Raw genomic sequence first — 144,179 nt, forward strand, 5'->3', positions numbered from 1 at the left:
CCTGCATCTGGGATTTGCCTCACCTTCATCTGGCTGGGGCTGGCTGGGGTTGAAGACACATTTCTTTTGCTGGTGGCCTTGCACCACAACCACTGGTTGCTGGGGCTTGCCCTCCATCACATTTGCCAGCAGCCTTGCTCTGTGACTGTTTTGGTCCCAGAAAGGCACTGGAAGGTGTGAGTGCTTTCTAGGCCTGCATGCCACACATGCACTCTCTTTCTTAGAAAGGACCATGCAGGTATGCAGGACCAGAAAGCACTCACACCTTCCAGTGCCTTTCTGGAACCAAAACAGTCACAGAGCAAGGCTGCTGGCAAATGTGATGGAGGGCAAGCCCCAGCCAGCCACCAGTGAATGCGATTTGTTCCAGCCCTGTGCCAAGGATCCCACCATGGATCCACCCATAGCTCTGATAAAGAGACCTCAGCAGTGGCACAAGATAGGTTTCCCCTAGCACAATCCCTCTTCTTTCATCTATAATTGTGATTCTGAAAAAGCAGGCTTGAAGCCGGTACCTGCTGCCACCTGCTTTCATGTCGAGTTTATTTTCATACTGGGGGGGGGGTGTTTTCCCATTCTGTGCCTCTGAAGGAATGAAAGAAATGAAAGAAATGAAATAAACGAAATAAACGAATGAAAAAGGAGAAACAAATTTCACGCACACGACTAGTAGAAAGTGCTGTGTGTTATAGGTAGGCTGGCTATTTACCTAGGTTTGGCCTGGGATAAAGGAATCCCTCACTGGGCAATCTGGAAACTACCTCTGTTTAATCCAGCCCAAGGGATAGGTCCAGAAACATCAGGATAAAAAGACATTAGCTGCAATCATACCAAAAAGTTCACATGGATCTATCCTATCTAATAAACAATTTTCAATTTCTGAGATATGGGCATATCACTTTTAATCATGTTTGCCAGTTTGTGAGAGATTCTTCTTTTTTGTATTGCTTAATCTCAAAAGAGACAATAAAAGTACGCAAAGATCTAGACAGGTGGGATTGATTGCAAAATCTCAGGTGAAGAGAATGTTCCACTTTGTAATATTCTGAGGCATCCAGGGACTAGAAATCGAGACCATAGATTTAAATCCATGTCAGTCTTGGGCCTATGGCTTGAAGAAAAAGATTGGTCAGAGCCAACAATGAGTGTATAGCAAATAGAAGATTCTCATCTATCAACAGCATGGCTTCTGGGGCATCTATAGCTGTCTAACCCCCAATTCTGCAAAAGGGGGTTCCAGATTATTGAGCTAAAGCCTGAAAGTTAAGAAAAATGAAAGACTACCGCCCAAACTCTTGTGGCTAAATAAATTTGGTAGTGATATTTGCCAAAATATGAAACTACATTTTATTATAAAGCTACTTTTGTGCTCTATCCTGTGTTAATTGTTATGATGTAGGGGTGCAAAGAATATTTGCCATACTTTTCACTTTTCTTGTTCTCTTTGACAAGGGAATGTGTCCAACATGTTGAGACACATTGTTCTGTAACTGGTAAACCCAGTAAGACATTTGCCACTTGCATAAAATTAAGAAAATGAGCACTCCCTAAACTGTAATTTGTGCAGGAGGCCTCTGTAGAAAACTAGTCTTGTTTTGGTTGTCGTTTTTGCTGCTGCTATTGCTGATGTCACTTGGGGGTTGGGGGGGGGGGTGGGGCGGGGAGAGACAGATTTAGAGGCTTAAAGAGCTGGGCATGTTTAGCCTGCAGAAGAGAAGGCTGAGAGGAGACATGATAGCCATGTACAAATATGTGAGGGGAAGTCATAGGGAGGAGGGAGCAAGCTTATTTTCTGCTGCCCTGCAGACTAGGACACGGAACAATGGCTTCAAACTACAGGAAAGGAGATTCCACCTGAACATCAGGAAGAACTTCCTCACTGTGAGGGCTGTTCGGCAGTGGAACTCTCTCCCCCGGAATGTGGTGGAGGCACCTTCTTTGGAAGCTTTTAAGCAGAGGCTGGATGGCCATCTGTCGGGGGTGCTTTGAATGCGATTTCCTGCTTCTTAGCGGGGGGTTGGACTAGATGGCCCTTGAGGTCTCTTCCAACTCTACTATTCTATGATTCTATGATTCTATTCTATGATTCTACAGGAGACTGAGAGGTATTCATTTAATCCTATGGTTTATTTACTTTTTTGAAATGCTGGAGGAATAAATTTTTGTTTTTATTGTAAACATACTTGTGTTCATCTGTTATGTTCCCAGTTTGGTAAACATTGGCATTTGCAGGCAAATGGTAATGGTCTCGGACTCTCGGCTGACTTTTGTGAACATTTAAAAATAAAACATTTTCTCAATTCAGGGAATACTAACAAGTTCATCTAACTGACCAATGGTATTTGCAGGTTATTTTTGTTTCTACATCCTCAAATTTGACTTGGAAACCTCAAGTCCTTGTTCATATATGTAAATCTTTAGGATGATATGTGACAAATATACACAATCCAAAGGCATCCTATTTGGATTAACATGTTTCGGGGAAAACAATACAAACCTCCTACCGTCTCTCTTCCTCCTCCCTTTTTGCTTTAAAAGACCAATATTTAAAGGGTGTTGATTTATGTAAATCAATAATTTATCAACTTGTTCTCATTCTCTGCTGCTAGCCAGATGCTTCTAGGTTTCTATTGCCAGACGATGTCAGCTGTGAAGCATAATGGCCTTGTGCTGCATGCAGAAATAAGAACATAAATATTTTAAAAATCCTGCTGCAGGAAGTAAGGGGAATGGGGTGGAGAGGCAGGCAGGCAGGGAGAGATTTGACTGCTTTACTCAGGGACCCACACAGGTCTACATATTTTATGGCTCAGCTTTATCCAAAGGAGAGACAGGGGCATCTCTTCACTCGATTAAAAAAGTGAACTGCCACGGAAAGAATTCCATATTTCACCCTCCCAACAAGGCTTAAACACTGAAGTCTTTCCACGGCAATTTGTTGAAGACATCTGGTGAAGCTTTCCTAGAAGATGAACACCCGACCAAGTGTTCCTCTGGTATCAGTTGGCATGGCAACCAGTACAAAAGTATTCAACATCAATAGGTTTCAAAAGGTTGAGACCTAGCTGAAAATCTATTTGGACACCTAAATTTGTCATCTTTTCAAAAGCACCCCAAAACTATTCCTTGAAATATTAATAGAACTTGTACTTAATGGAACAGGTACCTTAAGGCGTTATTTTACTTTTCTAGCAACAGTTGTAATGACCCCAATGCAAAAATGTCAAACATGGGCAACAAAATTGCTAACATATTACTGAGAAGAGGATGCTTAGAACATCTGTCAGTAGATGCAAGGGTAGAGAAGCATGTTATTATTAAGGTTTAATACGTGATTACCATGAAGCACCAGTGGGCAAATCACTAATTATACAGCATCATTATGTACTATTAAATACGCAAAAATTGCATATTTTGCCCTTTCCTTTCTCTTCTTTTTCCATCTTACCATCATTAGGTAAGATTGCTACTCTTATTATATCACATGTTTTTCTTACAGGGTATTACAGCAATATTTGCTTCTGGATTAATGATGACAACAGCAAGAAAATGGCAAAAATTATATGAGAAAAAAATTACAAACAAGGAGATTAAAAATCTTACACATCATACCTGCATTGTCATCACATTTGAAATTTGAAATCCATACACATTTCTCATAGGTATCTCTTCTAAAGTTTGTCTGGTTTTGTACAAATGACTCCAAGAAATGTATAGACATTTGCATAAGTAATGTTCATTTAGCTTATATACATTTCCAAATGTATACATTTTCTCACAAACTGATGCATGTTCAATTGCCACCTTGTCTTTACTTATGGTTTGAAAGTCACATAAAATAAAGATAAATCAACATGTATTTTGGAAAATCTCATGGTTGTCCTCTCGGTCAGTTTTGTATGTCATAATTCTTCACTTCACTTCACTTCACTTTATTTCTTAATTAGTCGCTCTCCACCAGAGTGCTCTGAGCGACTTACAGTTTAAAATATCATTCCACAATATAAAAACATTCAACATAAAAACATAATTATAAGTCAGTTTTGGTCAGTGAATTCATGTTTTCATTTTATAGTGTCAGGACCCAGGCTACGGAGCACCAATAACCATGCGCAGAGGCCGGATTCTATCTAATATCTTTATTAAAGGAATATATAAAGTCAATAAAAACAAGTGAAGAATAAAGTTCAGAAATAGACCTTTCAGGAAAGGTCAAATATAGTCCAGGAAAATAATGTCCAATATGTGATATTAAGGTCCAAAGTTATAATCCAATAACCGAAATACACACTTTGCCAAGCAAAGTGTGGGGAATGACAAGGTCTATTAGTCCATTGAAACTTGACAACAAGGCTTGGAAACAAACTAGATTCTTGGCAAAACAAGGCTTGATACGAGGCAATAAGAAACAAGAACAAGGTCCGTGGCGAGGTCCGGGGAACAAGGCAGGCTTGGAACTTAATCCTGGAAACAAGGAACTGGAGTTGCGTAGTCCACACACGATCTCACTCCTCAAGCTGACGAGTTGACTCCGCAAGATTTCCTTCGCGGCAAAACACCTAAATAGGGTCTCGTTTCCCGCCAGAAGAACACTTTCCCTGGAGAACTAGAAATGAAACTCAACTCTGTCCAGATGCATGACTCCTTAGAATTTCCCAAGGGAAGCAAACCTAATCAGCTAATTGTTTGGCTGCGATTCTGGCGCTCTGGCGATTCGCCTCCCTAGTTCCCCTATCTCTATTATAATTGTCCCTACGAGAAAACGGGGGAGAATTCTGCCCAAGGCTTGTTTGGCTGACTTCTTGAGGGCAAACATCCTGCAGGTGCAGGGGCTCCGATTCTGGCTGAACCGGTGGAAATCCCATGTTTTCTTCCTCATCTGCCAACATAGTACTAGGAACGGGACTACAAGGCCCATGAGACTTCACATATAGGCACTAATTAATTTTTGTAACCCAGTTTCATCAATCACATGCATTTGGATGCATTTTACCTAATATATGTAGGATTTTCCTAGGACTGCATGCAGTTTTCTCTATTATATGCCTCTCTGTTGATAATTTCAGAGCAAAGAGCAGAATCAGAACATTTGAAAAATCCAAAAGGTAACTGTGTCCACTCCATTTACTAGTTTGGATAATGAAAATTGTGTTGCTTCATTTAAAAATACAGACCAATCAAAATTATTTTCCATCTTTGTATCTGAATTGAGCTTAACTTGTATACAGGTCTGTAAGGTGTTAACATAAATTTTCTTAGCCATATATTTGCATTATTTCAGTACTTGATTCTGCTTTTGTTTTGTCAGGGAAGAATGAAGAATGGAAGAATGAAGGGGCTATGAAAGACTCCGAAGATTTGACTCTTGGTTAATGGAAATCTCAATTTGGTTTGCTTTTGTGCTTTTGAAACCTATAAACAGATTTCTAGAACAGAGGTGAATATAACTCTCATCTTGTGGGAATATATATATATATATATATACATATATATATGTATACACACACACACACACACACACACACACACACACACACACAAAACATGTATGTATATATAGGTCATAAAGTAGAACATGAATTTAACTTGACTCAATTTTAAGACCTTTGCTAAAAAGAAGCCTTGAGATGAGTGAGATTCACCAGGAGTGAGAATCACACCATCCTCCAGAAGTTGTTGGACTACAGTTTAATCCAACAACATCTGGAGGATGGCACTCTATTCATCCTCCAGCATAGCCAGCAGGCTAGGATTGCTGGGGTTTAGCGTCAAATTACTTATGATTCTGTCAAGCTCCTCACCCTGGAATCACCAAAAGAGTAGTCTTACAGTTCAAGGTCGGACAATTAGTTCTCAAATGACAGAAAACTTCAAAAGAACAAGTAACAAAGGAGACATAGAACAGTCCTGAGTCAATCCAATTATGCAACTTTCGCAGGACAAAATCAATGAATCCAATGCCAAAATCATGAAGCAGTCCAAAGTTCCATCAGTGTCCATGGGTCTCTAGACCACAAGGTCCAAGGCTGGTTTACAAACATTGCAGCCTGCAATCAGGTATCACAATGCAACCTCTGAAATGTTGCTTTCACAGCTGATCCCAATTGCAAGCCACCCTCTCAGCAATTCTGGATGAATGCCTCAGCTGGATTTTTTATTTTCTATGTTCTGCAAATGAAGGCACAGTTAACTCTTTTTCAGCCCGCTTTTCAGAAGCCTCTTGTGTTTGACCAGCAGACTGAGCAGTGGTTTCTCCTGGATGTGGTTGAGGGAGCTGTTGTTCCTGGCTGGGCTCTAATTCAGCAGCCAAACCCTCATACACACTATCCATGACAGACTCCATTTTCTTGTGTAGACACATAACATTATGTGAATACTAAGGGATTTGGAAAAATAACCGGCCTTTGTTGTTGAAGCCACATGATGTGGTGGTCTACATGTTGGACTATAGTCGCAGGAGACCAGGTTTCTAACCCTTGCTCAGTCATAGAAACCCAAAGCTCTGACAAGTCATAGTCTCTTATCCTTAGAGGAAGGAGCCCCCAGATGGCGTAGTGGACTAAGTGACTTGAAGGTTGGGTTGCTGACCTGAAAGCTGCCAGGTTCGAATCCCACCTGGGGAGAGTGTGGATGAGCTCCCTCTATCAGCTCCAGCTCCATGCGGGGACATGAGAGAAGCCTCCCACAAGGATGGTAAAAACATCAAAACATCCGGGCGTCCCCTGGGCAATGTCCTTGCAGACGGCCAATTCTCTCACTCCAGAAGCAACTCCGGTTGCTCCTGACACGAAAAAAAAAAATCCTTAGAGGAAGACAGTGGCAAACTTCCACTGAATAAATCTCACAAAAGTAAACTTTATGATAGTGTTTCATAAGTCAGAATCAACTTTAAGGCACATAACCACAATAACAACATGCCAGGCAGATAAGTGGTCTCTCAGAGCTTCACCTAAAATAAGTTGTCAGGAACACAGTGAAGGCACAGAAGTATCCTTGTTGTGTAAGTCCACATGAAATGGACAAAGACTGAAGGAATGAAAAGAGTGAAATATGCCAGAAGCAGCTTGTTCTTGGATCCTTTGGTACAAAGACAAACATGAGTGAGGAGTCCTGAGTAATGCCTGGAATATTTGAAGCAAAGAAAAGGCCCTAGCACACTGCACTTCATAGCACTACTATTTCACTTTAAGTGCTGAGATTTGCATGTTAGCGATGGGCATTTAGAATCCAAAGAGCTCCAAGCTCCTAGCTCTGATTAAACTAGGAACCCCAGAATTACACAAGATACAGCCAAAGCAGTTAAAGTGGAATAATAGCAGTATAACAATGTAATGTGGTAGGATTCAAAATTATACTAGGTCTAAAGAGAAGAAAGACATATAATGGTGGTAATCGTACTGAGTACAGTTCTTTTCCTGAGTTTGAAAAAAATAATTAAACTACATATTTCCCTGAATCCCCCGTGATTACTGGCCATGATGTCTAGAAAGCTCTGAGTTGCTATCCAAAAGAGGCCGTCTTCATGTCATGCTATATATCTTTCCATTAATTTTCTATTTCGTGTTGTGTGATTTTCCCCCTGAGATACCTGCATTGTTTTTCTCTCTGTGTGTAGTGCAAAACTGACTTGAGATCTAAGAAAAATGCGTAGATTATAGAAATTGGTTTTGCGGCAACAGTTCTAGGACTCCTTCAAATAGCATGTTGGAATGGCCATATTTGTGGACTACCTACCTCAGTCTAATAAAAAAAACCCTAACTTTTCTAAACTCCGGAGTCAGTTGTGCCTGCCATAGATGTGGGCGAAACATCAGGAGAGAATACTTCTACAACTTGGCCATACAGCCCGGAAAACACACAACAACCCTGTGATTCTGGCCATGAAAGCATTCGACAACACAGTTGTTAGAAACTTTTCATTAAGTATATCACCACTGTGCAGGGAAATAACTATCCACTGGCAAAGTTATCCCAGTCTAGCACTTACAGAAATGGCAGCAGTGCACAATACATTTGAAGGAAAAGACTCCTTCAATGTGCATAATGCATAATGCACAGTGATGGACACAGATGGACTGGATACCTGAGCTCAAAGCAGATAAAAGACCCTCCATCCATCCCAGTTGCCACTGCCTTGGCTTTGGAGGGTGGAAAGAACTGGCAGTACCTGTTAGACTTAATCCACTCCCCCAGTGCCATCTCCTTTTCCTTGTGCATTGTGTTTTATTTAGTTTGTATGCTTGGAGGCAGGGAATTGACAAATGAATAATTTGTAAGCTGCTCTAGGGGCCTTTGTTGCTGAAGAGCAGGGTATAAATACTCTAAATAAATAAATCTACCCTTTTGTGCATCCACATGCAATGGTTCCACAAGCACAAGTCTGCTTCTACATATATTCACTAAATATGACCACCGAACAATATGAAATAAACATTTTGATTATGGTCCACAACTTACACTAGTGTATATCACTTACATAAAGCCAGCCTTGGAATATTTAAAAATTCCAGTTGTGAATGCATTATACAATAATCATTCCCTATTCCCTGAATTTAACTCAAGTGTAAATTCTGTAAATGACTGTAGTGCTGAACTGGGAAGAAACTCAAGTCATGCAAAATTTACCAAGGAACCAGATGTAAAACTTAGCCATGTTAAATGATGCTACAATAAAGCATGTTTGCTGCAAGGAAGAACCTGGCTCTGAAGAAAATCCATTCATTTTTATATCACAAAACTAGTTCAGTTTAGTAAGAGGCAAGAAAACGTATGCTGCTGATTGAAATACACACCTCTAGGGCAAATGTAAATGAAATAACGCCGTATTACTAGAAAGAAGTGGTTGGTGAAACCCACAGAATTCACTGAAATAGACAAATTATCCTATTTAATTAGAGAATGTTCACTAGTGACATTACTCAAGACTGGAAACCCCCTATAGATTCCTTGGGGGTGGGGAGAGGAAACAACTTGAGATTTCAACTTTTGGAACACTGAAGCAGTTGAGCAATAATGCCTAATTTCTTTCCAAACCTTATTTTTTAAAAATACAGAGCAGGAGAATGTATCACAATTCTGAAAACCAGCATTCTTTAGAACTTTACAATTTTAGATATGGACTTCTTATTTGAACATATCTGGGAACTTGTCACATGTGCTGCTGGAATAATTGATTATCACCACAGATTGTGGTGATTGTAGCAGTGCCCACCTGGGAAACATGGGGACCTGTCACCCTGCACCTTGCACCATTGGGGCTTCCCACCTACCTCATCACACGGGGGGAAGCCTCCTTGAGCTGGCAACAGGGTTTTTGCCACAGTTCAGCCACGGAGCCACCCCAGAAGTACTTCTACAGTATGTGATGGGAGCCATTGGGCTCCATGGCTAAACTACTGAACACCCGCTGCCGCTGAAAAATAGGCAGCGTGAAGAGATCCTTGGTCAGAAGAAGCCCCACCCATCCCATTCCATTGCTTGGAAAAATTGCCTTCTTGACCAATAATTTGTCAAATACTATGTTAGTGCTCATGTTAGTTACTGAACTCTGGGAATAGTCCCAAAAGTAACTTTTCCAAGCATGAATAGGAACTTCTTGGTTTACATCATAAACCATAAAAAAAATTATTTCACTTATCTCAACAGGGCTGTTTAATTCTGGATGGACCATGCCCCAATAGTTCTATGAATTACAAGTAATTTCACCATAATGAAAGTATTAATAATAGCACAATGATTTTAAAAAATGGTTGTTGCTTTAAGGTGAAGTTACACAGTTTTCATGGCTGTCCTTATTTATTTATTTGTTTGTTTGTTTGTTTTCCATCATTTCTATCCTGCCCTTCTCACCCAAAGGGACTCAGGGCAACTTACAAAACTGGCAGAATTCGATGCCAATGCACAACAATACAAAAGAATAAAATACATAAGCTGTTAAATACAGATATAAAACAATACAAAATACCTGAGCCATTCATCCACAAAAGCCTTGTACATAAACCTTAGTCCAGACCTAGTCGAAGCCAACAAAACTTATTCTTTGAACACTTGCTCACATAGCCAGGTCTTCACTTTCTTTCTAAAACTCAAAAGGGATGGAGCCTTGTGTTCTTGTGTTCGTACACAACCCATAGAACAAAGCAGAAATGGGTAAAACAGAACCACAGTGATAATAACTGTTGACTTCATCACAATTCACTTGCCCAAATACATCTGATCTCTCAAATCTCTAAACCCAGCTTTCCTTTTTAATTAACAAATATCAAACTGCCAGTGACCCCTTTTCAACACAGTACTTCCATTCACACTTTCTAGTTATCCTTTAATCAAAGAAAGCTGTTTTTAACATCCTCACTTGCAGGGTCAGTCACACATCCCTATTGTTTGCAGGCATGATTCAGAAATAAATCTTCGTCCTAGTGAAGATTCATGTCATTTTAAACTAACAAGTTCATTCCTGAGAAAATTGAATAGCATGTGATTCTCACAATGAACAAATTTATTTCACAGTTGTTGGTGAATGTTTTCTTTTTTTACAAAAAGGAAAATAGATTTGAGTTACTATGTAGTACAGTATATTAGAGAATGGAGCCTGGAACAATTAGTACAATTTTACGAAGAGCATATCTGTTTGTTCCCATTATGGTGATTGCTCCATCATGGAATCAGACTAAGAAGTAGGTTCAGAAAATGTAACTTGGGGTAAAACTGAGGATGTCCCAGGATCCACAACATCCTAATTTCCCTTATACCTCTGGGCTTACACAAAATACCCATCCCTGTGGAGGAAAATTAAAATGACAGGAAGATCATAGTAATTTCCCCAAAATTAATTTCAAGCCAAATTAGGTTTCATCTTGGATTAAATAAATCAAATAGTATAAATGAATAATATTTCATTAAGCTAAATTTTGATGTTATTGGTTCATTTTTACACTTTTTAAAAATACTTCCACTATTGTATGTGTATATTTATTTACACACATACAAATATATGATGTCTAAGCATATAAATTATTCAACCACCATTGGTGGCTTCCATGTCATTTTTAGGTGCTGAATGCACTCTGCATTGTTTGCCTAAACATTAAAGATACTGTCCAATGTGCGTATGCACCCTCCCCCCAAAATAATACCTTCAGCTCCTTGGGCACCTCCTATAAATTTCAGGCTAAAATCAGATGCAGCTAACCCTAACTGGCATATCTTCTAGGTTTGTGCAATTCGGTTGGAGGGTGATCTGTTTTTGGTATCCAAATTTTGTTGGGTACCCAGATCCGATTTTGGGAGCCTCCCAAACATCAGCTAATAGAAAAATCTGTTTTCGACTAGACAGCCAAATGATCCGGGTAGATCCGGCCAATTGGCAGCAGTTGGGAATTTACAAGGTTCCCTTTTCTATTCCTGGGATCCTTTCCTTTCTACCTTTCAGGGTAGTCTGGGTTTGAGCAACGAGGTTAAAGAAGCACCCTTCCTGGGACCCTTTCCTTTCCTTCCGGTAAGCGGAGAGCTGGAAGACAGGGGAAAAAAATGAGGTTCTGGGGATTTAAAAGAGGGGGCCTTAATGGGCACTGGGGGGTCTCCTCTCCTCAGCCTGATTCCTATCCAGAGGGTACTGTGGGAGAGAGATGTCTCCTTTTCCAACTTCTCGACATCTAGCTCTCTCTATATACAGTAGAGTCTCACTTATCCAAGCCTCATTATCCAAGTTTCTGGATTATCCAAGCCATTTTTGTAGTCAATGTTTTCAATATATTGTGATATTGTGATGTTAAATTTGTTGTAAAACATGATGTTTTGGTGCTTAATTTGTAAAATCATAACCTAATTTGATGTTTAATAGGCTTTTCCTTAATCCCTCCTTATTATTCAAGATATTTGCTTATCCAATCTTCTGCCGGCCCGTTTAGCTTGGATAAGTGAGACTCTACTGTATATCTATATACCTAACTAACTCTCCATTTCTTCCTCCTTCCCTTCTTCCTCCTCTCTCTTTCTTCCCTCTTTTTCTTTCACTTTCGTTCCTCTTTCTCTCTCTCTTTCTTCTCTCCTCCTTTCTCTCCCATCCTTCCTCTCTCTCCCCCTCTCTTTCATTCTCCCTCTCTTCTTTATTCTTTTTTCTCTTCCTTTATCTCTGTCTCTTTCTCCCTCCCTCCCTTTCATTCTTTCTTTCTCTCTCTCTTCCTTCCTCTCTCCCTCCCACCTTTTCATTCTCCCTCCCTTTCTCTCTTCCTTTCTTCCTCTTTTTCTTTCCTTATTGCACCCTCTCTCTCTCCCTTCATTTCTTTTTCTGCCTCTTGTTGCACTCCGCAGCTTCTTTCGCAGGGTGTGGTGCAGTTAAGAAAAGCCGGGGGTCAGGCTAGTTTGAGGGGGGTGTCTCCCCAATTTTGTTTTCCTTTTGAGGAAGAGGGAGGTTGAAAACATCTTTCCAAGGAATTCTCAATATTCTGGACTGCAGTTCCCATCACAGCATGGAAGTTGCCCTCCAGATCACTTCGGGAGGGTGCCAGGTTGGGGAAGGAAAAGGGGTCTACTGCTCTTTCTCCCCCAAAAGTGGAAGGGGGAGAGAGAGATTGCGAAGAACAATGGAAGGGATCTTGGGAGGGAATGGGCCACTTTTTCTTCACTCCCTGCCTTTTGAGGAGATTTGGAAGGACTTGCTCTTTTGCAAGACAGGTGGAACAACACTTTTCTTCCTACTGTGGGCAATGAGAGATGTAATACAACCCACGGGGAGAGCTATGGGGAGGGCAGAAGTGTGGTCTTGTGGGGGAACCCTGTTTCACATTCATCTCTATAAGAACAGGAGAGAAAGGGGTTAAATAAGAAGAGGAGTGAATGGGGAGATGATGGGTTCCCCTATCTTTTCCAACATCAAAGCCCATTCCAGATCTTTTGCCTCTCCCAATAGGCAGGCAGGAAAGGGGGAAGGAAAGATGGGCAGGGAGACCCCAAGGACTCTTGGTAGCTCCAACTGGAGGAGACCTATGTGTTCAATAGAATTTGCAGAAGGCTTATTTATTTACCTGTTTGTATCCTGCTTATTCTCTCTTAAAAGAGACTCAAGGGTTAAGGAAGCACCCTTCCTATGACCCTTTCCTTTCTACCTTTCAAGGGAGCCTGGGTTTGAGGAATGGGGTTAAGAAAGCATGTGCCACGTACTTTCAAATAGAAGAAGCCATGCTCGACAGTCACGTGGGCCATTTTGGACAAAAAAAAATGCCAGCTGAGCCCTTGCCGTTATGACCAACCAAAGAAGCCAAAAATTCTAGATTGGCTGAAGGGAACTGACCAAATCAAATCATACACAAGCCTAATTGCTTCTTCTATGTACTCCATTGTTCGGAATATGCTCACATTTGTCAAAATACAGTTGACCCATTGAGCTTGCCGAGAGTTTCCTAAATTACTAGTTTGAGACTTCAAAATAGTAAAAAGTGAGCTTTCATCATGTTCTCTGCCTTTCTCTTTCCTTTCCACCTTGTTGTTGCTGTAGCTTTTGTTATGATGTTTGGTATTTCATCTGAAGAACAGTCCTGTGAAACCTCATAAGTTTACTGTTTTGTAATCTGCTCTCACCATGCTATTGTTTTAAAACTTTGCTTGTTTCTACTGTACTCTTTTTGTGTGTAATTTCTTTGGAAGCAAGCTGTGAAAAAATAGATAAATATCCTAGCTGTACAAAACTGTCCTTTTGCTTTGGTCAATTTATATTTCATATCTGTTGCCTAGGGATTTGTGCTTCAGAGGAAAAAGGCTACTCAGTCCATTAGCAGATCTGAATTTATGATGATAAAATCCCTGGCTGTTCAGCTGTGACAGGCAGTACTCTGCTGTAATGAGTAATAAATGTAGATAAGTCATGTGTCCCTATGGATTACTTGGCCAGAAATTACATTTAGAAGAAGGCTAATTGTCTAAAATTTATCCAAATTCAATACAAATTTTATTGCTGCTAATTGCTTTTCCAGTTTAGTGGTATTAACAATATTTAAATGTATTTGTCAACCGCTCAGGTGCATTTGCAGCCCTTCGAGAATCGGAGAAACAACCACCTGATTTGGAGTTTTCAACAATTTCTGTAATTCAGTAGTAAATCATTATGACTTAAGGACACAATCTTCCCATATTTAATCCCATAAGAGATCATGCATTCACAATTGTATTCATGTTTCCATCATAAACATTGTTTCTGCCCTTCTTTTTTGTACTAGCCCTGACACTACATGATTTATATGGCGGCAGAAATTAATGGCAACAGTAGAGCAATCTGATCATACCTTCCATTACCAGATAATTAAGTATCAAATACTACTACCCAGTACTTCCAATCCATCGAAATATTTGAGCCATTAATGTGTAGTAAAAGGACTGAGAAACAATAAAGCGTTACTATTTTTCATGTGTTGTGAGTAATGTTTGAGTCTAATCACAACACAGTGATAGCACTATGATTCCATATTAACTGCTGTGGCTGCATCCTATAGCATCCTGGGATATGTAGTCTGGTGAAGCACTGGAGATCTCCAGTTGAGAATTCAAAATATCCTTCCCTTCTACAAATCTGTAGTGTGAAACGGCCATTTCATCAGTCAGAAAATACATTTATATAGATGGGCTATTCCCATGCTTATTCTCCTGGTGTTCTTCTTCTGCATTCTCCACTTTCTCTGTTTGTTTTTTTAAAATCTATTTTTCAATCCTGACAGTCAATGGAGGGTTTGGCTATGTCTTTGGAACCAAAGAGGAATCTATGCTTTCATGCTACCTTTTGTACAGTAATGTACATCTTTGCACAAGTTTGCTCCAACCTGTGGCCTTTTCATGTTACAGAGTTATGGCACCACAATTCTACTCGTAGCATTCCCCAGAATGATCAAAACTTGCTTCTAATAGGGATAAACTTTAATAGTGTTCTATCACACATGTAAAATCCAAATTAAAATAATTGTCTAAAAATTTGATTTAAGTCCAAACCTGTCTTTATTTTTTCAACATTTTAACAATATAGAAAGGTGGTTGTTGTGTGCCTTCAACTCATTTTAAGCCATAACACAATTCTAAGGCACATCTATCAAAGGGCTTTCTTGGCAATGGTTGTTTAGAAGAGCTTTACTGAAGCTGAGAGAGTGTGACATGCCAATGGCCACCCAATAGGCTTCACGGCTGAGCAGGGATTTGAACTCTGATCTCCATAGTCAAAATCCCAGTGCTCAAACTATCACTATATTGCCTGATCTTTAGAGCAATTAGAGAAATAACTTCGGTAGAAAGTGAAGATGGAGTCAATCATCTGCCCCCAAGTGGGAATCACATAACTCTCTATTTATTTTTGTGCTGCAGCTTTACAGCGTATTGTGCCATTACACTGATAATGACTGGTGAGACTTGCAGTTCAATATCTCCAGGATCACACAATTTCTAATTTCTGATCTACTTGGTGCTGGACTAATATCACCCATAGCTTGCTGTAAGTGCCAATCCCCATTTGAATGTTCGTAGATACGCAAGTCTAGTATTTTTGTGACGGAAGCTTCTGGATTACATTTACAAGTGTTACATTGCTTGCACTTTATTTTAGGAATATTTGGGGTGGGGGGGTTTGGCAACAACACACTGGATTTCCCCCCAAAATGCATGACAATTCTTTTAAATTTCTTATTTAAAAAATCTTCCAAAATTTATAAATTTCTGCAAAATTTAATGGAAGGGGCGTGAGCCCTGATTGTGAATGAAAGTCAACCAGGCTAAGATATTGGACTACTCAACAAGTTAAAATGTGGATTTGGATCACTGTATGTTCTGCCATGTTGTTGTGCTGAGTTAGGGCAGATAACATAGCAGACAGATGCAAAAAGATCCTGTCCATACTGGGAATTTGCTGGCTTATTGAATGTGTTCAGTGTATTATGGTTCAGAATTGTTTGTTTTGCTTTTAATGAGAGCTGGCCTTAATATGCAAATTTCTTCACAAAGTGGACAGAAAAATCATAAATTTTAAAAGGTTATCATGTGCAAAAAAGCAAGACTGATAATCCATCCCTCCTTTATTTATTTCCATTTCACTTTACAGCTATTTTGAATCTGAAAAAAAGTAAAGATGTAGAAATGTGTTGTAATCAGAGAAAATCTAGTTTACACAGTCTTGTGGAAATCGTGGAATCTTCTTGCTGTTTCAGATAACTGTAAAGAAATTAGGAGTAAGGAAAGTAGCTTTGTCATAAAATTTAGCAGGATTAGACAGGTATATGTATAGATTATATCAAAGGCAACAGTTCAATATGAAGAGAAATATAGTCAATTTGTTCCTGTAGCAGATTAAATACTGGTTGTCTATAATTTCCAACATTATTCAAAACAAGAGCTAAGGCAATATTTAGTTTCAATGAAAAGTGACAGATAACCCCTAAATGGAGACATAAAGGAGTGAGTGGAGCTTCTTGCATACAAAATGTGGGTTGTCTGTGGCCTCATGGAACTTTGTCACTTCCAGTCATATCAAGATAATAACTGAGGACTCAAGCTTAGCAGATTAGTCCCCAAACCATTGTTTTGCACTCGGTGGATCTGGACACATCACCCCCAAAAAGACAAAAAAGAGGATACTGAGATGAGTTTGCCTGAGGAAAATACATTACAGTGATCTCGCTATGATGTGCATTTTCCCGATCCACATTGACTCCTCCAGTGACCCCCATTAATACTGTTAACAGGTTCACTGGGGGAGGGATCAATGCAGACCCAGAAAATGCAGTGTGGAACAGAATTTTAGACAAGTCCAATGAGACCTGTTAGCAGAGCCGGTCCAACAATAAGGCGAATTAAGCGGTCGCTTCGGGTGCCAAACATACGGGGGCGCAGTCAAGACTGGGTTGTTGTATGTCTTTCGGGCTGTGTGGCCATGTTCCAGAAGCATTCTCTCCTGACGTTTCGCCCACATCTATGGCAGGCATCCTCAGAGGTTGTGAGGATGCCTGCCATAGATGTGGGCGAAACGTCAGGAGAGAATGCTTCTGGAACATGGCCACACAGCCCGAAAGACATACAACAACCCTGTGATCCCGGCCATGAAAGCCTTCGACAACGCAGTCAAGACTGCTTTTTCTGTCGATTTGTTATAAAACATGATGTTTTGGTGCTTAATTTGTAAAATCTTAATGTAATTTGATGTTTAATACGCTTTTCCTTAAATCCTCCTTATTATCCAACATTTTCGCTTATCCAACGCATTTATTTTTCAGTGATTTTTTTTTTTGGGGGGGGGCAAAATTCTGTTTGCCTACACTTGAAAAATACCTAGGGCCAGCTCGGCCTGTTAGGGTCACTGGAGTTTCTTTCTGGCCTACAAAAAGCCAGCGAGAGAGGAAGAGAAGGGGGAAAGAAGCCCTTCCTTGGATCTTGCCTCTCCATGCACAACCAGGAACTCCTTCTCTACTTGACCCACAGCCACCATATGGCCTACAGGTGCTGTTTAGCTAGGAGGGCTGCTGCCCTGGAGTCACCCACTGGTCTACATCCTGTTGGTGAACAGAGGGAGAGCCCATCTTATCACATTGGGAAATTTTCCAGTTTTAGGACACTTCAGCCTCTATTCAAACATGGAGAAGCACTGAGCTGATCACATGAGTTAAACTACTTCTGGCAGTCATGCATAGCCCTCCATGGTTGAAAAGAGTCAGAAGTGTCCTGAAAGGAGGGAAAACCAGCAATCAACCACATCACATTGAGAAAATCCCCCTCGTAGGACAATTAAGCCTCTTTTCTAGCATGGAGAGGCACAGCGCTAATCACATGTTCCAGGGTTGAAAAGAGGCAGAAATGTCCTGAAAGAAGGGAACTCTGAACACAGGCCAGCAATTGTGTTCAGAGGTCCTACCTCTTATCACACTTTACTCATATCTGTACAACAGTAAAACAGGAGTGATAGGAACCATCAAAGTTTCCAGTCCTGTTTCATTGCCCAACCATCAGCAATGGTTTTAATCAGGATCGCTGTCTCTTGTATCCTATGGGGTCCCATGCAGATCAATAGGATCTGATGGAAAGCAATTATTTTAACCTGGATCACTGCCTCTTGTATCCTCTGGGGTTCCATGCAGATCAGTAGGATTCCATGGGAAGCAATGGTTTAAACCCAGATCATTGCCTCTTGTATCCTAGAATCATAGAATAGTAGAGTTGGAAGAGACCTCATGGGCCATCCAGTCCAACCCCTCTCTTTTATTTTATTATCAAAATATACAATTAACCATTTTTCCAAAAATGAAAAAATAAAGAACCCATATCTATATCTGGAAAGTACATGATATTTAAAAAACATATTTTAAAGTTCTTAATGCAACTTATGCATACCATCGTTAAGCATATTAGCATTTTGCATATTCTAATCTAACATAACAGGGAACATAACAATAACCTGCTAACTATCTAGTTTTCACCTTTCCCCTCTTAAATCATGTTTTGCTTATACTTCTATTACAATTTTTTATCCATTTATGTACATTCTATTTTATTATTATTCCCACCCCCTTTTCTTGTGCCACCTTCACCTGGACCAACTCGCCTTATCTAATTTTTTCCAAAATTTCATTGTTTCTGTTCTGTTTGTTTCCCTTTTCTTCAATGAATATATATTCAATACATTCACTCCATATGTCTCAAAAACCTGTTTGTTTCCAAATACCCTTTTTAACTTTAATGCCACAAGTCAGTTTATCATTGATCACTATATTCTAAATTTCTCTATACCATTCTTCTAGATGAATTTCTCTTTTATCCTTCCAATTCTTTGCAAAGAACAATTTTTCCCATGGGAAAATAAAGTTTTAAACTGGTGCTTGTCTCCTTGATTCTAAGGGGCTTTGGGCAGGGCAAGGGATCTCTTGGTTTTTGGATATTGTTGTTTCTCTTAATTAAAAACAAAAAAGTAATACTGACCTTTTGATGAATGTATTGCTAGCTCTCAAGTTTCCACTCAAAATAGGACTGCTGACAATGTAAGAGGGGCAATTCTCCACCTTAAAGGACAGTCACACATGCTTTCCCATCTCAGTGTGATGAGGTTGAAAAGGTAACTTTCAATGGCCCTGACTTGGAGAGTGTCTCTTATTCCATTAGATCTGGAATATTAAAATGAAAAGAAATCTTGTTGCACCTTAAGGACTTACCTATGAGTTTCACAGACAGGAGCAAGTTGGAGATTTTCAGCTCATTTCCAGGTTAATGGTGGGTTTGCACATACATTTAGAATTAAAAGGAAATCATAATACACCCTGCCCCTTATCCCATTTCAGCATAGCTTGTATGCTTCACTGCACGCCTTAATGGAAACAAATAAAGTTATGATCCTGATTTACCCAACAGTCATGACTGAGCTCTTCCTTCTAGGAGAGCTTTATTTACCTATTGCTTTTATAGGGTTTTTTATTTTTCTGGTTGTGTTTTTAAATGTTGCATTGTTAAACTACTGAATAGTACCATAATGCCTTCTATCATATCAGTTTTCTATAAGATTCTGACTCTCTCAGATCTTCTCATTACAGTTTAAATGGATGTTATTGGGGATATTTTTTCAAAATCAAAAATATACATTGAATTTGAAAGACAGATATTGCTGTTTCTTCCAGCAGGAGACAAATGAATAGTATGCCGCTAACCACTTGCAAATAAATATTTATCTGTAGATAATAATTATCTATCAATAAATTATATGCATTTAGTTTAAAATAGAAAACAGAAGTCATTACTATGGTTGGATTTAAAATGGTGCCATTTTAGAGAACCAACACAATGTAAATATTGACTGTTGCAATGTTGAGAGCGTTGGAAAGAGTACAATTCATTTTGTTTTCACTAGGATCTCATGATTTCTACTTCACAAGAGGAAATCTAAAATTAAAATAATGATTGATTAAAAACAACGTAATACACTGCTTGGCAGGACTTGAATCCATGTTTTCATTGGGTCACATATGGGAGAAAAGCAGGATATAAATTAAATATAAATTGTATTAAATTAATAAATAAAGTGGAGTATGCTTACCACCCTAAAAATGCTGCAGAAGAAGCCAATTAGGTATATAAGAAAAGAGGGAATATAACTATTTCAGAGAAAGAGACCAAACAGAAAAGCCAAAACACAGAATGAGCTTGGGCTTGCTAGAGAAGTCAGTCAAAATGGCACTTTTAGTCATGTGCATAGTACAAAAAAAAATGGTAGGGCAACTGAATGGAGAAGATGGAAAAATGATAACTGAGGGCTCTTCCAGACAGCAGGAAAATGTGGTGAAAACAGGTTAAAGGGGACAGAAGGCTGCCTTGATCTGGGTTTTTAAAAATCTAGGTCAGCACAGACTTCTTCCCTGTCTAGAACTGCCCTTAGTTTCCCCTTTCCTCTGTATCACAAGCTCCCAGAGTACATGGTCACTCCCACCTAAGAATCCCACCACTTCCACTCCATTTACCAGGTCCTCAGTGTTGGTTAGGATCAGATCTATAATAGCTGGTCCCCTTGTTACTTCTTCCCTTGCCTTTTGTCAGCTGATTATACCAATTTCAAGGTTCATGTTTACAAATATTAGTTGTTTCTTTTCCGCTTTTGCCTGCTGAACTCCACTCATTCCATGTTTCCATGAAGACTCTCCTTCAGCTTTCTCATTAGAAGGATGTTCTGTTTAATTAATTTCCTAGAATATTGCTTAACAGTAACTGTTAAGCTATTTTTTGTTTCTAGGTCAGGTCTATGGATTCAAAGAACTAGATATTGTGTTTAGGGGAGAGGGGTTTTTTATGAGACTAAAATTAATAATTAGCCATTAATTTATACTTTCATTTTAAATATCTAGGTCTTTATTGAAATCTTCCAAATAGAAAATAGTTTGTGAAAGCTACCACTCTGTCTGCATGGCTGTATTAGTTTCCTTGAGTAAGCAAGGGAATAATTGAGCATTTGTATTTTGGTTAGTAAAGACAAAAGGAAAATGATTCCTTATTATTTCCTCAATCCCTGTAAATATCCGATGAAATTTTTAAACTGGTGTACAGAACAGGGGGAACAAGATGTTCATTTAAAGGATAATCTTTGAGCAAATGTAACATTGTAGCAAGCAAATATTTATTTATTTATTTATTTATTACATGCATTTATACCCCGCCCTTCTCCCCGAGGGGACTCAGAGCGGCTTACATTCTGCCACGAGGGCCAGCAACAAATATACTATAAAAACAAAACAATTTAAACATGATAAAAACATGATAAAAAGTATACAAAAATTAAAACGCTGCAAAGCAGTGATATTGCACCATCCTCAGTCATTCACTACTGCTACAATTACAGATTTGCGACCCGATTACAACAGCCAATGAGCTTATTCGCTGAATGCCTGGGCGCAGAGCCAAGTTTTTAGTTTTCTTCTAAATCCCAGGAGGGATGGGGTTTGCCAATACATGGACCTGTGATCAGACACCTGGACATTTTCATTTTTAAGGAAATGAGAGGAGGGTAACTTGGGGACTGCCTCTAACACTATGCATAAAACACTAGACAACACAACAATGCTATTTGGCATGTTATTTTTACAGTCCTTTTTCTAAAATGTCATTTTGTTGGGAGTGAATGTCTTTGAACTTTATCAAATTAAGTAAACATTTTTGTATGTATTCCCATATAGTATCCTTTGGTGCTATCAGTGAGATCTCTTCTGGTTTATAGCATGTGACTATTGGTTTCCATTTATCCTGCCACCTATAATTTTGTTAAATAGCAATTATTCATGCATAACATGGATTTCAAGAGCATTTAAAAGCTGCAGCACTCTTTACCTGAATGTTAAAAGGTATGTTTCAAATTATTGTGCAAAGATAATGCACTTTACATTGATTTTTAAAAGCTCACAATTGTACTTCCTGAGTGATCTTTGTAAACCAACATTCGAATGAACCATAGGCATTAAGCTAGTCCTAATAACTGCTTATTGTTGTTTTGATGCATTACTTAGGAACAATAACTTTGAATTTCTACTGTGATCTAAATCAGGTAAGTAGTAGGCACAATCCGTTCTCCGCAGCCAATACTATATAACAGTCTTCCACAGTCTCCAGAAGATAACTGCAAGATTGCAACCATTATTTTGAAGGGGAGGGAGGTTTCTGCATCCTTCTCATACAGAAAAGTAAAGTCTAATTTCATCTGAGGACAGGATTCTTGACATACTGGCACAGGTTTGTGTGTGTGTGCCCCATAAACTTCTCATATATGCTTTAAACAATTTCCATGTATTAGCAGTCTTTTCAAGATTGTAATGGATAATGAGTCAGTTGGCATCCAGTATTTAGTGTAGAGGTAGGGCTAAGTGCAGTTCTTCAGATGCTCTAGGATTATAGTTTCCAACATGACTCCTAATTGGTTAAGACTGATGGGAGTTGCACTCCAACAACACCTGAAAGAGTTTTGCTTTGCTGGTCTATAGCTACTACTGGAACAAATTGAAGGACAGCTTTCTTTGACAAGAAAAATTCTGTTGCATACCTTCCAGCATTTCACAGACGAAAATAGGGACACATATGACAAAGCAACACCAAATGGCCTTGACTCATGTTGAGGGTGAGAAGACCTCATGCATCATGTGAATGCCATGGAACTGATTCTTGCCCATTTTGAGTTAAAGTGCTCATGTAGATATGGAAGGCGATCACAACAAGAGTTTGCTTCACATGCCTTCCTCTTGGCACATTTTCTTCCTTTCACGCTGTATTTGTGCCTCTTCAAAATCCATAGCACTGTTGGTAACAGCTGATCTTCATTTAAATGCTTAAGTGCCAGGGATTCCATAAAACTCTGCTGGAAAACTTAGAAAATGTTTAGAGAGAACATCTCTCGATAATTTTTAGATTCTTCAGGACAAGTCTATGAGTAACATTTAGTGGAAGCAAACCACAGAATCAAGCAGAATAACCTAGAAACTGCTAGAGAGGATGTATATTTTGGATGTGGGTAAGTGAAACCAAAGGTAGCAGTCCCACAGTTGTAGGGGTTGTACTGTATTATAAATGGTTGCTGGATTTGAGTTGTGGTTTAATTTTGGCTTTTGGCTCACAAAGAAAATAGCTCTCCTTAAATAACTTACTTGGAGATAAATTTTCTTCTTTGCTTTTCTTGAGTCTGTTTGGTTAACTCAGGGCATGCACATTATCTATGCACAACATTCACTAACTACCTCAGGAAATTTAATCTACTGCCATTAATACCTGAGGATGTTGCCTACCTGTGTTCTCTATAATTGTTGCATTATTTCCCCAACCCACACACACCAACTAATATGTTTTTCTCCCTGGATAAGAGCTATTCCATGCCACTGAAAAGGCTTTGAGGATAATAGAGCAAAATCCCTTCTGTTGCCTTAAAGCAGAAATTCTCAGGATGAGCCTTTTACAAGTTTGAAACTGATGCAGAGAAGGTGAATGACCCCCAGGTGTCCTATTTCACATGAATACAAGGTCAATTCCTAAGTATTGTATGCATGGGAATAGGGGATACTGAGTTTAAATAAAGAAGGAAACTGTGATAGCAACATTGAAATTTGCCTACCAATAGCGCTGTAACTTTAGTTAAGCCATTGGATGCAAGGAACGTATTAAGTTTAACACACACATTTCAATAATAATAAAGGGGGAAGAAACATGAAAAGAACATAGAACAGCATTTCAGGAGCACTGAATAGTTGTTCTGTGCTTGGAGAGTTACTCTATCCTTTAATTGCGGCTGGTATATGAAAACAAAAAGGGCCACATGGAATTACAAAAGGTGTGGAGGAAGTAAATCGCAGGATGGAAATTATTCTCTCATAGAATAGAATTTGTATTCAATCAGGCCATTGGATTCGCACAGGCTACTCCATATATGTCTTCAACTATACATCTGGAATGATGCCTTGGTCCCAATACTGCTTATTTTGAGTTGCAATTGCTTTTTAGTTCAAAAGCATATGCGGGCCAATTCCTAATGCCACCATCCAAAACTGGTGGAAGATACCAAAGATCCTTTAGCCACCACAATGGATATCAAATATTTGAGGTAATTTCAGGTGATTTGTGTGGTATATGTAGGTACTTTGCCACGGCATAATGTATTGTTGATTTTTTCCTACAATGGATGTGAAGGAGGAGAGTGGGTTTTCTTTTTCTGTAGAACTGAAAATTTAGTAGTAATGGCAGCCAACTGGGGCAGCAGAGGGTGTAAAAATTACCAAAAGGCCCCTGTGAAGGCTCTTGGAGGCTCATTGTCCATTTATGTCTCATAACAGTGGTTCTCAACCTGTGGGTCCCCAGATGTTTTGGCCTTCAACTCCCAGAAACCCTAACAGCTGGTAAACTGGCTGGGATTTCTGAGAATTGTAGGCCAAAACACCTGTGGATCCACAGGTTGAGAACCACTGCCTTATAGGGTCTTGGGAACATTTTTCCCAATAGCATATTACTAACTGGAGATACTACAAACTAAACCTGGGTTTTCTACATAGAAAGCATGAATGCTGATACTAAGAATTTTTGTGATTTATATATTCTCACTGGCTTTATCAGTTCCTTGCACTCAAAGGCTCATAGCAAGGCAAAACACACCTTGGCTGGTATACACTTGATGACATATGCACACATAAGTCATGTTATGCATGTGGGGAAGATCATTTACCATACTACAGAGGGTGTATTCTGCAGATAGTGGTGGAAGCAGATCTCTAGAGCAATATGCAATGCACATTGAATCATGCATTGCACAAGGATGCCCAATTATTGACATGTGTAGCATAATGTTGCTATTCTACCTGGAGATTGTATATTGCTGACATAGTATATTTATGCTTTGCTGAGAGAGTGTTGGACTGCAGCCCTTGTCTCAGATATTTACCCATTTGTGGGGTTTGTGGTACATGTCAAATAAATGAAAAGCACATGAAATTGAACTTACATTTAAGTAATGCATAACATTTCAAAATGAATGCAAATATATTTTAGTAAATGGGGAAAGTGTGTGCAATAGTGTGCCCATTAAGGAAAGTGCAGGCCTGAATGATGAATAATAGAAAATGTGTGTGGAAAATTCACATGAATTTATTTGTGGGAAGAAAAAAATGGTTTTGCCACTTAATATGATGAAATGCAGAGACAGGAAGACAGGCAAAATGCAACAGAATTGAGACTGAGAGTTTTTCACATTCCTGAATTTATTTATTTGAGATATACCCTGCTTTTTTCCAGAATAGTCTGCTTTTCTCTTGATTTATATTCTGCTTTTCTCCAAAACTCAAAGCAAATTTTAATAAAATTAGAACATTTAAAGCAATAAGAGTTTAAATACTATTGAACCAGGTCCATCTTTTTTTTAAAAAAAATAAACTTTAAGAATTAAAACATTGAAAATACTCAATGTAACATGTTACATACCCAAAAGACCACACCCAGTTGCATATTACTCAATTCTAGTCAGTCAAGGTTGAAGGGGTCTGTTCAAGTAAGAAGGCCTTTGATTTTACCTGGACCCAGAGGGAAGCTGTTCAGGCATTTGCCTCTATGGTGGGTATTCTCAGTGGATAAAGGGGTCAGGGTTCAGCATCTTTTCAATGAGCATGCTACTGTCCATCAATGCTCTATCTCATTATATTGAGATGGGACATCAAAAGAGGCGCTGTTGTTGTATTGTTGCAGCATAACACTCCTTCACACTTAATGGCTCAGTATAGGAACTGGGGGTAAAGGAGGCATCAAGATACAAGTGACAGAACTTGTGTGACTAACCCTTTCCTTCAATTAATTTGCTCTTTATTTAAAGTATTGGTTTAGTGCTTCCCTGTTTAGCATTCCATTTAGGGATGCTAGCAAAACCTGTCTTGGTATCCTCTGGTACTGGGAGATTCCTATTTTGAAGGACCGGCATCATAATGCATTTTTTTAATGGAAACTGTGACTGGCTGAGAAAGATCCACTGTTCTAGAAAGTCACAATGATATTTAGAGACATGCCTGTGTAAAATATTGTCCTACGTTCTGTTTTAATCACAACTAGGGCTGTCCATTGAATCAGTTGCATCTATTTACATGTTGATTCTTCATTCAACAGTAAAATCTATGGGTCTGTTCAGCTTAGGGCGAACCTAACCAATAATATTTTACTTTCCATTACTTTGGAAAGTTATGGAAGATAACACTAGGTCTACAAATAAAGAAAAGGGAGAGGAAGCACGTTTTTACACATACAAACACATATAAGGGCCTTTGCATCATTGTGCCTTTTAGAATGCCTCTCATTTGGTGTGTAATTTTTCACCCAATATCCACTAGCATGAAAGAAATTAGAGCTCTGCTGATGATGAAGGGGAGAAGGGGACATGACCTTCTGAAACAAATGGAGGGCAGATTATATTTGATTCATACATCACTAATCTCAATCACGTCCTGATTCTCTGGTAAGTGTTATAGGCACAGTTTATGACTGCTTTGTTTGAACCAGCATGAAACCACATGAAACCAGCATGAATCTAAATTTCCTAGAAGGTTGCAGATGAAGGACATTGTTTGACATTAGCCGTGAAACTAGAGTAATTTGCAAGCTCATAGAACAGAGTTTACACCAGGAGCCTTAAATTTACTAAAGGGGATCTTCCACCTTTCCAAGTAAGGGATCCATTTGCTAATGCGGACAATCATTAGCTCAAGGTACAATTAGTGTTATAACTTCCCGTAATTTTGGTGAGCTATCACCCATACTTTGCACATAATATGAAATAAAAAATATTTTAAAGTGTGACTTCTTTTATAGCATCAGCTTTTAAAAACCTCCTTAAGTTATTTTAATCAATATGCTTGTTTTAAGTAAAAGCCATTTAATCTCTGACTTGTACATTAACCTTCCATTAAGTATTAGGGAAGAAGTTAAATGCACCTTAGTCAATAATGCTAATGTAGGAACCATTGTACTACCTAGAGAGAAATGCGTATTCATATTATGTTAAAGTGGTTGTCCTTAACGATTAGCCATTATTTGTCAGGAAGCTGATAATAAATTTGAAATATTCTGTAAGAAAATGAATTATAATGTTGAAACTGAGTTCTCTGCACTATAATAATTTTGAAATGAGGTCATCTACTTCTTCTGGTCAGTGCTTTTTAAGGCAATGATACTGAAGTGATGGAGATACCCTTGGTGGTACTTTAACCTCACCCTGCAATTTCACATCTCTGTTGGTAATAAATGAGCTTGCTAATTGAACTACATTAAACTGAAATCTATGAATCTACCTGAAAGTAGGCAATAGAACTGCTAACCCAAGCAAGCATTGCCTTGGGTCTACATATATCTACCTTAAAGAGCTGAACTAATATTTCTATATAGCAAAGTGATGCCTCTTTTGCTAAATTTGCTTGATAATGAGAGTTTAACTCTATTCCCATCAATCAAAAAAACAATTTGCAGTAGTTCCTTTCATTCTGGTCATTTCTTGTCACTGTTTCATCAGTCTTATTTTACATAGGCAGAACCATTGTCCAGACAGTCTTTAGAATTTCAAATGGATTTGTGAATTACCTAAATTTTCAAGAAACGTAAGACATAATTGTCACCCAGATTATGACTTTTAATTTTAAAAACAGGTGGAAATGTTGCTGATCTGTTATATCTGAAAATCGACTGTGCTGGATGGAGATGATGGGGATCATAGTCCAATAATGCCTAGAGAACCACAGATTCCCTGTTCTGGTTTAAAAGGTGTGCAAAATAATAATGAAATTTTTAGATTCTGCATGTATTACTTAAATTGGATCCACAGCAAATATGATTATTACCATTCACCAGGGGAATTTTTTCTCATATGCATCCATAACATCTATGTGAATGAAGTTTGGAATTCACTCAAGGCTTATACCAAACTTTACATTTCAGTGTACTACATCCTGTCTCCAAATATGTTCAGAACCTTACATAGCTCCTTTAATGTTGGAATAAAGCCCCAAATGTGTTCACTATCCCACTGACATAGAAGCCTCAGAATCATCATCACTTCACAAAACGGCTGCTTACAATAATCTGCAGGCCCTCCATGTGTCAATTACAATACATACTAAATAAGTGGCAGGCAGGCAAATTCCTCAGGCCTGGTACCATTTTCAGATGGGCCAAGTGCTGCCAGGCTGGATATACAAAAGATATGGTATAAGAGAAAAAGTTGGAGTTTGTTGGATTTTCAAGTGAAAAATATATTAAAATAATAGCAATAAGGTAGAAAGGAAAAGATTTTCCCCTGACATTAAGTCTAGTTATGTCCAACTTTGTGGGTTGGTGCACATCTCCATTTCTAAGCCAAAGAGCCACCATTATCTGTAGACACCTCCAAGGACATGTGGCCGGTGTGACTGCATGGAGTGGTACCTATTAATCTACTAACATCTGCATGTTTTCAAACTGATAGGTTGGCAGAAGCTGGGGATAACAGCGGAATTCGAACCACCAGCAGCTCAGTAGTTTAACCTGCTGCGCCACCAGAGTTTCATTAAACATTTCAATTAATATATAGTTTTATTTATATTTATGTATCTTTGACAAATAAAATATTGCATTCTTTATTAACATAAAATTTGTCACTTTTTGCTTAATATTCACTTATACTTGATTATTGTTATTTTGTAATGTTGACTCTCACTTATGACAAGCCTATCCTAGCATTTTCTTAACAAGATTTATTCCAAATGGGTTTGCCATTACCTTCCTCTATATTTTGATACAAGGTGATTGGCCACTCAGCAGGTTCCATGGTTGAGTGAAGATATGGGTGTTAAATCATTCTTCCATTTCTGAGCATATAGTATTCTTGCAGCTGTTGTAATGTATTGCAGTATTCTTCCATGTCTCTTTTCCAACTGATATTCCATCAATCCCAAAAGGAAAAGTTCAGATTTTAATTTGATATTAATCTTGAAGAATTTTTGTAACATATTTGTGAAACATCTGTTGTGAAACATCCCTTCTGACACTTGGAATTGAATTTGTAATCCATTCAAACGAAAATGTTCATCTGTGTTCCTCGGGGAACTTAGGCATACATAAAGTGAGGAATAAATAAAGTCAGAATCAATGGCATCATTAGAAAAGATTGGATTCAATACCAAAAACACTCCCATAGAACATACAGCAGCTATGGGAGGAACAACAGTAACACCTCTATGGAAATGAATTCACCAGATGCTCCTATTATTATTATTGTATTTATTAAATTTATACCCCACATTATCTCCCCAGAGGGAGATAAATATAGTGAACAATTAATGAACTTATAAAGCAGGTTGTCACTTCCCCTTCTGCTCTACTTTCTTGTACTCATTGGAACTCCCCAAGCCTTTGGCCCTCTGGAACAGGGTTGGCCAATACTTGGAAACACTAGTAGCTCTGTTGTCAGAGAGGAATAATCTGTTCTTGCTTTTGGTTCAGTCTTTAAAAGAGCTATTCCTGAATAGGTTTGGCACCTTGGATAGCTCCTGGAGTGGATTCACTGACCCAGTTGGCATTGGAGAAACAAGCTTCCACTGCTTGGGAGCTGACATTGGGAGCTTCTTGGGGTTTGTAAAATGAATGTAATCCATTCCACACATAGTGTCCATCTCAGTAGCATTGTTGAGTTCCTCTCATCTCAACATGCTTTTGAGGTGCTTTGGCAACCCAATTAATAGGAAATATTTGAAATTAAGATGTTTTAGGACAATTGCCATCTGTCAATAGTGAGACTGAATGTCCTAGATCAATTTCCCACGTATTCTAGCTGTACTTCAAAAAACAAGTTTTATAGCTGATAGTTATTACCGGCCTCAACTCCCAGCAGTTTTACTGTAACAATTTCTTCTAAATTTTGCAGTGACATTGCTTGATCATAAATCCTATTTCATTTTACCTTTTTGGCTCTGTGGGCTTAGCCGATGAGGTAAAGAAATCAGTGCTCTCACCTCTTCCTTGCATATGCAGGAAGGTGTTAAGGGCCAGACAAAGACAACATTCATGGTTTCATAAATCCCATTAACATGCCAGATGTAAAATCAGTTGACTCCAGGAGAAATATGGCTTCATATTTTAAGGTCAGAAAGCATCCTAATTGCCTACCACTCTGATATTCTACCAGAGAATAAGGTGAGTTAAAGATGAAATTGAAAGTAAGTTTGGAAACCAGTTCAGAGAAGCAATTTAAAGTTCAAGTGTTTCTCCTGCTAATCACTTCCTCCTGCAAATATGTCATCCCCACAAAGTTCAGCTTCCCTCTTCCCTTTTTGATACATAGCCTACACATACACATACACTCACACAAACAAGAATAACAACAATGCCTCAACAGTTTATTATGGTCCAAAGACTCTTATTGCTCTATAAGTGTATAAAATATGCAAGGTTAATAATATTAACAACAACTGGCTGATTTAACAGCTATTCGCTAACAATATGCTGTCATCTTTAACTCTTTTTCTTTTTCTTTAAATTTGGTACCTTTTGGAAACAAAATACACATATATATGCACACTCATAAATAATAATCAGTATATATTAATAGTGAAACACTATTGAATGGTTCAGGAAGAGTAGTGGGTACTGGACAACATAACGTGTAAAGCATATACTTCAACATACTTCAGAATTACTAATAATAACTTTATTTGTATCACAAATCCATAGTAAGCTCAAATTTTAATAAAACATTTGTGCACAGCTTCATTGCAAAAGGAATTATTTCTAAGATGAAGAAAATGTATATATTTATTTTAATCTAACACCACAATTGTAAAATTTTATATACTCAAATTGTTGAGTGAAGCAATGTATATCTGTGTTATATATAAGTCTCTAAACTGCACTATTGTACCAACTTTATTACAGAACTGCATAAGAGAATGTTAGTGAAATAAAATAAATTTTCATTCTCTGCCCTATTGGTTCAAGAATATGATAAGCCCCCACAATACAGAACATGGCTATCCTTGATGTTAGGGCAGAACAGATAGAGCGTACTGAAAGAAGAAAAATCCAATGTTGTTTTTCATTCAGTGAAACTCTTCTAAGCACAAGCTGCTTAATACTCTTGAGGCTATATTGAATTGGTTACCTCTAGCAAAACCAATAAATTCCATTTATTATGTGTATTCTTGGCAGTTTTTCAAAAAGAAAGCGTAATCTTCATCATCGCTTTTATATCAGATGTTGTCTAGAGTCAATACTGCCTTACCAAGGTTCCTGATATTTATGTGGGCGATTATTTGTTTGATGATTGCATTAGACTCCCTTTTTTGTTGGAGATAATTGGCATTTAAGAATGTTTTATAAAACTTTAGTGTAATCTTAAACAATTTCAGAATGCATTTTTGCGTGGCATAATTCCACAGTTACTGGGCTGAAATGATAGGTTCTTAGCATGCTTAATCTTATTGAATTGAGGCATTATTATCTATATATGAACGGCTAGTGCTTTTAATGGGGTAGTCAATAACAAAGCCAAAAGTCATATTGATTTTTCTTGAGCAATCAAGTATAGCCTGCACATATTTTTCTATCTAATAAAATTGGTTGGCTGTGTGAAAAAGAATAGAATGAGCCACGGCTTGTTACCGTTCTGTTTTCATAGGGCTGGGAGTTAAAAACAGAATTTATCCACACCTCCAAATAAATTAATCTTCTAGACTTTAATTAAAAGAAGGAGGTTTAGGAAGCCCATTCTTCTCATTGCTGCCCTATCACAGCGAGCATCTCCCTTAGCAATGAATGAACACACTTATATTTGTAAATTATTGGATTCTTTCTCCCTTCTTTCCTATCTAAAGGTTTTATAACCTGCACTGATAATATGTGTTGGTCACATATCTCTCTTTTTTCGTTCTTACATACTAATGGTTGCTGCTCAGGAAATGGAAAATCCATTCTTACTGCTCTCGGTATTCTTTTGAACTCCAACAAGAAACAAGGTACACAATATGTAAATATCATCATATATTCCTCATATTTATGTACCTTGCTTGCCTTTTGGCCCAAAGTGATTTAATACTACATTAAAGTAGAATCCGGGAGGACATCATAAACAGCTCTTGTTTAAAGGGCATTGTGAAGGATATCCTTTAATCTGATTGATGAAATAAATGGAAAGTAATCTATCCTCTATTCAACAGCTTGTTGATGATATGAAAGAATTCCTACTCAAGCAAGTGAGCCTTTTAAAAAGAAAGACCTCTTTCATCCTGTCAGCTTCTCATTTTTGAGAAAAAGTTAAGTTTTTCATCATGGTTCAGGGGAGTTCTTGTAAAACGTTCATTGAAAATTTAAGAGCAATTACGGTGTCAGGCAGCTAGAAAAATTGCTTTACTGAGTGAGAGTCCTCTGACAAATGCATTGTGGGAGAATTGATTCTTTCTAAGGGATAAGTGAATTGTCATTGTTAGTGTCTTTCTGTGACATCTAGCAAGATGTCATCTGCTTTGTAACAGAAGATTTGAATCAGACAACTGTACTCAACAGTAGACAGTGTCTAGATTAGTTCGGCAAAGAAATAAGCCACGGCTCTGCAGGGTATCAACTCAGCTATTAAAAATTACAGATGAACAAGGATCTCGGGGGGGGGGGGGAGTGTCAGGTTGGTGAGCTTTAAAAATTAAAAACAAAATACAAAGCCATACAGACTGGATGTTTAACCTGTAAGGAAATCTGTCACGTCCTTGAGGAAGCTCCAGTGAGAAAAGATCAATAGAATGCCTACTGGCTCCATTAGCTTGATGTAAAAAGGGGAAGAGATATACCAGCTATTCCAGGAGAGGAGCTACATTATTCCAGGGATTATACAGGATCAGATCTCTCCTTTTTTTTGCAGAAAAAGACAACGAACGGAGAGAGAGAAAAGGAAGACCTCTGGTGGGCCAGATCTGGAGTGAAAGGGCTTGTCAGGTGAGAGGAGTTTATTGGCAAGGAACGGGGTCTGTAATGAGCCATTCATTAGCATAAGGGCAGGTGCCAGCTTAATCTTGAGTAATGCAGAAAATGGTAAGGATCAAAGAACAGACTGTCATTCAGACTTCCTTGCTCCTAAACTGTCAAGATATATTTTTTGACATGGCTGTGTTATACGTTTCTAGAGGTAGGCGAATAGTGGAGCAATGGAAGAATACAGTTAGTACATTAAAATGCTGATCAACATTCTAGCAGATTTAATTATACATCCACTGTAATCAGAATTATTTATTTTTACAATTTTGTACAATCTTTAAGGGGAAATTAATTCGCACAACATTTACACAGCAGTAAATGCCATGTTTTAACCTTCAAGTTTATTTTTGGGTAGGATTTTGCCAACAATAAAGCAACCATTTTTTTAGAATTTAATATTTTTTAGAATACAGCGGTTAAAACCACATTTTTATTAGCTGGGTATAATCCCGTGGTAACAAAGGTTGCCCTGTATTGGTTTAATGCATTTAAAAGGAGATCACAGTATATTGATCAAATTGGTATACAGTGTAAGAGGAATAAGGACATCTGATGCATATACCTAAGATTAAGGTACATTTGGTTACATGTTGGTCACCCCCATTTTTTTCTCTGTACTTGTATATTTATAATTTTACCTGGATTGAATGTGTACTGTATGTTGTGTTTATATTGTCTGTTTTGATAAGGCCAATTGGATTATCAATAAAAATCATTTCATTTCTAATATCTTTTAGCAGATAGGATTGAGATTCACAAGAGAAGAAAACACAGATTTTATTTTAATTTTGACCTAATATGTTTCATGCTGGTGTAAACAACCTCAAATTTTGTAAATTGCGATCTGTCCACTTAAGACTGCACTGACCAATGAATGTGTTAATTATTCTTCATGGGCAATGTTTAGAAATTCTCAGACATTTACATTTAAAACTCTCTTTACTCAGCACTTCACACACTTGAAAGAATGTACACAGTGTTCCAGTTAAATGTTGCCTATTCCTTTTAGCTAAGCAAGAATTAAACACTGCCACATTTGCCATTCTTTAAATGTTTAATTGGTTAATCCTTTAATGCAGAAAATATTCGCATTTGGAATTAAATCTTTGCATTGGCATTTTTTATAGTGTTTGTAGGATTGGATGCCTCTTTAGAACTAAAATAAGATTTGAATTTTTTACAAAGCTTCACTGCAGCCTTGGGAGTTTTAATGCTTAACAGAACAGCATTGCTGTTTTCTAACTGTTTTTTATTATGCTCTTATAACAATCTTTGGAAACTGGTGAAAATACCAACTGTCATCGCAACATTTTCAAGGAGCCTCTGCTTCCAGAAAACACTGATCTATGTTTCTTCTCCTAATCCTAGAAATGCCATTGTTGTGATCTCCAGTCCTCTACAAGTTTCTCTAATAAATGTGTATGAAAAGCTAGAATGAAAAGATAAGCCAGATAAAATATGCTCTTGACCTCAGAAAAAAGGCTGTGAAACAACTACAGTCGTGGATACACTTACTTAGGAGTAAGTCGGAAAGTCTCATTAAACTCTAGGAAACTAGTTTTCAGCTAGATAACATGTTGAGTAGAAATGCATTGTAAATCTTTTCTCTGGTTTTTCATTTAATGTCAGCATTATATTTACATATACTAAAATACCTGATCATATGGACATTGCAATGTTATGAATTTTATTTATTTATAAGTCTAGCTTAAATTATTACTACTGGTGATTTAATAATTTAAAAGGAAATCCACATATGAAAATTAAGTCCTTGTTGAAACTAAGACATAACTGCCTAGCTGACATGCAAAAGGTGAAGCTGAGCAAATCTGTAGAAAGTTTGTAGAACCAAACTTTATTCTGTCACTGACCCACTGGAGCTGCATGTGATGGAAATCATATGTGGCTGTGTTTGTGTAAGGTTGTCTATAGATGTATTATCAAATGTCACTTTATGAAATCCCCGGCAGTACAGCCTCCTGCTTTCCCACTATGTGTGTAAGAATTACTTTAATCTCTCTCTCCTCTATGAGAAAAGATAAATATTATCTGCTGTATATACCTGATGAAACACTTATCTTTTTTTGATAATTAATGAACCCATTTTAAGTTTGTGTTATGCTATTCATCTTTCGTGGTCCAGAATTGGATGACAGTGTGATTATGTCTTTGCAAGATAAGTAAATGTGTGTGCTCTTAGATCATCGGGCTTTTAAAATACCAGAAAAAGTGGAAGCATGGCAATGCAAGGGGCATTTTTAGCAGTATATTAATAGAAATGATGCTTCACTCTATATTTACCAGATCACACTAAATATACACTTGAGAATTCCTTTATCCATCCAGTAGAATAAAATAATGCTTTGTTTAACTTTGGTTTATTTCATAATATACATTAACAATAGTGCAAATATGGTGCTACTGGACAAAATGGTGTGTACCTTTCTTTTTTATTTAAACAATGGTGACAGCGAAGTGATATTCCAGAATTCTCAAAGGTTGTATTGCCTTGATGTTAGAAAAATAGCATTATTACTGCTGTGGGTTGTGACAATATATGAGGAAGATTGCTGATGAGTTTTTTGTAGTATTTCTGTCATTGAAGGAAAGGATGTGCTTTGACAAAATTCTATTATTGTTCAGGAATGTGCTTTAAGAGTCAAATGGGGAAATTTTAGTCAACTCAAATGGCATCATTTTGATTGTCTTCGTTACAGTATAAAAAAGCGTTCAATTATGTCATTTACGTGGCTTGCAGAACAACTTCTCCATAAGTTCTGCTTAATGTGGGCAAAATTACATTGTCAAATTCATGCTTACTTCTCTTCCAGGAAGGTGATTAAGGTTTATGTTTAACAAAAATATGTTTAACACAGAAGCACTCCAAACCAGCAAAGGAGAGTCAAATGCAGCAGGAGGTTTTAAGCACATGCAACCAATGGAAATATAGATAGGAAACTTAGTAGAACAATCCTATGGGGGTCTGAAAGGGATAAAGCAAAGGCCTGTCTAGACTGGCCCCAAACCCTGAGTTTGATCTGAAGTTGCCAGATGATGTCCAGATGATGTCGAGGACTTCCAGTCCATAATGTGGGGGTAAAATGTGTTCACCCAGTTTTACCTCGTATTGTAAGAAGTTTGGGAATGCTCCAGTGAAACTCCAGAATAGCGCCACACATTAGGATTAGTGTGGACTGCTGGGCCAGCTCTAATCTGAACTGGCCCACTGCCCAAATGTGCTAGTGTTGCCATCCCATTTTCCCTGTTTTCAATGGCTCAGGGAAAAGGGGACAGATTGGGACTGTCTCTCTCTCCCATCACCATGGCAAAGGGACATGAAGCTCTGAAGACCTCCTAGCTATTGCCAAGTGATGTCAGGAAAGTCACCCATGTGACCAGGGATCCATCTATATTGTAGAATTAATGTAGTTTGATCTCACTTTAGCTGCTATGACTCAATGCTATGGAATCCTGGGATATGTAGTTTTGTGAGCACCAGCACTCTTTGGCATCGAAGACTAAAGACCTCGTAAAACTACAGTTTTCATTATTCCATAGCATTGATCCTGCATTAATTCTACAGTGTAACTGCATTCCAAGAAGAAAGAGGAAATGATCCCGCCTCCTTTTCTCTGTCATGTAAACATGGCTTTGATGTCAGCAAAGGCACCAGCAGGGGTCCTTCAGAGCTCTGTGGTAGTCCAGCAGTGGCAGCAGGGGACCACAGTAGTAATGTGACAGTCAAGTAAAATTTCAGGCACACTTGAAGACCTGGACTCTGCCCTTTCACCACTGACGGATAGAAATAGGATGTGTAGGGGGGATGCTCCAAGGCCAGTCTGTAGCATTGCTACTAGGCCTGTGTGATCAATGCAAAAAATGTTTCAACACTTATTACAAAATTAGGAGGTGGGGGGAAATCATTTCTAAAATATTTCCAAAATTGGACGGGGTCTGTATCATAATTGTGATGTGCTAACTACTTTACTATTATTTTTCGTTAAGTAATTAATTGTACCTATGGGGACACTTCTCCCTCATTGCTAGAGCTATCAGTATCAAACTTGCTATGGTTATAGGACACATTTACCACTGTTCACTCATCAAGTTTCAGGATGTTTCACTCATCCATGGATTTCTGGAGAATTTTCAAAGTTTTTACAAAATACTTTAAAAAAACTGCAAGAGCTATCTCCTTGAATTTTCTATACAGTGACGCAAGATAACAGGGGATCATTCCTTGCAAGTTTCAGAAATATTCATACATCTACTGATTTTGAGGAATTTTGACAAAAATTGTTTTTTTAAGCCACAACAACTATCTCATTGAATGTCTCTCATATTAACCAATATAACTCCAATTTAGTGATTGCTTAGCACTGATTTACTTGTATTGTAGTATCAGTCAGTTCTTGTCTTTTCAGATTCAACAATAAAATGGAACTCTGGCTGCTATTAGGAAGGATTTAATACCAGATTATGTACAGTATCAGATCACTATAATTGCTGTTCTTAGTTTTCTTTTCTCAGCTCATTTTGTGGCAATGGGTATGTTATGTCTGCTTGACACTAAGGAGAACTAATGGAGACAAAATACTAACATCTGTTTTACTAATGTAACTTTTTCACTGTTTTTGGCAGGGTTTTCACTTTCTTATATTTAATGTTTCTTACAGTTGAAGTCCTCAAAATCAGGTAGTGCCAATTGTAACAAAAAAAATTAAAAGTAAACTCAATTTGTAATGAGATTCTAAGTAAACTGTATTTTTAACATATCAAAATGATAATTTAATTCTAAGCAAAATTATATATGTTTTAATGTATGATGATTCTGGGCTTGTCCCCTTGTGAGCTGCCCCGAGTCCCCTTGGGGAAATGGGAGTGGGATATAAAAAAAATAAAATTATCATCATCATCATCATCTCGCACATCAAAATAACCATGTTTTAAGGTCCATACAAAAAGTTTGAATCTATAAATGGGTTTGTATATATGATTTATTTCTCACAGTTTTTTAAAAAAATCAATTCTCCAATCTTAATCCCCCACCCATACCAAATAATTTTGACATTTCTAGAAATTTTACATTTGTAGCCAGTCATCATAAGTGTCTTCCCCAATTCCAAGAGTGCATTAATTCTTGAGATACTATGTATCTACTGCCTCTCCTGGTAGATGTCTAGAGTTCTTCCTTGTTGGCCTATCCTGATATTGGATTTTATTTATTTATCATGTCAGAAGCAAAGCGGGGGTACATTTAAAAATACAAACAAATTTTAAAACTTGGCATTATACTAAATGTCCTTTGATCAGTAGCTGGCCACTTGGGGTGCCTCTGGTGTTGCTATAAGAGGTCCTCCATTGTGCATGTAGCAGGGCTCAGACTGCAATGTGGTCTGTGATTTGCTCTTCTCCACACTCACATATAGTGGACTTCAATTCATGGCCCCATTTCTTAAAGTTGGCTCTGCACTTCGTGGTGCCAGAACTCAGTCTGTTCAGCACCTTCCAAATCGCCCAGTCTTCTGTGTGCCCAGGAGGAAGTCTCTCATTCAGTATCAACCATGGCTTGAGGTTCCAGGTCCTAGCCTGCCACTTTTGGACTCTCGCTTGCTGAAGTGTTCCTGTGAGTATCTCTGCAGATCTTAGAAAACTATTTCTTGATGTAAGGCATTGGCATGCTGGCTGATACCCGAACAGGGGATGGACCAGAGATGTCACTGCCTTGGTCCTTTCACTGATATAGCAGAAGTTGGACTTAACAGAAACAATAAAACACTTATTTCACTAAAATTTCTTCCTGGGGCAGTGGCTTCTTCTCTCTTTGGAACCACTGGATTGTGCCATAACTGCACAATATACTGTTTCTATGAGTCCAATTGAACTGTTTATCTTGCTTTCAACAGTTTTTATTGTGACATGCAAAGTGATATGTATGGTGGTAGTAGTTATTAGAAGCTACAGAAGTTTCCTTCAGGAGTTTCAGTTTTACAAGGTCTTTAGCCTTCTGCGCATTAACCAATGGCAGTTAAAGTTGTGTCAAACTGCTGTAATTCCACAGTGTAGATACCCCTGGAATCACACAATCATTCTATCTAGTCTGATATTGTTAACACTGACTGGCAAGAAAAAATCTCCAGGATTTCAGGTAGCATATATAGCTAGGTGCATCTGGAGGTTTCTGGAAGTCTCCAATCCAGGTCCGAAGCAGGTCCAATGCTGTTTGGCTTCTGAAATCAAACAAAATTAGGTGTATTCAATGTAGTATGGTATCATAATACCACCTATTACTTGCGGTTGTCTAGAAGCTGAGGAAATGGTATCAATTCTTTAGCTCTCTGGCTACACTAGTTTCCCTTTTCTATTCCATTCCTAAATATTGATAGTATTTTAGAGATAGCTACATAAAATAGAGTATGGCAAGTTTTGCTCCAACCAATACTTTATAATATCTAAACTGCATATATTTGGTTCAAGTTTTGTGGTTTACATTCCAACAAACAATAGGGACTGGACTAATGTATCAAATGTATAGAAAAACTCTTCATTTTCTGTTTTTGTTATCCAGTATGTTTGCACTGAAAGGATCATCTGACCTGTTACTGAAATACCATTTGGATTTTTTTTTTACAAAGTTAGCATTTGTATTGAATTTTGAATTTTGAAAGTCTGTTTCTGATGTCCAGATTTGGCATATGGATTTCAGGACGAAAACCAGGTGTCAGGGTATGAAATGTCCATTTTTTAAGACTAAAAATATAACAATGTAAAATGTACTGGATTATGTAGCAAGGCAGCTGTAAGAAATGGTCAAATGTTGATTGCTGTATTTCTGTTGCAGTCAAATGTTGCCATCTATTCCATGTCTTCTGTCAAATACTGAAAGAAATAACTGCCAAATAGTGACAGATACTCCATAATTGTCATATATTGATTGCTCTGTCTCAAAGTCTGTCAAATAATAATCATGACTTAATATCAGATGTTAATTGTTGCCAAATATTGCTGCCTACATAACAAATACTGACTGATACTGCATATCTGCTGCCAGATAATATGAAATGTGAACTGTTTATTGTTGCAAACCTGGTTGTTGTAAAAAAAATCCATTGCTTACTATCAAGTATTTGCCAGGTATTTAGTGAGTAATCAGAAGATATTTAAAAAACAATCACCATCAAAATTTGTGAAGGAGAATAACGGCAAGGCAGAAATTCAGTGCTGGAAAGCTGCAGTTTATTTTCACAGTTTTTCACACACATATTAGCTGCAAGGAAGGATGGGAGAGAGAGGGAGAGGCATTAGAATGAATGTACATTCATTGGAGGGACAACTGGATCATTGCTCTGTTTTCTCTGATATATACTCATTGGGCATAAGTAAAGCTCATTAATAATAATTATTATTATTATTATTATTATTATTATTATTATTATTATTATTATTATTATTATTATTATTATTATTATTATGGCACAAGCCAGTCAAGGTGGTCCCAGTGGTGATCAGCAGTGCCTAAAGACCTTGGCCTGCACTTAAACACAATCAGCACTGACAAAATTACCACCTGTTAGCTGCAGAAGGCCACCTTATTGGGATCTGCACACATTATTCGCCGATACATCACACAGCCCTAGACACTAGGGAAGTGTCCAACATGTGATCCAATATAACAGCCAGCAGAGTGTCTGCTGTGGACTCATCTTGTTGTGTTTCTAATAATAATAATAATAATAATAATAATAATAATAATAATAATAATAATAATTTTCTTACCTGCCTCTCCTTGTGGCTCAAGGAGGATTACAACACACAATAATCTAAAAGCATTCTATAAAATACACATATTAATACATATTTGTAAAAAAAAACCATATTAAAATCTACAGAACAAAGATTAAACATAAAACATAAATTTAAAATTCCCAACATGGTCTGTTTATGTTTCCCAATATAGTGTGCACACACTTATTTCTGCATGTATGTAAGATACATGGGCCATCCAGTCCAACCTCCTCCCATACAGGAAAAAAAAAACCATCAAAGCACCTCTGACAGATAGTTATCCAGCCTCTTTTCAAAAGCCTCCAAAGAAGGAGCTTTTATCACACTCCAACGCAGTGAGTTCCGCAGTAAATTGAAAAGCTCTTTCAGTCAGAAAGTTCTTCTTAATTTTCAGGTAGAATCTCATTTTCTGTAATTTTAACCCATTTCTCTGAATCCTAGTTTCCAGGACAGCAGAAAACAAGCCTTCTCTCTCTTCCTTATGGCATCCTTTCAAATATTTATAAATGGCTATCATGTCTCCTCTCAACTTTCTATTCTGCAGGCTAAACATACCCAGTTCTTTAAGACACTCCTCATAGGGCATGGTCTTCAGACCTTTGATCATTTTAGTTGCCCTCCTCTGGACATGTTCCAGCTTGTCAATATCCCTCTTGAATTGTAGTGGCCAGAATTGGACACAGTGTTCCAGGTGAGGTCTGATCAAAGCAGACTAGAGGTATACTATTACTTCCCTGGATCTAGACACTAAGCTCCTTTGGATGCAGCCCAAAGCCCCATTGGCTTTTTAGCTGCTACATCACATTGTTGGCTCATGTTCAACTCATTGTCTACTAAGACTCCAAGATCTTTTTCACATATACTGTTGCCGAACCAAGTGTCACCCATCCTGTATCTATGCATTTCATTTTTTTCTACCCATAGACCTCTTCACACAGTCCCTGGTGCCCTTCACACCCTCCCTCCTTCCTCCATCACATGGTGAGGAGGGGATAAGATATGTCGGCACTCTATCCCTGTCCCCATCAGATGGAGGAAAGGGCAACAAAATGCAGGTAACACAATTGGAGCTACCGAAATACATGTTCCTCTCTGTGGTGGTGATACTTCTTCTCCACTTCAGGAGGAATGCGGGCAGGGCCAAACCAGCATCTTCTCATGGCACTCAGCAGGCCCCACCCAAAAGAGGCAAAAGCGGCCATTTAAACTTCAATGTGACGAGATCGCTAGTGTGTAGTATCTTACATTTTTCCTTGCTGAAATTTATTTTGTTAATTTTGACCCAGCTTTCTAATCTGTTAAGTCTGATTTGAATTCTGTCCTCTCTTCTGGAGTTTTAGCTATCCCTCCTAACTGCAAACTTGATAAGCATGCCCTCTAAACCTTCCTATTTTCCAATATTCCTGCATTAGAGCCATGATGTAACTACCAGCAATAAGAAAAGTAGGTGTGCTAGAGAATCCACTTTCCACCAGTATTGTGATTTAAAACATGCTTTAGAGATTGGGATGTAATAAACACAAAACTAAACTTGCAGGCAGTGGGAAATAACCTCATTGGAATGATTTTACACATGGTAATTGCTTCTGTAAAAGGTTATGGCACTTTTGAAATTTTGTCTATGTTGATGCAGAGTCTTTCGCTAGTCTTTGTCTTGATACAGAGTTAATTATTCATACTCACTTCTATATTCTCTTCTCTCATACTTCTTTCCCTCCCAATGAGAAAATAATGTTGTGACTACTCAGCGTAGTCATGTATATCTGAAAACAAGTCATGCCAGGGAAATCTTCCCTCCATTCTTCTTTCTCTCCCTGTTTGCTGAAGTTACAGTTACACTTCCAGCTTTCACAACCACATAGAAATGGGAAATGAATGATTCAGACCTTGGGTATTCAATTAAATGGCTTCATCATTGAGCATCTAACCTACTTCCATCATAGTTGTCATTCAAAGTCATCTTTTTCTCTTGTTGCAAAGGTGCCTTTGTTAATGCCAACAAAGGTGCCTGGCAACAGCCAGGAGCTCTCCAGAGTGCAGACTTTGCTTAACATGGAGTTAAATTTGCTGAACCCAATTTATCTTACTTTAAGGACTCGAAGTTGCTGGATGTTGTTTGGACATCCAGGAGCAGCTTCCAGTCTCCTTGTGGTTTTAGGACTGGTGTAGACAAGCCATGAATCTCAAGGCTGCTGTTTTAAGTCAAAGGATTACACTGAAGTATGCAAAGAGATTACTAGTATGCAACAATTTGAGGTGAGAGGGATACAGTATGTCTGATGTTTTTATATTTGGTTGTTGTTCTTGATAAACTAAGGCTAATCAGAATCTGGTAACCTTGTCTGCTTGCTGTTGTTGTCTGACCTATGAGGAGCCTAAGACAAACCTACGCCGTTTCTCCCAAAATAAGACATACCCATAAAATAAGTCGTAGCAGGATTCTAAGCATTTGCGCAATATAAGCTATACCCTGAAAATAAGACATAGTGATAGGCGTGACTGTGCAACGTACTGGCGCAGCGCGGTAAAGGAGACAGGCAACCCTTCTCATCTGCTCCATCGTGTCAGCTGCTATCTTGGAGGTGACCGGAGAGGTGCAGTAAGCCCCATCAACAAGGGATAAAATCACTGACAGTGTTGTTGCCAATGCACTCCAAGCAGGTTACATGGATAAGAGCTGCTCATTTAATGAGAGCTCTATTGCTCGACATGGAAGATTGGGGCCAATGGTTCTAAAGGAAATGGAGTCGTAAGAAATTCAGGATGGAAGTCCGAGTTTGGAGAGCTATGATGATGTTCCAAAAGAAGATGACTGAACTATATTTGAATAAATGTAGATTGCTGTACCATATCCAATAAAAAATAAGATATCCCCTGAAAACAAGCCATAGCGTGTCTTCTTGAGGAAAAATAAATATGACAGTGTCTGGTGTTTTGGGGAAACATGATATCATAGGAGTTTATGCGACTAAGAATATGTAACTTGCCTGAGGTCACTCAGTAGGTTTTCCTGACCAAGTGTGGCATAGTGCAGGGCTTCTTAAGCTTTTTCCACTTGTGATCCCTTTCTGCTTGAGAAATTTGTATGAGTGCCTAGGTATATATGTAATATAAAATAGGAATAAAATCAAACATTTGCTGATAATAAACCAGCATTTGCAAGGCTTGCTATATAGGGTTGTTTTTATGACACTTAGTTGAAACAGTTTCTAAAGAGTCCACTATAAACACTGCACATTGTTGCTGACAGATTTGTATAAATATCTAGGCATTCAGAAACCTTTTATTGTTGCCAAATTTTTGTGACCAATTTGGAGTCAAGACCCATAGTTTAAGAAGCAGTGGTAGAGTGGTTTGAGTGTTGGATTATGACTCTGGTGGCCAGTGTTCAAATTCCTGTGTGGCCAGGGAAACCCACTGGTTACTTTAGACAAGTAACAACCTCTCAGCCTTGGAAGAAAGCAAATGCAAACCTCTGAACAGATCTTGCCAAGAAAATCCTTTGATAGGTTCTCCATAGGCTCCCCATACGTCAGTAGTGACTTGAAGGCATACAGCAACAAATATATAACAATGTAAAGAAAGCAAGCAAGCAATTTTTATAAAACAATAGCATTAATTTCTTTAAATATTTACTTAGATTCAGAATGTCATTATGACCTTTATTTTGTTACAATGCGTTCTGGTTCAACAGATTACAACATGTTATTGTGTTTACACTCTTTATAGCAGTCTTAAGAAGGTCCCAGTTAGATTTGTTTATAGTTCCAAAGTGGTTTGCCCTCATAAATAAGTGTAGTCCATCTTTTTATTAAACCAGTGTCATCATTACAAATGTGATTTTTAAAATTATATAATTATGATTTTTGCATTTCAGAAGCAGTTAAAATTAACATATTAGCAGCAACAATTTTTTTTTTTTTGCATATTGTGGAAAAATTGTATTTTCATTGGTGATATTTACAGCACAAGAAGGTAAATAGGCCTTTTTATGAGAGAAGGATCAAAGGACGAAAGGAATACAATGATCTACTAGTGGTTTACAGACTGTACAGAACAACAAGGAAAGGATGCTTTTATTGAAAAGACCTCAGTGCTCCCCGCTTAGTAGAGGAGAACAAAGTTTATTAGAAGCAAACTTGAAAATATGTTGTTTTTGAATTATAGTTCCGGGAATCATTAAGCTAACATGGCCAATGGACACATTGTTTGGGGAGTTATAAGCCTAAAAGTAAGGTTTCCAAGCTGAGCATTCTGTGCAGAAAGCTATTTGAAACATTCATCTGGTTAGATGTAGAACTAAGAGGGATGGCATATATTAATATTAGTACTGGTATTAGAATTATTAGTGTTATATGTTTATTTATACCCCACTTTTTCTCTCCACAATGGGGACTCAGAGCAGCTTACAGTAAAAGCATACCAATACAATTTACAAAATCCAAAAATATAAGAATATTAAAATATCAAGGGTATGAAATAAAAATTTACAGTTAAAATCCATAAAACTTATTATAATGTATTCAAAGCTATATATTGTCCTCAGATTGTACTCAGCATTTCAGACCTTTGTGCATTGAGCATGGAAGCCTGTATGGTATTCTACATATGCTGGATAGAGCACCCAAAGAGCAGTGGCTGTCAGCAAGTGGGGATATTGATAGTGGGGCTGGTGAGTCCACTCAGGGAGAGAGGGTGGTCTATAAATAAAGTTGTTGTTGTTGTTGTTATGTAGGTCATCAACTCTTCATTTCAACTCTAGCCCTATGTACGAGCAGGTGAGCATCACAGAAGGGCTACTGCTCCTGAAGTAAGTTATCAATGTGAAAGAAAATCCTCAAGTCTTTCTGCATTCTATGGAAGAATGAGATGAGCTCTTCTGTGGGGAGCAATTGTGGTCATTACAAGGTGATTAGGTTATGAAAATATAGCCTAACCTGTATTGACTTCATTTCTTGCATTAAGAAAAGCCTAAACTGATTTTCAAAATATAATCCCATCCCAAATTCACTGTAAGAGTAGTGGGTTCCATAGAAGACATATGACCCCTGAAGATGCCTCCAAAAATGCCTAGGTAAAAACATGAATGATCACTCCTAGGTTCTTTTTATACTATTCAATTATAATGTGACTATTTAATTTTATTTGGCATGGGAGATGTCATTTGGATATCTATACTAGAGCTCTCTCACTGAGAATTCTATATACCCCTCCCTAAAATGGAAATCTTAGGTTTCCATTTAATGTTGCTGTGGCAGTAATAGCATGGTATCATAGAACTGCGTAATGCAAAAAGCCTCCTGGAAGCCTTTAAGAGCAGTGATATGCCTTCTAGGTTTCTTTTAACCCATTCCTTCTTTTTTAATACTGCAAATTGACTTCAACTGCTGGTTTTGCTTTCTTTGAATTTTATGTATTTTGAGGAGAATGTGTGCTCCCTTTCTCCAAATCTTAGTCAGAAAAACATATGCCTCTGAAGCTGACATTATGAATTTTGATATGACTGGTGAATAAGTTGGGGTCATTCCACAGAGATGGCAGATCACCAATACTGGCTCAGGAGGCCAGCTGCCTCCGACCGCTGCCACCATTTCCTTGCATAGGCATTGAAAAAGGCCAGAAATGGAGCCACAGAGAGTAAAGTGGGATTGGTGCTTCTTGGCAAAAGACCTGCTCCTGGAAGAGATTTTTCTTTTAAATCATAGAATCATAAAAGAGTTGGAAGAGACCACATAGGCCATTTAGTTCAACCCCCGGACAGATGGCCATCCAGCCTTTGTTTAAAAGCTTCCAAGGAAGGAGCTTCCACCACATGCTGAGGCTGAGAGCTCCAATCTGGAACAGTTCTTACTGTTAGGAAGGCCTTCCTAATGTTCAGGTGGGATCTCCTTTCCTGTAATTTGAACCCATTGCTCTGAGTCCTAGTTTCCAGGGCAGGAGAAATAAGTCTGCTTCCTCTTCCTTATGACATAATTTCACATATTTATACATGGCTATCATTGATTGATTGCTACGGATCAAAATAGCTGAATGTATTTGCAGTTCTTCCTATGGCTATGAAATCTACTGTTAATTTGAAAATTTACCTTTACACCCGTGCTCCCTACACACATAACACACATATTCTATAACACAATCATTCTGTCATTTTCTCATATAGAAAAGATTATGATTCTTTTTATGTGCTTGTTATGAATTTTATACCCTTTGATTTGGTTAAACATTGTAAAGATATGTATGCTACTAATACAGATAACACTTACTTACTTAGGTGATCCCTCATTATCAGGGTATGATGGTCCTCCAAGTGTGGTGTCTTGGCAGTGGGTACATAGGTGACTGTGGAGTGCTATTCTTGACCCGCATGTTCTTCCACAGTGAGGACATCAGATTCCAGATGGAAGGCGGTCCTGGTCAGGGTTGGCTTGATGCACCTTCCTCTTAGCATGTTTCCCCTTTCACCTTCCATTCATTCCTCTTTGAACTCTGCAGCACTGCTGGTCACAGCTGACCTCCAGTTAGAGCACTCAAGGGCCACGGCTTCTCAGTTCCCACTGTCTATGCCACAGTTTTTAAGGTTAGCTTTAAGCCCATCTTTAAATATCTTTTCCTGCCCACCAACATTCCATTTTTCATTCTTGAATTGGGAATATACTAACTACTTTCGGAGATGGTGATTGGGCATTCAGACAACTTGGCCAGTTACCAGCAGCAGCAACATACAGATGAGCAAGGTAGATCTGCTAATTTTACATATTCAGTCATATGAAATATAACAAAATTACTGCAACAGAAATATCACACTTGCGTTCAGATTCCATAAATTCTCTCAAAAGGTGAGGGAAATGAAATAGCAGCCCTGGCTGGCAGGGAAAGAGAGCTACATATCTGATCCCCTTTGTTGTGTCAGCAGTAAAACTCCAAAGCATTTTCCCTCCCCTTTGGCACTTTGAAATTCTTGCCTAGCTCCTTTATAAAACTGTTTATGCTAACTTCTCCTGTTGATGACCTTGGAAGTTTATTACACACTTAAACTAGTCCTTGTGTAAAGAAATTGCAATCTAAGTCCTTTGTAGTTATACTGCTTAAGTGTCTATGTTTTTCTTTGCCCTTTAGAAAATATATTTGGCCATCTAATTCCTTCACTTCTCCTTTCTTGCTGTATTTTATAATTCCTATTCAAGGCAAGATGAACATGCAAATAGCAGGGTTTCAGGAATAGTTGAAACATAGAAAGCTTCTTTGTGCATTACTCCAACATGGTATTGTCAATTCTAACTGGTAGAAGTCCTCTCAGGTTTCAGGTACAATTATTTCTTAGCCTTATCTGAGAAGTCCCTTGGTCTCTTTCACACAACACATTCATAGCACTATAATTCCACATTAATGGCCACAGTTCCATTCTGTGGAATCCTGGGATTTGTAGTTTGATGAAACACTGAAATTGTCTGGCTGAGTATTCTAAATGCCCCATCTCTAAACTGAAAATCTCAGAAATCCATAGGATAGAATGATGGCACTTTAAATGGAATCATTATTTATTTATTTATTTATTTATTTATTTATTTACAGCATTTATATTCCACCCTTCTCACCCCGAAGGGGACTCAGGGCGGATCACATTACACATATAGGCAAACATTCAATGCCTTTTAACATAAGACAAAGACAAACAAACATAGCTCCGAGCGGGCCTCAAACTCATGACCTCCTGGTCAGAGTGATTCATTGCAGTTAATTGCAGCTGGCTTGCTCTCCCACCTGCGCCACCTCCCGGTGCTATAATTATATCATTTGAAAAGGCTTCTGGCCTCTTATTCAAGCAATAACTAGGGGCAACCTTGAATTTTAAAGGAGTTATCCAGAGTACTGAATTCATTCTTGGAAATAAGATTCAACTGTTTGAAAAGTTTCTTAAAGTTCAAAGCAAATGAGAGAGTAAGTTCACTGTCATAGGGCCTACCAGCCATCAATGGTTTCTAGGATTTTCATCTTACTAGGGCTCAGTCCAAGAACCCTAAAAAATCAGAGTTCTCTTTGGGCCTTACAGAGTCTTGAGAAACAGATTTATCTTTCATCCCAGCTAACGGAAGTTAGTTTTTCAGTAAATGAAAAAGATGGGGAAGGTATTCACCAAGTAGACTGAAAGAATGTGATCAAAAGGAGGCTGAGAACAATGGAGAACATTCTTTGATCTCAGAGAATTCTCTGGAAAAACTATGACTTTTTCTGAGTGAGCAAATATATAATGAATAATATGTGAGAGGTTTTTGTAGAACTCAGAAGCATTAGTCAGTGTTACTAGGCTTGTCTATTGGTTCGTTTTGGATGTTTGCCTTCAGCTTCTTTGGCTTGTTTGGACTCCCATAATGGCAAGGCCTCTGCCGCCATGTTTTTTTCTGACCAAAACAGACCACGCAGCTGCTGGTCGTGGTTACTTCTGTTCTATTTGGGATCACGCAGAGAAGCTTCAGCATGCTTGCATGAGGTTTCTCTGTGAGCCCTGCTTGCTAGGCCAATCAGAATAGAAGAAAGCCATTATGTAGTTTACATATGCTGTGTCTATTTAATGGGGTGAGCGCCTCTGTTGCTCAGTTGCATCCTGGCTCTAGAGAGAGGTGCTTCAGTTCAATTGACTTGCCACTTGCTTGCAACTTTGGCTCGGCTCATAAAATCTAATTTTGTTTTTTGATTTTCCTAGATTATTTTATTGATTTTATATTTAAGGGACTGGGAGTTGGAAAGTACGGGTGGGTGGGTGCGCATCATTTGGGGACTTGTGGGTGGGTGTGCTTTTCATTTAGGGTGGCTCTGAGCTTTGAGTCATCCTTTAGCCTTTACTAAAGCCTTTAGCTTCTCCTCTCTCCTCCCTCTTCCCTCCTCTCTTTTAGAAAATACTTTTAAAAGTTTGTTATTAATAATTATAAGAATTCCAGCAAACAGCAACGCTTCATTCTCAGAAAAACCTACCTACTTAAACCTACAACCAATACCTAATAATTTATTTCCTTTGCAAACTCATCATAAGTTCTCTCTGTCATTTTATTATATTTCTCTCTGCGCTCTCTGCCTTTTTAATTTCATTTAATAATACTAATTTGGCTCTTGTCTATAATAATAAAATGATTGGGTTTCTGTGGAAGCTTTACAGAACCCATCATCTCAACAGAACCCATTATCTCTCTCCAACTCCAACCTCCATCAGGACATAAAAGATGATGATGATGATGATGATGATTATTATTATTATTATTATTATTAGCAGTAGTACTATTCATAAGAATAAGTGTGACCATTTTCATCCCGATAGCCTTAAAAATGACAGGAAGGGGATCCCGTGAAGCCCCCCATTGCCGCCAATAGGCCAGATCTTTCTGCATTTTTTGACTGCAGACCAAAAATGGTTATTTCGGCACCCACCCTTTTTTGAGAGGTGCACAAATGGATCCATGGGCCCAACAAAATTCAGATAGCAGAAATGGATTGTGATTCAACCAAACTGTACAAGCCTACTAATCACATCAATGGTGAAGCTAAGGGGGGGTGGGAAAAATAAGGTCCCTTAAATAAGAATTACCCAAATTTCTAGCACCACAGTAACATAAAACTCCAGCTGAACATTTAGAAAAAGAGTTTAGGCAATCAAAGGAAAACAGCTGGCAATGCTATCCAGGGAATGTGAACACAAACATAGAAAAGATATAGATGTGAATTACTTTCAATATCTCACCCTGTGCAATTCTAAAAATTTGGGGACTGAATGAAAATTTCATTGGTAGGGGAAAATTTCTTATTTGAGGGGCAATGTTCTCATATTGCCACCGCTCCCGAGTAGCTATACCCCTGAGACACTGCAGAGCTAGCAATATGGCAAAATCTAAAACAGATTATAGCACAAATAAAATAAAACAAAAAGTAAGAAATATGTTTAAGCAAAACGTTTTTTGATGAGACACCTATAAGCCAACAGCACTTGGGTCCTTGTAAAGGGGAAGAATTCCTCCCTTATCAAGACCCTGATGAAAGAATATCAGGAGAACTATTCCTGGAAACCAGCTGGTGCCCTGGAAGGTTGCCATTATTTCACCCTTAGGAAACCTTTGCACAATTGCCCACTCCATTGCAGAATATGATATGTACACACAAACACATACACATTTTTTTTACACTAAAAGCCCTATTTGTTTGCGAGTTGCTTTTCAGGCCTCATAGTACCAGTTGAAGTATCTAAAGTTGCTATACTGTCCATGTCTCTAGGTAGAAAGACAAAGTCAAGACAAGTGGCATTGGAGGGACAGTAAAACATAGCGTGTGATTTGAATTTAAATCTTGCCCACCAGTTGTGGCTGGTGGCTAACTATCATGTCAACAGGATAGTGAATATAACTGGCTTCTGTTGTGAACTTTCAAAGGAGTGTCTAAGGTGCTAAATCTAGTTGTTTGACTATTCAGAATAACATTCAGAGCATCTTAGTGAGCATGAGCCATGGCTGGATTCCCATCCCCTCCCCACTTTTAACTGCTGCCAGTTCTCACTGGCTCAGTGCATGGTTATTTGTATACGTGTTGTACTTGCTGAACATTGGTATATCAAATAATACAGTGCCCTGAAAGAAGGAGAGGGAATTGGAGAATAAGCCAATGGGTGGATGCATGCCATATGGAGCAAGGCAGCCTTCTTGATACATGATGCACGAGCCTTAAAAGAAATCCCTGGATAATATTCATTTCTAAAACTGAATGATTTGATAAATTTAATTAGTAATACAAACAAATTGATTCAGTATAATTTGAAGTTGACAATGTTGAAGTCATACTTATTTCTAGACACCATAATCTGAAAATGATGATTTTATATGCAGTGCAATGCTCTTGGCCTCCCTAAAACTAGTACACAGAGTTGGTCTTACCCTTTTTGTAACATTAATGATGAAGGACCTCCACAAAAATGAAAAAAAAAACCTGAACAATTCTTTCCCCCACCCCAACCTAACCCTGTTGACTATATTTAGCACACAAACACACACACACACACACACAAAGTACAGTAGATGTATTTCATGCATTTATTACTAACTAATAATATTTTGATTTTCTTTTCACTTCCTGGTCATCTGCAATTTTCTACAATAGACCATAAACTCCAAAATATGTCATTTAATTATTAAAGGTAAACTTGTAAATAATCAAATCCATGAAAGTTAAGACTGTGAAAGTTGAGAATTGACTGTATCTAGGAACATTAGCTCATCTAGAATTCATGTCTTATTGTATGTAATATTTATATAGGAAATAGTATATTTCTCATGCAAGCTTACATGCACACATCTATTGGCTGAGATCCTCTATTAGTCTGGCATAGCATACATCTCTGTACATGGGGTTGGACATTGGTTGTATTGTGCAACCCTTTTGTTGAATGTCAGTGCTGCAGAAATAATAATTGAATGTACAACCAAATGTGAATATGTATCCTATGTGCAAACTTTCATATACACATATCTTCAGATAAGTGAGTGGACATTTGTATGCACAATACACACACATAGTCTCAGGATCTTGGGCTGAATGTTGACAATTCACATCAGACAAAATGGCTAACCATTTCTGTAGAGAAACTTACAAATAAGATGCCAACAAGATCCCAGATATTATTTTCCAACCTTTGCACAAAGGTGCTCTTCTGACATCATGAAGGCCGGCTCCTGGGTAGCATATTTGGTCTGGAAATAACAGGGAATGATATTTCTCTCCTCTCTCCCTTTCTGTACACTTCCAGGTGTCCTATGAACATGTACCTTCCGAAACATGTGCCTAGCTAATGATGTTCCTTCCACAGGTGGATGGACTTTGCCTAACATAGCTACTGGGCTGTTGTTGTTGCTACTGTTGACTCAATAGCAGCATCAGCTCCAACCCATTATAACCTTAAGAATAAGAAATCTCCAAGGGCCCCAGTTAATGATTGCCCTTCTCATGTCTTTCTTAATTGAGACAATCCACCTGTAGTGTGATTTTCACTTTTTCCTATTGACCTCCACATTACTAAATATTATTGTCCTTTCCAATCTCTTATGATGTGTCCAGAGAACAACAGCCTCCGTCTAATAATTTTGGCTTCCAGGAAGTGTTCAGCCCTGATTTGATCAAGAGACACATTCTCTTGTCTTTTTATGATGTCCATAGAACTCTTATCTTTCAAAATTATTTGAAATGATTTGCTTTTTTCCTGTCAGTTTTCTTCACTGTCCAGTATTCACAGCTATACATAGAACATTGAAATATTTTGACATGGATTATTTCTTTAATGATATGTTTTCACACTTGAGGGTCCTGTACCTTCACAGCTAATTCACTGTACTTCTATTTAAATTACAGCCACATTTCTAAATGTATAAATTAGTAAGTGCACATTTTATCAAAATTGATATTGCCTTTCCTCCCCTTTTTCTGGTGATGCATTTCACTTAAAAAAAAAAGAACAAGTGGCTACTCTAATGATTTAAGAGGGAAATATTCCAGAAAAAGGTAAAAGGAAAAGAAATAAGAAGTAGAGAACCATTCCTACCCTAAATACTAATAGCACAAGAGCCTTTGGATATTTTTTATAAGGGGTGGGATCTTATTATTTATCCCATATACCTCATCATTTTCAAAGAAATGGTGCTGAATATTCACATCAATAGAGCATGAGCCATAAGATCAGATTATTTTTCCTTTAAGTACTTGATGTGTCACAACAAACACATAATGGAGGGCCATTTCGATTTCTGTTTCATTGGACAATAAGAAAGATGCAATAATATAGACAGAGCTGAAAAGAAACCAAGCTCATTGAGCCAAAGTTGAAATAGTTATAAATACAAACGTTGTTGCCAGACACCTACTAAATAACGTGTGCTGAATGTTTCAGATTTTTTTTTAGTGTTAAAAGTACTGCAAAGTATTTTGTAAATAATATTTTTTTCAGAGTTGATGTGAGTCTTCCGGGCTGTATGGCCATGTTCCAGAAGCATTCTCTCCTGACATTTCACCCACATCTATAGCAGGCATCCTCAGAGGTTATAAGGTATATTGGAAACTAGGCAAGGGGGAGGGGGTTATATATCTGTGGAAGGTCCAGGGTGGGAGAAAGAACTCTTGTCTGTTGGAGTCTGTTTTTTCTTCCCTTTCAAAAACAAAAGTCATACCCACCAGTTATATTCCGCATAGTTCTTCAAACGTAGTAGCTCTTTTGATATTCCAATATATGTCATGATCTAATTTGAAATGCAGGGACATGGGAGAAGACTTCCAAAAGGATGGTAAAACATCAAACATCCGGGCATCCCCTTGGCAATATCCTTGCAGACGATCAATTCTCTCACACCAGAAGCGTCGTGCGGTTTCTCAAGTTGCTCTTGACACACACAAAAATATATAGAGGCAGTGGCCAGCCAGAATATAATTAGCCTGCTCTTACTAGCATTCCTCTCCCTGTTTCATCCCTCACATCATTAAATGTTCTTTTTCCTACAGATTCGACTTGGGTGAGTAGTCCTTCTTCACCCTTAGGCAGGTGATGCGTATAGCAAATCACTCTTATCTATGCTTAGAGGAACTCCCGCAGTTGAATGAATTCATATCTAACTTGTGAAATCACTCCTTCCATGCAAAGCAGATAACTGTGATCCTGCATTTTGGCTCCAGGCCAGCAGCTTCACAAAACATGTGGAGCTTCCTATTATGAGGAAGCTTTCCCTGTTCTTCTCCATGAGTAAACAAAATTTTCATATGCAATGGTGAATGTGTAAAATATTTCCCTCCACCTCCTGCATTCCATGGGTTTAATGGTGAAGTTGAAATAAACTCCCTTCCAAGGGATGTCAAACTGACTGTGTTCCTGTTGAACTTCTGATGGGTGCTCATTTATTAAAACTCACAGTTAAAATTGTTATTAATTTACTTGTAAACATTGTGTTGGTCATCACTGGGAACATAAAGAAATGTGATCAATATATAATTACTGGCATCATGCTGGTGTCTTACATATGCGTAAGTCCCCTTCAGACACTTTTGTCTGTTTTGGAATATCTGCCTTCACTTCAGCATTACAGAAGCAGAATTGTGCATATGGTGCTATTTTGCATGCAGATGTTCATGGATGTGCATATACATTTTGTTATGCATTTGCTTGCATTCAGTTGTGCAAGGCTGCTGTTCAACACAAGGGTTTGCATTGTGCAGTCAATATATAACTGTACGAATTGATTTACATTATACAACCCTAATGTAGGTCATTGTCACTATTAAATTATACTAATCGAAAATGTATAAGTTTTTCACATTCATTTTTTAAAAAATATCACATTCTTTCCATCCCAATAATGACAACATTTTCACCAAATTTCAGTGTCTCCTTAGTGAAACCAATTCACTATCAAGTATAGCTGTTTCAAGTGTGGAAAAGACTATGTTGTCCTTGCCTACATCACAAACATGCTTGAATAGACCTAGCGCAGCAAACAGACATAGCTGAATATATTAATCAAACTCAGAGGTACTAGCTTTCATCTGTCTGAAACTTCTTGAGTGGTAGAGTGTTCGTGAAACTAAACTGAAAAATGAATTTGTTTAGTGTTTGCTTTAATTGCCTCTTGTTTGTTTCTCTGAATCTTCATCATTTTATAACTCTTTGTAAAGATGTGCATAGGTAGTAAAATGGCTATAATCTGACCTGACTCCTTAAGGGTAGAACAACAAATAAATTATCTGGCGACAAATAAATACTCTGATTCTCCTTTACTTTGTGGGCAGTTCCTATTGAGTTGGGAAAAGTAAACATTTCAGTTGACATGAAATGGTGAAATAGGGCTATTTGGTGTTCTGTCTGGCATGCATATCTTTTACCAATTCAATTAAAAACAAATTAATATTCAGGATTTCCACTGATAATCTTCATTCAGTCTACAAGCAATATTGCATATTAGAGCACTGCATTTAGAGAACACTTCTTTGGGTACTCTGTAGTATTTTAAGAGGTTTTCAAAAATAAATGCCCATAGCAATCAACAACCACTGTAGTCCAATTAAACCTCACAGCTACACACTTTTCACATGGAGAACACTTACTAAATCGGCTCAAATGGTCAGTATGCATAATACAATTTTCTAAAGTGCACTCCTCCTAGTAGGAAATCTTTCTTCTTTGTGGCAATTGTGACCACAACACAGTTTTCCTTCTTCAGAAAGACTCTTCTGCTATAGTACAAGACTCAACACTACTAGAAAAGCTTCCCCCCCCCCCCCACCATTCTTTGCAGTAACTTCACACTGAACCAGGAAAGTTTCTTTCTTTTAAAACAGGTGTGTGTGTGTTTACACCCAAACTGAATTTTAGTTGCTGCTTTTAAGTAAAATTAGTACATTGAAATTATAAGTAAAGTAACCCTTTAATGCTTAAGAAGCAAATAGCATTGAAGTTGTGCCAAACTAAATTAAGTCACGTTTGGCATTTATTATATTTATTAGAGATAATATATCATTAGTTCATCACAGTGGTATGCAGCCAGAAACTCTGACAAGTTGCCCTAGATCTAATATGAAAAATTATCTCTGATCTGAATCTGTTCCGTTCAGATCAGATAAGTTACTTAGTGGACTTCTGGTCCTTGAATCTTACATATAGCCTGGATTTTGGGTGTTGGAACAAAAGAAACTTTTCTGGGCTCAGATCTTTGATAAAAGAAGAAAGAAGGAGGGGAGGATGGGTGATAACTATCATTTGCAGTTGGGGTGTTGCCTACCTCTAACAATTACCCCCCCCCCCCCACACACACACACACACACAATTCCTCCAAAGGAACAAGGGGGTAAATATCATGAAAAAGTTTAAATCCTTCAGTTTTAACAAGAGACCAATAAACACCTAACAAATGCTGATGTCAATAGACATAATTGTACCCATGACATAGAAGTAGAATTCAAATACATAGCCATGTTAATCAGGAATATTAGTATGCATTGTTTAAAGGGCTCTTATATCATTCTCATTTAGTCTCTAAGGTGCTACAAGATCCTTTTGAATATCAATGATATTTACAATCTGATGGCTATTTCCTATCGCAGCACTTCTGAAGAATTAGAACCAGGAATATCATTGTGTCCCCACTTCTGTTGGAGCTTATCTTCTTTGCTGAGTAGAGTACCACCATTACCAAATTTGCAACAACTGCAACATTTTTTAACATATAAATAAAACTCAGTTTCTGTTTAGACTAACAAAGCAAACTGTTGGTTTTTTTAATCATCATATACATAAATTGAAATGAAATTAAAACATTTCAGAGAGAAACCTGCTTCATCCTATAATAACACATCCCAAAAATTCAATTGGACTTAAATCCAAATATATCTACAATATTGGCACCTGGGGTTTCTTCATTATATATCTCTTAATATTGAAAGGATGGGATAGGTTTCTATACTCTATTCAGAATATGTAGTCTTGCTGGAGAGGATGTGGGGAGTAATTTTAGCTCTTAATTTGCACTGTTTAAACACTATAATTCTATTATTATTTTTTGCTGAAGGAAACATCAAGTTAAAAAGGAAACTGGGTTGCATTAATTATACTGTGTCAAATTAAATGAACTAAATTCCTCAACTATTTTTAAATATTTTGACATTTGGCACAACATGAGCTGCATTTTGAGATACATTTCAGTTCTGAGCAAGGCAATTGAAATCTGGTGGGTAGAAGGAGCTAAACACAAATTGTCTTGCCTCCAAATGTTTTAAGGTCCTAAGAGCTGTATAAAAATTGTTCGGTTATCCATCTATCATTGCTGCTGGCTTTCTTAGTGACTAGAAGAACCAGTTGTTTATAATTCATCAGATTTGTCAAACACAATTTCCTACAATGGCTGGAAGAGTGAGTCAATTAACTGTAATTAACAGATGAAGGGTTGGTGCTGGAGAACACACACTTAGCATGTGAATAGTTCCAGGTTCTCCCTTTGGCAGGTAGTGATGAGGGAGACTTGTCTGAAATCTAGAGAGTGAGGATGGAGAACATCTTTCAGCCCAAGGGGCAAGTTCAGTTTCAGAGGCATTTTTAGGGGTCAGCTTGTAATCATGTGTGTTTGCCTTGAAGTCAATGGTTAGTTTGTCAACCCAATGGATTTCATGGGGTGTTGTGACTGCGCCTTCGGGGATTATGGTTGATGGGGATGGAATTCAAAGAGGAAGAAAAAACCCTCGTGATGAGGGTTCACTGGAGGAGTTGCGCAGGAAGCGACTTAGAGAGCTATATGGGGGATCTTCTGAGGAAGATTCAGATGGGGAGATGGATGCTGAGGAACAGGTGGTGGCTGGGGAAGCGGGCACTGAATGGGCACAGCCACCGGAGATGTCTGGGGATTTGGGGTCTATGGATACTTCTGAACCTGGGGTTTCTGCAGGAGCTGATCCCAATTGGGATGCTTGGAGAAGGGAGGATGGTTCTTTAAGTGTTCATGGGGCTAAGTGTGGGCAGGATGATTGGGACTCCGACGAATTGCTAGGTACTCCAGATCCACGAGCTCTAGCTGTGTGGAGCTCAGACTCTGAGTAGATTTGGGACACCTGGTGTTTGGGTGTGAGTGTTTGGTCACCCAGGAGGAAGGGGAATAAAATGGGAATGTTTGGCCACTGCACTTTGCGTGTGGCAAGGTGTTGCTGAGGCGCCATTGGGATCTCTGTGTTTCCATGAAGACTGGACTTGGACTATGATTTGAATCTGCTGTTATCACCTAGCTTGGCTCTCGCTGTGTCTTATCGTGGACCTGTTTTGGATGAGTGCACCCTCTTCAGACCTTGGATCGGAATTTGACCTTGCTACTGCCTTCGCCCTGTGATTGATGACTACTATCGGCTTTTGACTTGCTCTTTGGACACCACTGTTATCTCCTGACCTGACCTTGGAATCCCGGACGACGTCTTTTCACCATCCTTTTGGAGCCTTCGGCTTTATCCACATTGTGGAAGCAGTCTACTGCATTCTTAGTTTGTTTGTTTGTTTCCTGACCAATTTGGTGTTTTCTTTTGGGAACTGTTCCTTTGAAAACTACAGAGCCGGCTGGCAGGGCTTGGACTCAGAAAGTGCAGTTTGCACTAAGTTTGTTTAGCTTTGTTTTTACCTGCTTGTGTTGCTGAATTATATTTTTGTTTGAACTGCTCTTGAAGCACTGATAGTGAAGTGTTTCAAGGTTTTTTCTGTGTTAACATTACTTTTTGGCTCATCTGCTGAATAAACTCTATTTTTGTTCGCTAATTGGCGTCTGACTCTTGACATGGGGTGTTCTTAGTCAGTGAATATTCAAAGTGTAGTTTTGTTACTGCCTTCCGCTCAGATATAACTTACGCACCCTAATATTCCTTGGCAGCAACTATCAACTACATATGACCCAGTTTAGTTTCCAAGATTGGAACGGATGTGAGATTTTCAGGGTATTTAATAGGTATGTGCAATCGATTAAAAATGTTTCAAAAGTCATTACAAAATTAGGGCATTTTGTTTCTAAAGTATAGTTAGTAAAGCTTTCATTACTATAATGGGAGTAACAAAATTCTGTTACTTTTTCATTATAGTAATTGTGCAAGTGGGAAAAGAGGCTCCTATCTCCCTCATTTCTACAGCTATTGGGGTAAATCTTGCTACAATGGTAGAACATATTTCCCACTCTTATCCCATCAAGTTTCAGAATGTTTCACTTATGCACAGACTTTTGGAGAATTTTCAAAGTTTTTATAGACAACATTTCAAAAAAAACTTTAAGAGCTATTTCCTTGAATTTTCTATATAATGACAGAAGATAACAGGGGATCATTCCCCCCAAGTTTCAGAAATATTCATACATCTACTGACTTTATGGATTTTTAAAGTTTTGACAAAACATTTGTTTTTTTAAAGCCATGATAGCTATCTCATTGAATGTCCCTCATATTAACCAACAGAACTTCCATTTAGGGATTTCTTCCCAGCTCAGCCCAGGACTCACTAGAAGTATAAGTCCATCTTCCTCTTTACAGATTCAACAGTTTATTGGACCTCTGGCTATTAATTTAAAGAGGAAAAGCAGCCTTTTTGGCTTTTCTTCTTTGTGCTGAAAATGAAAGAGACTTTGGGAGGCTTCCAAAATTTACAAAATGCAAATGAAAAAGTATTCAGTTTCAGTTCTTAAGTTTTTGGTGTGGGCCATGCCCACGCAATGGGTATTGCATTGTAAGTATGAATTTAAAGAATTTTATTTGACTTACGATGACTAACTAAAAAATTGCACATCACTAGTGTTTAGATCATGATATTCCCATGGGAGAGATATAAAAATGAATGTCTACTGTAGCTTCTCAAATGCCTAAGGATACGTTTTTTAAAAAATTACAACTTGGTAGAGGGTGGGGAATTAGGGAAGCCGGTGAATATCTCATATGGCTGAGCAAAGATTTAAACTCTTTTTTCCTGTATTCAAACTATTATATTAAGATGGCTTTCAAACAAGCAATTAGGTACCACTAAATCAATACATGTGCATGTGTGCTTTTGAACATTTCAATTAAAATATAACAGAAAAATATGTACATTAAAATACAATTAAAAACACAGCAATAAAAGACATAGCCACCCTCTGGCCATTACTTGTTAGTTTTTGCTAATTTATGCCCCTGCACTTTCACAGGATCTATTTTATGTGGGATTAATGCTGGATTTAGCCCTTTCCTTATTGCACTTTGATATGTTTGTGTGCTAGCACAGTAGAAAAAACAATTAGTAAAACAGACCGAGTAATTTGAGTAGAAACAGATTTATGAAATTCTGTCTCTCCAGCTTTGTTTTATTGGATTATATATTATTGGTTGGCATTTATTGTGGGGAACTCACTGAGGCTTACTTATAACTCCATGTCTCCTCCACGACACAGCATGAGTTACCTTTTAAACCAGGAGTGAATGGAGTGTGGCCCTGGGATGTATGCCGTCCTGGCACTGTTTGTGTGGTTCTTGATCCCTCCAGACTCTCCAGAGGGACATTGGTTCTGGCCCTCCAACCAATTAGGCCCTCATGCTGCTGTTGCCTATTCAAGTCCTACATTGACATATACGAAGGTAATGTTTGGTTGGTTTTGTTTCTGCCCCTGTCCCAATACACTACATTGCACCAACATCAGAATTGCTTCCACCAACCCTTTCATTAAAACCACCCAGGAGGATGATTTTGCCCTGCTTAGGTATCTCTGATAGGATAGTGTCCAGCTGACAGTAAAAAAAAAAAATCCTTGATGTCTTCATTAGCATCTAGTGTTGGAGCACTACTGCTACCTAAGATCACAGGAAGGTGTCATTTGACTATGCTCCAACTATATAGCTCCGTCTTCTGTTCAAAGCTTTTTAGATATCTTTCCTTCATTAAAAGCTTAAGATGACCCAAAGAATGTGTATTCAGGCACCAATGGACGTGGCATGGAAGTCACTTGTTAAAATTTTTTTAAAAATTAAGGATATGAGATAATCAATCAAAAATAATTATTGGAATTTCAGAAGACACAGAAAATTTACATTGATTATGACTTGTATCCATGTGTATGAGTTGAATAAGATAGGTATTGAAAGTAAAAGTAAAATAGTAACAACATATTTATAAAAGAAGAAAGCAATGGCTCTCATTTTTTTTCATGGGAAGAAAGACTTAAATGGCAGTGAGAGTGGATGTAGAATCCATCAAGGGGGATTCTGTAATTACTAGTCCTATGTAAAGCAAACTCACTGAATCAATGGGATTTGCTTATGGCTTGCCTTACCATTCAACAGTTCATTGAGCAGGTCTGTTCTAGTTGGGGCCACCCGACAGCCAACAATAATACATATTTTTCAAGGCAGATCTCTCACCCTGAGATTCCTTCTCCTCATCCTGAGAACTGAAAAAGAAGGGAAAAGCCCTAATATCTTGGAATTCTATGAATTAGTCAATGCCATTAAATCAAGACAAGCATCCAGGCATTGATGCTCGGAAAAGGATGACAGGTGAGGGAGAGTAGGAAAATGATTTTGAACTCCCTTCCCTGGTGTTTGCGTCTGGCCTCTGAGATTAAGACAAACCTTTTGGCAGTGAAACTGCTGCCAGCACTAGTCTGAACAAAATGCTTTGGCTGGCAGCCTGCAGAACACTGCTATGTGCCAGACTCCTGTGTCATGTGGGCAGTGAAGGACTGTTCCTCTGAAACGCAGTGAACACAAAGGAATAAACACATTGCTATTGTCGTTCTAGCTGCTCTAAGAGCAAGGCTGGCAAATATTTTTATTTTTCCACAACAAGTCTTGGCAAGATTAGAAAGCCAGCTGTGCACAGGCGGGCACCTGTACAATATAGAAACAAACACAAATCTAACATACAACACACACACACACACAAAGGGAGGAAATACATCACAATAAATTAATACAATTTCTGTTCCTCTCCCTCCAATGTCTTTATTTGTGAGACAATTTTTCAAACATTATAGGGTACTCCCCCCCCCCTGCAGCTCCCCAAGGTCTTTCTGAAACACCTTGGAAAGGAAAGAAACAACTCACCATCTTCCCCTCCCCCCTTTCTCCTGTTTAAAGAGACTTTGGCAAATACTTTAATGTGTTTTTCTACTGTCCAACAGCATGAAGGACATAGTCCAGAAGAACCTGAGCTTGTGTTTTTAAAAGATGCCTAACAGGATAACCCTACACATTTTGTCTCAAAGTAAATCCCACTGGGTTCAAGCTAAGTCTACTGCCTAGTTCTCATTTACTTGAGAGTAAGGAACATGCTGTATCACACAAAGCTATTATTCTACAGAATTTGCATTTTGATTGATAGTAGATAGATACTGGTGCCCTCAAAAGCACACCTTTCTTCATTCACACAATTACACCGATTCAACAACCTGTGGTCCCGCTATTGTGCTTCCACATATTCTTGAAACCCTTTCTTCCATTCAGTGATTTTTATTTTTAGAGCAATTTTCCAATTTTGGCAATAAAAATTAAAAATGCAAATAAAACTGTAAAATATAAAATAGAAAGAGACGGTTTTGGAATAGTGAGAGGAAGAAAATGGAAGTGCAGGAGAATCTTGCTTTCTGATTTCATTTTATTGCTGGCATAGAAACAAAATGGACCCATTGCACAAGGTGGATGACAGGAACATTTTGAGATTGCAAGCTATTGGCAACTTTTCCCATCAATAGCAAGTGGGGGTGGGGAGGGGGTGGTAGATTAATCGTGGGAGGAGGCAAGCTGACAGTGAGAAGTGCATACTGTTGTGCAATAGGGTAATGGTCCAGCTGCAATTTTGGTCTGTGCAACAAAGTTATTATTCACATTAAACTCAATGAGCAGAACAAGGGTGGGAATCCTTTAAATGCTGTTGGATTGAATGCCGGTCAGTCCCAGTCAGCAAAGCCTATGGTGGAGATAGATGAGAGTCCAATCCAACAAATGTTTGAGGATTGTATGAATCCCACATCTGGAGTAGAATACATATTTGCCTTATTTTCTTCTTATTCAACTTAAGTTCTAATCTTGCAAGTATTTTCTAGGCCTTTTCTAGGAAAGATCTCATGCAATTACAATTCTTCCAAGATGAATCCTTAAACTTTTAAAGCTGAAGGCCTGTTCATGGTCCATAAGACTGTTGCAGGGCTGGACTATAGTCTGAAAAAAAAACATGAACAAATTCCTATGCACACATTGTACATATCTTATTTGTAGTGTAAAAAGACATGAAAGAGCAATACAATATTTAAAATGAAGAACAATTTTAACCAAAATGAACTTACCCGTATTTTAAAGGGAAGTGTAGGCCTGCTTTTGATTGATGAGATGAAGTTAATTAGGATTGTTGTTGTGTGTCTTCAAGTTCTTTCAGACTGAGGGCAACCCTATGTCTAAAGTTTAGGTTGGGGGCAGATACATGACCTTGGAGGCCTGCATCTGGCCTATGGGCCTTAGTTTGGGGACCCCTGCTTCAAGACATAGCTTACAGCACACACAGCTATTGTCCTCCCAACCTGAAAAACATGGACTGTTATATGCCTGCAAAACATGGACTGTCTACACACTCAACTCCTGGAATGATTCCATCAGTGTTGCCTCTGAAAAATCCTGCAAATTTCCTGGGAAGACAGGCAGACAAATATCAGCATGCTGGAAGAAAAAAAGATGACCAGCATTGAAGCAATGCTCTTACGGTATCAACTCCGCTGGACTGGTCACATTGTCTGAATGCCCAATCACCATCTCCCAAAGAAGCTACTATACTCCCAACTCAAGAATGGAAAACAGAATGTTGGTGGACAGAAAAGAGATTTAAAGATGGGCTTAAAGCTAACCTCAGAAACTGCGGCATAACCCTTGCCCTTGAGCTCTCTATGTGCCAAGAGGAAGGCGTGTCATGCCAACTCTGATCAGAACCACCTTTCACCTGGAAACTGATGTCCTCACTGTGGAAGAATATGCAGGTCAAGAATAGGGCTCCACAGTCACCTATGTACCCACCACCAAGACACTACACTTGGAGGGCCATCATACTCAGACAATGAGGGATCGCCTAAGAAGAAGAAGAAGATGGCACCTGATATATATTGAAAGACCAACATCCAAGTGTTAACCAGGACTGTCTCTGCTTAGTTTCTAAGATTGGACAGAATTAGGCAACTTCGGATTCTACTATGCCTTGTTTTTCAAATATATGAAAGTTAGAAAAAACATATGCACATTCTTACCTAATTATATAATTAATTCAATGATAACAATAATAACACAAACAATAACAATAGTAGCTCTCACCTAGCCTGCAGCCCAAAATATGTCAAGGTTGTTAATTGCTACACAGTTGACCATTGAATCATTTAATAAAGTGATTGGAGAACATGCTGTATGCTTTCCTTAAATGCCAGCTCCTTTTCAATCTCTCTTTCTTTCCTACTTGTTTTTTCTACCCCCACCAATGGATTTATTGCCTAGCAAGCCAGAAATCTCTGACTCTCTCCTTCTGTGACAAGGCTATAATTTTCTATAGCTCTGGTTCCGTAGGCTGCGTCTATTGTTTGTCACTGCACATGCAGCCTTCTTCCCTACCTCCAATCCACTCCAACATTTTTTTAAAGTGTACCAAGAAATACATTTTTCTTGCCAAAAGATCTAGACATCTCTGCCTCAGTTCCATTCACACTTGCAGGAAATGTGAGGAATAGGTTGAGAGAAATGTAATAAAACAGTTCCTGTCTCTTTTAGCACTCCCTTTTCTTTTTGTCCAGCTAACATCAAGAATCATCATTTCCTTCCATTCCTATTACTCATGTTTTTTAAAAACCTAAAAAAGCAGACCTAAGCTACATTTCAAACGCTGTAAATCACTCATGTGTGGTGCCAAATTCATGAACAGGTTTGCATTTGCTGATGACTCTTACATTTCCTGGCATGATTTCTTTTTATGACAGTTGACGTTTTGGACGACTGTTGCCTCTCCTTCCAAATGAAGTTCTTTCTGTTATTAGGGTGCATTGCCTTTCTTTTTAATATAGCAATATAGTAGTCCACAGTGGACTAGAAGCCACATGTGTTTCCCTACAATTTTATTGCCACTTCAAAAAACCAAACAAAATGGCTGCTAGACCCCATTTTTTACAGGAATTGCACCCACGAATTATGAGTATGATGTTCCCTGCGCATCTTCTTTTAAAATAACAATTCAAAGACTTTGTTTTCATTATGTAATAAAATACACCTGCATGATAGAAGGATTTGGCTCTAAATGTCTTAACAGCAAATGCTGAATGAAGTGTATGCCCTCCAAAATTCCACCAATCAAAACTAGGACATATGTGGCTAAGCAGCATGAGAGTATGGTCAAGATGCCAAACATTATTAATAAGGAAGAATAGACAAATTCAGAAAGGAAGCAGCAGTTTGCTTTTGCCTAAAACTAGAAAGCACATAATTCCTTCCTCTCCTCTTCCCTTGCTGTGTTAATGGAGCCCAAACTACTTTTACACTTTGAGTTCAGTTTGCACCAATGGGAAAAAGCCAAGGGGAAGGAGGAGACTGAAACTGTGGCATTGTAAAAACAGCGGAAAAAAATTGAATGCAAAGGTTTAGTTGGTACTGTCCCTGCTAAATTTAAACTGGTAGAGGGTTTGGCTTGAAAGTTTTCACATTGCCTCTGTATGTTTCTGGATCTTGAAGGAAAGTATATCATTCCTGAAGTTGTAATAATTTCCTTTCCTGCCAATGCCCTATCACATGGTTGACCTATGCAAATCCACCAGGCCTTTTGACCATGATAGTTGGGATGGAGGAAGGACCTTTTATCTGCTATTGATTCTTCTTCTGTAGCATTTTTTGGAGTATTTTTCTCAAAAATGAACATATAATTTATGATTTTTGACTAACTCAGACCACTCAACCACACAACTCAGGATTTAAGCCACTGACAAATCAGCTATCTGGTTGTTTTAACTAGGGATTGTAGTAAATTAGCACAGGATCAGAGCACACCTGGAATACTCATGTCCAGTTCTGGGCACCACAATTTAAGGGAGATGTTGACAAACTGGAATGTGTCCAGAGGAAGGCAACTAAAATGATCAAGGGCCTGGAGAACAAGCCCTATGAGGAATGGCTTAAAAAGCTCGGCATGTTTAGCCTGCAGAAGAGAAGGCTGAGAGGAGACATGATAGCCATGTATAAATATGTGAGGGAAAGTCATAGGGAGGAGAGAGAGAGCTTGTTTTCTTCTGCCCTGGAGACTAGGATGCAGAATAACAGCTTCAAACTACAGGAAAGGAGATTCCACCTAAACATTTGGAAGGACTTCCTAACTGTGAGAACTGTTTGGAGTGTGGCGGAAGCTCCTTCATTGGAGGCTTTTAAGCAGAGAGGCTGGATGGCCATCTGTCTGTGGTGCTTTGAATGCAATTTCCTGCTTCTTGGCAGGGGGTTGGACTGGATGGCCCATGAGGTCTCTTCCAACTTTATTAATATTGCCACTCCTTAATAAAGGATATACATAGATTTGAGTTAGAGAAAAAAATCGTACATAGATTTGAGTTAGAGAGAAAAAAAAATCTTCCAACTTTGTGATTCTATGATTCTAGGAGCATGTATAAGCAAACATTGTTTTCTGTCACTACGTTTATTTATTTGTTTGATCAATAAGGTGCTTTTTTAAGGTGAAGTCCTTGAAACATGCATGCAACTCTCCAAATGTTATTTCACTGTTGTTTTGCTAGTGCCAAATGCATGAATTCCTGATTTCCTCACCACTAGCTATACCAGAGGGCCAACTGGGTCATAGAATCATAGAATAGTAGAGTTGGAAGAGACCCCATGGGCCATCCAGTCCAACCCCCTGCCAAGAAGCAGGAAATCGCATTCAAAGCACCCCCGACAGATGGCCATCCAGCCTCTGCTTAAAAGCCTCCAAAGAAGGAGCCTCCACCACAGTCCGGGGCAGAGAGTTCCACTGTCGAACAGCCCTCACAGTGAGGAATTTCTTCCTGATGTTCAGGTGGAATCTCCTTTCCTGTAATTTGAAGCCATTGTTCCGTGTCCTGGTCTGCAGGGCAGCAGAAAACAAGCTTGCTCCCTCCTCCCTATGACTTCCCTTCACGTATTTGTACATGGCTATCATGTCTCCTCTCAGCCTTCTCTCCTTCTCAGTCCTATTTCTGATGTACATTAGGTGTAATTTAAATATAGGATGAGATAAACAAATGAGTCTGTAGGGCTTATCACTTGAGGCTGGTGAATCACAATTATCTGTGAATCTGTGGTTTTTATTCTTATTTCTTTTCTCACCCCGAGTTTTAACTTAGTGTTCATGTGGCCTGCCCTTGTTTTACTGTTCTTCTGATTTTGCATAATGTAGTGTATATTATCATTTATTGTATTGTTCAATGTGTTAGGATTTGTTGTTCTATTTATATTCTGTTATATTGTATTGTGCTGGGCATGGCCCCATGTAAGCCGCCCCGAGTCCCCGTTGGGGAGATGGTGGCGGGGTATAAATAAAGATTATTATTATTATTATTATTATTATTATTATTATTATTATTATTATTAATAGAAATAATAATTACAGAAAGATAACAGCAGGATTCATCACATGGTGCCATTCTCCTGGGGGGAGACAGTTGGAAGGGGTTTCTTATACAGAAGGAGTCAATAGGTTATTTGTTTTTGTAAAAAGAAAATATTTCCAGGCTGTCTCCCACTAGGAGATTGACAAAGGATGAGTAACATGGTGTGATGAGTTTGCTAGCAATGAATTTGGACCATCCAACTTGAGTGTCCTCTTACACATTTCAGTATGTGGACAAATTTGCCTCGGTAAAGGAGGTCCTCCAAATAAGATGAACCCAGTAATGAAAGGCCAATAACAATCTTTCACATGTGATCTTTAAACTGTGCAACTGATGTTCTATATAGGTGTTAGATGAGCTGACAACACAACTCCACCCTTATTTGTTTCGTACCAGTTAATATTTCCAAGCTATCTTTAAATAGACACCCACATTAAGTCAATTGTAATAATCAATCTTAGATATTAATAAAGCATTAAATAATATGGTGTAATTCTGTGGTGTAAACCACTGCAGCAGTGGTTTACACCACATAATTATTGCCTTTCGCCCTTAATAGTTGTAGGCACAAAGCCCCTATTTTGAAGTGCCACTTTAGATGTCTGCACAAAAATACAGAGCGGGAAGTGCAAAATAAAATCAGAAATAATTTTATTTGCCCATATCTAATTAAAAATAAAACAAAATAGCAAGATGTTTTACCAATTGCAAATCAAGATATCCTTTATCACCGGTCAATTAGACTTGGAGCAGCAAGTTTTTTTCCCCTAGATTTCTTGTCATTCTTTGATTTTGGTAGGTGGAAAAAACAATGAAAATTATTCCCTTTTCCAATAATACTTCTATCACTTCTTTCATGAGGCCGTCTAAGATTAATCCTTTGGATTCACCTGTCAACTGTCTACTGAAGGTTTCTAAATCTACCTTTCCCTCAATGGAACCTCTCACCCCGTGACCACTGAAGCATCTCAACCTCTCCAATAGCTCTCTTTGAATGTTTGGACAGCAATTGAAGCAAAACACTATAAACTAAGACTTATCTTAACATTCAGATCTTCTTGTCCCCTCTCCTCCTTTTCCCATTACCAGTGACAGCCCTATCATCCTCCTGTCATGCCCAGGCTGGCACGTCCTTATTGAGTATCTGCATTTGCTATTAAGTTCTGACACTTCTGGGATAACTCTGAAGTCAGCTGATAAAATAACATTGTCTTCCTAAGCCATTTCTTATTCTGATGGCTCCTGTTGCCACCTCCTCAGATTTGTGGCTTCTATTTTATTTTTTTACCTAAGAAACCTTAGGTAAAATGTCACCATATCACCTGTGTATGCTTTCCATATTATTACCCCGCTTACCTTTCCTGGATTTTTTGTTATCCTGTATTGCATTTACGATACTTCCACTCTTGTCTTTATTCAAGTCATTCTGCACAATTCTACCTGCATGTCAAGAACAAGACAGGGTTACACCTTCATACCAGAAGACTTTCCTCTTTTAAATGACTGGTTTTATGCTAGTTATCATTTCTATCTAGGGAGATGCGTGCCATTACCATTGGTAGTGATTCTGTATTTGTGTGTGTATATGTTTGTATTTACTAGAACTTAGAAAAGTTATATTTTGTACATTCTATAACTTGTTTCATATGTTTGTAAGCTGAAAGCTTTGAGATAGGACAAGGTATGCATATTTTAATAATAAATACATATTAGTGAGATACTTCCATCACCCTTACGTTCACTAGAAGTCAAATTCTGGCACAGAACAAATTCCTAACAAATTCCTCACTTGCCATATTGAAAATTCCATTGCCCAGAAGGTAGAGAGGATGCAAGAAAGGAATCAATGTATTGGACCTGATGCTAACCAATAGAGGAGAACTGGTTAAAAGAGTGGAAGTAGTGATGCATAGTCAGAGCAGCTAATCCGCACTCAGGTTTTCAAAAATACCAGGAAATGCTCTAGAACAGATTATTCTATGAGCATTTGTGGGGGGGGGGGGGGGAATCTGGGTTTCTTATTAATCAGCATGGTCAAATTAATATTTTTAAAAAGATTTACATGCTTCATAGATCAAGGTATGCTGTCTAGATAAAATGCATCTTAAAGTCAATAAAGCTTTTGAAAAGGTATCCATTTATAGTTAAATGGAGAACATTCAACTATAACTTTAGAAACCAGGATTGAGCCATGGAAATCCACTGGGGGCGCTTTTGAGTGAATCACACATTCTGAACCTCAGAAATCCCCACCTTAGAATTGATATAAGTAATAAATGACTTGAAGGCATACAACAACCACATGATAATCTTACAGATAAGATGGTAAAATGTGGGCTTGATAGTGCTACCATTAGGTGGATTTGTACCTTTTTAACCAACTGAACCCAAAAAAAATACTCCGAAGTGTTCTTTTTAATATTGGGAAGAAATGACTAATGAAGTTCTGTTCTATGTTGTTCAACATCTATAAAAGTGACTTGAATGACAGAATCGAGGGCATGCTCTTCAAATTTGCAGATGACACAAATTAGATGCAGAATACAAAAAAAGGACTCAAACTGACCTTAACAGATTGGAAAGCTGGCCAGAAACATTGTTATTGTCATTATATGCCTTCAAGCTCACTCTGATTCTTGACAACCCCTTTGTGGGGTTTTCTTGACAGGGTTTATTTGGAGGAGATTTGTCATTGCCTTCTTGCTAGAGTGAGAACTTCTTAAGGTCATCCAATGAGCTTGCATTGCTGCACCTTAGCCCAACAGCCAACCACTGTACATCTTGCATTTAGTACTTAGTAGTCTACAAGCTAACCATGATCTAATAGAACAATGTTATTATTAATTTCATTTTATTCATATCCAACTCTCTTCCCAAGGCAGTAAATGAAATGTTACTTTTTTTTTTTTTTGCCTTTTGTGCCATTTAGGAAAAGTGGCTATTCAGGAGTATTGGTCCCACATATGAGCCTGAGTATGAATTAAGGCAATCAACCAATTCACTTCTGTGTGCCTCAAATTTATACTTTGCTCAGGATAGGAGGAGGCATCTCAGTGGTCTGGAGGTGGAGGAAGCATCTTAATGGGCTTTCTGCATGATCTGGAACTCTCAGAAAGCTCTGCCTAACTACTTCCTTGATCCTTCGATGCAGGGTGATACACATCCTTTACAGCAGATTAGGAAACCTACTTTTGATTATGGAGACATGTATACTCCCCCCCCCCCCCCCCCGCTTATAGCTCTCCATGGGCCAGAGGGCATCAGTAGGCATGACATGAATACAGCCACTGATGTCATTAAGTTTCTTGTTGATTGAAGAAAAAGTAGAGCTATCCTGTCTGTTCTTTTGGCTGGGTATGGGCTTTGTTTTTCCTCTCTATTTCCCGTGGGGTGTGTGAGGGGAAAGAGGAGTGAAACACTATCACTTAGTGATTCTCCTGGATATAAAAGGGGATGACAAAGTCAGTAAAAGATCCCCACGATCTCCAGTTAATGTCTGGAGACTTTAGGGTTCATTTCCACAGAACTGAGAATTGTCTGGAACTCCAGATTTAATTAGACTGCAATTCCCAGTATTCCTGATTACAAAGTCTCAAAAACCACACATTTCCTTCATATTACTCCTTGAGATAGGGCTTAGAGAAAAGGACATTGCCAAAAGAAGAGGGGGGCTAACCTTGCACTGGTTCAGCAGGAAGACATTCATCCTTATTAGTTTCACTGAAATCTGGTTGTTTATTTTCTGTATTGCTTTTCTCATCTTCATCTGTTGTTCTGCTGCTTGTTTCTTTTTATGGTGCTTTTGATATCAGTGTTCTTATTGCCTTTCTAATTTGATGAAATGAGTGTTGCAACATTTTAAATTTTTCTTTCTTTTTGGGGGACTTTTTTGGACTTCCTTTTGTTTTTGTTTTTTAAAAAGAAAAAACTAAGATGTTAATTATCTGTTTTATTTATAACAGATACATCTTATGGTTATCAACTTGAAAGTAAATCCTATTGTTTTCAGTGAAGTTTAATCCCAAGTGAATGTAAACAGAACTGCAATGTTACACTTGACTACACTTGGGGATAAAGATTAAGGGAATGGTCCAAAACTTCAACAGAAAAAGCAAATTTGGGGAGGAATTTCATCTGTTTGTGCAGTCGTGTGTAAATAGTGTGTTTTTTAATCATTTTGGGGGGGGGAGAGATAAAAAGTGATAGAACAAGAACAAGCTTCTTATTGCATAATTTAAATTAAAGGCAGACATATCTCAACCTTTTTTTAAAAAAAGGAAGAAGAAAAGTCCAAGATATCACATTCAATAGTGGAGGGAAACAGAGAAAGGTGCTTAAAATGAAGTGAGTGGGCATATACCTTTTATTTCCCTGTTAACTTTAAAGCTGATTAACTGGCAGCTGGATTGTGTTTTGAATAGCTTGCAAAGATTCCAAGTTATATCTAACCTAGTGAATGGACGTAATGATATATGCTTCATTCACCAAAGAAACAACTGTTTTCTTTTCCTCCTCTAATTCTGTGCTTTGCAGGTACCTACAGTGATATAATATACATTACTATTATTGTAAAACAAGAGTTTATTACATGGCTAAGTAAGTTGATCTTTGTAAAAGTGAACAAGCACATTGAAATAAAATAAAAACTACTTAATCCAATCTTCTCTCATACAATTCCTTTAGAGGAGAACAGACACGGCCTGTTAAAATAACAAAGCATGTAGAGTTTCCATTCACAGACAAAGTGTCCTCATTCAAACTCTCATTCTATAGCTACCTTTCCTCTCTTCTCAACTTTCTTGGCTGCAGAGAAATGTGATTCCATGGAGCCCGTCGGGTGTTTTTTTTTTTTGTTTTTTTGTTTTGTTTGTTTTTTATGCTTCCTGACGGAACTTTTCGAGCCTCACAGACTCAGTGACACCTAAATGGCACACACTTTGGATTGTTTTGTTGTGTGGAAAAGGCAGATAGAGAGAGGAGGAGAAACATGAAACAGGTGGGGAACGCCAGTGTGGCATTCACAAAGAGTTGGGAGACTGGAGCCAATGCTGGGATCATTTCTGCAATGAAACAGTGACTTTATTGAAATGATTTCGCATCAGGTGTTAGATTACTTAGAAAGCCCTGGGAATTCTGTGAAATCTGGCAAGCCTGGGTTACAAAGCAGAGAGAAAGGGATCTTCTGAACTTTCAGCCAGGAAATGAGTAGAATGCATCTATTATTGCTTGATGGTAATTAGTCGGATATGTGCGGCTGGAAGCCGTGCTGCCAATGTTGCCTTGTAATAACTCCTGCACACAGCCACTTCCTTGATTATGTTAAGGATAATAAGAAAGCTTTGCATTACTCTTTCTTGGCTTTATAACTAAGCACAGTAGCATTCCCATATCTATGAAGCATACATTCCCGGACTTCACATGGATATGTGAAAGCGAGGATAATATACAACCCTAATTTTTTTCCAATAGGACAAACAATGGTGATATTGAGAAGAAGCTGTAGCCTAAACAAAAGGCTCTAAGTCCATGGTTCTCAAAATGTGGTCCCCAGGTGTTTTGGCCTACAACTCCCAGAAATCCCAGCCAGTTTACCAGCTGTTAAATTTCTGGAAGTTGAAGGCCAAAACATCTGGGGACCCACAGGTTGAGAACCACTGTGAGTAAGTAAAACAGTGGATGAATGAAACCATGGCTCCACAGATATAGGGGATTGTACTCTAAGTCATAAATGTGTACATTTAGAGCCATAGACTTCCAATAAAATGTTGAAGCATCTCTTCACCTCCTAGGAGGCCAGCAGAACTTGTTTGCAGGGTACTGTTTATTATTGAATGGTTAAGGGAGAACATTTTCAAACTTAATCTACTGATGAGGTCTCCTTTTCTGGATGTCCTAACTCACCTCTGAAATGAGAAGATTCAGACATGGAAAAGTCACATTGCCAGGAATCTGCAGTTCCTGGTGACAGTGATGTCTCTGAGTCTAAGACAGAGGAGGATCCTATTCAGTAGGAAATGGCAGAGGATGTTACAATTATTTGCAGAATGATGAAGAAGCAAAGAGATATTGCATCCTTCCCAATGGTTGTAAAGACCTAATTAGGCACCTGGCATTTTGATACAGCTGCCTATTATTTTCTCATCAGCTCCCTGGTAGCTTTATTGTTTTCAGTCATTCTGCCTTGGTACATGGTGATCCCTTTGGTGTTCATGTTTTCTTGACCATGGACTGGTTAGGTCAAGACTATTTACTTGTTGGCTTTACTACTTGTTAGATTTGTTTATCTGAACTACTGACTTGCTGTGTACAACTTCTGACTGGCTGATGACCATCCTTTTGATTCTTCATTGATCCCACTGGAAAACCTATAACTGATCTGCAATGTATTAATGACCAATTAGTGGTGGCACTTTAACCACTTGATTACTGGGATATTTTCTGACTGGAGACTAGGACAACAAAAAGAGGCTGGATAGGGAATATTCTAACTGGAGATGGGCATTGCACTTGCTGGCCAATTGTGCCCCTTCCAACTCAGGTTTCAGCAATGGTTATAAGTGCATTTACAATTTAGGCCTATACACTGGCTGTGTCCAGTCCTTGAGATATAGCTGTGCCAACCATATCCTAGTTATATCCCAGCTGGATTATAGCGATGCACTGTACAAGGAACTAACATACAAACCTTTAATCATGCATGTGTAAAAGCTTCTGCTCAATCTCATTGTGCTTGCTTGGAATTTAAATACACTGTGTCAAAGGTGAGATTCCTATGGCCTATAGAGTTCATGTGGTTCTCAGACTTTTTTGTGTGTGACACAGAGCATGTCCTGTAATCAGTGCGATGGAAAAATTAGGGGTCCCAAAAGCTAATCAATGTTTGCCTTAAAGTGGCCTTGAATAGCTAAGCTATATCAATGTTTGCTTTATTTTCTCATCAAAATATAAATCATCAAATGGTTTGGCCATTCAGTTTCTTTTGGAGAAGTCGAAGCCACAAGGGATCTTGAGGTCTGTTTTAGAACAAAAAAAAAACCCTCTAATTGATTATGTGTACATATTTTATTGCTATTTGTTGTCCTGGTGAGCAAAAGGAAGAATAGGGACAGATCTTCAAAAAAAAAAAAAGAGAGAGGAATGGGGGAGAAAGATGATCATACAAGCTGATTCTTGAAGATCTTGCTTGCTTGCTTGCTTGCTTTCTAATTTTTTTCCTTCTTTCTTTCTTTTGGTCATTTGAATATCCTTACTGAAGTGAGTAACAACAACAGTGCATACTTTTAAAACCCAGCCCTCATCATTAAACAATGAGCATCAGGGAGGACATCAGTTTGCAATGACATTTCTAATTGAAATAGGAACTTAGAATCCTCAGTAGAAATGCAATGAATATTCAAACATCTTCCAAAAATGGTTGAATACCCCTGGTGAAAAGAATATTGGACTGACATGAATCTTGGTTGTTTGGGGGTTATTATGTGCAAAATTTACATATAGTTGTTTTCTCCACAGAAAGTACTATTTCTGGACTTATTCTGTGGAACATTTGCATAGAACAAAGCATTATTTTGCACAGGAAAACCTTTTTTGAGTTCAAAAAATAATATTGCTGTGCAAAATGTTTCTACATAAAATATTTATACAAAAAAAAAAAGCAGAATATATTTTTACAGAACATACTATGTTCTGTGTAGATAATGCTGCTTCCTGTGCAGAAAATGTTGTTTTCTGTGAAAAATAACTATTTTAGAATTTTGCTTGGAACAAGTCCTAAATTGAGAATATGCATCAAAACAGTATGATTTTCATCGATTTTGTCAAATGGAAAGAGAATTGCCAACATTACTCATTGCTCCCTTCAAGAAGAAAAATTAGCAAAGCACTACATTCCTAATTCACATGTAAGCTTTGGAGTCCTTACAATCAACAATCCCTCAATAGCTCTTGAAAAATCCATACTACTACTGGAAAATGAGATTAGGGATATCACATTCTGTTTTTAAATTACCAGTGTCACAATCCAGCCTTGCAAAGTGCTTTTACAGACAAACCAGATGTAAAGTTATAAATTTGGCTACTGGCATGCATGCAAGCACCCATAAAATTACATATCTTTCTCTTAAACATCCCTGGATTAGTTTTGAAAGGAATGAAGTGGGGAAAGGGAAGCATTGTTCCTACTGCTTTTGGATCTGGCATCACCACTTCTGTCTACATCACCACAAGAAGTAAGCAAAGACACCAATGTTGTGCATTTCTTTTTTTTAATGGCTAAATTCCAGCTACTGCATCCCCTCCTCCCTATTGCCCACAAGCACACCCTTTTGACTAAGATTTTTTTTTTGTAGGGAATCAAGAATGTCTGGTTAATGTTTTGGTCACCTCATATGGTATCCATCTTTAGCTTCTTTTTTGTATATATTAGTAACAGTAAAAATATTTTTTTCAAAGATCCTGGCATTACTCAAAGCCATTGTGTTTCAAACTAAATTTTTATTATATATGCTTTCCCTGTCAATGCCTATCAAGTACTATCAGTACTTGGAAGAGTAAGTCAGGCAACAAAATATATGCCGCTTTGTGTGTCTAAAATATTTTGTGTGTAATTTGAAGTACTCTAGAGGCTATTGGTCGGTAATCAAAATGGTACAGATTGGAAATCCCTTATTTGAAATGTTTGTGACCAGAAATATTTTAGATTTTCTTCACGTTTTGAAAAATGTATTTGCATATACATACAGAATGAAGAACCCAAGGCTAAATGTGAAAATCTGTTTCACATATCCCTGTATGTATAGCCTGAAGATGGTTTTATACAATATTTTAAATAATTTTTTCCATGAAATAAAGTTTGTGTACATTGAACCATCAAAAAGTAAGTGTTTAACAATCTCAGACACCCATGTGGAAGATCTCAGATTTCTGGATAAGGGATGCTCAATCTACTATCTCTAATCTTCTGATTCAAAGATATTCCTTTTGTTGACTGAAGCAGATTTGTTCTCACTAGCACAATCCTATTTTTAAATTTTACTATGGATGAAGTAGGCATGCTCCTACTGCAACCAGAAGTACTGTTTTTTTCAAGTCTTATGGAGGGTGACAAAGTAGTCTGCCTCTTTGTCCCTAGGAGCATCATGTGGTTTCTAATTACTATTTTGATAATTTTCTCATGATGGGTTAATTTAAATGATATCATCATCATCATCATCACTCATCGGCCAATTCCAACATTTCTAGCATTGCAGAGACTAAAGCATCAAAAATTTTACCATAAAACCTTCATATTCCTTCAACTAGTTTTCCTGTTTTTCATACATTCATATACTTTTTGTATTACATAATGCAAACATATTCTCATCATGAGCCTACATTCATCTGAAAAAACTCCACAGATCTTTATCAGGCGAATGCTGGAAGCTTCATACAAAAGCCATCTCAAATCCAGAGCACAAAGACATAGTATCAGGTGTCTTAACCTATATACCCAAATGCCATATGTTACAAAGCAAGCAAAACGTGGATTCACAACCTGCTCAGAGGAATAATCAAATGAGTTCTGTATGGAGTTTTCTAGTTTAAGACAATCCAGTTTGTTCAGCATTTGCAGATTATTAAATTAATGACAAATATGAAATCAAAATGGTCCAGTCTGTTCTCGAGAGCTGCTGCATTGACTTGCTGATTTTTGAATTAAATGGCAAGGAGTCATAATTTCTGGAAATCTGCATGCAAAACTTAAGATTCTGTTCTGGGGCATTATTTTCCTAAGCAGAAACTAGAATGGCTAGGCTACACCAGAATGTCCTTCTAGCCTCAAAGGTTGAAGAGGTATTGAATAACAGCAAAGGGATGTTATATAGCTGATAAGAAGCTGGCAAGGATTGTCAAAGAACTGCCCATTCTTCTGTGATTATAAAATACAGTACTGTCATTTGCAATGGGAATTGGACTTCAGTTAGCCTTGAATTTCAGAGTCTCTCTCTTCTCTGGTCATTGAGGCAAAAGAATCTCAGGTGCCTTGAATAGCTGCCTTGAATAGTATATTTTCATCATTGATTAGATTGTGGGCTTTTTATTGGAATGGCATTTCCTGTACAATTCTGGTTGATACTTAGTGTAACCAGGGGCTGCTGTAATGTCACAAGGGCTTATTCTGAACCCTCAGGTTTTGTCTCCAAAATTTCAAGGAAAACCTTGTCTAGCAGCAACTCGGAAGTGGGCATGACAGTCACTGAACTAATATCTTCCTTTTGCCCATTTCCATTGGTGTGATATTTGTTCTATATCAACCAAATCAGAAACAATGAAGTACATTTTACCACAATGAAGTACATCTTATAGTATCATATACACAAACATACATGTGCTTTATACTTCTATTTTGATTTCTACAATTGTTAAAGGTATTTTATGTGGACTATAAGCCATTTGGGGATTTTTTAAAAAACATGTTGCATTGAATCCATGTAATAAGGAAAAATTCTATATCTATAACATCTATGATATACCCTGAAAGGCAGATATAGCTTGGGAAGAAAGGAGGAAGCATGAAGAATACAGACTGAAGTATTCTTTGATTCTGATTGAATTTCAAATGTCTTTTGATCACAAATTGATTTTCAGTCTCTCTTCTCATATCTAGGAAAATATAACTGCATTGTTGTTGCATGGTCTTCTCATTTCTTCATTTTTATAATTCTAGAAGGACAAAAATAATTAAGAAAGAAATGTAGTATGTTTGAATAGTCTTGTCTTAAATTTAAACACACCGGTCAATAGCCATAACATCTGTCAGAGACTGAAGTGTCACATAAAAGGGAAGCTTCTAGTCCACTTGAAATTTAATAGCGTGTATTGATAGTTCTCGCCCACCCTCCACCCCACTGTACAATACCAGAACTCAAGATGCTGTGATAGGTTGTAATTTAAAGAATATAATAAAAAGAAACACTCTTATACATGGCTTACCCAGGGCTAACTCATCTTGCTAATGGCTGAGATCTGAGGATAAAATTAGGCATGAAAGAAGAAAAATCTCCTGGGTATAATTATTTGTTGGTAGAACTCTTCAGGCTGGTTTCTAAAATAAAGTGTTTACTACAGATCAGACAAAGATTTGAAGATCCCTTTTTAGTTACACACCTCCATCCAAAACCCATTTATGTGTACAATGGGGTGAGAGCAAAGGGAGGAAATCCAACTAATTTCACCAGGGCCTTGTTCTGTTAGGTATGGACAAATTGGTCTATTTTAAGTCTTTGACAATATCTGGTCTCAGACAGAATCATAAGTCTTTTCCATCCCCTTTCTGTGTCCATCTGATTTCAAGAGAAAGAGAAAATTCATTTGTTTTGATAATATTTCTCCACAAATTATTGATTTTATAGCCATTTCATTCTATGATATTTGTCTGGGGGTCACCTTTCTATTATAAAATATGGATTTTGTACACATTTTATCAAAAAGTCTGCATTGTTATATTGGTTTAAAACCAAGAAGTGGATCACAATACAGAATAGCTTTATTGTCATTGTGCTATGCTATTCCACAACGAAATTACATATTGGGTTGAATACAAAAACTCATGCTTATTTTGCTTTCTGATTTTCATTTTAAACTAAAAAATGCACATTAGAGAAGTTAACTGAAAAAATGTGAAAACCTAAAACCTTTTGTATGTGGAAGAGCACAACAGGTAAGTAAATGCATCTCAGATGAAGCCCAGTCCCAAAACCTTTGAGAAAACATGCACCTTGCATCAAACCTTTTCACATTTGTCAGACTTACTGGGTATTTCTGAGAAATAGAAACTAAAATAATTGCTATTTATGAACTGAAGCAAACAAGCACATATTTTGCAACAAATGGTGTGGGGTTGTTGGTTTTTTGGGGGGGGGGGGTTAAAATGAAGAACTGAATTAAAGGAAGTATCCAGATTGAAAAACTAACCAAATGTTCTTCTGAAATGGCAATAAATGTTGGGTTGATGTCCTTGAAGAGAGAATAAGACACTCTAGACATTAATCTCTTCAGTCAACTGGAGCTCTAATGGCATCAGGGGATTTTTTTTTGTATTAGCCACAATGAGATTAAGACTCATACTGGGAAAAGTGTTTTTTTTTAAATATTCTTAGCTTAGGTGGGTCAGTCAAATGCAGGACTTTTTAGATAACAACCCTGTTCTTGTACAAAAAGCTTTCAAAGGAAGCCCACCTGGTTCCCCTCACTGTTTGCTCCTTCTCACCAGGCTGAGGTGTGACTTCTTCAAAAGAGCTTTGGTGCTGCTGCAAACAGGTTGTTGAGGCTGTCTTTTAGTGACAGCTTTGTTTAATTTCTTCTTCTTTTTCAACTTGCAAGTAGAACCAAGGCAGACTAAAGAAGGTTCCAAAATGTTTTAGGCAGCATTTCTTCCAGTGTGAAGAGCATGCCAGGGGTTCTTAAAAGTAAGGATGGTGTAGATATTCATCCAGTTTTCATTGGAATGACAATTTTCTTAATTCCAACTTCTCAATAATATTAATATACCAATGCAGAGTGTAAAGCAGACATCAGTAACCACTCTCTTCTGAATTCTGCTTGCTGTTCTTCAAACAAATAATACATAAAATACATATAGTCATTGAAAAAATGTATCATACAAAAATACATTCTAATTTGGGAAAAATGCTGACAGAAATGTGTGCTTTAGGGAAACTTTGTACAGAAATGCATATATTTGGATAAATAGAAAATGTATATGAAATTTCATAAAGAACGTTAAAAAGACAATCGCAAATTTATGCACAAACAGGAGAGAACAAAATGTAAAATTGGGAAAAGGTAAAACTTATAGAAACCCAAAGGAATAGATTCTTCTGTTTCTATCTAGAAATATCTGACTAACCATTGTTAACTGCATAATCAAATTGATCCAATTTTATTTAAGATTGTTTCTTTAATTTAACAACTCTCCCATGAGGAACTCTTTTATTCTATGTAATTAATGAGAAAGAATAATAAAATAAGATAGGCACTGGAGGCTTGGGATACAATTTCTTTTTCAAAACAGGCATGTTTCTTGTGCAACCAAAATATTTATTCCTGGTCTTATAAACAGGTAGTATGAGATAATGAAGTAGGTACTTTCTGAGGGGTTGGATTTTCACCCACTCTTTTACAGAAATAGACCACGAAGCCCTCTGACTCATCTCTATGGTTAATTCATGTCTCTGTAAGCATGGCATATTTTGCCATGTGTATGTAATTTTGCCTGCTCCATCTCTTCTATTGACGATAGCACTTAAACATCAACCTTGTTTACAATATTCATTCACTGCACTTTACGCAGTTCATCTTATTTTATCTACTTGGGTGCCAAATCCATGTTTTTACCATGATTGTCTTTTATACATATATGCATTTTTTTATTATGTTTAGAGTGTTAATTTACTTTCTGTTTGTATTTTCTGATGTTATTGTATGTTGTTTGATGTTTTTTTCAAGCTTGGCCACATGTAAACCGCCCCGAGTTCCTTCGGGGAGATGGAGGCAGGGTATAAAAATAAATTATTATTATTATTATATTATGACACAGCAAACAAGATAGATATGCTGGATTTCATATCACAAAATCACAAGTCGAACACTTCCCAAGTGTCTAGGACTGTGTGATGTATTTTCGGATGATGCGTGCAGATCCCAGTAGGGTGGCCTTTTGCAGTTGGCAGATTGTGATTTTGTCAATGTCTATTGTTTCCAAATGCCAGCTGAGATCTTTTGGCATGGCACCCAATGTGCCGATCACCACCGGGACCACCTGCACTGGTTTCTGCCAGAGTCTTTGAAGTTCAGTCTTGAGGTCCTGATAGCGGCTGAGTTTTTCCTGTTGTTTTTCGTCAATGCAACTGTCACCTGGGATGGCGACATCAATGATCCAAACCTTTTTCTTTTCCACAACTGTGATGTCTCACATGTTGTGTTCCAGAACTTTGTCAGTCTGGATTCGGAAGTCCCACAGTATCTTTGCGTGCTCATTTTCCAATACTTTTGAAGGTTTGTGATCCCACCAGTTCTTTGCTGCTGGGATGTGGTACTTGAGGCATAAGTTCCAATGGATCATTTGGGCCACATGGTTGTGCCTCTGTTTGTAGTCTGTCTGTGCGATTTTCTTATAGCAGCTGAGGATATGATCAATGGTTTCGTCAGCTTCCTTGCACAGTCTGCATTTTGGGTCATCAGCTGATTTTTCGATCTTGGCCTTAATTGCATTTGTTCTGATGGCTTGCTCCTGGGCTGCAAGGATCAGGCCTTCTGTCTCCTTCTTCAGGGTCCCATTTGTGAGCCAGAGCCAGGTCTTCTCCTTGTCAGCTTTTCCTTCAATTTTGTCAAGGAACTTTCCATGCAGTGTTTTGTTGTGCCAGCTGTCAGTTCTAGTTTGTAGTGCGGTTTTCTTGTACTGATTTTTTGTCTGCTGTTCTTTGAGGAGTTTCTGATTTTTGACTTCAATCAAAGCAGGTTCTTCACTTTGCTTTACATATTCTGCCAAGGCATGTTCTTCTTCTTTGACTGCTTGTTTTACTTTGACTGCTTGTAAGAGTCCTCTGCCCTCTGATCTTCTAGGCAGATATAGCTGGTCAACATCACTGCGGGGGTGCAATGAATGATGAATGGTCATGAGTTTTCTTGTTTTTCTGTCCAAATTATTATTATTATTATTATTATTATTATTATTATTATTATTATTATTGACCAAAAAGCGTATTTTTAAAATAGTCATGGGGACTATTCTTTAATGTTTATTTATTTATAATTTATTTTATGTCCTGGTATTGAATGTTTGCCTTATATATGTTGTGCTCTGCCCTTCTGGGTGAGAAGAGTGGGACATAAATGCTATAAATAAATAAATAAATAAATGAATATACCAGAATTCATATGTGACACACAACTCACATTGGGCTGACTGCTTTTGTGAGATTGTATCCTAACAGTATGATTATTATATACCTATCTATTTAGAACTAATACCCATTGAGTTCAATGTGTCTTACTTCCAGGAAAATAAGCATAAAGTAGTCCCTAAATGTGGTGTTTCAGTTGCATTTTAATTATTTTATGTAGTTATAATGTTATAATTGATGGTTCTGTGTTTTAACCTGTGTTGTTGGGCTTGTCCCCATGTGAGACACCCTGAGTCCCTTCGGGGAGATGGTGGTGGGATACAAAAATAAAGTAGTTATTATTATTATTATTATTATTATTATTATTATTATTATTATTATTATAGATCTAGGTCTGGTTAAAATTATTTAAAGGTATTTTTTTAAAAAAAATCAGGTAAAACTGAATTAATCCAGAGAAAATTGGGATATCCCAGTTTGCTCCAGATTAATTAAACACCTGGAAAGATCCAGACCTTAAGCAAAGGTCTGAATCTTTTCAGGTGAGGGCTTTGCAGTCCCAGGAGTCAATCTCCACAGCGATCCTGGTTCTTCGATCTCTAAGAGCGGGATGGCAACCCCCCCCCACCCACCCACACACCCACCCCCACACACACCTCCTGATGCTTCATGTTCACAAATCAGAAGAGCTCACCGGAGGGACCTGTGCTGCTGGCAGACCCCTCAGGTAATTTTTTGGGGGGATGGGGGTGACTGGATCTAGCCCCCCCCCCAGGGAAAGCACAGTTTTTGGGTTAGAGGTGGGAACTAAATCTTGGGAGAAACGGTGATAGCTGACTTCCCCCGCCCCCCCCCCCCAAAAATGATTTGACTGTTGATTTAAAGAGATGTGTGCACGTGTATGTGCCTTCAAATGCTCTGTCAACTTATGATGACTCCATTCATTTTATAGGACAAGTTGAATTTGCCTGTGTTTTTTCTCTGCAATATAACCTACAACACTTGGTATTCAATGGCAGTCTTCTATCCAAGTACTAACCAGCATTGACCCCGCTTTGCTTCAGAGATAAGTCAGGATCTTGTTTCTTTATTTAGGCTGATGGAATGTATAGATGAGTTAAAATTTAAATGAGCTTGGGTTTAATCATAGGGCAAGGCTTGTCAAAAACATTATCTGCAAGGAGTGTTTAATGCTTATATTACCGTGTTAGCAGTGCTGCTCCAAGATATTTTCTGCCTGACATATTGTTATCAAACAATAGTTTTCAGCTTCCCAAATTAAGGTCAACAGGCCATTTATTTTGGTACGTGAGGCAAAATGTTTAGAAAATCCACCCCTGCTTTCCCCATCCCTGGCAATTCTGCCACAATAACAATATATTAAATAGTCAATTTATTTCTCTGTCACTACACCCCAAAATCTACTGTTTCATGGATGTAGCTCCACCTTCCTGACTAGATAGAAACTTCATATATTCTTTATTCATTTATTAATTAATTTATTAAGTTGTTTATCAAATTGATTTTTAAATTGGCTTTCTGGATACATTAAAATGACTTAATTTTTTTTCAATAAAATACATTATTTAGTCATGAGATGAGGTTTGTCAGAAGATGCTAAATATTTACAAGAATTTAAGCTGCTTGCTTGTGCATTTCTTTCCCCGAATACCAGATTGATCTATTATGTCTGATGTTGGTAGCAGACTATTGTAAGCGGTGAGTGTCATTTGGAATGAAGTGTCAAGAAATCCCCCTGTGTTCTTCAGCTGCCTTTTAAGAAGTCACAAATGACACCATTCATCTTATCACATGATCGACTTGTTGCGTCTTGTCATGATAAGACATCTGTCTCCTTCTGAATGGCTTCAAGATTGATTTTCCATATCTTCCCAACGGTATAGTATAGCTTAGTTAGGTTGGATTTTTTGAGGACTGTCAAAGCACAGTTTATTCATCTCCAGGTCAAGTGTTGCAAACATATTCCGCAGGATGCTCTAATTGAGTTAAAATGTTGGGATCAACTTGAGATAAATTATTTGAAATTTAATCAAACCATGTGCCCAATTTCAGATATGTTGAATGAAGCTTTCATCTAAATTCAATACTGTATGGCAAAGGTGGTTTAACTATATTCTATCTTTTTTTCTGATGCTTCTGTCTCTCTCTTTTTCAAGAAAAGGGCTATAGCCATAAGATAAATAATTTAAACATGTTGGGAAACTCTTTGTGAGATATAAGTGAATTCATTGTGCCCGCCGGGATATTTACCAGATGAAAAGTGCGACAACGACAGTAGTCTGGTTGTTTGGTACATAATTTAGAGTATTCCTCATGAATATTTCATGTCGTTTCATTTGTGTATGAATTGTAAGACATGTATATCTAGATTCACAAGGGGCACTGTCAGGCTCCTTCAGCTGAAATAAGCATTTTTATTACTTAGGAATACTGCTGAAAGAAAGAAAGGAATATATATTCTGCTTTTAAGCATAATGATTAGGTCCATTTGGGGGGAGGCAGTGGATTAGAAAAGAATACAACTGGCTTTGCTTAGTCAGCATGATCTAACTCAAAATAAAGAAATATAACTTCTTGTTTAGTTCTTTTTAAGAACTCTTAATGTTTTTTTTCTGAGTAGTTCAGCCCAGGAGAAAAATAACAGAGGGGGCATCTCCACTTACAATTAATGTAGTTTGACACCAGTTTCACTTTCATGGTCCAATGCTAGGGAATCATGGGTGTTGAACTTTTACAAGGTCTTTAGTCTTCTTTACCAAAGAATGATGATGCCACACTAAACTATAAATCCTAGCATTCCATAGCATTGTGTCATGGCAATTAAAGTGGTGTCAAACTGCATTAATTTTACAGTGCTGATGTACCCCGAGACTGTTAAGACACCACACTATGCTTGGGATCCTGCTGTCAAGAATTCAATGATTTCACATTGCTTAAGTCGCATTGACCGACCATCTGTGCAGGGTTCCATACTTTGCACTTTAACAACACAACCATTCAATGCTAAGGCTTCCTGCCAAATGGAACTGTAGAGGAGAGTCTACGGAACAAGCCAGTACCTGCCGCATACCAGTACTGCCATCTGTTGAGGAGTTACGAAGGTGGAGGCATTACTTTTCATTCAACCCTCGTATTTTATCTTTAATGTATATTGTTCACTTTTCTCTAAATATCTTTTTCTCCCAAAGTAAACATTCAAAAATACATCTTGACCCTGTTCAATTCATAATGCCAGTTATGATCTGTAAAATCATATATGATATGGTTGGTGGGGACACAAGGTAGGAGTTTCTTAGTGGCAGCCCCTACACTGGAATTCCCTTCCCAGGGAAGCTTTAGATGTCTTTTCCCATATAATTTGCCAAGTACACTCAGGTTTTCTGTGGGAAATTTACTTGGGTTAGTATTTTTATGGCAACTGTTACACAGAAGACATTTTGATGAACCATCCCCAATTTGTGAAATTACCTGCCAGTTTCTTATGCTCTTCAGTTGCATATGCTCTTCAGGTGTAAAACAGCAGTAAGCATGGGTCTCTTTCAGAAGGCTACCCAGAAATCATATAAATTGTGAGGTTTAAAATATGCATTGATTGTTTTAACATGGATTTGGTTTTAAATCTTCTTCTACCTGCTATTTTGCATTTAAATTGTTGTTGTTCTCTGCCCCAATCCATAGGGAGAGGTAGGTAAGAAAAAGTTGTTATTGTTATTTATAACCCATCATTATGAGTCAACGTGATGTAATAGTCTGAGCTTTGGACTATGATTCTGGAGAACAGGGTTTGAATCCCTGCTCGGCCATGAACCCTCCCTGTTAGGTGAAATTGGTCAAGTCATACTCTTTCAGCCTGAGGGGAAGACAATGGCAAAGCTTTTCTGAACACATCTTGCCAAGAAAAACATGTGATAGAATCACCTTAGGATCACCATGAATTGGAAATGCTATGAAGGCACACAATAATAAACCCATTTTTAATATTAATTTTTGGGAAAGATAGGATATAAAGTTGTTTTTATTGTTGATAATGATGATTTCTGAACCAAGAGTCATGTCATGCAATTTTGAGTGAAGAGGGATCAGAATCGAGACTTCTCACATAGACCCGCAAATTCCTTGCAGGGCAAATCATGTTCTAATTTATGCCATCGCGTCATCACTGTGAAGTTGGCACCTTAGCACACACTTTGCAAATGGGACGGGAGTGAGCTATTTCAAAGGCTTGGGATCCTGCAACTAATTTTAACAGGATCTTTTAAAAGCCTTTAAAAGCCAAAGAGAGTTTTTTTCTACTCGAGCTGCGAGAGAAGACTGTCCTGGAGGGATCCTGCCCTAAAGGCAGTTAATAAAGTTACTACTTCTTTAACAGCATTTTAAAAGACTTTTAAAGGGCAATCTTCTTCAGCCATGCTTCAAGTGTAAACCCTCTTACAGAGACGAAAGGCTGCTCCAGCTCTTTTAACAGGTTTTATACGAGGTGGCGAAAAAATATCAACACCATATAAAAGCCTCATTAAAGCATTTCAAAAATAAGATAAGAGAGAGGGAAGAAGTGAAAGAGAGAGGCTGAGAAAAGAAGTGAAGAGGTTAAAAGGAGACAAGGATAAAGAAGTATTTGTGTGTGAAAGAGAGACAAACAGGCAGGCAGACTTTTACAATTCTGAATTAATGCGAATCTGGTTGTGTTTATAAACAAACTTTCTGCTCACAACATGGAATATCCATGGCCAGCAAAGATTCTGGTAGATGTAGTCCCTCAAAGTAAATTTCTCAAAGTTTATTCCTGTCTCCCTAAGACTCTCTTTTGCACAAGTTCAAAAAAAAAAAGGAATTAACATCATTCTAGAGCTAAAAATGTAACTTGGTATTCACCTCATCTAATTCTTTGGTAAATGCAAGATCTAAAATATGGGTTTGTAACTAACCACCACATCAGTGAGTAATGGCATATCATCTTACACTTCTTAGATGAAAACCAGAATGCACGAGGCCAAGAAAAATTGGAGAGTGGTTAAGAGGGCAAATATTATTGATGCAAAAGAAGACACAGACTAGAAAAAATTGTAGCAGTTTGCTTTTCCTTGTTTCTACTGGAAAAGCCAAGATTCTGCACCCACACTCTCTTCCTAGCAGAGTTAATCGAATGGAAACTATTTTTTTCTATTTTGACCTCAGTTTGCAGCAATTGATATAACCTGAAAACCAAGGGGGAATGTGGAAGGAGAGAAAACTGGCAATTTTCTAAACCACTGAAAAAATAAGATGAAGGAGGATTAATATGGACAGTCGATGAAAAACTGATTTGGGATGGATATTATATGGACTTCCTTTTTGTTGGACTTCACCAACAATCTCAGCCAGCACTGGTAAGGAATGCTAGAAAATGTAATTCATGATCTGGAAGGCTGCATGCTTTCCACCATGGAACAATACACAATTTCAGATTATTTCAGTGTTGCTAGATTTGCTCAAATTGCTAGAAAGCATCTCGTAAAATGTCTCCTAGCTGTTTAACTTAAATCTGACTCCTTTCAATAGCTACTCAATAGTTCCAACCAATCAGATGCAGAAGAAGTCCATCCCATCTTTTGGATGCCATCCCTTCAGATATCTGGAAAGAGCTATCTTGTCTTCCCTTAATCATATCTTCTTCAAATAATAATGAAGGAAACTAGGATTCATTCTAAGAGGGCTAATTTTCATGGCTTCAAGTAATCTTGGAGTATGTGTTGTCAAAGGCTTTCTTGGCCGGAATCACTGGGTTGCTGTGAGTTGTATGGCTATATGGCTGTATTACCATGTTCCAGAAGCATTATCTCATGAAGTGTCACCCACATCTATGGCAGGCATCCTCAGAGGGTTTGAAGATTTGAAGTAATCAACTTGTTCTATGTAATGCTTGTTTAGTAGACATGCACACTGAAATATTGCAAGCAGCCAATAATGAAAATTGTAGTGTCACAAACATAATATTGGTATTAGACAAAAAGGCTTGCCATATAAAAATATGTACATCTTCTGTCTCCATTTTCCTAAGGCAATTTGAAATAAGATACAATTGGAGAATCAAGCTCATAATTATCTGCGAATGTAGTGAGAAACACACACACACACACACACAGAACTTGGAAATTTTAACATTTTGAATAATTCCCAGATGCTAGCTTTGAAATTCTGGGAGCTGGAGACTAAAACCATACTTCCAAAAACTCCAAAAATGCAATAAAATCACACAAAATACACAATAGTCACACCAAAAGGAACTTGCAGTTTCTTCTGACATACACAAAAAAGCAGCTTTAGAAATCTTCTGGCAATTTCCTGCAACAGTTACACTGACCTGTAAGTATAAAGAAGGACATTTATAGGTGAAGCATCACAAAACTAATGGAAAATAGTTTCTTCCAAAGCAGCAGATACCGTTTCAATATGTTTTCTTGCATTGTTACTATGTTTGGACTTTTATTTTCTTGATATATATTTATATTTCAAAGCAACAGAATCCAGAATGTTATTTACAGGCATTTTAGTACATATGACCTCTGCCTCCTCTTCCCCCCTCCCTCAGCCCTGATTGGCTGAGAGGCATGGCAATGCATTTGGGTTTGCCTCCTGGTAGTGCTTGGTTGCTCTGTGAATTAAAACTGTGTCACAGAAAGTTCCGATGTTTATATAACTCATGAAAAAATACTAGGTGGAAGTTTCAATTCTTAAATTTTTGGAGTGGGTGACACCCACGTGTCAGATATCATGCCCTATGCACGAATCTAACAAGTTAGATCCAACTTACGAAAGACAATTGAAATTTTACACAGCCCTAATGACTACTTATTCTCAAAATGTATGAGCTGAATATGAATAGATGGTTTAACTTAACATAAAATGGAAACTTTCCATAAATCATAACTTTCAAATGCTAATATTTAAGGCTGTGCTTAAGCATATTTTAATACAGTAGCAAAAAAAGAAGATTATTTAAGAACCTGAGAAGGTGCCTTATACTGAATCTGACTAGGATCTACCATGATTAATATTATTAATTCTTACTGGCAGTAGTTCTCCAGGGTTTCAGGAAGTATGATTTGCCTAGCCTTATGGATAGCTCCCTGTGGTATTTTTTCATTCAAGTACTGTCCCTGCTTAGTCTCCAAAATCCAATCGAATCAGTATGTGATGTGGTGATAATCAATACTTTTTTCTAGTAGAGATGAGGAGCTGAGAAAATCTTGGGTGGATATAATAAGTGAGTCAAATGGGTGGAGTCTGGAGCTATACTCCTCTTCTTGGGGCAAGACAAAAAAAAAACTAGGGATCTCTCACTTCTTATAAACAGAAATTTCTCTGTTACCAAAAAAAATCCCCTGTCAGTTACTTGATCACAGTACACCTATTTCCATTCTGTAAGCACTTAGAAGGGAATGCCAAGATAATTAAAAATCAATATAGGTTTCTCAAAAACCTCCTCTCTTTCCCATTCTCTCTCCCCTCCCCCCCCCCTCTCTCTGTGTTGTTTTTTTAAAGGGTGAGAAAGAGTTATAAGCTTGGTAGATGATGTGAATGCTGTGAATGCAACAAATCTTGAGGTTCTTGCAAAAAAAGCTAGTGGTGCTCACCAATGTTTCACCTTCGAGAGAAGTGAGTAGTAGGGCATACATGAAAAGGAGGTTAGTAGGGACATCTTGTCTATTGTCACAGGCAGCAGAATATCTTCAGATAGTCCTGCCTCTAATAAATCATAATGTCCGAGTCTGTAAAATGGGAATACTGATGACACCCTTGTGGGCACAATCATGTCTTTTAAAAGTACAAAGCACTGTGTAGTTTATTGAAGGCTGAAATTCCACATCAATAGGCTTGATCGATCCACGAAAAATTTGATTCTAAACTCGTTTCAAAACTAGAGGGGGGCAGCTTTTTGTTTCTGATGGTATTTCCGAATTTGGCCCCCCAAAAAATTCGAAATTAACGAAAATTCGCTATTTTCTAAATTAATTCGTTAATGGCGGATGCGCATGCGCAATTCCCAAAAACAGCACAGAGGGAGAGGACTTTACAGGACTCTCCCACCCTCATTTTTGAGTGATCTTCTTCCAACTTGGTACAGTAGTAGAACACATTTAACACTGATAGCTCACCAAAATTTGGAACGTTTCCCTTATCCTCTGATTTTTGGCGAATTTTCATAGCTTTTATAATAAACCATTTTTTAATAATTGCAGAAATCTGTTCCTGGTTTGAAAGTCTTATTTCCTGTTAAATTGGGTTGTCTTTACTGTGAAAGTCATTGTTCTACTTCAGAAACTTTGTTTTTGTGGCTGAAACTTTGTTAAATTGGTGTGTGTGTGATATATACTGTGTATATAGTCCCTGCATAATGTGTGTGTGTGTGTGTGTGTGTGTGTGTATAGGTAAAGGTAAAGGTATCCCTTGACGTTAAGTTCAGTCATGTCTGACTCTGGGGGTTGGTGCTCATCTCCATTTCTAAGCCCAAGAGCCAGTGTTGTCCATAGACACCTCCAAGGTCATGTGGCCGGCATGACTACATGGAGTGCCATTACCTTCCCGCCAGAGCGGTACCTATTGATCTACTCACATTGGCATGTTTTCAAGCTGCTAGGTTGGCAGAAGCTGGAGCTAACAGCGGGCACTCACTCTGCTCCCGGGATTTGAACCTGGGACCTTTCGGTCTGCAAGTTCAGCAGCTCAGTGCTTTAACACACTTCGCCATCGGGGCTCATGTATATATAATATACATACACATACACACAATGTGGAGAATATGTGGAAAGGTAGATAGATAAGTTGGGAGCCACAGCGAAGGTACCTTCCTGGGAGCAAGGTCTAATAATAATAATAATAATAATAATAATAATAATAATAATAATAATAATAAATCCCTTACAATATCCAAGATGGCTCACTGCTACAGAATCTTGGGAGGTTTAGTTTGATATGGTACCATTATTGGCAGAGAAAGCTAAGCTGTAGGAGTTGAAATCCAATCATTTATCCTCCCTATAGAATCAATTTTATATGCATTTTTAGCTACAGAAAAGCTAAAATCAGGACAGTAAAAGAACAACACCCAGAAAATGGGAATTCCAGACAGGAAACAATCAGGGCCAGCTAATACCTCCCAACAAAGGATTCCCCCAGGTAGGAAGCAGCCAGGCTTTGAAGCTGCAAGGCTATTCAATGCTAATCAAGGTGACCAATTGCAACATTCACACTTGCCTCCCACAGACAAGAGTTCTTTCTCCCACCCTGGACCTTCCACAGATATATAAACCCCACTTGCCTAGCTTCGCACAGACGTCAAAACCTCACCGCCGGGCCCCTCTCTGTCTCTCTCAGTCTCTCCATTTCCGGCTCCATCCGCCGCCTTCCCGCCTCACAGAGAGACACCAGGCCTGAGCTGAGGCGAGGCGGCAGCGGCGGCGGCCATTTCCCCCCTCCGTCTTCCTCCTCCTCCTCGGCCTCCTTCCCCCTCGCTCCCTCCCATTGGCTGAGCCCGTGACGCCCCTTTTGCTGAGGGGCAAAAGGAAAGGGCCTGAATGGTGGGAGTTTGGGTGATTTGCAAAAGCTTTTTTTTCCTAACGAAAAAAACGACGACATAACGAAAAACGGCCTCTCGCGATTCGAAACCGCGATATCCAGACGTGTGGACAACCAATGCTTCAAAATTGCTTCAAAACAAACGAAAATAACGAATTAATAACGGTTAACGGGGAAAACGAATTATTTGAGCAAGCCTACACATCAAGGTTCCCTAATGTAACCCACTACATGCAATGTTAGACATTGATTGTGCCATACAACCCCTAGACTACATTGCAATGTTGTGCAACTGAATGTGCAATGGAACCCAAAACCAACGTCACATCGATTTTGCCAACAACCATGAACTGAATGTAGTTATTCTGCATCAAACAAATATGTTCAAATGCTTTCCCAGGAAAACTTTGATACATGCATAAAACATCAAGAGGATTCTGACCTGTAGAGTTTTTGCATTGTTTGAGTGTTTTGACAGTTCTGTGTCTCACCTTGAGCCACAAGAGGCAGGGAAGAAATAAAATTATTATTACTGTTACTATTATGTCTTATAAATTTATACCAAGAATATTACAAATCATGTACTATTCATATAGAAAACTACATGGTACAAGAGACAGTTCAGTTGTTGCATCCAGGAAGAAAGAACCAAGCTTTTAAAGGTACACTTTAATCTTTTACATCCAATGGATATTTCAGAACTGGGACTTCATAGTCACAAAGAAGATTTGTGTCAGTGCTAAAGAATAACATCATGGCATAATCAATGTGACATAACCCGGTCTTGTTTTCTCCTCCCCTTTCTTTTTCTCTTTCCCTCTCTCTCTCTCTTAAAATATTACTGCAGAGGATCATTAGTAATTCTGACAGACTGTATGTCACTAGCCAATCAAATGGGACAGGAATGGATTATCTCAGAGAAAACAGCACACACTGCAGGGTTCGGTGGCCTTTTTACAAGAATGTCAAGGGAAGCTGCCGACCACTTACAAATAGAATGTTAATAGCTTATGTCACGTTAACACTGACAGCTCCACAGAGAAAGGGCACTAATCTCCATTGGTAATATGCACAATTGGAGAAGAAAAAGAGGAGCCTAACCGTTTATGCTTAAGCAAAGGCTAAGTATTAAGCGATTGTCTGAAAATGCAGGGAATGCTCGAAAAGCCATCTGGGAATGAGAGGATAGACAGTCAGACAGACAGAGTGCTGGCAGTTTTCCTTTTATCCTCTTCCGTGTTCTGTTTTTGTGGTTCTCCTTCTCCATTTTCTCCTCCACCTTTTTCTATATTGATTGAGGAAATGCAAATAAAATAACTTTCAGAGCAGCTGAGTTCAGAATCCTTACATAGCAAATGCTTGTGTATGTTTGCTGCAGACTTTGAAACCGTGTTTATTACCCAGAAAGAGAAAATGATGGAGAAAAAAGAGAGGAGGATAAGGCAACTTGTAGAACTAAAACAACTTGTCCTGCATGCAGATGTGTACTGTATGTCTGTCTCCTGATCACAACTCCCGACCTTTGCCCAAAGTAAACAAAAAAGACTGTATTTATTATTTATTTATTTACTTCATTTCTATCCCGCTCTTCTCACCCTGCAGGGGACTCAGAGAGGCATGCAACATACATCTAGGAAAAAATCCAATGCCTCATTATACAAACCAAATATAACATAACATAAAATCACTAGAAACAATCGTCATATAAGTACAATTTAAAACCAATAAACATATTAAAACATAATAATGGATATTTTGACATCCCTAGTTTCATAATTTGATCAATAAATTATTAGCTGTCAATTTACTAACCCTGAAAACCACACAGATATTAATCAATCATGACTTGGGTTACCAGATCAGGAATGTCGTAGGCCATGGGATTTCAGGCCAAAAACCTGAGAATTAGGTACAGCCCATTGCAATTTCAAAGTGATAGGCCCTATGATGTTATTAAAAGTGATATTATGGGAGAAGACCCTTGTGATGTCTCTAAACATGATATATTAAGCACCAACCATAATACACCATCAATTTTTGTAAAAAAAATCTAGTCTAATAAATGATGTTTTATATATATGCTTAAGCAAAGGCTAAGTATTAAGCGATTGTCTGAAAATATATATATATATATATGTAGTTTTTTCTACATCAAGACATAGAAGCACAACTTCTCTGTTAGGGTATTGCTCAGCAACCTCTAATATATTAAGGATTCTTCTCACTTTTTAGTTTAGCTCTCTGTTTGGAAGGAAGCCTGCTTGATCTTCATGTAAAATCTTAGCTAGGATACTTTTAATCTATTTGCTAATATTTCTGCTAATAGGGTTGTTGTATGTCTTTTGGGCTGTGTGGCCATGTTCCAGAAGTATTCTCTCCTGACGTTTCACCCACATCTATGGCAGGCATCCTCAGAGGCTCTGAGGATGCCTGCCATAGATGTGGGTGAAACGTCAGGAGAGAATACTTCTGGAATATGGCCACACAGCCCGACAGACATACAACAACCCTGTGATCCTGGCCATGAAAGCCTTCGACAACACATTTCTGCAAATAGTTTATAATCACAGTTTAGTAAGTAAATTGGTCAAAAGTTCTTAATTTGTTCCATATCTCTATCATGTTTGGGAATTAGTACCATAATGGAATCCAGGATCTCTCCTTTTTGAATCACTTGGTTCATTATTGAGAGAAGAATTGGAGCCAGTTCTTCTTTGTATGTCTTAGAGTACAAGGCAGAGAACCTGTCTGGGCCCAGAGCTTTATTTATTTTAACCTTGTCAATGGCCTTCCCTAGCTTCTCCATCGTAATTAACCTATCTAATTCCTCTTTCATTTCCTTTGTTAGTCTTGTCAGTTTCAGTTCATCCAGGTATTGGTCAATTTTTCTTGTATCTGAGTGTTTTAGATAAATTCCTATAATAATCCTCAATATTTTATGAGTGTGTCGTATATCAATAATCCCTTTATTCTTTTTTTAACAATTAATTGCTGCCTATTGTGGTTGTTCAGCTGCCATGCTAACAATTTCCCTGGTTTATTTGCCTTTTCAAAGAAATTGCCGTTGTAAAATACTCAGCTTTTGTATTTGCCTTTTGTCTGATTTATTATCCTCTAATTCTTTTTCTTTATTTTTAATCTTGGTTAGACTCTCTAGCTGTATTTTGTTTTTCCCTTAAAACCAGATAGTGTTTTGTTGAATTAGTTGACCTCTTATTACTGCTTTCCCTGCATCCCAAACTGTACTTTCATCCATATCATCTTTTAAGTTCTCTTTTAAATAATTTTGTATTTTCAATCTATTTTTTTCTTTAATTTTGGGGTCCTTCAAAATATAATCATTCATTCTCCACTGCTTACTTTCCCTGCATTCCCTCTTTATTTTTTAGCAAGACCTGGTTATGGTCAGAGAACACTCTTAATAATATTTTGACCTTTTTGGTTTTTGTGACCAACTCCTTTGATGCAAAAATACAATAAATTCTAGATGATGTGACGTATCTGTGGGAGTAATATGTATATTCCGTGCTATCCACGTTAAATAACCTCCACATGTCATATAAATCCCACTGGTGTAATTCACTGGTAAGTCCATCTCCTTCTTCATCCAAGTGATAGACAAATTAATTAAAATGGATTTCATTAGATTCCAGGGCTGCTTTAGTGAAAATGAGATAATGTTCTGTATTTCCTGCTATCAGATGCTAACTGGACTGATCGTAGAATCTTACCTCAATCCTTAACAATGACAGAATAGCATATTCCATTGCATCTAATGAGAGCAGGACTAGTGGCACACACACCTTTATTTGCCAAAACAGGGCAAGGTACTAGGCATCACAATTGGTGGGCTGCACCACTACCCCAGCATCTGCTACACACTACCAAATACAAGGCTGGGGTCACAAGAAATTGAGCAATTTTCTGTTTTCAGGCTAACAGTTTCATTTTTCAAACTCAATTTGAAAGTGTGGATGGTCTGTAGATTTTATCATATGTGATAGTGCTTCAGGAAAAAACCAAAAATATTGAACTCAAATCCATTTGATTCTGGAAGATATTGTTAAGGATTAACTTTACAATGAGACCAAAATTGTATATGTTGGGAATGCTGGATGACCATTTAGAAAGAAAGTTTGGGAGAATGCTACAATATATGTGCTAGTAGAAAGAGTGCCTAATTTTTGTCACTGAATGTAATTGACCAATTAGTATAGATTCAAGGTATGAAGCCTCTCTTGTACAAACCAAGCACTGATCATGTCTCTGAACATTTCAAAGGAACATATATTTATTAATAAAAATTCAGTTATCCATTCAAAATTTCTCTTTTAATCAAAGTGACATCTTTGACAATGTGAAATGTCACTTCACACACTAAAAAAATTGAAAACATTATGGATTCTGATTTATCTCACTCTGATTTATAAACGCATATATGACCACCTGAAGAACCACAATGAAAAGTGGGCAATTGTCCTTCATTGTGTATCACACACAAATGCCCTACCCATATATATGGTTGCATTATCAATATATATGAATGTAAAGATTGTCAAATAGAGTTGCATGCAACCAACATGTCCTTATATATAATATGGCCTCCTCTGTCCTTCTTTAACCCCTAAAAACAACCATAACAGCTCAGATAAGGCCTCTAGTACCTCAGAATATTGTTAGTTTTATCCCACTTAGTCCAGTGTAAGGATAATTTTTAAAAAAACAGAAATGCTTGAAATTATTTGATTTGCTCTTGCTTTACACCTTGATCATCTTCCTTCATCTCCCAATTTAGTCCTACTTTCGTTCATTAGATGCAGTAATATCTCCCTTGTCTGCAGCAATTTCCATTAATATTTCGAAGGTAGCTATTAAGTATCATTACAAGCAAAGATTATAAATGGATGGTAACGTACAATAATAGAGGGGGGAAAGACAATAGTCATGTTTTCATTTTATGTTTTTGTTCTTAAGATGCAAATGAAATGCCTGTATCTCTTTCTGCAGTTCCTTCCATTACATATTTATACTTCTCAATGTGTGTGTTAGGAGTCTCTGTGTGTGTGTGTGTGTGTGTGTTGGAGCCCGGGTGGGGGGGGGGAGGACTTTCTTGGTTGACTGCTTGTCTGTAATTGGATTCTCTCAATAATGAAGAGTTTCTGACAGAGATTTGCCTTTCTGACTGCAAAGAAAACATAACTTGATTACAGAAATCTGAACTTTGGAACTTGACTTCTATGCATGTACTAACCCTCTTGGTTGGTCATGCCATGGTGTCCACACACTTTGCCTCCAAAAGTCCTCAGATTCAGTTCCCAACATTTCAAAGGTTAGGAATGGATGTTATCTGAAAGCTGGGAGCTTCTCCCAGCAGAGTTTTAAAATATTATCTTGTTGGGCTATAAATCCCAGAATCCCCAAATCAGCATGGGCAGAGGCCATGTTGACTAAGAGATTTGGGGAGTTGCTCAATATAATTGGAATTTTTCCAAGTTCTGGCTGTCAGGTACTGTAGATAATGCCAAGTTAGATGGACCATTTTTTAATCCAGTACTAAGATTATGTTATGCTCTTCTTGTTTCTATTCCACCACCACCACCCCCCAAAAAAATAAAGTGCCATACCATAATACCTTAAAGACTGAAAGGACTGATCGGGAAAATTAGATTAGCAGTGATATGCGGCAGGGTACGGTCCTAGGCCCAGTACTGTTCAACAACTTAATGGCTTGGATGAAGGTTTAGAGGGCATGCTTATCAAGTTTGCAGATGGCATCAAATTGGGAGGGATAGCAAATACTCCAGAGGACAGGATCAGAATTCAAAATTACTTTAACAGATTAGAGAGCTGGGCCAAAATTAACAAAATGCATTTCAGCAAGGACAAATGTAAGATACTACACTTAAACAGAAAAAATGAAATGCAAAGATACATATTTATTTATTTATTTATTTATTTACTACATTTATATCCCGCCCTTCTCACCCCAAATTTATTTATTTTATTTATTACATGCATTTATACCCTGCCCTTCTCCCCGAGGGGACTCAGAGCGGCTTACATTCTGCCACGAGGGCCAGTAACAAATATACAGTAGAGTCTCACTTATCCAACACTCGCTTATCCAACGTTCTGGATTATCCAACGCATTTTTGTAATCAATGTTTTCAATATACCGTGATATTTTGGTGCTAAATTCGTAAATACAGTAATTACTACGTAGCATTACCGTGTATTGAATTACTTTTTCTGTCAAATTTGTTGTATAACATGATGTTTTGGTGCTTAATTTGTAAAATCATAACCTAATTTGATGTTTAATAGGCTTTTCCTTAATCCCTCCTTATTATCCAACATATTCACTTATCCAACATTCTGACGGCCCGTTTATGTTGGATAAGTGAGACTCTACTGTACTATAAAACAAAACAATTAAAACATGATAAAAAATATACAAAAATTAAAACGCTGCAAGGCAGCGATGTTGCACCATCCTCAGTCATTCAATACTGCTACAATTACAGATTTGCGTAATTAGGGGACTCAGAGCAGCTTACAAATTAAATTTACATACAATATTATATTATTAGCATAGCACAATACTGCCATTAAATTATTATATTGTACTATATCAATATATTGTAATGTTATTAGTAATATTACATGTAATATATAATATATAATTAATATTATATTTTATTAGTAGTATTATATCATATTACAGTTAGAATGAGTGACACCTGGCTCAACAACAGTCCATGTGAAAAAGATCTTGGAATCTTTATGGACAACAAATTGAACATGAGCCAACAGTGTGATTCAGCACCTAAAAAGCCAATGGGATTTTGGGCGGCATCAAAAGGAATATAGTGTCGAGGGAAGTCATGATGCTTCTCTGTTCTGCTTTGATCAGACCTCATCTAGATTACTGTGTCCAGTTCTGGGCACCACAGTTTAAAGGAGATATTGACAAGTGAAAGGTGTCCAGAGGAGGCCAATTAAAATGATAAAAGGTCTCAAGACCATGCCCTATGAAGAGCATCTTAAAGAACTGAGTATGTTTAACTTGCAGAAGAGAAGGTTGAGTGAAGACATGATAGCCAATATGTGAAAGGATGCCATTAGGAAGAGGGAGCATGCTTGTTTTCTGCTACTCTGAAAACTAGGATTCTATTATATAGATTCTTGTTTATGGCATTAAAAAGTTGGTACGATAATGAAAAAATGTAGAATGTATGTAGAAAAGTTATTTAATTTGTTTTGAAATTCTTAATACATAGATTTTTTTAAAGTGCAGAAACATTTTGAAAAACCCTCGTATCAACAAATTCTTTGCTGTTTTTTTGCAATAGACAAATGTGTCTATCCTTTGAGGAAACATTGCAACAGTAATAATGTCATCCATTTATAAACTGCAGCAATAAAAATGTAAAACAATAGCACATTATTATTATTAACTAAACCAAATGAAAATGTCTTTAAAGTTCTTAATAATAGGCAGTGGCCATATGTGTTTTAAATATGTTAAGCCAATGCAAAAAAAAAAAAAAGATCCTGTCTATAGTACCCATTGTCAAATAGCTTATGCCAATGGGTCAGAAATCAAGGACTAAAAGACAACCTTACAACAGAAAGGAAAAACCGTGTTTCAGAAACAGAAATTTGCCTCGATACATCTCAAGAAGGTTCAATTAGCAGGTTAGGCAGTTCTTCAGATAAATTAGTTTCAAGCCATGCACTGCTTTTGTGAGTAGAGGCTTCCATGACTGTGGGATGGTAAATCAATTGTCTAAACTTTATATGTGTTACCCAAGGTATCAAACATTTGAGGGATTCAGAATCACAGAATGATAGAGCTGGAAGGAACCACAAGATCTATTTTCTCCATTTCTTTGCCATGAAGGAATACACAGCAAAAGAACTCTTGAAAGATGTCCACCATATCTGTCTTTAAAGACCTCCAAAGCTCCAATTCCATCAGGCTCTGATGCAATCTGTTCCACTGTCAAACAGTTCTTCCAGTAAATAAATTCTTGTTAATGTTTAAGTGGAATCTCTTTACTTGAACAGGTAGGGGCGGTTCACCCCCCAGGCCAACTAGACATTTGCCTGTGGCACCATCTTGTTGGGGGTGCCATTCAGGCAAATCCTAGCTCCGGAAGGAAGACCTCGCCAGGAAGGTATTTCGTGCTTCTCTCATCAGCAAAGCACCCAGGAACATCTTCCTGGCGAGAAGAAAAACGTTCCTGGGCGCTTTGCTAAGGAGAGAAGCGGGCACCACTTTTCTCCTCAGCAAAGCACCCAGGAACATCTTCCTTCCTGCCCCGTGTGGCCCTGCCTCCTGCCCGGTGCAGCTACGCCTCCCGCCCGGCGTGGCCACCCCTCCCAGGGGCACCAAAATTCCGTTTGCCTACTCCAGATAATTACCTAAGAACAGCTCTGTGTACAGGTAGTCCCTGAGTTACATATATCTGACTTACAAATGACTCATAGTTAAGAATGGGAGTGAGACAACAGGAAATGAGCAAAATTACTCCTAGGAAGGAAAAGAGTTATTGTGGGGGAAAAGTTGCTCTATCTATCTATCTATCTATCTATCTATTAATTAGTAGGCCTCTATGTATCTATCCACATGATCCAGGGAAGAAACTGTATGTTTGGATGTGCCCTTGGTTAAATAAAAAGGAAGCACATCCCTAGGGAATTTTCACTCATTGGCTGTAAATTCATACTTGAGAAACAGAAAAATAAGATATTCTCTGTGTTTGTTGAGTTATGATTTGGTGCAGATGATCAGCGTTAAGAAAATGGAATGTGGGAGAGATAAGTGATGTGTTATTAGGGGGGAAAAGATGAGCATTTCTTTAACACTATATGCATATGTGTCTTTGTTGCCTGCCAAAATAAGGAAGTGATGGGTTTGAAAAGTAATAATTTAGTGTACTAATGTAGTATTTGTTTTTGCTTCCTTGAAACTAAGACATTTTTGCCATCTCCTTGAAACAGATGAGAGGTAAAGACTGGGAAAGGTTGAATATTAATTCAAAACACTGTCATTGGTGTCATTTTTAATGGTTTCTCTCTCAGAACACAAGTCAATCGTGATAGGAATGTCAGCGGTCACTGTCTAGATATAAAATCAAAGCCCGGCATATGAAGAGACTGTTTTATCATCATATGTGCTGGACTACGTCCAACTCCATTGCATACACAGGCATGTGCTTTATGGTGCACCTTTATTTCTTTGAAGCAGTTCCCATTTTTATTAAGCTTTCTGTCCAAAAATTAAGTGCTGGTTAATCTTAACTCTGATTTGTTGGATAAAGTCAGCTTCCTAACCAACAGACAAAAGTTGGCTCATTTCAAGCTGTGGGTCCATCTATATTAGTTTTGTGCATTTTTATAGAATCACTATCCATTTCTGTTTGTTTCATTCGTAAGCCCCCTGTTTTCATTTTCGTGCACCTCTCAAAAATGGGTGCCTGTCCAAATGGGCGTTTTCATTTTCTATCCAAGAAAATGACAATTTTTGACCCATTGGCCACTATGGGCGGGCTTTCCCAGGCTCCCCTTCCCCTCAGTTTTAGGGCTTGAGGGGTGAAAATTGCCCCACATGGAAGGCACGTCTATCACTTTTAGCCCACCAGGTTTGTAAGGTTTGAATCATCCCCAATTTTTAGGGATTTTTCTTTCTTTCTATAAATAATAATAATAATAATAATAATAATAATAATAATAATAATAATAATAACTTTATTCTTATACCACGCCCCATCTCCCTGAAGGGACTCGGGGCGGCTTACATGGGGCCAAGCCCGGAACAACAATATAAAAGCAAACGCAAACAATAAAACAGATCAATCAACAATAAAACATCAAACAACGATAAAAACAGTCATAATAAAATCTCCTTAAAAACATTCCCTCCTTCCCCCTGCTGGCCCAATCCTCTAACCTCTCCAGGAGCAGGAGCAGGAGGGAGGCAGGGAAGGACACCATTCCTTCCTGCCAAATGGCAAAGATGCTCCACACACCACACACACAGCCCAGTGCCCAGCCCCACTATTTCACTTATTCTCTAACTGGCAATGGGAGGCGGAATTCCCCCCTTCCCATCATTTTTGGCAATTGCATGGTTTGTCCTTATATCATTCATTACAACCTGGATTAAAGCATCAGACTTACTAAAGATACCACTCCTCCTGTGATGCTTTCCCCTCTTTCTGCAGAGGATACCTGAGTTTAAAGACAGGGCTTAAGATAACACTATTTTTGTGATACTTTCCCCTCAGTCTGCAAAAAAGAACTGGGTTTAAAGACAGGGCTTAAGATAACACTATTTTTGTGATGCTTTCCCCTCAGTCTGCAGAGAAGATGAACTGTGGTGGGTGAGGTGAGGCAGGAAGCAGGTGAGGAGCCAGTTGAACCAACAGGCAGGGCACTGAGGGAAAGAGCATGCAGCAGTTCTCCACGGGGCTGCCTGACATGAAAATCAGATGAGGAGCCAGTACCTGCTCCTGCTTTCTTTTGTTTCGAGCTTATTTTCATTCTGGGGGAGGGGGTTCCCTTTTCAGGCTCCTATCCCCGGTGGCGAAGTGTGTTAAAGCACTGAGCTGCTGAACTTGCAGACCGAAAGGTCCCAGGTTCAAATCCCAGGAGTGGAGTGAGCGCCCGCTGTTGCTCCAGCTTCTGCCAACCTAGCAGTTCGAAAACATGCCAATGTGAGTAGATCAATAGGTACTGTTCCGGCGAGAAGGTAATGGCGTTCCATACAGTCATGCTGGCCACATGACCTTGGAAGTGTCTACGGATAACACTGGCTCTTCGGCTTAGAAATGGAGATGAGCACCAACCCCCAGAGTCAGACATGACTGGACTTAACGTCAGGGGAAACCTTTACCTTTTTTATACGAAACGAAATGAACAAAATAATGTATGAAACAGAAGAAATTGGTACCGTGCACACGTCTAATCTGTTTTGTAGAATCAGTGCAGTTTGACACCACTTTAACTGCTATGGCTCAATGCTATGGAACAATAGGAGTTGTAGTTTACCAAATGTTTAACCTTCTCTGCCAAAGAGCATTAGTGCTTCACCAAACAAATTCTGGAGTTGCATAGCACTGAGCTATGTAGATTCAACCCATATTAAAGATTAACCACAATTTGTCCAGTTTGGGGGAAGCAAGTATGGATCAACTGTTTTGATTAAGCTGTTTATTCAAAAGTGGATGGAACAGGTTCCAGTCTTCTCCTTACAACCATGTTAGAGAAGACAAGGTGTGGTTTATTTCCATCTTCATAAACCAAGTTCAGAGAATTCTCCAATGTAAAGTGTGAATGCTGCTAATAATTTAGATGGCTTTATAAATATGCAAATTCACAGGTGATGGATTCATTTGACATGGTATAAAAATGAAGTCTCAATATTCAAAATAGTCCCTACAGTAATATAGACAAGTGTCTCACACATCCCAATACTATATTGTCTACACTAGTGTTCATGCTCAGTGATACATCAATAAAAGCTCAAATGCATAGATTTGTCGAATGTGCAATTCAGTTCTTCTGATCAGCAATGAAATAATTCAACATCTTTTTGTTGCTGTTGCTGTTTTGATTTGTTGCATGATTATTTTCCTGCTCTCTAACCTTATACACACAGAATCGACAGGAAAAAAAGAAGTAACCAGGTCTCCACTCTCCCAGCCTGGCTCACTCATGTGTCATCTCTTGTCCTATATTTATCAGTATCTCATTTCTGCCTGTTTCCAATATATTTCTTTTGTAATTGTAACATCCAAATACAAAATTTTGTGAGAGCTGCCTCATACTGTGTTACTACTGGGAAGTGCTAATAGGTTTTGTACATGTCACAAAGAAAAGCTGCATTAGATTGACCAATTGTAAAGGACAAAAGACAGCAGGCTGATGAGAATCAACAAAGTACTTCCTGAGCAATGTTACTAATAGAACATGATCATCAGTTCATTTGTCAATCATGATCAACTGTCTTATGGTGGTGCCTGATAAAATACCTGCCTTCTTTTCTTTCTCCATATTCCCTGAAGTATTAGTTACACAGTTGGATAAAGCATTTGGAGTTTTTTTCGTGATATACCATTTCAAGTCATGAATATATTTTGGATGCCTGAGTGAGTACCAATAATGTTCAGTGTGACCATTTGCCCACCTTTGTGTCAACAAAGAATTCTCCTTTACATGTGAACAAAAGTAGATCATATCCTTTCTCTGAAGAGTCCCTAGCTTTTCTCATTTCACTTTGGATACATTGTCATGGTATGCAAAGTTTTTCCAGACAGTCGGGATATGAAATTGCAGACCAATTCTGCTTCTTCGTGGCTCATATGTAGACTGAACAAAACAAGGTTGGTACAACAGGTCACATTTGGGTGTAGAATTTAGACGTAGAAGAGACTTAGAAGAGACTAGAGGTACAATACTATTATCTGTCTTGCAAAGGTTTTAAATTCCATTTTCACATCTTTTATGTGAAAAAATGGGAAAACTGTGATAATTTCATCATACACTAAAATAAAATTGTCACACAACTGCATGGGCCACATTCATTTGGTTGAGCAATTGCCATCATAGGATTGTGTTGTACTATCCACTCATTATAGGTCTTTGATAGGGAAAACTATAGGGTGGATGGGGGGTGGGTTGGTGATTCTAATTCAGTATTAATATGGTTGAATACACAGGGGGCTTCATGATTTTATCATACAAAACAATAATATGTTGACAGCATAGGCTGGATATACACTGAAATAATGTAGTTTGAACTGCATTATACGATCAGTGTGGACTCATATAATACAGTTTGAACTTTCCTGTGGTGCAGTGGGTTAAACCCTTGTGCTAGCAGGACTGATGACTTGAAGGTTGGGTTGCTGACCTGAAGGTTGCTGGTTCGAATCCAACCTGGGGAGAGCGCTGATGAGCTCCCTCTATCAGCTCCAGTTCCATATGAGAGAAGCCTCCCACAAGGATGGCAAAAACATCAACAACAAAAAACCCCTGGGCATCCCCTGGGCAATATCCTTGCAGACGGCCAATTCTCTCATGCCAGAAGCGACACACAGGTTTCTCAAGTCACTTCTGACACATTAAAAAACAGCATTAAACTGACCTATATGGGTCTACACTGATCATATAATGAAGTTCAAATTGCATTATTTGGGAGTATATTTCCAGTCAGATATTCTCTGCCATTCTTTGCCACTTCAGCATACCACTTCCAGTCTATGTCTTAAGAGAGAACACATTCATAGTCCAGAAACACTTGAAATGATAACACGACTTTCTGACAAAATACAATGGCTGGGAAATGTATAGTACATTTTATTTTTGCTCTCCATGTTAAACTTCTTTTTGTGTCTCTATGTTCATTTAGGTTATACATTTTTAAACGAATTGGCATTATGAACCAGCTGTTGAGAATGGCTAATTATGAGAAATAATATTTTATGCCTTCATGAATATAGGGGAGTTGTGTTCACACAGGTTTCATGTATCCCCCATGGCTTCCACTGCCATTGCTTGAACCTGAGTTAAATGCAGTATCTAATTGCTAGCTCCAATGTGTTATGTTTATACAATATGATCCTTATTTTTTTCCACTTGAGCAGATAAAGTGGGTATCTATTTATATTATCATGATGGTTGAGTCACTAGAGGTTGATTACTTATGCTGAAAACCAGCAGAAGCAGATGCAGCCTCATGAAAAGAAATGGTAGCTCGTGCAGCATGTGTAACAAAAAGAGAAAAACCAAGAAGCGGAGAAGTGGCTATTTGCATTCAGTGCTGCTGAAATGTGTGAAATCTAAATTCTGACCCAGAGTCTGAACCAAACTAACCTGAATTGTGAAATAGGAAAAGCTTATTTTCAAACAATAGTTTAGCAGATATTTCATGATTTTGTGTAATCTACAGGATACTCACTTGTCCACATCACACACACATGGAAATTCTAATTATCCCCTCTGTATCTCCCTTGTGAGATGTTCCTATGATTCAGTCTTCTCTTTAATATAATAAGGACCAGAAGCTTGGTTTTTCTGTAAGGAAACAAAATTGCCACAGATCATAAAACCCATGGTACAATCCAGGAAGAATATTATCTATAATCAAATGAACAAGAGGTACTTGCATTATGCCTTAGAATACAGTCAGCACCCCATATTTATGGTTTTGACTTTTGGAGATTTGATTATTCACATTGGTTTAGTGTTCTCCCTAAAAATCTCTAGGTCCTTCAGTACAATGCAATGATTGCTTTCCAGTGGAGGCCAACCACAGAGTTGTGCTGGAAGAGCTTAAAATTTCTAGAGAGGATAAAAATGTAATTTTTAGAAGTTATATATTTTGAAATTTATGTAATACCAATAGAAAAAAAACACTCACCAATTCTTTTATTCATGATGTTCCACTTTTACAGGGTTATTTGTGTTCTCCATACAAGAACCTGACAGGCTGCACATGTGTCAGAATATGCCAACTTCACTTTCCAATTCAAGAAGCACATATGTGAATTACTTCTCTACAACCTTATAGGTTCCAGTTATATCCAGTTTCATATGCATCTAAGTAGATATACATGCATAGGATTGCAATATAGGATACTAAGAAGCACAAAAAGTAGATTTACTGGATGACTGGATCTTGGCAAGGAAACATATAAGTCTCATTGTTTCAAGGGTATACTCTATTTGGGATTTACAAGTGAATTTAGGATTACAGTAGAGTCTCACTTATCCAAGCTAAACGGGCCGGCAGAAGCTTGGATAAGCGAATAACTTGGATAATAAGGAGGGATTAAGGAAAAGCCTATTAAACATCAAATTAGGTTATGATTTTACAAATTAAGCACCAAAACTTCATGTTATACAACAAATTAGACATAAAAAGTTGTTCAATACGCAGTAATGTTATGTTGTAATTACTGTATTTATGAATTTAGCACCAAAATATCACGATATATTGAAAACATTAACTACAAAAATGGCTTGCTTTATCCAGAGGCTTGGATAAGTGAGGCTCGGATAAGTGAGACTCTACTGTATATACATTGGGCTTGATACAGATTTCCATGCTCAAGTATACCTATTAAAATCAGTAAAATGTGTATTAGTAAATATTATTCTGCCAGTGATTTAAATATGATCAAGTTTGGATTATTATACAATACGCCCCCCACCACCACACACACTTCATTTTCATGAGGGTTTAAGAGAGTGTCCCATGAAAACCAAAACACCTCTCTAGTGATCTACAGTTCCTCCACAGCAACTCTGTGGCCCACATCCACTGGAATCCTAGAGAGATTTTGTAAATCAAATCCATGAATAAGTTAAACACACTAATGTGGGGAGTGAGTGTAGTGTTATTGCTATTATTAACAGTATACTGTGGCTGCAGAGACTATCCCATGGCAGTGCCAAAATGGTCAAATATGACAAATTTGCAACAACTTGTTTCTTCAGCTCTGGAAAAATAATTTGTCTTGGCAGAAAACATTGATGGGACTTGCTAAGCAATAGAAAATGTGAAAATATCAGCTGAGCAGTGTAGTTTTTCTATTTGCGCTTTGGTGTCATGTAATTGGGGTGGTATGCTTCATAAGAGGAGAGTTCATATAGGTGTAAAAGCTTGCTTAAATATAACATGTACTTTCTGCTAATGGATATACTACTTAGCAAGATCCAGAGACCTCACAATAATCAGTTTTGACATTGTCCCCCAAGAAAACATTGTGTATAATTTTTCTGGATGGGAGAGATCACAGTGGGAACCCTGATCTAGCCCTGTGTGCCTGGTCTAATTATACGCAGTATACACATTCCCATTGTTAGTGGCCTGTTGTAGCATCTTCCATTCAATTAATAATGCTTTTGCAAATTGGCAAATAGCATTTGGACTAAAATACACAGAGGAGCCTTCCTCCTCCCACCCTCACCCCGCACCTTCTCCCACGAATAAAAAATGTTCTGCCTTTTCTCTAGTGTAGAACAATTTGTCAAGTAATTAGCCAATCTAATTAAATTTTTGTAACGCTAATCAAACGAATATGCTAAAATTTTCTTTGCCCAGGCAGTTTGCTGTCTGCTTGCATTTAACTTGATGGTTTGAAAGAGGCCCAGCACAGCCTGCCACTCCACTTAATCACCTCATTTGCATTTTATATTGGTAAATCAAATTAAGCACCAGTGGCTTTTAGTGTGATTGACTGTGGTCAGGCCTGTTCAGATGGGACTATTTTTCCCCCACAGAAAATTAGGTACATTTTAATATGAGCAAGGAGGTTGGGTTTTCAGTGTTCGGCAAACGACATTCACTCAGCTAATTAAATGTGCTTGTTGCCCTATTTTTTCTTATTTGGCCAGCGTATGATAGATTTACCCAGCTGGTGTGTCCACTTCCCCTTTTGCATAATTTCTTGATGGACGTTTTTATTTTGTCTTCTAATCAGATTTGTCCAAACAACACCTCAAGCTTATCTGGGAAAACAAGTATATAAATAATATTTTGTGGCCATGATTTAAATGCAAAGAAGCATACTTATTGAATAGGGAGGAGTGTTTGAAAGAAGGGGTGATTTGGGGATTTTATTTTATTTTATTGGCAAGGATGAAAATACTGCTTTATCTTCCAAATGTATAAATGATCATAACAATGCTTTATTTCCAGTTCACAAGCATTCTGAAAAAAATTATTTTGACCATAGAAAATAGCAATACATATAGTTGTCATCAGGTAACATTATTTATTCAAAATACTTATGTTAGCATCTGTTTTTAAAAAACATAAAACGTGAACCAGTAGAACCAGGGTTGACCAGGAACCCTTAAATGCTACACAATTATAGCCCTGTAGTTCTATTTATAGAATCCTGGAATTTCCCTTTTAGGAAGGCTCTTTCAAATTCTCAGTCAAGGAGCTGTAATGCCTCACCAAACAACAAACTTCAATATCCTGTGGGATGCTTTCATGACATTTACAGTGGAATCATATATCATATTGCTTTAATTATGAAATATGAAAGTTCCCTGACCTCTGAGGAGGTGATGGGAATCCATACTCCTCCATCTTGTTCCTACACCAAACTTCAATTCTTCCCAAAAGGCTGTATAATGTGGACTCATCTCTTGAAGATGTCATGACAATTTCCTTGAGCATCAGTACTATTTCTCATCTGCACAAAAGCTAATATCTTGCTCTTATATGATACATACTCCAGAACTCTCTCTCTTGGTGTGTGGTGGAAGCTCCTTCCTTGGAAGCTTTTAAACAGAGACTGGATCTGTCAGGGGTACTTTGTGCTTTTCCTGCATGGCAGGGGTTGGACTGGATGGCCCATGTGGTCTCTTCCAACTCTATGATTCTATGATTCTAGTCTATGATCCCAAATGTTATTGCTGTGATCCTAACTGCTCATTAAGGTCAAACATGTTGTATTCCAGCCTGCATCTAAGCTGTCAGATGAGCCTGAGGTTGGGCCTGTTCAGCCTGTGATTGTACCTGCACCTGACCTGTCAGATGAATCTGGTATAGGGCCTAAGATTCCCATACAACCAGAGGTAGATGTTTCTGTACAGCCAGAGTTAGTTGTGCCTGCTGTTCCTGAGGATTCTGGGGGCAGGCATACAATGGTTTCAAGCAAGCAGTTTGAACCGCATTCCTTAGGAGAGTTAAGGTCAAGTTATCCCTTGGCAGATGGGCATTCCAGTCTTGATAAAAGTAATGAGGTTGACAGAAAGAAAGCAGTATGTCAATAGAGAAAAGAAAGGGAGGTTTTGAGAAGGAGCAAACGGTTACTAATGAGAAAGCGTTTTGAAGAAACTTCCCACAGGAAGGGCCTTGATTCTAGCTTTAAGAGGAACCGCTTCTAAGAGTGAGCTCAGAGGTAGTAACTTTGCTCATTGAGAGGTTTGATCTTGCTTCATGGATTCTTGTTTCATGTTTTCTTTGGACGTTCATGCCTTGTTCCTGTGTATTTACATGCCTTGTTCCTGTTGATTTTCATGCCTTGTTCTTGTGGGTTGTCATGCCTTGTCCCTTTGAATTTTCATGCCAAGGTCCTGTAAGCCTTGCACTTTGAGCCTTGTTACAGTTCATGACCCTGTTCCTTGGACTAATTTTGACTACCTTGATTGAAGTTTATTCTTGTGTTTGGAATTCTATGGACCCTTGCTTCAAATTCTCCACGTGCCTCATACTTTGTGGACTATAACCCTGTTTTAGTGACTTTGATTTGCTATTGCTTACATATGATCTTCAATAAACAGCTTACAATAATTATAGCCTGGGGCTCCAGTGTGATTTTAAGGTGTCCCTGCAGACTAGGGGCGCAACAAAACACATGTAGCAAAACCACAATTGATGGCTGGCATTCTGTATTGTGATTATGGATTCATAACCCAGTTACAAGTCTCTAACTTCTTTGTATTCACTAACACTACGTAATCATGATTGTGGTGCAATGACCACTATTGTAAATGTTCTGATATATTTTACCAAGCAGCAATTGCACCAAGAGACAGAGACCTGCTTATCTGGCAACCTGAGCATAGGAAGATGATTTTCCCATGCTTCTCCCACCAGCAAGCAAGACTGTCACAAGGAATTACAACAGGGCTCCTACATCTTATTGGAACAGCTTCATTCACTGGCCGGATGGAAATGTCATCCTACTGCACCTCACTCACCAGCTGAACAAATCTCCATCCCTTGGTATGGCTGCTGCCTGGAAAAATAGGTTGGGGATGTCAGGCCAGGAAATCTTACTTAGTGTTACACATTCATAAATAACTAGGCAATGCTGAATTTGAGCCCTTGTTGTAAAATGGAAAAAATATGTTGAGGAATGGGCAATTTTTTAGGATAAACAGTAAAAAGGGATCGATTTTTCTCTTCCTTGCAATTTTAATCCCCTGCTAATCTATTACAGATTTCTACCTAAATTTGTAGGAGATATAGCAATCCGTAACAGATTTCTTCTGGAAGATTGACTATATAATAATCTATCTTTTCAGGAAAACCCTGGTAAGGTAAGGAAGAGACGAAGTTGCCCTCCCCACTTATGGAACGAAGGGATCGAGTTACTGGTCCAACTAATTATTTTTACTGGTAAATTGTGAAATATTTTAGATCATTTGAACTATTTCTCAATATTTTATAATTACAAGATGACACAGACAAAAACATTTATATAGGCTCCTGTCACAAAAATGAAACCATTTCCTCTACTTTACTTATATGAACTGTTGTTTGCTGTATGTTCTGATATTATTTGTTTGTTTATTAGTTTGTTTGTTTCTATCAAAGTATTGGAAATGATGTAACGCAAGTATCAAAATGGTCATTTTTTTCAACATAGTTTACATCTAACCCATGGTGCAGCAACAACGAAAATCATTGCAACTCGTATTTCTAATTTGAATTTTCAGTCATTTAATGGTCAGTGTAAAGTAAAGTCTCAACTGGCAGCTTCCAATACCACAGCTGGTGGGGAATCTCATATAGTTTTAGATAAAATAAAAGACAGCATTTTCTTTTCCTTTTTTCTCCTGTTTAAATCAGGAGCAAGCCACCATTCAGATTGGTTGTCAAAATTAGGACAAGTGTCTGTATTATCTGGGTAGTATATCAGATGTCTAAACTTCCTCCTTAGAATAACAAAAATAACCTTTATGGTGCCATAGGTCCTCTGTGACCTTTTTAGTAGTCATAACAGTGCCTGATAAGTAACAAAGATATATCAAGGGACAGTTATTGGTTGGGAGTTTGTGGAATAGTCATTGAGTTCTGTCTTTAACACTTGGACCCAACATTACAGGGAAAGGTTTTGGGGCAAATTCATGACCTTAAAGGTGACACTGAAGAATTCCATTTTATGTAGACTATACACGCCATTCTACCTGTCAATATTATGTGCATTTTCAGAACTCACGTCTAATTACTGTCTTAAATGTGTTTTAAAATACTATCAGTAGTGATTACTAACCATCAAAAATTTAATAACAGAAACTGAGGGATGAAATATAAAATAATGTGATATATTTTAAATATATTTAATCACTTTTAGTTATACAGAATTTGTTATACAGGTTGAGAATCCCTCATCTGAAATGTTTGGGACCAGAAATGTTATGGGTTTGGGATTTTTATTTTATTTTGGAATACATGTATTTGTATATATGTACATAATGAGATATCTTGGAGATGTGACCCAAATCTAAACATAAAATTTACTTATGCATCAGATATGCTATATACATATATGCTGAAAGTGATTTTATACAGCATTTAAATAGGTTTGTGCATAAAACAACATTTGTATCCATTGAAACATCAGAAAGCAAAATTGTCATTTATATCAGCAGCCCATATGAACAATTTTGGATTTTGGAGTATTTCAGATTTTAGAATTCCAGGTAAAATATGCTCAACCAGCATACCCAACATATTCCAAACTAATGCTAAAGTATTAAAAACTGGAAAGGGCTCCTATCCTTTTAATGTTTACACAGAAGAGGAAATTTCAGCAGCTGCTACTTGTTACCTGGTTGTGTGACAAGCAACATCTGTTGAAATTCCCTCTTCCACATCATGGCTACAGATACAAGAGCCCTGCCTGGTGTTCAATCAGGTAATCCAATCCAAAGCATTTCCTCTTCAGCAAGATAAATGACAATTTGAAGTCCAAGGGGTAAAACATGGACATGGCTAGCATTAGGTATGAGAAGAAGGAGTCGTTTTGCATATTCTTCAACTTTCCCTCCAGGTCCTATGTCATCCCACTGTTTCAGCTGGGGAGAGCACTGATGAGCTCCCTCTATCAGCTCCAGCTCCATGTGGAGACATGAGAGAAACCTCCCACAAGGATGTTAAAAGCATCAAAAAACATTTGGGCATCCCCTGGACAACGTCCTTGCAGACGACCACTCACATCAGAAATGACTTGCAGTTTCTCAAGTCGCTCCTGACAAGAAAAAAAATCACCATTAAAAACCCCACACTCTAAGGCTGCTTCATTAATTTTCAGTGATGAAATGTGGATGGGTATGGTATAGGTCCCATTATTCTTCTGTCCTCCAACCCAGGACCCCATGTCAAATTGTTTAAAGGCACTATTTAAAATTCCAGACAGTTGTGTCTGGATTACCAATTGAAGTAAATGATCCAGTGTCCTTACTGGCAGGGTCCCCATGCTGCTGGCAATTTAACAAATGTAAATGGCCACAACTGGCCATTCTGTATTCTCCAAGCATGGGTGGCCTGGGGAAAAGAGATGACACTTACTGCCCCCCTCTCATTCTCCTCATTTCAGCAGTCAGTGGGTGACGAGCTGATTGGAGAAAGTGAGTGAGATGATGAATGATGCCCCTTCCTCCACAGCCAAAATGACTTCAGGTGGCAAAAGACCAACATAAGCCATGCTGTGCCTGCTGGCTGCTGCAATGAAAAGAATGGGATAGGGACGATAAGGGTGGTCATCTGACAGAGTCAAACCAGATTTGGCACCACTGGGCAGTCAGGTCTCTCACCTGCTTCTGCAAAGGTTGGGAGTTCTGCTGGTCTAAATCATTCCAGGATCAATGCTAGCATTTACCACTCCAGATTGCCCCCAGAATAAGTGGTCAGATCCACTCTAGGACACAGAAAAGCAGTCAAACTACAGGAAAAGACATTCTACCTCAATATTAGGAAGAGCTTTCTAACAGCAAGAGCTATTCAATAATGCAATATACTTCCATGGAGTATGGTGGAGTCTTCTTCTTTGGAAGTTCAGTAGAGTCTCACTTATCCAACATTCGCTTATCCAATGTTCTGGATTATCCAACGCATTTTTGTAGTCAATGTTTTCAATACATTGTGATATTTTGGTGCTAAATTTGTTAATATAGTAATTACTACATAGCATTACTGCGTATTGAACTACTTTTTCTGACAAATTTGTTGTATAACATGATGTTTTGGTGCTTAATTGGTAAAATCATAACCTAATTTGATGTTTAACAAACTTTTCCTTGATCTCTCCTTATTATCCAACATATTCGCTTATCCAACGTTCTGCCAGCCCGTTTATGTTGGATAAGTGAGACTCTACTGTATATAAACAGAGGCTAGATGACCATGTGTCAGGGATGCTTTGATTGTGTGTTCCCAGATGGCAGGCTGTGTGTGGAGAGGGGTGTGATTAAATTGTCCTTGTGGTCTCTTCCAACTTTCCAATTTTATGATTCTTTGATTCCTCTGAAAAAATCTTGCCAAGAAAATCATCTGATGGATTTGCCATAGTGTCACCATATTTAGGAAATGACTTGAAGGCACATGACATCAAGGACTCAGACATGTTAAGAAATGTGAGAAATAGCCATTTATGTCACAACCAGAAAAATGAAATTGGCAAGGCAGAAGCTGAACAACACCTAGTCCTATAACTACCCACCCACAGGGTTCAACGGAGAAAGAATACGCTTAATCTTCTTTGAAAATGATTAAGTAATTTTCTTTACAAATTATGTCTTCATTGCCTTTTATAGAGTTTATGAAGGAAAGAGGGAGGAAAGAAAAAATGGCTACAGTTTAAAGTAGTACAGGAAAGAGTGGGTATGGGAATGCAAACAAAGAGAAAGGATAGAAACATGCAAATAAATGCTTACAGGCTGCTAGTGCTAATACGATCTGAGCAGGCCTCAGTTCGAGGTAGACATGAGAGAATATTCTTCCCAGTTTTCACTGTGCATCCAAGAAGATCAAAGGAAGTTGAGTTAATTCTTAGTTTACATAATCCTCCTCTTTCAAGTTAACAGGGCTCACCAGGGCTATCTTGCCTGATTCCACACATACATACACAAACCCTTTCTAAATCCTTGACCTGACCCAGACTTTGAATTTATTGTCTTCATCCAGTAGACAACAGGGGTAAGCCATGCAATGCAAATGAATGTGTGTTCACTCTGATGTAAGTCTCTGTATTCAAAGAGACTTACTACCCAGACAATCTTAAGGTCTGACAGGCTGCATTCATATGTTGGTCTCTTCTTGCCATTGTCTGTATGGTAAATGAAACAATTTATCTAGCTATTCTGTGATCTCCTAAATGTATTTACACATTTATTGTCAGAATTATAGGTCCTAATTGGTTTCCTGCTCCTTGTGTTTTTCAAGAAACCTTTCTTGTTCATTTTTGATTCATTAGCCACTTAGGTAGAAACTTGGAAAATATGTTTTGTAGGATGTCTTCTTGTCTTTCTAACACTGCTATTTCTCCATGCTAACATCCTCTTTGACTGGTTCAAAGTTTAAGCATCTATTAAAATATATGTAACATAACTTCTAAGCACATTTCTAAACATCAATTGTAATATTTTAATGACTTCTGAGATGCCTGGAGGCATTTACACCCTCCCATCCCTTTTCTCTTTAACTTCCTTTTAAGCAAATCCTTCCTTTTACACAAATGAAACAATATCTTTTTCAAATTTGAATGCAATTGCATTGACCTTTCTAAGCATTTCCCCAAATTTGCTTGAATTTGATAATTTTGTAAGCAGGGTTCCTTTTAGTTTTATAATACAACTCTAACAGGTCTTACAATCCATTATGAGATAAATTAAATATGATGACCTTTTGTTTTAGTCATGTTCCTTTGTGACTTACCATTTAAAGGAAGGAATTACTGTAACCTATAGGTTACATCTGATTCACCAGTTTTCTACTATTTCCATTCAATTCATGTTAGGTTATAACATTAAACACTTTTAATATGTCATCCTGTGTTGGTCATGGGAAATAGTGATCCTAAGAAATAGAATTATAAGCCAGGGGCCAGGAGTCAGGATGGAGTGAAAATGTGGAAATATTTGGAAAATGGTTGAATAAAAAAGCCCTTGAGTGTCAAGAAATCTAAGAAGAACTCTGGAGTTATAAGAATTTTAACAGCTTGGAACTTATTCTCAGCAAAATTGCCACATAAATGTTTTGAACAACTTATTCTGCAAAGGAAACAGTACATTTTGTACAGAAATATTACTGTCTGTGCAGAAATGGCTGTTTCCTGTGCAGAAATTGCTGTCATTAGGAACGAAATGCTAAATAAAATTATCACTTGGTTGTTTTGCTTTTTCTGTGCAAAACAATTGGATAAATTTTGCTCAGAATTTGTTCTAAATTGTTCTAAATTATACAAATTATATGTTTTTAAAAATTAATAAAATTTCTAATTGCTTCTTTCAAAGAGAAAATTAATCTAGAATTGCATCCCTCCAGTGACTATGGAATTACCAGAAGTGCACAAAATGGCTTGGGGACTCAAGGTGAAATGAGTTTATTTCTTTAATACTTTCAACAGACTCACAAACTCTGTGTCTTTTCTATTTCAGAAATTGTTTTCTAGGAAGTTGCCTCAAACCAAAATCACATTTGGATACACACAAAAAGTTGACATATGTTTGGATCATGGCCATGGTGTTTGAACCCTTCTTCTCTCATCCTCCATTTGGTTTACCCAAAGAAGAAACATGGCTCAAGAAACATTTAAACTGGAGAATTCCCCAACATTCTTAACTGAGGAGAAGGGAAAGTAGTAGCAGTGGAACACATCAACAAGAAGAAAACAGATATGATGAGACAGCCTGGAGATGAGATCCTGCAAGGATAGTTTCAAGGCATTAAACATGTTTTGTCCTGGAGAAGGGATGCTTGAAAGGCAGCTACTTTCAATGTGCCAATTAGTTTTGGAGCTTTGTTCTGATATTACCATGGCTCCCAAAGATAAGGTTCAAATCAAAATATTCAGATTGCAAGAAAGGGATTTTTTATGCTAAATGGTGAGAAGATTTTCAGGTCACAGATTGCATGAGAAAGTGTCAGAGTGTCCCTTGAAAGACTTTTTAAGCATTGTGTAGCAGGCCATCTAAAAGAGATTCTGTATCATGTGATTTCCTGTGTTGACAAGGAGTTGAACATGACCTTTGCAGTCCTTTCCAACTTTATGATTTAAAGCAGTAATCTTATGTATTACTTCAGAAATCCATCCAGTTACAATAGTAGGACAGTGTTTTATCCCATGTTACACACAATAAACTGTTTCCTTCCCTCTATGTTTGTATGTATGCATTTGTGCATATCTTGCATGAAGCCCACCTAGTGAGTTTGCAGCAGAGGTAAGATGTGAACCAGAAATTCCCCAGCCATAGTTCAGTCTCCCTGCTACACAACCACAGCTCCTGTGAGAAATCTTGTTTCCCTACTTGTGAGCCCATACGTTTGAGCTGAGTGAACATGTCCTGAATCTAAGCATGGCAGCCAATTCAGAACAAAGAAGAGTCCTCAGAAGCTCTTTATATCATACCAAAATAACAGTGTTTGATTGAACAGATCCTATAAAGACAACAGGTTTCTTCCTTATTTGGTTTATTATTAGCTTAGTGATAAAGTACTGTGTTGGCCGGTTCACTCAGTAGAGGGTTTGTTTGGTCTCTTTGTGTGGTATTTATAGCCTGGTCTGGTTAATGTCAATCTTCACTTTATTGGTAGTCTCTTAAATCCTGAAATTTTAGCCAGACTTTTACTAATAAACCAAATCTTCGCAGAGAAAAGCTATATACGTTTCCAGCATAGCCAGTGAAAATCTTTCAAGAAAGAACCTTTAACATCTGTCTTTTCAACCTGAGCATGGTTATATTTCATCACAATTCTTTCCCTGTTCAGTAAAGAGAGGAATTCAGTTCTCATTTTTCATTCCATTGGGGCCTTTACCATTTCCATGCAGATCTTTTTGCTGTAGACATCAGATTTGTTTATTATTATTTCCATTGTCAGAAGTAGAAAAGATGAAGAATCTGTATACCTGTAACTTGGAACAAATAATAAGATGTTTTCATTCATAGTCTTTAATGTTTGTTATTCAATACAATAACTGTGATTCGAAAGCAAAATACTGTACCACTTTTAATGCAGACCCAAAATCCCTTGTAATGAAAATTTCAAATCAACCTTATTACCATATTAGCATGTCCTAATGCATGACACATGTTCTAGGCTAAATTTAAGACAGAGATAGCAGAAGATCTCAACAATACAGTCAGCTTTGAATGTTAAAGCTTGTACCAGAACTATATTAGCTGATAATAGAGGTATTACCTCGATCATGTGCTGAGTATCTTTTAGCTGCCACAGAATAATTGTGCCTTACTCTTATACAGCAAGGAGTCTAAAGCAAGGCTTTCAATTAGGAGACATTTGAAAAAAATGCTTCCTTGTAAAGACATATTTTTAAAATATCAGATTAAATATGCATTATTATCATCATCATCATCATCATCATCATCATCATAATTCTTATTATTATTTATCTACCTCTCCTTAAGGTTTGAGATGGGATATAACATATAGTAGAGTCTCACTTATCCAAGCCTCGCTTATCCAAGTTTCTGGATTATCCAAGCCATTTTTGTAGTCAATGTTTTCAATATATCGTGATATTTTGGTGCTAAATTCATAAATACAGTAATTACAACATAACATTGCTGCGTATTGAACTACTTTTTTGTCAGATTTGTTGTATTACATGATGTTTTGGTGCTTAATTTGTAAAATCATAACCTAATTTGATGTTTAATAGGCTTTTCATTAATCCCTCATTATTATCCCAGATATTCGCTTATCCAACCTTCTGCTGGCCCGTTTAGCTTGGATAAGTGAGACTCTAGTGTAGTTAAAATACACAGATAAAAATGTAAGAACATTAAATCAAAAAATATATAGACCTAAGATTAAAAAACATTCATGAAAGATTAATATATCAAAGAATGTATGCTAAAATGGGCCAAAAATATTGTCTGTGCAATTAGTCTAGAGCGGGAATGACTCTGGAAAGTAAAAATAAAAATTATCAGAAATTACTCACTGTTCAAAAACCTTTACAAAATGTTCTGTCAATATCAAATGATACCAGTAAAAATATTCAAAATACAGCCACAATTGAAAAATGCCTGTTGGAAATGTAAACAAGAAACAGAATCATTTTTTCATATATAGTTGTCCTGTAAGAAGGCAAACACATTTTGGATTGAGAACCATAAAACTATAGAAATATATTTAAAATACCCATGCATCCAGAAGCATTATTACTAGGCATAACAGATAGATCACTTTTGAAGTCATGACAGACTTTTCATTCTGATGACAACTGCAGCAAGAATTGTGTATGTATGAACATGGAAACTAGAAGAAACACCAGAAATGGAAGAATGGATAGTAAAAGGAGCTGAAATAGCAGAAATTGACATTTTGACAAAACATCTTCAGATAAAAGACCCTTCAATATTCAAGAAAGACTGGGAACCCTTGAAAAAATTTCCTAGAAGAAAAGAAAATTCCAGCATTGAGATTTCATGTTTAAAATGTTAATAGTTTACATTATATTTTACACCATGAACTAGATAATACGGAAACAAAAAAATCTTATGTATATGAAAAAGAATATATAAAAGATTGACAATATCTTTCAATTAAAGAAAGAAAAATTAAAACTCATTAAAGTCATTATGCCAATAAAATATAAATTAAAATTAATCATTTAAAATTGTCTGGGTAGGCCTGCCAGAAGAAACAGGTCTTTAATTCTACACTATCTTTGACTATCAAAAGATCCAAAATTTCCTGCTCTTCAAATAACCTCTTGCCTTTACCACTTTTCTCTTACTATCCTTACATAATTTCCCACTTATTACTAATTTATTCCTATACCTGCTTCCTTGAGCACATTCATTCATAATCACATTTTTCTCTTCCTTTGATTCTTTTGCCTTAGGTCTAAATCCACCAAGGAGGTCAATAGTGTGTTAACCCATAGGACTTATGCCAACACTAGAGGGGCTTCCTTGTTTCCCCCTTTCTCTTAAGGGCACAAGAGCAACCTTAAGAGACATTCAGGGGCAGCTTCATTCTCTCAGCCACTGATTAGGAAGGGGGCCGCATCCAGATTTCTTCCAGAGATTTTTGCAAATGCTCTGGCAAAGATGGAGAAACTTCTAGCCCCAATATAAGGCCACTCCTTCTTCAATGGGTGTTCAAGGATGGCCAGGAAAAAGAGTTGTGTCTGGAGACCACATCATTCCTTTTGTACTCTGTGGGAATGATTGCTGCATAGGGAGAGAGGCACAGCTTACCTCATTCAGCATGCAGCAGTCAGTGTAACTGAAGCTTAAGATGACATATTTAATGTTTGGCACAACTTCATAGTCTGTGCTCTAATTTTAATAGATCAGAATTGTCTGACTGAAATACATGCACATCCCTTGCCTGTTTGTACTCATCTGCATCATCCTTGTCTCCTAGTGCTACCTCCCCTGGAACAAGATTAGTTTACTCTGTAAACAGTTGCAGTTGGGATTCATATGTAAGTAAAGCAGTGAAACCACCCTAGGTTTTAATACAGACTTTAAATGTGCTGCCTAGGGTGCTGTTCCAATTCTAGGAGATAGCTCAGATATCATTTGACTAGCTCTTTTAAACTTCAGGCTAAACCTTAAGATAGATTCACTGTCCCACTGAATCTGGTGTCCCCTATAACAATCTGATTCATGTGTTAGTACAGACTTTAATATGTTGTTCAAACTGTTGGAACTACTTTGAGAGACAGAACTGAGCGTAGCAGATAGCTCTTCTAAAGTCCAAACTAAAATCCAGAATTGGATGCACCGCATCAATGAGATGGAAGCAGTTAGCAGCCACTGATGCCACTATATAAGCAAGACATATTCTTGGGTCCTTATTAAACCCGATTGGCCCCAGGATTAAAGTCCACACATCTCCCCCCAACACCCGCGCTTTCCTGGAAGGGTGTTCAGATGCCCTGCCAAGTACCCAAAAACAAAAGAAAACTTCCTAGAAAAGCCTTTAAAGGAGAAAATAACTTACCAGGCTACCATTAGGCCTTGCAGTACACTTCCTGGAATGTACCAATTATGCACAAGGAGGGGGGAGACGGGAGCAATGTGGCTTTTGGGGTGGTTTTTGGGAAGGGGGTGAGGCTCATCTCGCATCTCTGGGCTCCAGGACTCCCCATGGGCCTGTCCATACAGGGCCCACAGCCCATCAAATCTGGGCCTTTCACAAAGGCTTGGGTCTAATGGGCTATTTAACTAATTTGGGATAAAGCAGGGTTTTCCTGCTTTGTCCTGAAGGAATTCATTTTTACGTGGGCCATCGTTTGGACACCCCACATAAAGCTGCAGGAGGGCAGGCATTTTGGGTGCTGTCTGGATGTGCCCCTGCTCTAAAGCAAGATATTTTGGAATTTGATACAAAAACTATTGCAAAAGTTTTTCAATACTACAATCCAATTAGACCTTGAACTATTCTTATTAGAACTACAAAATGAATAAGTGAAATAAATTAATGCCCAAACACTACAATAAATGTTAATTAGAACAAGAATGTTATACACACAACATTGGGAAAAGCTTGAAATACCGGTGACTGAAGAAGGGTCACTTTTAAAATGGCAGGAATTGGCCAATTGGCAATGATGCTCATGGGGAAAAGTCTAAGTCACTACAAAAAGGACTGGGAACCATTTTTGAACTTTAATTTTTAAAAAGAAAAAGACACACAACTATGGGTTGAGGAATTCAAATGAGTTTGAAGCAGGAATAATTTTATATTAGAAATATCTACAAACAACATTTAGGTAGACGATTCAACTTAGCGCTGATATTGTGGAAGATGTTTGTTATATATGATCAAAGTACCAATATTTCCTATCTAGGAAACAGGAAGCCAACGGAGAAGATGGGGGTGGGATTGCAATTGTACTACTATATTACATTATACCTTGAACAAGACATGTCACGTCTGCAATACAATTATGGGAAAACGAAAAATAAAAAAGGACTTATTCTAAGCAAAAATTTCACATGGATGTTTGAGAGAGAAAACAGCAAAAAAATTGCTATTATCTTCTAAAATTATCTCTGTGAAGAAAAATCATATTCTGTGGTGAAATTCTGTTTTCCCTGATAACTAAACAATTTACTGGGCAAAATAAATTGTTGTAGTTGTGTTGTCTAACTTATAACAAGCCTAAGATGAACCTATCACAAACATTTCTTTATATAATTTGCTCAAAATGAATTTGCTTATGTCTTTGCCTCAAAATGAATTTGCCTCAGAAACTGTCTCAATGCCATTACCAGCTCTTCCATCTAGACCTTTGATATTGCCCTGGAATCTATTTTTCCAATATGGTATCTTTGACATGGGGTTAAGTCATTTATAATCCTGCAACTACATCACACTCACAGTGTGAGATTTTGTCCTAATTTACAGATAGTGAACCAGCAAGTTAGAGACTTTAGTATCCGTTCTGATTCAGTGATTCATAGCCACTCTCTGAGACATTGACATGCCACCTATCTTCAATATCAGGGCTGGAAAGTGGTGGTGGTGGGGAATAATACTTTATAAGAGCAGTTGCAAGGATTAGAAGTAGATAATGTATATGTGAAGTGCTTTCAGCATTTGAAAGCACTATAGAATTACTAAGTATTCTTATTAGTAGCAGCATTATAATAGTGTTTTACTGTTGCAGTGTGGCTTTAGAAGTGGTAGGCATAGAGATAAACACTTCTTGTGAGAGATTATGGTTTAGATTCTAAGTAGGCTTCCATGAACTGAAGGGCTTTTGCCTTGCACATACCAAACTAAGAAGTAACAGAAGATCTCGCTAGCAGAAGAGGGGAACCATTTTAATGGATGTAAATTTATTGATATAAGTCTGCTCCCCTCATCTACGAGTAGAGCAAGCTCGGGATTCCAAACTGTGATCTTAAACTGAAACTCATAGGCCCTATGAAATTATCTCCTGATTAAATAAAGACTTATCCTGAATCAAAAACAGTCCATGGTGACTAGAAGGTGATAACGCTGTTTACTGTGCTTCCTGCACTGTAAAAGGACATTTAAAAAAAACTTCTTAAAATAATGGGAACTAAGAAGGCTCCTCAGAACTTGACAGTTGCACTTTCTCCACCCCCTGTCATTGTCAACAGTGTGTACCCACTAAGGAATTGGCCAGTCAGAATGCAACTGAAAGCACTTGCCAAACTTTAGTTCGGGAGTTTATCTACACTAGCTGCTTAAATTATGGCCAATCTGAAGCAGTGATATTTCCACCTGGTTCCAGAGGTTACCACATATTCCACCCTCAACCTACAACCATGGTGGGATGGAGCCTACACAACGCAGCCATGTAGAGGCTGGTTCTGCCCTGCTGGACAATAACTTTAGCTTCCTTCTTATTGTTGCCTTTGTTGGATGGCCTCAAAATTTCAAAAAAGCTCCTAGCTATCATGGATGCCCTATGCTGACACCATTTCCTCCTTCTTTGATAAGCTCAGGGAAAAGGAGATGGTGGCAGTGGCTCATGTGGACTGTGAACCAATCCACATCAGACCTAGTCGTGCTGTGAAACATCGGGGTTTCTCTGGAGTCTCACACAAACAGTATAGATTATTGGGCCCTGTAGACGAGTCGCAGGTTCTCAAGTACTTAAAGGAAGGCTTTTTTCTATAATTTTTTGCAGAAAATGTTTTATCTGGTATAGTAAAACAGTTATTGTGTCCTTCCTTTGTGTATTTTACCATGGATTTCTATTTCTGTGAGATAATTTTCATGTGAACACATGGAGAATAAGAGGAGGACTAGCATAGGCTGTGTATTCTCCCCATTCATACTTTGAGTGTTTAAATGGGTCAATTAGCTAAGTCACCACTGTAAAGACAGGAAGTTAGTTGCTCTGAGTTGTACATAGACTTTCTCCTCTGAAGAAATAGGGTATGAAGTGAGTTCCTATTCAACCCAGAGCAGCTACAAGAGACGTGATGGCGAAAACAAAAGTTTTGCCATCCTTACAGTTTACACAGATTAATTTGGCAGCAGTGGCTGCCTTTGTTCATTTTATAGCAAGGTAAACATTAGGAATAGGAAAATGGCAGTTTCTTTTTCTCCCCATTCAGACTTTTAAATGCCCAGATTTTTCTATCGTAAATATGAAAATATTTTAAATTTTGGTATTTCTTTTTTTTACAAAAAACAGAAGTCTCTGCCAAGTCTCTGCAGTCTAGTTCAAAAGCATTTCCAGCAGGAAGATAATCTTTTTGTACCTACCTGCCATGCTGGTATTAAAAATGAAATGCTTCTCAGCAAAACAACCAAACAACAACAAAATGAATTCACTCTGTGTGTGTGTGTGTGTGTGTGTGTGTGTCCTACATCTTCAAATTCCTAGACCTGACCAAATCTTTTTATCTTGCCTTTTTCACTACATTCTTAATTCATGTTCTTTCCATCATGAATGTTCAAGTAATTGTTAATTATTTTCCATTTGGTAAAGTACATTTACTGATAACTAAAAATGAAGTTTCTAATCTTATCTTCAGTTCAGGATAAATCACAAAACACCAGCATTCAAGTGACCAGTTGAAACTTTAAATTTAAAAAATCTGAATATTTTGAGTACCAGCAAGTCATTGCATTCTTACAACAGCTACTTCCCCACCCCCAGCCCAACAAGGCACTTTAAAATGCATGTTGTCACCAATTAGCAAAAAATGACTGAGTCCCCTTTGTGGGTGAGAAGGGCGGGGTAGAAATGTTGTAATAAATAAACATTTAGAGTGGATATATATCTACTAAATGAAAAGTTGTATACTTTGGTACATGCTCCCCTGTGGACTAGGTCATAGAAAAGTTATTTTTTGGATTAGAACTCTCAAAATACCCAACCAAACTGGCCACTATGAATGTCTGACTAACTTTTCTTAGCTCTGATCTGGATTAAAAGTTACAGAAATGGTGGGCCATTCTAAGAAGCTCCAGTACATATGCCATGATCTGTACCAGAGATGATCTTCCTACCCCCTGAGTTCTCTTTAATACACACAATTAATTTTGAACCAATTATTCTATAGATTATATGTACCACTCTCACATTTTTTAAAACTCCTTTCCTGCTTTTTACTCTATTCATTGTTATTTGTATGTGTTTTTTCTTTCATTTTGTTTTCTTCTTAAGCTCCTCAGCTACAGTTTATGACAGCAGCTCCTTGGAAATGGCAGAGTCGGGGGGGGGGGGGGAGAAGTCGGGCTTTATTGAACCTATGAGCTCTTCCCTTTGTTCTGGAGGCTACAAAAGTTGTGGTCATTCTTATCTCTCTGAGTAATGAATTCCAAAGCCTTGCCCCTGTTGGCGAGAAAGCCCTGTGTCTCGTTCTCACAAGCCTCACCCTTGAGCTTGACAGCTTCATCGTTTCCAAGGAACAGACTTGTGGAGGAAGGCCATCACAACAAACAGAGGGGCCTCTTTGCACTACCTCACACCAATTCCACGGAGAGTCCTAAAGATTAACACTGTGTCCTTGAATGTGACCTGCTATCAATGGAGTACACATGGGGTTGGGGTGGTGTGCTCTCAGGGGCTGGCATTGTTGAGGTAGAGGCCTGCTGAATTTTACACTAATTGAAGCTTTTACTGGCCAGTCCTCATATTTTGGTATACAGAGCTATGCTAGTCCAGCCAAAGGTCATAAAGGTCTTTGGAGTCTTATCTTTTGACCCTGGGGCATTCCAAATGCCTTATGACTCCAATTGACTTTATAGTTAGAGTAAGCAAGCACTTGGGATACACAATGAGCACTGAAGTTGGGCTTTTCTTTTGTTCTTGTAACATTTAAAAGAGGCTAAACCTTTGTGGCCGGTTTTAATAGTCACCCTTCAACAACCTTTAACTTTAATTGGCAAAACTGATTTGAGCTAGGTGGGTGCTAATTGAAGCCTTATGAAAGGAGGGTCTCTGTGTATACTGTACCATGCTCTATGGTTCACAAACATTTTTAAAGCCCTAATAATAATATAACATCTAAGTGCAGAAGAATAGTCAGTCTCAGCCTCAAGGCAAAAGGAAGCATCATCAAAGGGAAGCAAATACTTAGTTGTTTTGTTAGTGATCTATATATTACAGTCAGGGGATATTTATTGATGCGAAATATTTCTAGACTAATTCCAGCAAAGCTATTGAGGCAGCAATCATTATGGAATTTGGGATGATCTGCCATCAGCATACTGATGACTCTCAGCCCTATTTCTCCATTGTATCTGGATCAGAGGAGGTTGAATCCACCATACACTGACTCTTTAAAGCAGATGCTGTCTGAATTAAATTGATGTTGAGTCCAGGAAAACAGAGGTAAAGTGAATGGTTTACAGATTTAGGAAAAAAAGGAAACTACTGGATGAGATTGTAAGCCTTTTGTAGAAATGGGGTTGTAATTTTAAGGAGTTTCTGAATGCAGGATTATCATGGGATGCCCAAACAATTCCTTGCTCGGAAATGCCTACTCCCACCTTAAACTGGTACACAAACTCTACTTATTTCTGGACAAGAATCATTCAGCCATACACTGTAATTCACACATTGGTAATCTCGGGACTGGATTACAATCCTGGAATTTGTGTGTGGCATTAAGGCTGGTTTGGATTCTGTCTCGAGGCAGCCTCTAAAGTTTTGACTGGCTTACATTGTAGCTAATTACAGTTATATTTCACATCCATGATGTAGATCAAGGCACCTGTTTTTGGCAAAATTATGACATGTATATTATTCTTGTCTAATCAATAAATCAATGCTACTGTGTGCCTGCTGGATTTCAAGATCAAGTATCTCCACTCACCAATTCAGAGTCATCACAGTGATGTTTTCTGTTTTACTGAGGATGGTCTTCTCTTTTGGGGTTGGACAAAGTCTTAGAACTTTCACAATGTATTTCCTCATATTGTTGGGTCCTTGTACTTGTCCAATTTATTTTGAATCTCTAAATCCTTTGTCTCAAGTATTTTATGTTTCCTACCCCTGTAATACTGTCTCCCTTCTCAGTTTAGTCCTCTTGATGAGATTTGTGAGTCCTTTAACCAACAGCCACAAGTTCCGCTCATTCTTGTTAGAAGTCCTTCCTCATCAAAATGCTTTCCATGAGCCAGAAAGCCAAACCTTTCCTGATTATATGTGATTTGGGTCCAGGTTAACTACAGGATTGTCTTCTCCCATAAAATCTGCCCAGAACACTTAGATCCTCTGGGGGGGGGGGGGGGTTGGCTACTCCAACCAGCCAGAACCCGACTGGCAACCATCACCCAGAACACCTTTTCATCAGCCACCCCAAGACGGTGGAACGATCTGCTGGAATAGTCCCAACAGCTGAATGAGCTGTTTGAAAACCATCTAAAGACCTATCTCTTCTGGCAGGTCTATCTATTCATTTTTAATCACAATTTTTAAACTTGCATCTTATGTTTAATCTTTGTTCTATGTATTTTAATATCTATTTTGTAGAAATATGTTTAAATATGCCTAGTTGTAGAATGTTTTTAGATTATTATGTGTTTTTAGCACTGTTGTAACCTGTCTCAAGCCACAAGGAGAGGCAGGTAAGAAATAAAAGTATTGGGTTGTTGTGCATCTTCCAGGCTGTATGGCCATGTTCCAGAAGCATTCTCTCCTGACATGGCTATACAGCCCGGAAAATGCACAACAATCCAGTGATTCTGGTCATGAAAGCCTTTGACAACATCATCATAGTATCATCATCATCATCATCATCATCTGTGGACCTAGTTATTTACTTCCAGGATTCTTTCCTGTCTTTTTGGGTCAAATCCTTCAACAGAAAGAAGTGATGAAATCACAACATGTTTCCCAAAGTCTTTCAGCTTCCTGCACAGAGCTTCATTGTTCATCGATACACGTCAAAGACTAAATATTGCAATAACATTAGTAAATCATGTAAATCAGAAGAAATAGCTAATGGTGGCAGGTATAATGAGTCTTATTGTGCTCTGTATTACATCTTGGATCCTCACCTCACCTCACATCTCAAAACATCTTGTCTGGCCTGCATACCAGTGCTTCTATTCTGCTTAGTTGAGAATCACCCACAACTACTATCCATCTTGTGTTCCTCTTAGAACTGGCGGGTAGCCTTCCACCTATGCCACACTGCAAATGAAACTTCGACGCTGTCTAAGGACTGGGGTTATTATCCCTCTGGTTGTACCTCACCATCAACAATCAAGGAAAGAGCTTGGAATAAGTTGGGTAATTCCAAACAAACAGCATGCTTCTGTGGTGCTGCTTTTTAATGTTGCATTTCCCAAGTGCTTGACTTGAGCATTTAGGGATTGTTGCTTTCTCTAGATACATTCTCGGTGTGTTTTCATTCTATGGGATTCCTCTCTACTGTGTACAAGAAAAGTTCATCCTCTCTGAGAGATCATTTCTTCCAGGAGGACAACCAATTTGTTCTTGCTGCAGGGATCATCCTCCAGCATCTTCAGGCAATAGCAGAACTGTTGCTGGTCACTGCAGCAACTCATTTACCAGTCATGATGAATTGTTCTAAGTTAATGGTAGTAGTATGGCAATCTGCTCACCCCTCAAATGCCCTTGCAAAAATATCTGATTGCCTTGTCTTGATCGCAGAGCTACAGATTGCCCAGCTTATTCTAACTCTTCTACTATGCTCATACACAAAATCCCTGTTTGCACTTTTCAGTTTGCCTATGCAAATATGTTCCTTTCTCTGGACCTAATCCCATCCCCACAGTGGCTCCACCAAAGGGGGTGGCCCCTATTTGGTGTTGCCCCCTTTGATAATGACATATATGACAACCTGAGATCAGTGAAAGAAAGGCAAGGTACAAATGTAACAATTAAATAAATAAATATTCAATGATTGAAAGAGTTGTTGTTGCTGGAGTCAATTTGTTCAGGTTTAACGTTTTTGTCTGTGCATTATTTTTGTGAGCCAAAGATTGTGAAGGTAAACACACATGTACACACACACACACACACACACACACACACATTAAAATGCAATTATTTTCTATATTTTGCAGGCAAAGCAGACTTTCACTTACAGTGACGGATTTTTACACTGATGGGTTCTTTAGTGAAAGCCAGTTTAAATAGAATTACTGTAAATACAGCCATTTGAACTGATCTGATTTACATCAGAAATGTTGCAGCTCTATGTAAACTGGAGATAATAAACCCTGCTGCAACCATTGAGAGCCTTCCAAGTATATATCTTTATGATTGTTCTGCTACAGCCCAATCTTAAGTATGTTTGCTCAGAAAACAGCCACCCTGCTGAGACTTAAGCCAAAGTGTACATAGAATTGTAGTCATGTATCCCAACATTATTTGTGTTCACTCAAAAGTAAATCGCACTAATTTCACCAGCACTATCAAATTTGAATAGATAAACTTGGAAGTAGACTTTATATTTATTTGCAGCCTGCTGCCTAGAGCTTGTCATTTTTGAGGTGATTGCATTTCTAGAAATATCAAAGCTTAGCTGAGAATGTGGGATTTCTGGGAATTGTAGTCTTTAAAAAGTAACCTTTTTCCAGCTCTGCTGCCACCACAATCTAGGCACGTTTGTTTGAGTGTCTGCTCTACATATAAGGTGAAGCTGCCTGTTTTTAGTAAAGCATTTTATGGTTACAGAAATCTTCAACCCCTTTCAATAATGTGTAAAACTTAACTTGTAGAAGTAGAAAATGTCAACCTCCATAAAAAAAAGTACAGACTTTTCATGTTGACATTCTGCAGACTTTAACCGTTAAAGTGAAACTATTCTAACCTGAAATTCCCTCCCTTGTTGCTCTCCAAATCAAGGAGGGAAACTCTTTCATTGGTTTGTTCCAACATAGGGAAAGGAGCTTGAATACTTTTTTACAAAAAGAAAATACATGCAACTAAGAAAAAGTCACTTTCAAATCAGCTATAAATGTTATAAAGTTTGCCAGGTTAGATGAATTTTAAAGAGCAATATAATAATGGGAATCATAAAATGGTGAAATATAGTGTTCTCTTTAATGTGAAAACATGACTAGCCAGTTTTAATGGAAATGGAAAAAAGTATAACCTGATGTTTTAAGCCAAACCAATGAAGCTCATTAAGAACCAGAACATGACACAACAGTTGCTTCAACCAGCATGACTGGGCTGCTGCTTTCTCCAAATGCAGCTGTTCTGTTCCAAAGGGGAAGGCACAAGGCAGGATCCCTTGCATGGCAGGGAATGGATCTCTGGGATCCAAGGAATAACTGATAAAGAGGAATGTGTGTTTATTTTTAAAAAACAATATTTATTTATCTATTTATTTATTTATTTATTTATTTGCTGTATTTATATCCCGCCTTTCTCAACCCTGAAGGGGACTCAAGGTGGTGTTACACATAGGCAGCTATTTGATGCCTTAAAAACAATATACAATTAAAATAAAAATATTAAATAGAATTTAAAACACATGAAAACATTTGAAAACATTACTTTGCACTATTAATCGCCTTATTCGCAATCGTAATCTAGGCCATTACAATAGTCATTGCACATGATTCCATATCTATGTATTGCACTACAATTGATAGATATGGACATATGTTGAGATAGACATGGGGTCTTCTGTTTTTATTGTTTACTGTAGTTTAATGTTCTATGTGGTTGCTGTGGTGGCACAGTGGGTTAAACCCTTGTGCCGGCTGGACTGCTGACCTGAAAGTTGGCTTGCTGTCCTGAAGGTTGCTGGATCGAATTGGTGAGATGGGGTGAGTTCCCGTCTATCAGCTCTAGCTTGCGGGGACATTAGAGGAGCCTTCCAGCATGATGGTAACACATGTTTCTGTAGACGGCCAATTCTCTCACACCAGAAGTGACATGTGGTATGTTTCAAGTCGCTTTTGACATGATAAAAAAATCTCATTTCTGATTTATAGTGACCCAAAGGTGGTCGTATCATGGGATTTTCTGGGGCTGACAGTATGTGACTTGCCCAGGGTCATGTAGTTGGTTTCCATAAACAAGCGAGGGATCAGGCCCTTCAGAGTTGTAGTCCAGTACTCAAATTACCATAAAAGCCCTAGCTTTATATGGGTTAGATTAGAAACTCCCTCACTATGATCTTTCCCCCCCTTTTTTCCACCTGCTCTTTCTCCTCCCTTCTTCTCCATTGTCTATAATGTTGGTATGTCTCCTTCCATTTGATGCTTCAGCCTTTGCCTCAGTTCACCCTACCTCCCCTACAACTCCCCAGGACTGACTCTCTCTCTCTCTCTCTCTCTCTCTCTCTCTCTTTCAGCTGCTTGAAGAGCTCAAGGATATTGCAGAGGACAGGACAGCATCATAAGGTTCGACCTAAGACCCTGTGGGAAGAAATCACCAGACCTTTTTATTCTGGTTAGGATATCTCGGAACTGAAAGCAGTTTGAATTGACTCGATATCCCATTATTATTAATAATGAAAAATATTGATTTATTTAGCAATGTACCAGATAGAGACTATTATTGTTACCTTCAAAAAATATCTGTACCTGTTAAAATAAAGTAATCTTATACAATCCTTACACATTACATTCTTGAGAATTTGCTTATTGTTGTCGGTCCCCTTTGTATGTCAAACAAACAAACAAACAAACAAACAAAACAATCAAAGGTTTGATTCCACAGAACTACTACAAGTTGTTGGGACCATATTTTCCCAGCTATTTTTGTCTATTAACTAGAAACTCAGTGTGGTGGTACATTGCTTACAACTTCCCACAAAACAATACTATTTATTTTTAAATTATTTTTAATTAGTATTTTAATATTTCTTACCCGCCTCTCCTCATGGCTTGAGGCGGGTTACAGAACAATTAAAATACATAAGTATGAGGAGCCCTAGTGGTGAAGTGCGTTAAAGCACTGAGCTGCAGACGGAAAGGTCCCAGGTTCAAGCCCCGGGAGAGGCGGGAGCAGCTGCTGTTAGCTCCAGCTCCTGCCAACCTAGAAGTTCGAAAACATGCCAATATGAGTAGATCAATAGGTACCGCTCTGGTGGGAAGGTAACAGCATTCTATGCAGTCATGCCAGCCCCATGACCTTGGAGGTGTCTGCGGACAACACCGGCTCTTCGGCTTAGAAATGGAGATGAGCACCACACCCTAGAGTCAGACATGACTGGACTTAACGTCAGGGGAAACCTTTACCTTTTAATACATTTTATTTTTGCAGAATTTGGGAGTGGAAATCATTCTAAGGGGATGAAATCTTATCTTCCTGGAAAAGGGTTAGATTGTTTCTAATTGGCCTTTTACACTAAGAAATAGTGCCTGAGTTTTGCTTGTTTTTCTTTTTCTTCCTCATCCAGTGTTTTTAGATTGCAGAGCTATAAAGAGGGACAATGTCTTTTCAGTGAGCAGCTCTGGAAAACCTTTTGACTGAAAAACCATATAAACATGCTTCAAATAAAGAAAGTCATTCTATTCATGATTTTACAATTATGCTAATTTAAAAATGGTTGTTTTCTTTAAAAGTCAAAGTGTTGGCAGGCTATTCATTCTATAAAATATTCTTTTACACAAAATACACATTTTTTTAATAATCCACAATGATCTTCTGAAGAACCAACCTTGTTCATAATATTCTTTCAAATGGAAATGTTCCATCTTCTACTTAATCCCATTTTGCAAGAGAAGACTTAATCAACGTTGCTACAAGTATCTGCGCCCCTCTCCTGGAATGAAACACTGTTCCAGAGGGGAAAGGGTTAAGAAGTTAAACCCCTGAGACAATGGAGCAGCAGCGAAAGCGCCATGTTCTCTTTCATGGACATTGTTGTCTGAGTGGGCTGGACTGTCAGTCAATAAGGCAGATGGACTATGACTCACGGGTGGCAATATGGGGAGTCTCCGCTTTGCCTGAGCTTTTTGCCTAAAGGCTGGCTCCTGCAACCAGATCCTGACAACTTCCCCACAGCGCTTTGCCTGTTTCACTGATACATGCCAATGGGATTAGCATTAGGCAGCAATTACAAACTCTCCTTTGTGTGGCCCACACAGCTTTGATTTCTAAAGTCAACTAATGTCGTATTTCTACTCAGGCTGTGCTCTCTGGCTCTCTTGGGATGGAATTCCGAGTGACTTTACACAAAAATCCTTCCATTTCCCATCCTCTGGCAGGCCTGAGCATTAGCCTCACTCGTTGGATCTAAACTGACCTCTCTTCACAATTTCCATTCTGAAATGGAAATGGAATGTTACACAAACACATGTGGCATTTCAGAATATGGATTTTTAAAAACTCTTGTCTGTGAGTGAGCTTATGGACCCATTTTCAATCCTCATGACTCTCTGGGAGGAGAAACATGAGGATATCCAATAACAGGGTAGAAAACAAAACCAGAAGTGAGCAGAAATCCATTGAAGATGGAATGGTTATTCCAGAAAACTTCCAGAAGCAATTGCCCTTTATGTCAGAAAAGGGATGATCTGGGGGAATTTGGACTATTCAAGCTACATAAAAATAACTTAGGCAGGGTGAATGTGCCCCTACAGCCTAACTTAACGCATCCTTAACATAGATGCTTTTTTCATACAGAAGAAACCTATGGATATGGAACAGTATTTTGTGCACAGTATCTTCCTCAGCCATGCATGCCATATAATTATTTCCCTCATTGTCTGCTTATATCCTGTTTTCTTCTCCTGGCTCTGTCCTCACAGCAACTCTATGAGATAGTTCAATTCACCAGAGAGTGACTGACCCAAACCCATGAAGGGATCAAGCTCTATCAAATCACATTGCAATACCATACCCTCCAAGTGTCTCAAGCAACCCTTTGTTGTCCCATGTCCTATTTTTCCATCTTTAAAATCAAACTTTTCTTTGGAGGAAAGCCCATAAGGAGAAATGTCAACATGAGTTTCAAATACTCTCTTTGTATCTGGGGAGGTTGTAGTGGTATGAAGTACACAAAATGCCTTCTTAATCTATGGTCAACGTCCGCCAGATCCACAGCTTCTAATGATCTTGGACATATCCACCACAACTAGTCATGTCACTGAGAAAACCACAATAAAAACACACCTGAAAGATTGCCACCCATCCTCTGTTCTAAAAACCTCCCAAAATGGAGTCTTTAGCCACTTTCCACAGTAATCTGGTCCCCTATCAAACAGTCCTTACTTCCAGAAAGCACTTCTTTTGGTTTAGTTGGAATTTTGTTCTTATAATTTGAATCCATTTGTTTAAAATGTTCCCTCTGGAGCCACAAAAAAACCCAATCTTGTTTATCTTCCATGTGGCAGCTCTTCAGATATTCAGAGATGGCTGTCATATTGTTTCTATAGACTTCATCCCACAGCTTCTAGGCTCCATTTCTATGTGGTGCAGAGATGAAGCCCGATGGGGGTCCCACGGAGGCCATCACACAATGTAATGACCGTTCTGGTAGGGACTTTGTGGGGCTTAATTTCCACAGTGCATGGAAATGGAGTCTAAAAACCATCTTCAGGAGTCAAGTGTTACCCAACTCCTAATGGCAAAAAGCAGAAGAAAGCAGGGGAAAGATAGGCATTGATGTAATATGGACATGGGATGGCTGGTCATCCAAGCAGATGCGGAATGACAGGAGGGAATGGGGTAAGATGGTTCCCGCTGCTCATGGGATGAGGTCCTTTGTCTCTTTTTCTCATACACTTGCATATATAACCTGTAATATACCACAGTTATCTATTTTGGCTTTAGAACCTCACTCATTTCCTTTGAATTTATGAACATTTACTTTTAAGTTCCATTAATTTCAGCAGATATGAACTAAGGATGTATTTTACTTTCCAGGTTGTGTCATCAGACAGACTATAGTATATATCTGCCCTGGAACTACCTCAAATGCAACACCTATGTGGTTTCCAGCCAGCCTAAATTAATCAGGACCTGATCAGCCCATTGGGATGCTATGTCATCCATTATGTTGCCACTCCACACCGGCTATGGACATAATTTATGGTGTCTACTGATGCCAGAACAGGTGGTCCATGTGGCCAGCAAGGAGAGCAGAGTGACCTCCTCCTTCTTGCTGTCACACGGGCACCCCATATTGACATTAGCAGATGCAGCCATGACAGCCAGGTGCTTACATGGGAGCAGCAGTGATGGGGTGGGGATGAGCCTTCTGCTGATCAGTGCAGGGGAAAAAGCTATAACAATCGTGTCCAGGGGATTAGGTTGAAATGGATCTGATCCAACTGTCCAAAGCCCCAGGATATTTTGGAGTTTCCAGCAAACTCCAGAGTATCCCCCAACTTGGTCTGAAGTGGGCCAAAGTCAGGTTGAAGCCAAAAAAGCTGGGATACTTACCAGAAGTCTTAATGGATCTGAGGTAAGTCTTTTTCCCCCCTTAGTGTATACTAAGGTCTTCCTCAATTAAATCTATGTGACTTGAGATTGTGTCCATGGGTGTAGATCACTCTCATATCTTCATTCAATGTATACTTTTAAAAAAAGAATCCTGTCTTTATATACAACTGCTTGATGAGACTCACAGGCAAGGCACATGCCTACAATTCTATTTATCCCATGGTCCTCCCCCATCCTTCTTTTAAAAAACCTTTTACACAGTGGGAATCAACCAAACCTACCTTAAACCAGTAATTTAATCTGAGTTCCATAAAATAGAAGCGTTTCTGGAACAAACAAGTTGTTCTTCACAGCTTGGATGTATATGAAAGCTGTCACAAATTAACTATTTCAAAAGAAAATGTAAACAAGATCTTATTGCAGCTCCAGAAAAGGAACAATGCCATACTTCATGGTTAAGGAATGGGCTAAGAGCCAACAGTCAGGGTCTTAATTCAGTTGCCTTAAGAATAAAGTTTTGTTTCCCTAGCAAGCCATTAATTTCCAGACTTAAGCTACCTAGACCCACAAACATGCTCAACTGGAAATAAGGAGTTGGGCTTTATTTCAATATCAGTGGTAAAAGTGTTTACCCGAAACAAAGATATTCCTTTCTGCTGATCTGTTCTGAGAAGAAAGATTTCTAAATCCTTGCAAGCTAAGTCAAATTCCACAAACAGGCGCGTTTTCTGTCCCAGGTACCAATTCACATACACAGTTACACTGTTATGATTCCACTTTAAATGCTATGGTTGCAGCCTATGGAATCCTGGTGCTTGACGTTGTTGAGGCATTACAGGTCTCTGGCAGAGAAACGTAAATACACCAGAAAGGAACCATGAAAATTAAAGTTGAATCAAAGTGCTATAACTGTATTGTGTAAAAGCCCCCCCCCTTTTTTTTTTGAAATATTAGCATGTCAATCATTCTCCAGACAGAAGCAAAGGAAATCTAAAACCCTCACACAGACCAAATTAATCTGTTATTCCTAGATCTCAGAGGTAACAAGTTTCCATGGAAATAGGTACCTTATCAAATTACTTTTGCTAGTAACAAGAAAAGGATGGCATTTTATTTTGAAAATAACAATAAGAGTAGAAATGGAGTTACTTTATTGATGTCATCATTAATAATGGTTTTAGTTCTACACATTTTATAATTACTTTTAAAGAGCTTCTTTAGAGGCACTATATTAAGAACATATAATGCCTTTTAGTTACCAGTCCGGGGGGGGGGGGGGAGGAGGAGGAGGAGTTAGCAACAGGAAAGTAACTAAATATGTCATGGGACATGTTTAGATAATGACAAAAGAATACCATTCAGACAATGTATCACGTTTATTGTTGTTATTCTTGCATGCCTTCATCACTTCTGACCTATGGCAACACTACAGGCATTTCCAGATATGGCTTAAACCCGTGCCGAAGCCAGTTTAAAAAACTCACTCTGGCCTGGGTTTAAATCTACACACCTTCCCCAAAAAATGGGCTTTCCCAGTGGGGTGTCCCCATGCCATCCCAGTTACTATTGGGATGGCATGGGGTCACCCCCAAAACCCCTGAAACAGTCCTAAAACTTGTAAAAAAAAACCCTACTGGGCCACCATTAGGGTGGTCCTGAAGTTTTCCTGGTGCATAGAAATGATGTGCCAGGAGATTGGGGGGGAGGACCGATTTATCTAACCCCCCCACCTCCCCCCCCCCCCCGGTCTCCTGGTGCATCATTTCTACATGTGAGAAGGACTCCAGGACTGCCATAATGGCAGCCCAGTAAATTTTTCTGGGGTTTCTGGGAAGGGGGCTGCCATCTCATTCTTCCAGGCTTTAAGAAGCCCAAAGACATGAGATGACGATAGGGACTCATCCACAGGTAGTCCCAGATCTGGGCCTTTCGGGAAGGGTTGACCTGCTTTGTCCCTAATTAATTTGCTTTTACCAGAGGCATCATTTAGATGCCTCTGGTAAAAGCCCAAAAGGCCCCGCATTTTGGGGCCTGTCTGGAAGTGCCCTAAGACATACCTATAATAAGGTCTTCTTGGCAACATTTATTAAGAAGAGGTTTGCCATTGCCTTCCTCTGCAGCTGAGAGAATGTGACTTGTCCAAAGTCACCTAGTGAGTTTCATGGCAAGTAGGAGTTCGAAACCCTGGAATCCAGAGTCATCGTTCAGCACTCAAACCACTACACCACACCGGTTCACTTTTGTACAAATAATGGGAATATAGATTTAGTATGTCTTCTTTCTTTTTTTTAATGTATATTTTATTGGTGTATATAACAGTTAAATAACAACAAAAGAATGAGAACAATAATTTTTGACAGAAAGTGAAGAAAGTATAAAAAAGAGAAGAGAAAAGAATATATATATATATTCCAAAAAAAAAAGGTTGATAAAAGTGACTTCCATCTTCGCCTTTGCGTTTCCCATTCTATATAAATGAAAGAGGGTGATACAAACCCCCCCCCCCAATATTGAATCAACCTCATTGTCTATAATAGTAAGGACAAACCCTAAAAAAAGAGATATTGTCCTTTATTTATTAGCTTAGTCATTGCTTCTTTACCTTACCAAGAGCTTACGAAGAAAGGTACAAAAAGGTTTCATCCTTCTATTCTTCATCGCTTATCCTTCAACTTCTTTTTGTTTCAAATTCTTCTACTTTAGACCAGTCTGTGTATCTTATCGGAGTCCCTGTATTTTTCTTTAATAAAAAAGTTAGTTTATCTATATCCTTTATCTCTTTCACCTTCTGCAGCCAATCTTCCATACTCGGTGTTTCCTTTTGTTTCCATCTTTTAGCAAAACTAATACTAGCGGCTGTTGTTAAATATGTAAAAAGGATATCATCATTAATGTCTAAATGAATATCCCGGTCTGTTATACCTAATAAATAGTACTCCGCTTTCCTGGGGAAATTTATTTTAAGTATTTGTTGACAAATTTTATGGACCTTCTCCCAATACTTTTTTGTTTCTTTACATGTCCACCACATATGAAAATAACTTCCCTCTTGTTCCTCACATTTCCAACCATTTTTTTGAGTATTCGTATACATTTGGTTTATTTGGTTCACTTTTGTACAAATAATGGGAATATAGATTTAGTATGTCTTCTTAAAATGTTTGGGACCAGAAATATTTTGTTTTTTTGTAATATACTTATTTGCATATACACACATAATGTAATATCTCAAAGATGGGAAGTCTAAACACTAAATTCTTTTATGTTTTATAAGCACCTTATACACATAGCTTGAGGCCAATTTTATACTATTTTTAAAATAATTTTATGCATAAAACAAAAGTGTACCTATCTCAGCCACCCATGTGGACATTTTCAGATTTTGTAGTATTTCAGGTTTCATCATTTTAGATAAGGGATGCTCAACCTGTAAATTATGCAACTTTTTAAGCCCTGAGCAAAATTATGGAATACCTCTTTAAAAATACATGCTGCAATCATGTATTTGTTTTGTGCATAATAAAATGCTTGGAAATGTTTGAAAGAGAGGCTAAGACCTCAACGATTCCCCTTTCTAAAGACATCTTAAGCCTGTGTGTGTCTATTATGTCCTTTAAAAACACACACACAAGCAAGACTTTCTCTGTAGCTCATGCATCAAGAGGAAGCTTTTCTGTCAGACTTCCGCCATCCTTTTTATGGCATGTTTTGATGTTATCTCTATTGTCTTGGTGAACTCCCAACAGAGTAATTAAAGGCCATCATTCAAGGCTCTTCTCTCCTCAAGTAGCATGGATTTCAGATTTCAAAGTCATAAAATTCTGGTATGGTCCTTCCCACACAATCCTTGGAGAGGGAGCTTATGCATATTTTAATGATTATGGACATGAACAGCTTTGGATAAGCACATCTTCAAACATGGATATATGATCTTTGATCTCTGGGCTCTTGTTCTAACAGAAAGCTTACATGATTTCTTTCAAAAAACAGATTGTAGAGTAGTTAGTTACAATATAACCTGTTTGATTTAGTTTATGTTATACATGTATTATTATTATTATTATTATTATTATTATTATTATTATTATTATCTTATTTTATTTTGGAATACTTATATTTGTATATATGTACATAATAAAATAACTTGGAGTCTAAACATCAAATAAATTTATGTTTCACATACACATTATATACATAGTCTGCAGGTAATTTTAAAAAGCATTTTTAATAATTTTGTGCATTCAACTTTGTGTCACTATCTCAACTACCCATGTGCACAATTTCAGAATTTAGAGTATTGTATTTTGGTTTTTGGAATTCTGGAAAGGCGTGTTTAATCTGTATTAGTTGAGTGTCTTTTATGCTGAAACAGAAATCTAATAAATGTTTGACAAATATTTCTGTATAAATGTGCTTTCAAGATCCCTGTTGACTTATAAATTTTGTAGTATGTATTTCTGAAGTATTTCTTCTCATTGGCCATCCTTCCTCACTTCATTTTGTAGAACACTCAGAAAATGGTCTCTGAAGATGATCTTAGGATCCAGACAAGTATGTAATCCTTCAGGTAACCAGAGCCTATTGGATGCAGAATAATTCAATTTGCTGTTTTCCCCAGTGAACTACATTTCATTTAGCGAGTACAGCTAGGAAAAAGATGACCACCATTTCTTCAAGCTAAAAATAACTTGACATCGAGTTATATCCTGTCTTTTTGCAAAAGGCAATCAAGGTTGACTAAAGAAAAGGAAGGAAGAAGGGGTCAGTGTCACTGAACTGTTCGCTCAGGTTGCTGCCATTCTGTGCCGTAAGCAATAGGGTAAATCCTGTCTTTAGCTATGCGAGATGAAAAGTCTATTTGAAGTTAAAGTCTGTGGCTGCCTTTTTCACAGTAAATTGACCTTGTGCGGCACTGCCAATGTCATAATGCTCGGCTTTATCTGGGCTGAGAGAGAGAGAAAATCGCAAACTGCTTCTGCATGATTAGTTCTGCCACTTCAAACGTGTTTCTTCCGAGTCGGCTTCCACACTTAGTGTTAGAGATACGTGCCTCTGGGAGACTCTAATCTTCCCTGGAAAGTCTGAGATTTCAGTAACCCTTTGTTCACCAAGCGCAAAAGCCAAACCCTTGAGTGACTTCTCCAGCTAACTTTCAAAAGGGTGATACCAACTGCCTTAGGAAATGTATTTATTTATTATTTATTTCCTTGCTTATTGTCCCCTTCCTTTCCACCATTCAAAACATGTTGAACGCAGCTAATAATGAAATATTTTTAAAATAATTATCATTGAAATATTGTATAAACAAATTCAGGACTTTTAAGAGTTCGTCATGACATTCCTCATATCCATGTCTCACAAGAACAGTTGGAAAATGCGAGTAGTTGTGTTGGTAAGTATTAACAAAACTACCTGTAACAGTTTTCATCTTCACCAGGAACAGGACGTTGTTGTCCATTCAAGAGTGTGACTCTATGGTCAGCTTCTATGACAAGTTGAACATAGAATTGTGCTAAAAGATGTAGAGATTCTTCGAGATATTCTCTCAGGTAGAAAATAGCCCTTTTGATTGTGTTTTTCCAGTTTCATGGGGGTCCTATACCTCTAACCCCAACAAATGTGAAGGGCTGATTGTAGTTCTTTTCTTTTTTTTAAAGTAAGACCTAACTTTCCAATTTCTCACAAATAATTGCAATTGTAACTTTTAGTTACTAAAAAGTCTGAATGTACAAATTACTGCATGTGGTAAAAATACTCTTGTCTCGTTAATTTCAATTTTACACTATATCCATAACAGAGTATGAGGCAGTAGCATGAGCCTCCACTTGGACCCATGTCATATTCCTCTTTTACCACAAATACTGTGAGACCTCGAGTTAAAAGTTTAATCTGTTCCATGACTGATCTCTCAACTCAAATCACTCTTATCTCAAAGTGCATTTCCCTTTGAAAATCATTGAAATGCTATTAATCCATTCCGACCCCTCCCCCAAAACCCCCATTTTTTTACACTTTTTAAATAAGAAAATTTACTTTGTAAATAAGAGGCAGAAGCAACATTTTCATCATATTATACTCATTTGAGCCTCCCTCCCTCTCTTGCTCTCTTTCCCTGTCTCTCTTCATGAAGCCAAACATACCAGGAATAAAAACCACACAAAATCAACTGACCTAAAGTTCCTCAAAGCAGACAAGAGCAAAGCAGACAAAAATCTCCCAAAGTTGACAAGACAATGCTGCTCGTATGTCAAGCAAAATCCAGGCTGAGCTATGGCTCTTAACTCAAAAGTGCTCTTAAATTGGGACATTTTAAAGTTGAGGTTCCACTCTATAACAAAATGTTACAGTTCATCACAAAAACAGTGATGTTATTTCTTCTTGAATCGTGCTCATAATGTAACATAATTATGCTTTCATTAGGAATTAGCTACAAATAAGTCACTATTTTGTCTGTAGTAGCTTCCCAGTGTCTCCCATGGTGCCCTTCAAGAACATTCCAGATGTACAACTCGGCGAATTACTGACATCTAATGATTTTCTATCTTCCTTGGTGAAGTAGAGCAGCAGTAACAAGTTGAACATGACACGTATTTAAAAATAAATTGCACTCATTTTATAAGGAAAAAATAAATACACAGGAGGGGCAGTGAGGCTAAGTACTAACGCCATGTGTCAAGAGTGTTTTTAGATATTTTGGAGCAAATAGAGCTAAGGGTACAATCTGACTGGAAGTTTCCCCCAATTCTACTGGAAGGAGGGAAAGCTCTCACTCATTGTATAGGAGAACGTCCTGGAGGAGGGTGACCTACAGGATTTAAAAAGTTGAAATTGAGTACAGGAGCCCTGCTACCTGGCAAATAAGTCTATGTATCAAAAGATTTTGTTAACCAGCTTGACACATAAATGGTGCATGATGTCAGCTTCTATTAAAGGTTTTGGTAAATGATGACAGCCCGAAGAAATAATGGTTGTTTTCAAAGAAGAGAGCTTCAATTCAGTTTTTTGTTATGATATTACAAAAATGTCATGAATGCATCTCTCCAAGCATATAGCAATAAATAAACCAGGCTTCTATGAGGGTCAAAGCTACACTCTGAGGGTGAAGAAGTGTTTGTTGTTGTTTTTTTAAAAAAATGTCATTAAACTGGCCACTTTTCTTTTGAAGAAGAAATAGCTTCCACTTTAGGATATAATACAGTAAGACTCCTATATCTATGGGAGATATGTTCCAAAACACCCCCACATAGTTCCCTGTGAGTCCTTTATTTTACCATATTTGGATCAGAAGCATGCCATGGAATCACACTGAAGAACCTAGAAAGGCTCACGCACACTGCAGGAGGGAGTTGGATATTTTTTGAGCATGATTAAATGAAATTGTGGTTATTGAATCCGTAGATAAGAGGATCATACTGTACTACTGATTTCAATAGGGGTCCCACACTAGTTTCCTGCAAAAGGAAACCTGCCTACAAAAAGTCCATTGGAAGGGATTTTCAGCAGAAAAGTAAACCATACCCTAACCTAATTGTTTTGATGTTCTGGAACGAGGTCCTCGTTGCTGCTTTCCTTCAGACTTAAAGTAGTCAATTTAACCATGTAGTTGGGCCTAACTTGTGACCCATCTTACTCCAAACACACATCACCAGGTGTTTATGGCATTCCAACAGTAGTTCCATAGCTTGTTATTATTGTTACCTTCTCCAAACTGGCTGGAAACACACCAGCAAGGATGAAAGATATTCAGGAAGTTCAATGGGCAACAGGTTGTTCAGGTCCAGAGCTCTTTTACACTATACAATTATAGCACTGTAACTGCCATGACTGCATCCTATGATGTTGTAGATTGGTGAGGCACTGCAGCTCTCTAAATGAAAATCCTAAATACCTTCCCTAGACTGAAAATCTTAGGATTGCATATGAAGTTGTGATTGCAGTTAAAGTGGAATTATAATGCTATAACTATATAGTATGAAAAATCCTGGGTTGCATTGCTTTTGAGAAAAGTAACTGTAAAATTTCAACATGGAATCTTGAAGCTCCTTTAATGCTAACAGTTTTAGTCAACCACATTCCTCAAGTGCATGGAATATAATCGTAAAGCTTCAGTTGTATGTAAAATGCATTGGGTACTTGGCTAGGAATGGAATCAGAATGAAATTAGATGCCAGAAGTGACAGTGACATATTAACAGTGGCTTTAAATGAAACTATTGGTGGTAGAACAAACAACATGGCAATGAATAAAGTAGTGACTTCAATTATTTTAATGGCTTGTTTTTTTCCAGTTTTGGTACAAACTCTTCCACATTATTCATAGCCCTCCCTGTCCCCACTTATCCCTAAACTTATAATCTGTTACATTCACATTCCTGACCACAGCCTTCACCCTTCCACCATCCTTAGCAATATATTGATATTGACTATTCCCTCAAAGGACTTTCTTTTCAACCCTACTGACCCTTACAATCCTCCTGAGCATATAGGGCAGTATATAAATACAATTTTATTATTATTATATTACACTACTTCCCATTATGCCACAGTATG

At 38.0% G+C, this 144,179-nt stretch overlaps 1 long non-coding RNA gene across 1 annotated transcript; it reads left to right on the plus strand.

The window, feature by feature from the left end:
- Positions 1-32,502: 32,502 nt before the first annotated feature.
- On the plus strand, positions 32,503-117,490 carry LOC134296750 (uncharacterized). Its single transcript, XR_010003600.1, has 2 exons — positions 32,503-32,946; positions 116,771-117,490. It is a non-coding gene; the product is annotated as an uncharacterized LOC134296750 (long non-coding RNA).
- The last annotated feature ends 26,689 nt before the right edge of the window (positions 117,491-144,179 follow it).

The sequence above is a fragment of the Anolis carolinensis genome, chromosome 2 (genome assembly GCF_035594765.1).
Source record: "Anolis carolinensis isolate JA03-04 chromosome 2, rAnoCar3.1.pri, whole genome shotgun sequence".
In the NCBI taxonomy this organism is placed as follows: domain Eukaryota; kingdom Metazoa; phylum Chordata; class Lepidosauria; order Squamata; family Dactyloidae; genus Anolis; species Anolis carolinensis.